We start from the raw sequence: 144,179 nt of genomic DNA, 5'->3' as shown, positions 1-144,179 counted from the left end.
CTTCATCACAGTTGTGACTGCGCACACAGACCAGATAGCAGGGTGGGATTTACACTAGAATATTAATAAAAAATATTCGTCATCATCACCTGCGTTTATATGCAATCAGAGGCGCCCTCCCATCGCACATAGAGGCATTGTGAAGAGTGTAAAGGTAAATCCCAGGCAGGAGGAGGAGAGCGCGAGCGACACCAGTTACCTAGTGAACGCTCCTTTGTATAGTGTTTATTGCTGTTTGTCCTGGGGTGGTAGGTTGGGGGTGATGGGTGTAAGTCTGGGGTATCAGTGGTGGGGGGTAGGTGGGAGTCAGACGTTGGGGGTAGGTGTCAGTGGTTGGGAGTATTTAGGTGTCAGACTGGGGTGTCTGTGGTTGGGTGTAGATGGGTTTCTGTCTGGGGTGTCAGTGGTTGGGGGTGATGGGTGTAAGTCTGGGGTATCAGTGGTTGGGGGTAGGTGTCAGTGGTTGGGGGTGATGGGTGTCAGTCTGGGGTATCAGTGGTTTGGGGTAGGTAGGTGTCAGTCTTGGGTATTAGTGGTTGGGGGTAGGTGTCAGTCTGGGGTATCAGTGGTTGGGGGTAGGTAGGTGTCAGTGGTCGGGTATGGGTGAGAGGCGATGGCTGGAAACAACACACAATACTGCCTCTTTTCTGACACATTGACACACAGATTATGTCACGTGAGAGAAAAAAAACCAGCCCTCTCTGCCCCTGGTTGCCCCAACTATCCTTCCTTCGTAATAGAGGGGTCTTATCTTCCTCCCCTTCATCACAGTTGTGACTGCGCACACAGACCAGATAGCAGGGTGGGATTTACACTAGAATATTAATAATAAAAAATATTCGTCATCATCACCTGCGTTTATATGCAATCAGAGGCGCCCTCCCATCGCACATAGAGGCATTGTGAAGAGTGTAAAGGTAAATCCCAGGCAAGAGGAGGAGAGCGCGAGCGACACCAGTTACCTAGTGAACGCTCCTTTGTATAGTGTTTATTGCTGTTTGTCCTGGGGTGGTAGGTTGGGGGTGATGGGTGTTAGTCTGGGGTATCAGTGGTGGGTGGTAGGTGGGAGTCAGACGTTGGGGGTAGGTGTCAGTGGTTGGGAGTATTTGGGTGTTAGGCTGGGGTTTCAGTGGTTTGGGGTAGGTGGGTGTCAGTTTGGAGTGTCAGTGGTTTGGGTGTAGATGGGTTTCAGTCTGGGGTGTCAGTGGTTGGGGGTAGGTGGGAGTCAGATGTTGGGGGTAGATGTCAGTGGTTGGGAGTATTTAGGTGTCAGACTGGGGTATCAGTGGTTGGGTGTAGATGGGTTTCTGTCTGGGGTGTCAGTGGTTGGGGGTGATGGGTGTCAGTCTGGGGTATCAGTGGTTGGGGGTAGGTAGGTGTCAGTGGTTGGGGGTGATGGGTGTCAGTCTGGGGTATCAGTGGTTGGGGGTAGGTAGGTGTCAGTCTGGGGTGTCAGTGGTTGGGGGTGATGGATGTCAGTCTGGGGTGTCAGTGGTTGGGGGTAGGTAGGTGTCAGTGGTCGGGTATGGGTGAGAGGCGATGGCTGGAAACAACACACAATACTGCCTCTTTTCTGACACATTGACACACAGATTATGTCACGTGAGAGAAAAAAAACCAGCCCTCTCTGCCCCTGGTTGCCCCAACTATCCTTCCTTCGTAATAGAGGGGTCTTATCTTCCTCCCCTTCATCACAGTTGTGACTGCGCACACAGACCAGATAGCAGGGTGGGATTTACACTAGAATATTAATAATAAAAAATATTCGTCATCATCACCTGCGTTTATATGCAATCAGAGGCGCCCTCCCATCGCACATAGAGGCATTGTGAAGAGTGTAAAGGTAAATCCCAGGCAGGAGGAGGAGAGCGCGAGCGACACCAGTTACCTAGTGAACGCTCCTTTGTATAGTGTTTATTGCTGTTTGTCCTGGGGTGGTAGGTTGGGGGTGATGGGTGTAAGTCTGGGGTATCAGTGGTGGGGGGTAGGTGGGAGTCAGACATTGGGGGTAGGTGTCAGTGGTTGGGAGTATTTAGGTGTCAGACTGGGGTGTCTGTGGTTGGGTGTAGATGGGTTTCTGTCTGGGGTGTCAGTGGTTGGGGGTGATGGGTGTCAGTCTGGGGTATCAGTGGTTGGGGGTAGGTAGGTGTCAGTGGTTGGGGGTGATGGGTGTCAGTCTGGGGTATCAGTGGTTGGGGGTAGGTAGGTGTCAGTATGGGGTGTCAGTGGTTGGGGGTGATGGGTGTCAGTCTGGGGTGTCAGTGGTTGGGGATAGGTAGGTGTCAGTGGTCGGGTATGGGTGAGAGGCGATGTCTGGAAACAACACACAATACTGCCTCTTTTCTGACACATTGACACACAGATTATGTCACGTGAGAGAAAAAAAACCAGCCCTCTCTGCCCCTGGTTGCCCCAACTATCCTTCCTTCGTAATAGAGGGGTCTTATCTTCCTCCCCTTCATCACAGTTGTGACTGCGCACACAGACCAGATAGCAGGGTAGGATTTACACTAGAATATTAATAAAATATATTCGTCATCATCACCTGCGTTTATATGCAATCAGAGGCGCCCTCCCATCGCACATAGAGGCATTGTGAAGAGTGTAAAGGTAAATCCCAGGCAGGAGGAGAGCGCGAGCGACACCAGTTACCTAGTGAACGCTCCTTTGTATAGTGTTTATTGCTCTTTGTCCTGGGGTGGTAGGTTGGGGGTGATGGGTGTTAGTCTGGGGTATCAGTGGTGGGTGGTAGGTGGGAGTCAGACGTTGGGGGTAGGTGTCAGTGGTTGGGAGTATTTGGGTGTTAGGCTGGGGTTTCAGTGGTTTGGGGTAGGTGGGTGTCAGTTTGGAGTGTCAGTGGTTTGGGTGTAGATGGGTTTCAGTCTGGGGTGTCAGTGGTTGGGGGTAGGTGGGAGTCAGATGTTGGGGGTAGATGTCAGTGGTTGGTAGTATTTAGGTGTCAGACTGGGGTGTCAGTGGTTGGGTGTAGATGGGTTTCTGTCTGGGGTGTCAGTGGTTGGGGGTGATGGGTGTCAGTCTGGGGTATCAGTGGTTGGGGGTAGGTAGGTGTCAGTGGTTGGGGGTGATGGGTGTCAGTCTGGGGTATCAGTGGTTGGGGGTAGGTAGGTGTCAGTCTGGGGTGTCAGTGGTTGGGGGTGATGGGTGTCAGTCTGGGGTGTCAGTGGTTGGGGGTAGGTAGGTGTCAGTGGTCGGGTATAGGTGAGAGGCGATGGCTGGAAACAACACACAATACTGCCTCTTTTCTGACACATTGACACACAGATTATGTCACGTGAGAGAAAAAAAACCAGCCCTCTCTGCCCCTGGTTGCCCCAACTATCCTTCCTTCGTAATAGAGGGGTCTTATCTTCCTCCCCTTCATCACAGTTGTGACTGCGCACACAGACCAGATAGCAGGGTGGGATTTACACTAGAATATTAATAAAAAATATTCGTCAACATCACCTGCGTTTATATGCAATCAGAGGCGCCCTCCCATCGCACATAGAGGCATTGTGAAGAGTGTAAAGGTAAATCCCAGGCAGGAGGAGGAGAGCGCGAGCGACACCCGTTACCTAGTGAACGCTCCTTTGTATAGTGTTTATTGCTCTTTGTCCTGGGGTGGTAGGTTGGGGGTGATGGGTGTTAGTCTGGGGTATCAGTGGTGGGTGGTAGGTGGGAGTCAGACGTTGGGGGTAGGTGTCAGTGGTTGGGAGTATTTGGGTGTTAGGCTGGGGTTTCAGTGGTTTGGGGTAGGTGGGTGTCAATTTGGAGTGTCAGTGGTTTGGGTGTAGATGGGTTTCAGTCTGGGGTGTCAGTGGTTTGGGGTAGGTGGGTGTCAGTTTGGAGTGTCAGTGGTTTGGGTGTGGATGGGTTTCAGTCTGGGGTGTCTGTGGTTGGGGGTAGGTGGGAGTCAAATGTTGGGGGTAGATGTCAGTGGTTGGGAGTATTTAGGTGTCAGACTGGGGTATCAGTGGTTGGATGTAGATGGGTTTCTGTCTGGGGTGTCAGTGGTTGGGGGTGATGGGTGTCAGTCTGGGGTATCAGTGGTTGGGGGTAGGTAGGTGTCAGTGGTTGGGGGTGATGGGTGTCAGTCTGGGGTATCAGTGGTTAGGGACAGGTAGGTGTCAGTCTGGGGTGTCAGTGGTTGGGGGTGATGGGTGTCAGTCTGGGGTGTCAGTGGTTGGGGATAGGTAGGTGTCAGTGGTCGGGTATGGGTGAGAGGCGATGTCTGGAAACAACACACAATACTGCCTCTTTTCTGACACATTGACACACAGATTATGTCACGTGAGAGAAAAAAAACCAGCCCTCTCTGCCCCTGGTTGCCCCAACTATCCTTCCTTCGTAATAGAGGGGTCTTATCTTCCTCCCCTTCATCACAGTTGTGACTGCGCACACAGACCAGATAGCAGGGTAGGATTTACACTAGAATATTAATAAAATATATTCGTCATCATCACCTGCGTTTATATGCAATCAGAGGCGCCCTCCCATCGCACATAGAGGCATTGTGAAGAGTGTAAAGGTAAATCCCAGGCAGGAGGAGGAGAGCGCGAGCGACACCAGTTACCTAGTGAACGCTCCTTTGTATAGTGTTTATTGCTCTTTGTCCTGGGGTGGTAGGTTGGGGGTGATGGGTGTTAGTCTGGGGTATCAGTGGTGGGTGGTAGGTGGGAGTCAGACGTTGGGGGTAGGTGTCAGTGGTTGGGAGTATTTGGGTGTTAGGCTGGGGTTTCAGTGGTTTGGGGTAGGTGGGTGTCAGTTTGGAGTGTCAGTGGTTTGGGTGTAGATGGGTTTCAGTCTGGGGTGTCAGTGGTTGGGGGTAGGTGGGAGTCAGATGTTGGGGGTAGATGTCAGTGGTTGGTAGTATTTAGGTGTCAGACTGGGGTGTCAGTGGTTGGGTGTAGATGGGTTTCTGTCTGGGGTGTCAGTGGTTGGGGGTGATGGGTGTCAGTCTGGGGTATCAGTGGTTGGGGGTAGGTAGGTGTCAGTGGTTGGGGGTGATGGGTGTCAGTCTGGGGTATCAGTGGTTGGGGGTAGGTAGGTGTCAGTCTGGGGTGTCAGTGGTTGGGGGTGATGGGTGTCAGTCTGGGGTGTCAGTGGTTGGGGGTAGGTAGGTGTCAGTGGTCGGGTATAGGTGAGAGGCGATGGCTGGAAACAACACACAATACTGCCTCTTTTCTGACACATTGACACACAGATTATGTCACGTGAGAGAAAAAAAACCAGCCCTCTCTGCCCCTGGTTGCCCCAACTATCCTTCCTTCGTAATAGAGGGGTCTTATCTTCCTCCCCTTCATCACAGTTGTGACTGCGCACACAGACCAGATAGCAGGGTGGGATTTACACTAGAATATTAATAATAAAAAATATTCGTCATCATCACCTGCGTTTATATGCAATCAGAGGCGCCCTCCCATCGCACATAGAGGCATTGTGAAGAGTGTAAAGGTAAATCCCAGGCAGGAGGAGGAGAGCGCGAGCGACACCAGTTACCTAGTGAACGCTCCTTTGTATAGTGTTTATTGCTCTTTGTCCTGGGGTGGTAGGTTGGGGGTGATGGGTGTTAGTCTGGGGTATCAGTGGTGGGTGGTAGGTGGGAGTCAGACGTTGGGGGTAGGTGTCAGTGGTTGGGAGTATTTGGGTGTTAGGCTGGGGTTTCAGTGGTTTGGGGTAGGTGGGTGTCAATTTGGAGTGTCAGTGGTTTGGGTGTAGATGGGTTTCAGTCTGGGGTGTCAGTGGTTGGGGGTAGGTGGGAGTCAAATGTTGGGGGTAGATGTCAGTGGTTGGGAGTATTTAGGTGTCAGACTGGGGTATCAGTGGTTGGATGTAGATGGGTTTCTGTCTGGGGTGTCAGTGGTTGGGGGTGATGGGTGTCAGTCTGGGGTATCAGTGGTTGGGGGTAGGTAGGTGTCAGTGGTTGGGGGTGATGGGTGTCAGTCTGGGGTATCAGTGGTTAGGGATAGGTAGGTGTCAGTCTGGGGTGTCAGTGGTTGGGGGTGATGGGTGTCAGTCTGGGGTGTCAGTGGTTGGGGATAGGTAGGTGTCAGTGGTCGGGTATGGGTGAGAGGCGATGTCTGGAAACAACACACAATACTGCCTCTTTTCTGACACATTGACACACAGATTATGTCACGTGAGAGAAAAAAAACCAGCCCTCTCTGCCCCTGGTTGCCCCAACTATCCTTCCTTCGTAATAGAGGGGTCTTATCTTCCTCCCCTTCATCACAGTTGTGACTGCGCACACAGACCAGATAGCAGGGTGGGATTTACACTAGAATATTAATAATAAAAAATATTCGTCATCATCACCTGCGTTTATATGCAATCAGAGGCGCCCTCCCATCGCACATAGAGGCATTGTGAAGAGTGTAAAGGTAAATCCCAGGCAGGAGGAGGAGAGCGCGAGCGACACCAGTTACCTAGTGAACGCTCCTTTGTATAGTGTTTATTGCTCTTTGTCCTGGGGTGGTAGGTTGGGGGTGATGGGTGTAAGTCTGGGGTATCAGTGGTGGGGGGTAGGTGGGAGTCAGACGTTGGGGGTAGGTGTCAGTGGTTGGGAGTATTTAGGTGTCAGACTGGGGTGTCAGTGGTTGGGTGTAGATGGGTTTCTGTCTGGGGTGTCAGTGGTTGGGGGTGATGGGTGTAAGTCTGGGGTATCAGTGGTTGGGGGTAGGTAGGTGTCAGTGGTTGGGGGTGATGGGTGTCAGTCTGGGGTATCAGTGGTTTGGGGTAGGTAGGTGTCAGTCTTGGGTATTAGTGGTTGGGGGTAGGTGTCAGTCTGGGGTGTCAATGGTTGGGGATAGGTAGGTGTCACAGGTCGGGTATGGGTGAGAGGCGATGTCTGGAAACAACACACAATACTGCCTCTTTTCTGACACATTGACACACAGATTATGTCACGTGAGAGAAAAAAAACCAGCCCTCTCTGCCCCTGGTTGCCCCAACTATCCTTCCTTCGTAATAGAGGGGTCTTATCTTCCTCCCCTTCATCACAGTTGTGACTGCGCACACAGACCAGATAGCAGGGTGGGATTTACACTAGAATATTAATAATAAAAAATATTCGTCATCATCACCTGCGTTTATATGCAATCAGAGGCGCCCTCCCATCGCACATAGAGGCATTGTGAAGAGTGTAAAGGTAAATCCCAGGCAGGAGGAGGAGAGCGCGAGCGACACCAGTTACCTAGTGAACGCTCCTTTGTATAGTGTTTATTGCTCTTTGTCCTGGGGTGGTAGGTTGGGGGTGATGGGTGTTAGTCTGGGGTATCAGTGGTGGGTGGTAGGTGGGAGTCAGACGTTGGGGGTAGGTGTCAGTGGTTGGGAGTATTTGGGTGTTAGGCTGGGGTTTCAGTGGTTTGGGGTAGGTGGGTGTCAATTTGGAGTGTCAGTGGTTTGGGTGTAGATGGGTTTCAGTCTGGGGTGTCAGTGGTTGGGGGTAGGTGGGAGTCAAATGTTGGGGGTAGATGTCAGTGGTTGGGAGTATTTAGGTGTCAGACTGGGGTATCAGTGGTTGGGTGTAGATGGGTTTCTGTCTGGGGTGTCAGTGGTTGGGGGTGATGGGTGTCAGTCTGGGGTATCAGTGGTTGGGTGTAGGTAGGTGTCAGTGGTTGGGGGTGATGGGTGTCAGTCTGGGGTATCAGTGGTTAGGGATAGGTAGGTGTCAGTCTGGGGTGTCAGTGGTTGGGGGTGATGGGTGTCAGTGGTTGGGGATAGGTAGGTGTCAGTGGTCGGGTATGGGTGAGAGGCGATGTCTGGAAACAACACACAATACTGCCTCTTTTCTGACACATTGACACACAGATTATGTCACGTGAGAGAAAAAAAACCAGCCCTCTCTGCCCCTGGTTGCCCCAACTAACCTTCCTTCGTAATAGAGGGGTCTTATCTTCCTCCCCTTCATCACAGTTGTGACTGCGCACACAGACCAGATAGCAGGGTGGGATTTACACTAGAATATTAATAATAAAAAATATTCGTCATCATCACCTGCGTTTATATGCAATCAGAGGCGCCCTCCCATCGCACATAGAGGCATTGTGAAGAGTGTAAAGGTAAATCCCAGGCAGGAGGAGGAGAGCGCGAGCGACACCAGTTACCTAGTGAACGCTCCTTTGTATAGTGTTTATTGCTCTTTGTCCTGGGGTGGTAGGTTGGGGGTGATGGGTGTAAGTCTGGGGTATCAGTGGTGGGGGGTAGGTGGGAGTCAGACGTTGGGGGTAGGTGTCAGTGGTTGGGAGTATTTAGGTGTCAGACTGGGGTGTCAGTGGTTGGGTGTAGATGGGTTTCTGTCTGGGGTGTCAGTGGTTGGGGGTGATGGGTGTCAGTCTGGGGTATCAGTGGTTGGGGGTAGGTAGGTGTCAGTGGTTGGGGGTGATGGGTGTCAGTCTGGGGTATCAGTGGTTGGGGGTAGGTAGGTGTCAGTCTGGGGTGTCAGTGGTTGGGGGTGATGGGTGTCAGTCTGGGGTGTCAGTGGTTGGGGGTAGGTAGGTGTCAGTGGTCGGGTATGGGTGAGAGGCGATGGCTGGAAACAACACACAATACTGCCTCTTTTCTGACACATTGACACACAGATTATGTCACGTGAGAGAAAAAAAACCAGCCCTCTCTGCCCCTGGTTGCCCCAACTATCCTTCCTTCGTAATAGAGGGGTCTTATCTTCCTCCCCTTCGTCACAGTTGTGACTGCGCACACAGACCAGATAGCAGGGTGGGATTTACACTAGAATATTAATAAAAAATATTCGTCATCATCACCTGCGTTTATATGCAATCAGAGGCGCCCTCCCATCGCACATAGAGGCATTGTGAAGAGTGTAAAGGTAAATCCCAGGCAGGAGGAGGAGAGCGCGAGCGACACCAGTTACCTAGTGAACGCTCCTTTGTATAGTGTTTATTGCTCTTTGTCCTGGGGTGGTAGGTTGGGGGTGATGGGTGTAAGTCTGGGGTATCAGTGGTGAAGGGTAGGTGGGAGTCAGACGTTGGGGGTAGGTGTCAGTGGTTGGGAGTATTTAGGTGTCAGACTGGGGTGTCTGTGGTTGGGTGTAGATGGGTTTCTGTCTGGGGTGTCAGTGGTTGGGGGTGATGGGTGTAAGTCTGGGGTATCAGTGGTTGGGGGTAGGTAGGTGTCAGTGGTTGGGGGTGATGGGTGTCAGTCTGGGGTATCAGTGGTTGGGGGTAGGTAGGTGTCAGTCTGGGGTGTCAGTGGTTGGGGGTGATGGGTGTCAGTCTGGGGTGTCAGTGGTTGGGGGTAGGTAGGTGTCAGTGGTCGGGTATGGGTGAGAGGCGATGGCTGGAAACAACACACAATACTGCCTCTTTTCTGACACATTGACACACAGATTATGTCACGTGAGAGAAAAAAAACCAGCCCTCTCTGCCCCTGGTTGCCCCAACTATCCTTCCTTCGTAATAGAGGGGTCTTATCTTCCTCCCCTTCATCACAGTTGTGACTGCGCACACAGACCAGATAGCAGGGTGGGATTTACACTAGAATATTAATAAAAAATATTCGTCATCATCACCTGCGTTTATATGCAATCAGAGGCGCCCTCCCATCGCACATAGAGGCATTGTGAAGAGTGTAAAGGTAAATCCCAGGCAGGAGGAGGAGAGCGCGAGCGACACCAGTTACCTAGTGAACGCTCCTTTGTATAGTGTTTATTGCTGTTTGTCCTGGGGTGGTAGGTTGGGGGTGATGGGTGTAAGTCTGGGGTATCAGTGGTGGGGGGTAGGTGGGAGTCAGACGTTGGGGGTAGGTGTCAGTGGTTGGGAGTATTTAGGTGTCAGACTGGGGTGTCAGTGGTTGGGTGTAGATGGGTTTCTGTCTGGGTTGATGGGTGTCAGTCTGGGGTATCAGTGGTTGGGGGTAGGTAGGTGTCAGTGGTTGGGGGTGATGGGTGTCAGTCTGGGGTATCAGTGGTTGGGGGTAGGTAGGTGTCAGTCTGGGGTATCAGTGGTTGGGGGTAGGTAGGTGTCAGTGGTTGGGGGTGATGGGTGTCAGTCTTGGGTGTCAGTTGTTTGGGGTAGGTAGGTGTCAGTCTGGGGTGTCAGTGGTTGGGGGTAGGTGTCAGTTTGGGGTGTCAGTGGTTGGGGATAGGTAGGTGTCAGTGGTCGGGTATGGGTGAGAGGCGATGTCTGGAAACAACACACAATACTGCCTCTTTTCTGACACATTGACACACAGATTATGTCACGTGAGAGAAAAAAAAACAGCCCTCTCTGCCCCTGGTTGCCCCAACTATCCTTCCTTCGTAATAGAGGGGTCTTATCTTCCTCCCCTTCATCACAGTTGTGACTGCGCACACAGACCAGATAGCAGGGTGGGATTTACACTAGAATATTAATAATAAAAAATATTCGTCATCATCACCTGCGTTTATATGCAATCAGAGGCGCCCTCCCATCGCACATAGAGGCATTGTGAAGAGTGTAAATCCCAGGCAGGAGGAGGAGAGCGCGAGCGACACCAGTTACTTAGTGAACGCTCCTTTGTATAGTGTTTATTGCTGTTTGTCCTGGGGTGGTAGGTTGGGGGTGATGGGTGTTAGTCTGGGGTATCAGTGGTGGGTGGTAGGTGGGAGTCAGACGTTGGGGGTAGGTGTCAGTGGTTGGGAGTATTTGGGTGTTAGGCTGGGGTTTCAGTGGTTTGGGGTAGGTGGGTGTCAGTTTGGAGTGTCAGTGGTTTGGGTGTAGATGGGTTTCAGTCTGGGGTGTCAGTGGTTGGGGGTAGGTGGGAGTCAGATGTTGGGGGTAGATGTCAGTGGTTGGGAGTATTTAGGTGTCAGACTGGGGTGTCAGTGGTTGGGTGTAGATGGGTTTCTGTCTGGGGTGTCAGTGGTTGGGGGTGATGGGTGTCAGTCTGGGGTATCAGTGGTTGGGGGTAGGTAGGTGTCAGTGGTTGGGGGTGATGGGTGTCAGTCTGGGGTATCAGTGGTTGGGGATAGGTAGGTGTCAGTCTGGGGTGTCAGTGGTTGGGGGTGATGGGTGTCAGTCTGGGGTGTCAGTGGTTGGGGGTAGGTAGGTGTCAGTGGTCGGGTATGGGTGAGAGGCGATGGCTGGAATCAACACACAATACTGCCTCTTTTCTGACACATTGACACACAGATTATGTCACGTGAGAGAAAAAAAACCAGCCCTCTCTGCCCCTGGTTGCCCCAACTATCCTTCCTTCGTAATAGAGGGGTCTTATCTTCCTCCCCTTCATCACAGTTGTGACTGCGCACACAGACCAGATAGCAGGGTGGGATTTACACTAGAATATTAATAAAAAATATTCGTCATCATCACCTGCGTTTATATGCAATCAGAGGCGCCCTCCCATCGCACATAGAGGCATTGTGAAGAGTGTAAATCCCAGGCAGGAGGAGGAGAGCGCGAGCGACACCAGTTACCTAGTGAACGCTCCTTTGTATAGTGTTTATTGCTCTTTGTCCTGCGGTGGTAGGTTGGGGGTGATGGGTGTTAGTCTGGGGTATCAGTGGTGGGTGGTAGGTGGGAGTCAGACGTTGGGGGTAGGTGTCAGTGGTTGGGAGTATTTGGGTGTTAGGCTGGGGTTTCAGTGGTTTGGGGTAGGTGGGTGTCAGTTTGGAGTGTCAGTGGTTTGGGTGTAGATGGGTTTCAGTCTGGGGTGTCAGTGGTTGGGGGTAGGTGGGAGTCAGATGTTGGGGGTAGATGTCAGTGGTTGGGAGTATTTAGGTGTCAGACTGGGGTGTCAGTGGTTGGGTGTAGATGGGTTTCTGTCTGGGGTGTCAGTGGTTGGGGGTGATGGGTGTCAGTCTGGGGTATCAGTGGTTGGGTGTAGGTAGGTGTCAGTGGTTGGGGGTGATGGGTGTCAGTCTGGGGTATCAGTGGTTGGGGGTAGGTAGGTGTCAGTCTGGGGTGTCAGTGGTTGGGGGTGATGGGTGTCAGTCTGGGGTGTCAATGGTTGGGGATAGGTAGGTGTCAGTGGTCGGGTATGGGTGAGAGGCGATGTCTGGAAACAACACACAATACTGCCTCTTTTCTGACACATTGACACACAGATTATGTCACGTGAGAGAAAAAAAACCAGCCCTCTCTGCCCCTGGTTGCCCCAACTATCCTTCCTTAGTAATAGAGGGGTCTTATCTTCCTCCCCTTCATCACAGTTGTGACTGCGCACACAGACCAGATAGCAGGGTGGGATTTACACTAGAATATTAATAATAAAAAATATTCGTCATCATCACCTGCGTTTATATGCAATCAGAGGCGCCCTCCCATCGCACATAGAGGCATTGTGAAGAGTGTAAATCCCAGGCAGGAGGAGCAGAGCGCGAGCGACACCAGTTACCTAGTGAACGCTCCTTTGTATAGTGTTTATTGCTCTTTGTCCTGGGGTGGTAGGTTGGGGGTGATGGGTGGTAGTCTGGGGTATCAGTGGTGGGTGGTAGGTGGGAGTCAGACGTTGGGGGTAGGTGTCAGTGGTTGGGAGTATTTGGGTGTTAGGCTGGGGTTTCAGTGGTTTGGGGTAGGTGGGTGTCAGTTTGGAAAGTCAGTGGTTTGGGTGTAGATGGGTTTCAGTCTGGGGTGTCAGTGGTTGTGGGTAGGTGGGAGTCAGATGTTGGGGGTAGATGTCAGTGGTTGGGAGCATTCAGGTGTCAGACTGGGGTGTCAGTGGTTGGGTGTAGATGGGTTTCTGTCTGGGGTGTCAGTGGTTGGGGGTGATGGGTGTCAGTCTGGGGTATCAGTGGTTGGGGGTAGGTAGGTGTCAGTGGTTGGGGGTGATGGGTGTCAGTCTGGGGTATCAGTGGTTGGGGGTAGGTAGGTGTCAGTCTGGGGTGTCAGTGGTTGGGGGTGATGGGTGTCAGTCTGGGGTATCAGTGGTTGGGGGTAGGTAGGTGTCAGTGGTCGGGTATGGGTGAGAGGCGATGTCTGGAAACAACACACAATACTGCCTCTTTTCTGACACATTGACACACAGATTATGTCACGTGAGAGAAAAAAAACCAGCCCTCTCTGCCCCTGGTTGCCCCAACTATCCTTCCTTCGTAATAGAGGGGTCTTATCTTCCTCCCCTTCATCACAGTTGTGACTGCGCACACAGACCAGATAGCAGGGTGGGATTTACACTAGAATATTAATAATAAAAAATATTCGTCATCATCACCTGCGTTTATATGCAATCAGAGGCGCCCTCCCATCGCACATAGAGGCATTGTGAAGAGTGTAAAGGTAAATCCCAGGCAGGAGGAGGAGAGCGCGAGCGACACCAGTTACCTAGTGAACGCTCCTTTGTATAGTGTTTATTGCTCTTTGTCCTGGGGTGGTAGGTTGGGGGTGATGGGTGTAAGTCTGGGGTATCAGTGGTGGGGGGTAGGTGGGAGTCAGATGTTGGGGGTAGGTGTCAGTGGTTGGGAGTATTTAGGTGTCAGACTGGGGTGTCAGTGGTTGGGTGTAGATGGGTTTCTGTCTGGGGTGTCAGTGGTTGGGGGTGATGGGTGTCAGTCTGGGGTATCAGTGGTTGGGGGTAGGTAGGTGTCAGTGGTTGGGGGTGATGGGTGTCAGTCTGGGGTATCAGTGGTTGGGGGTAGGTAGGTGTCAGTCTGGGGTGTCAGTGGTTGGGGGTGATGGGTGTCAGTCTGGGGTATCAGTGGTTGGGGGTAGGTAGGTGTCAGTGGTCGGGTATGGGTGAGAGGCGATGGCTGGAAACAACACACAATACTGCCTCTTTTCTGACACATTGACACACAGATTATGTCACGTGAGAGAAAAAAAACCAGCCCTCTCTGCCCCTGGTTGCCCCAACTATCCTTCCTTCGTAATAGAGGGGTCTTATCTTCCTCCCCTTCATCACAGTTGTGACTGCGCACACAGACCAGATAGCAGGGTGGGATTTACACTAGAATATTAATAATAAAAAATATTCGTCATCATCACCTGCGTTTATATGCAATCAGAGGCGCCCTCCCATCGCACATAGAGGCATTGTGAAGAGTGTAAAGGTAAATCCCAGGCAGGAGGAGGAGAGCGCGAGCGACACCAGTTACCTAGTGAACGCTCCTTTGTATAGTGTTTATTGCTGTTTGTCCTGGGGTGGTAGGTTGGGGGTGATGGGTGTAAGTCTGGGGTATCAGTGGTGGGGGGTAGGTGGGAGTCAGACGTTGGGGGTAGGTGTCAGTGGTTGGGAGTATTTAGGTGTCAGACTGGGGTGTCAGTGGTTGGGTGTAGATGGGTTTCTGTCTGGGGTGTCAGTGGTTGGGGGTGATGGGTGTCAGTCTGGGGTATCAGTGGTTGGGGGTAGGTAGGTGTCAGTGGTTGGGGGTGATGGGTGTCAGTCTGGGGTATCAGTGGTTGGGGGTAGGTAGGTGTCAGTGGTTGGGGGTGAAGGGTGTCAGTCTGGGGTGTCAGTGGTTGGAGATAGGTAGGTGTCAGTGGTCAGGTATGGGTGAGAGGCGATGGCTGGAAACAACACACAATACTGCCTCTTTTCTGACACATTGACACACAGATTATGTCACGTGAGAGAAAAAAAACCAGCCCTCTCTGCCCCTGGTTGCCCCAACTATCCTTCCTTCGTAATAGAGGGGTCTTATCTTCCTCCCCTTCATCACAGTTGTGACTGCGCACACAGACCAGATAGCAGGGTGGGATTTACACTAGAATATTAATAATAAAAAATATTCGTCATCATCACCTGCGTTTATATGCAATCAGAGGCGCCCTCCCATCGCACATAGAGGCATTGTGAAGAGTGTAAAGGTAAATCCCAGGCAGGAGGAGGAGAGCGCGAGCGACACCAGTTACCTAGTGAACGCTCCTTTGTATAGTGTTTATTGCTCTTTGTCCTGGGGTGGTAGGTTGGGGGTGATGGGTGTTAGTCTGGGGTATCAGTGGTGGGTGGTAGGTGGGAGTCAGACGTTGGGGGTAGGTGTCAGTGGTTGGGAGTATTTGGGTGTTAGGCTGGGGTTTCAGTGGTTTGGGGTAGGTGGGTGTCAGTTTGGAGTGTCAGTGGTTTGGGTGTAGATGGGTTTCAGTCTGGGGTGTCAGTGGTTGGGGGTAGGTAGGAGTCAGATGTTGGGGGTAGATGTCAGTGGTTGGGAGTATTTAGGTGTCAGACTGGGGTGTCAGTGGTTGGGTGTAGATGGGTTTCTGTCTGGGGTGTCAGTGGTTGGGGGTGATGGGTGTCAGTCTGGGGTATCAGTGGTTGGGTGTAGGTAGGTGTCAGTGGTTGGGGGTGATGGGTGTCAGTCTTGGGTATCAGTGGTTGGGGGTAGGTAGGTGTCAGTCTGGGGTGTCAGTGGTTGGGGGTGATGGGTGTCAGTCTGGGGTGTCAGTGGTTGGGGGTAGGTAGGTGTCAGTGGTCGGGTATGGGTGAGAGGCGATGGCTGGAAACAACACACAATACTGCCTCTTTTCTGACACATTGACACACAGATTATGTCACGTGAGAGAAAAAAAACCAGCCCTCTCTGCCCCTGGTTGCCCCAACTATCCTTCCTTCGTAATAGAGGGGTCTTATCTTCCTCCCCTTCATCACAGTTGTGACTGCGCACACAGACCAGATAGCAGGGTGGGATTTACACTAGAATATTAATAATAAAAAATATTCGTCATCATCACCTGCGTTTATATGCAATCAGAGGCGCCCTCCCATCGCACATAGAGGCATTGTGAAGAGTGTAAAGGTAAATCCCAGGCAGGAGGAGGAGAGCGCGAGCGACACCAGTTACCTAGTGAACGCTCCTTTGTATAGTGTTTATTGCTGTTTGTCCTGGGGTGGTAGGTTGGGGGTGATGGGTGTAAGTCTGGGGTATCAGTGGTGGGGGGTAGATGGGAGTCAGATGTTGGGGGTAGGTGTCAGTGGTTGGGAGTATTTAGGTGTCAGACTGGGGTGTCAGTGGTTGGGTGTAGATGGGTTTCTGTCTGGGGTGTCAGTGGTTGGGGGTGATGGGTTTCAGTCTGGGGTATCAGTGGTTGGGGGTAGGTAGGTGTCAGTGGTTGGGGGTGATGGGTGTCAGTCTGGGGTATCAGTGGTTGGGGGTAGGTAGGTGTTAGTCTGGGGTGTCAGTGGTTGGGGGTGATGGGTGTCAGTCTGGGGTGTCAGTGGTTGGGGGTAGGTAGGTGTCAGTGGTCGGGTATGGGTGAGAGGCGATGGCTGGAAACAACACACAATACTGCCTCTTTTCTGACACATTGACACACAGATTATGTCACGTGAGAGAAAAAAAACCAGCCCTCTCTGCCCCTGGTTGCCCCAACTATCCTTCCTTCGTAATAGAGGGGTCTTATCTTCCTCCCCTTCATCACAGTTGTGACTGCGCACACAGACCAGATAGCAGGGTGGGATTTACACTAGAATATTAATAATAAAAAATATTCGTCATCATCACCTGCGTTTATATGCAATCAGAGGCGCCCTCCCATCGCACATAGAGGCATTGTGAAGAGTGTAAATCCCAGGCAGGAGGAGGAGAGCGCGAGCGACACCAGTTACCTAGTGAACGCTCCTTTGTATAGTGTTTATTGCTCTTTGTCCTGGGGTGGTAGGTTGGGGGTGATGGGTGTTAGTCTGGGGTATCAGTGGTGGGTGGTAGGTGGGAGTCAGACGTTGGGGGTAGGTGTCAGTGGTTGGGAGTATTTGGGTGTTAGGCTGGGGTTTCAGTGGTTTGGGGTAGGTGGGTGTCAGTTTGGAGTGTCAGTGGTTGGGGTGTAGATGGGTTTCAGTCTGGGGTGTCAGTGGTTGGGGGTAGGTGGGAGTCAGATGTTGGGGGTAGATGTCAGTGGTTGGGAGTATTTAGGTGTCAGACTGGGGTGTCAGTGGTTGGGTGTAGATGGGTTTCTGTCTGGGGTGTCAGTGGTTGGGGGTGATGGGTGTCAGTCTGGGGTATCAGTGGTTGGGTGTAGGTAGGTGTCAGTGGTTGGGGGTGATGGGTGTAAGTCTGGGGTATCAGTGGTTAGGGATAGGTAGGTGTCAGTCTGGGGTGTCAGTGGTTGGGGGTGATGGGTGTCAGTCTGGGGTGTCAATGGTTGGGGGTAGGTAGGTGTCAGTGGTCGGGTATGGGTGAGAGGCGATGTCTGGAAACAACACACAATACTGCCTCTTTTCTGACACATTGACACACAGATTATGTCACGTGAGAGAAAAAAAACCAGCCCTCTCTGCCCCTGGTTGCCCCAACTATCCTTCCTTCGTAATAGAGGGGTCTTATCTTCCTCCCCTTCATCACAGTTGTGACTGAGCACACAGACCAGATAGTAGGGTGGGATTTACACTAGAATATTAATAATAAAAAATATTCGTCATCATCACCTGCGTTTATATGCAATCAGAGGCGCCCTCCCATCGCACATAGAGGCATTGTGAAGAGTGTAAATCCCAGGCAGGAGGAGGAGAGCGCGAGCGACACCAGTTACCTAGTGAACGCTCCTTTGTATAGTGTTTATTGCTGTTTGTCCTGGGGTGGTAGCTTGGGGGTGATGGGTGTAAGTCTGGGGTATCAGTGGTGGGGGGTAGGTGGGAGTCAGACGTTGGGGGTAGGTGTCAGTGGTTGGGAGTATTTAGGTGTCAGACTGGGGTGTCAGTGGTTGGGTGTAGATGGGTTTCTGTCTGGGGTGTCAGTGGTTGGGGGTGATGGGTGTCAGTCTGGGGTATCAGTGGTTGGGGGTAGGTAGGTGTCAGTGGTTGGGGGTGATGGGTGTCAGTCTGGGGTATCAGTGGTTGGGGGTAGGTAGGTGTCAGTCTGGGGTGTCAGTGGTTTGGGGTGATGGGTGTCAGTCTGGGGTGTCAGTGGTTGGGGATAGGTAGGTGTCAGTCTGGGGTGTCAGTGGTTGGGGGTGATGGGTGTCAGTCTGGGGTGTCAGTGGTTGGGGGTAGGTAGGTGTCAGTGGTCGGGTATGGGTGAGAGGCGATGTCTGGAAACAACACACAATACTGCCTCTTTTCTGACACATTGACACACAGATTATGTCACGTGAGAGAAAAAAAAAACAGCCCTCTCTGCCCCTGGTTGCCCCAACTATCCTTCCTTCGTAATAGAGGGGTCTTATCTTCCTCCCCTTCATCACAGTTGTGACTGCGCACACAGACCAGATAGCAGGGTGGGATTTACACTAGAATATTAATAAATAATATTCGTCATCATCACCTGCGTTTATATGCAATCAGAGGCGCCCTCCCATCACACATAGAGGCATTGTGAAGAGTGTAAAGGTAAATCCCAGGCAGGAGGAGGAGAGCGCGAGCGACACCAGTTACCTAGTGAACGCTCCTTTGTATAGTGTTTATTGCTCTTTGTCCTGGGGTGGTAGGTTGGGGGTGATGGGTGTTAGTCTGGGGTATCAGTGGTGGGTGGTAGGTGGGAGTCAGACGTTGGGGGTAGGTGTCAGTGGTTGGGAGTATTTAGGTGTCAGACTGGGGTGTCTGTGGTTGGGTGTAGATGGGTTTCTGTCTGGGGTGTCAGTGGTTGGGGGTGATGGGTGTAAGTCTGGGGTATCAGTGGTTGGGGGTAGGTAGGTGTCAGTGGTTGGGGGTGATGGGTGTCAGTCTGGGGTATCAGTGGTTTGGGGTAGGTAGGTGTCAGTCTTGGGTATTAGTGGTTGGGGGTAGGTGTCAGTCTGGGGTGTCAATGGTTGGGGATAGGTAGGTGTCACAGGTCGGGTATGGGTGAGAGGCGATGTCTGGAAACAACACACAATACTGCCTCTTTTCTGACACATTGACACACAGATTATGTCACGTGAGAGAAAAAAAACCAGCCCTCTCTGCCCCTGGTTGCCCCAACTATCCTTCCTTCGTAATAGAGGGGTCTTATCTTCCTCCCCTTCATCACAGTTGTGACTGCGCACACAGACCAGATAGCAGGGTGGGATTTACACTAGAATATTAATAATAAAAAATATTCGTCATCATCACCTGCGTTTATATGCAATCAGAGGCGCCCTCCCATCGCACATAGAGGCATTGTGAAGAGTGTAAAGGTAAATCCCAGGCAGGAGGAGGAGAGCGCGAGCGACACCAGTTACCTAGTGAACGCTCCTTTGTATAGTGTTTATTGCTGTTTGTCCTGGGGTGGTAGGTTGGGGGTGATGGGTGTTAGTCTGGGGTATCAGTGGTGGGTGGTAGGTGGGAGTCAGACGTTGGGGGTAGGTGTCAGTGGTTGGGAGTATTTGGGTGTTAGGCTGGGGTTTCAGTGGTTTGGGGTAGGTGGGTGTCAGTTTGGAGTGTCAGTGGTTTGGGTGTAGATGGGTTTCAGTCTGGGGTGTCAGTGGTTGGGGGTAGGTGGGAGTCAGATGTTGGGGGTAGATGTCAGTGGTTGGGAGTATTTAGGTGTCAGACTGGGGTGTCAGTGGTTGGGTGTAGATGGGTTTCTGTCTGGGGTGTCAGTGGTTGGGGGTGATGGGTGTCAGTCTGGGGTATCAGTGGTTGGGTGTAGGTAGGTGTCAGTGGTTGGGGGTGATGGGTGTCAGTCTGGGGTATCAGTGGTTAGGGATAGGTAGGTGTCAGTCTGGGGTGTCAGTGGTTGGGGGTGATGGGTGTCAGTCTGGGGTGTCAATGGTTGGGGATAGGTAGGTGTCAGTGGTCGGGTATGGGTGAGAGGCGATGTCTGGAAACAACACACAATACTGCCTCTTTTCTGACACATTGACACACAGATTATGTCACGTGAGAGAAAAAAATCCAGCCCTCTCTGCCCCTGGTTGCCCCAACTATCCTTCCTTCGTAATAGAGGGGTCTTATCTTCCTCCCCTTCATCACAGTTGTGACTGCGCACACAGACCAGATAGCAGGGTGGGATTTACACTAGAATATTAATAATAAAAAATATTCGTCATCATCACCTGCGTTTATATGCAATCAGAGGCGCCCTCCCATCGCACATAGAGGCATTGTGAAGAGTGTAAAGGTAAATCCCAGGCAGGAGGAGGAGAGCGCGAGCGACACCAGTTACCTAGTGAACGCTCCTTTGTATAGTGTTTATTGCTCTTTGTCCTGAGGAGGTAGGTTGGGGGTGATGGGTGTAAGTCTGGGGTATCAGTGGTGGGGGGTAGGTGGGAGTCAGACGTTGGGGGTAGGTGTCAGTGGTTGGGAGTATTTAGGTGTCAGACTGGGGTGTCTGTGGTTGGGTGTAGATGGGTTTCTGTCTGGGGTGTCAGTGGTTGGGGGTGATGGGTGTAAGTCTGGGGTATCAGTGGTTGGGGGTAGGTAGGTGTCAGTGGTTGGGGGTGATGGGTGTCAGTCTGGGGTATCAGTGGTTGGGGGTAGGTAGGTGTCAGTGGTTGGGGGTGATGGGTGTCAGTCTGGGGTATCAGTGGTTGGGGGTAGGTAGGTGTCAGTCTGGGGTGTCAGTGGTTGGGGGTGATGGGTGTCAGTCTGGGGTGTCAGTGGTTGGGGGTAGGTAGGTGTCAGTGGTCGGGTATGGGTGAGAGGCGATGGCTGGAAACAACACACAATACTGCCTCTTTTCTGACACATTGACACACAGATTATGTCACGTGAGAGAAAAAAAACCAGCCCTCTCTGCCCCTGGTTGCCCCAACTATCCTTCCTTCGTAATAGAGGGGTCTTATCTTCCTCCCCTTCATCACAGTTGTGACTGCGCACACAGACCAGATAGCAGGGTGGGATTTACACTAGAATATTAATAATAAAAAATATTCGTCATCATCACCTGCGTTTATATGCAATCAGAGGCGCCCTCCCATCGCACATAGAGGCATTGTGAAGAGTGTAAAGGTAAATCCCAGGCAGGAGGAGGAGAGCGCGAGCGACACCAGTTACCTAGTGAACGCTCCTTTGTATAGTGTTTATTGCTGTTTGTCCTGGGGTGGTAGGTTGGGGGTGATGGGTGTTAGTCTGGGGTATCAGTGGTGGGTGGTAGGTGGGAGTCAGACGTTGGGGGTAGGTGTCAGTGGTTGGGAGTATTTGGGTGTTAGGCTGGGGTTTCAGTGGTTTGGGGTAGGTGGGTGTCAGTTTGGAGTGTCAGTGGTTTGGGTGTAGATGGGTTTCAGTCTGGGGTGTCAGTGGTTGGGGGTAGGTGGGAGTCAGATGTTGGGGGTAGATGTCAGTGGTTGGGAGTATTTAGGTGTCAGACTGGGGTGTCAGTGGTTGGGTGTAGATGGGTTTCTGTCTGGGGTGTCAGTGGTTGGGGGTGATGGGTGTCAGTCTGGGGTATCAGTGGTTGGGTGTGGGTAGGTGTCAGTGGTTGGGGGTGATGGGTGTCAGTCTGGGGTATCAGTGGTTAGGGATAGGTAGGTGTCAGTCTGGGGTGTCAGTGGTTGGGGGTGATGGGTGTCAGTCTGGGGTGTCAATGGTTGGGGATAAGTAGGTGTCAGTGGTCGGGTATGGGTGAGAGGCGATGTCTGGAAACAACACACAATAATGCCTCTTTTCTGACACATTGACACACAGATTATGTCACGTGAGAGAAAAAAAACCAGCCCTCTCTGCCCCTGGTTGCCCCAACTATCCTTCCTTCGTAATAGAGGGGTCTTATCTTCCTCCCCTTCATCACAGTTGTGACTGCGCACACAGACCAGATAGCAGGGTGGGATTTACACTAGAATATTAATAATAAAAAATATTCGTCATCATCACCTGCGTTTATATGCAATCAGAGGCGCCCTCCCATCGCACATAGAGGCATTGTGAAGAGTGTAAAGGTAAATCCCAGGCAGGAGGAGGAGAGCGCGAGCGACACCAGTTACCTAGTGAACGCTCCTTTGTATAGTGTTTATTGCTCTTTGTCCTGGGGAGGTAGGTTGGGGGTGATGGGTGTAAGTCTGGGGTATCAGTGGTGGGGGGTAGGTGGGAGTCAGACGTTGGGGGTAGGTGTCAGTGGTTGGGAGTATTTAGGTGTCAGACTGGGGTGTCTGTGGTTGGGTGTAGATGGGTTTCTGTCTGGGGTGTCAGTGGTTGGGGGTGATGGGTGTAAGTCTGGGGTATCAGTGGTTGGGGGTAGGTAGGTGTCAGTGGTTGGGGGTGATGGGTGTCAGTCTGGGGTATCAGTGGTTGGGGGTAGGTAGGTGTCAGTGGTTGGGGGTGATGGGTGTCAGTCTGGGGTATCAGTGGTTGGGGGTAGGTAGGTGTCAGTCTGGGGTGTCAGTGGTTGGGGGTGATGGGTGTCAGTCTGGGGTGTCAGTGGTTGGGGGTAGGTAGGTGTCAGTGGTCGGGTATGGGTGAGAGGCGATGGCTGGAAACAACACACAATACTGCCTCTTTTCTGACACATTGACACACAGATTATGTCACGTGAGAGAAAAAAAACCAGCCCTCTCTGCCCCTGGTTGCCCCAACTATCCTTCCTTCGTAATAGAGGGGTCTTATCTTCCTCCCCTTCATCACAGTTGTGACTGCGCACACAGACCAGATAGCAGGGTGGGATTTACACTAGAATATTAATAAAAAATATTCGTCATCATCACCTGCGTTTATATGCAATCAGAGGCGCCCTCCCATCGCACATAGAGGCATTGTGAAGAGTGTAAAGGTAAATCCCAGGCAGGAGGAGGAGAGCGCGAGCGACACCAGTTACCTAGTGAACGCTCCTTTGTATAGTGTTTATTGCTGTTTGTCCTGGGGTGGTAGGTTGGGGGTGATGGGTGTTAGTCTGGGGTATCAGTGGTGGGTGGTAGGTGGGAGTCAGACGTTGGGGGTAGGTGTCAGTGGTTGGGAGTATTTGGGTGTTAGGCTGGGGTTTCAGTGGTTTGGGGTAGGTGGGTGTCAGTTTGGAGTGTCAGTGGTTTGGGTGTAGATGGGTTTCAGTCTGGGGTGTCAGTGGTTGGGGGTAGGTGGGAGTCAGATGTTGGGGGTAGATGTCAGTGGTTGGGAGTATTTAGGTGTCAGACTGGGGTGTCAGTGGTTGGGTGTAGATGGGTTTCTGTCTGGGGTGTCAGTGGTTGGGGGTGATGGGTGTCAGTCTGGGGTATCAGTGGTTGGGTGTAGGTAGGTGTCAGTGGTTGGGGGTGATGGGTGTCAGTCTGGGGTATCAGTGGTTAGGGATAGGTAGGTGTCAGTCTGGGGTGTCAGTGGTTGGGGGTGATGGGTGTCAGTCTGGGGTGTCAATGGTTGGGGATAGGTAGGTGTCATTGGTCGGGTATGGGTGAGAGGTGATGTCTGGAAACAACACACAATACTGCCTCTTTTCTGACACATTGACACACAGATTATGTCACGTGAGAGAAAAAAAACCAGCCCTCTCTGCCCCTGGTTGCCCCAACTATCCTTCCTTCGTAATAGAGGGGTCTTATCTTCCTCCCCTTCATCACAGTTGTGACTGCGCACACAGACCAGATAGCAGGGTGGGATTTACACTAGAATATTAATAAAAAATATTCGTCATCATCACCTGCGTTTATATGCAATCAGAGGCGCCCTCCCATCGCACATAGAGGCATTGTGAAGAGTGTAAAGGTAAATCCCAGGCAGGAGGAGGAGAGCGCGAGCGACACCAGTTACCTAGTGAACGCTCCTTTGTATAGTGTTTATTGCTCTTTGTCCTGCGGTGGTAGGTTGGGGGTGATGGGTGTTAGTCTGGGGTATCAGTGGTGGGTGGTAGGTGGGAGTCAGACGTTGGGGGTAGGTGTCAGTGGTTGGGAGTATTTGGGTGTTAGGCTGGGGTTTCAGTGGTTTGGGGTAGGTGGGTGTCAGTTTGGAGTGTCAGTGGTTTGGGTGTAGATGGGTTTCAGTCTGGGGTGTCAGTGGTTGGGGGTAGGTGGGAGTCAGATGTTGGGGGTAGATGTCAGTGGTTGGGAGTATTTAGGTGTCAGACTGGGGTGTCAGTGGTTGGGTGTAGATGGGTTTCTGTCTGGGGTGTCAGTGGTTGTGGGTGATGGGTGTCAGTCTGGGGTATCAGTGGTTGAGTGTAGGTAGGTGTCAGTGGTTGGGGGTGATGGGTGTCAGTCTGGGGTATCAGTGGTTGGGGGTAGGTAGGTGTCAGTCTGGGGTGTCAGTGGTTGGGGGTGATGGGTGTCAGTCTGGGGTGTCAGTGGTTGGGGGTAGGTAGGTGTCAGTGGTCGGGTATGGGTGAGAGGCGATGTCTGGAAACAACACACAATACTGCCTCTTTTCTGACACATTGACACACAGATTATGTCACGTGAGAGAAAAAAAACCAGCCCTCTCTGCCCCTGGTTACCCCAACTATCCTTCCTTCGTAATAGAGGGGTCTTATCTTCCTCCCCTTCATCACAGTTGTGACTGTGCACACAGACCAGATAGCAGGGTGGGATTTACACTAGAATATTAATAATAAAAAATATTCGTCATCATCACCTGCGTTTATATGCAATCAGAGGCGCCCTCCCATCGCACATAGAGGCATTGTGAAGAGTGTAAAGGTAAATCCCAGGCAGGAGGAGGAGAGCGCGAGCGACACCAGTTACCTAGTGAACGCTCCTTTGTATAGTGTTTATTGCTCTTTGTCCAGGGGTGGTAGGTTGGGGGTGATGGGTGTTAGTCTGGGGTATCAGTGGTGGGTGGTAGGTGGGAGTCAGACGTTGGGGGTAGGTGTCAGTGGTTGGGAGTATTTGGGTGTTAGGCTGGGGTTTCAGTGGTTTGGGGTAGGTGGGTGTCAGTTTGGAGTGTCAGTGGTTTGGGTGTAGATGGATTTCAGTCTGGGGTGTCAGTGGTTGGGGGTAGGTGGGAGTCAGATGTTGGGGGTAGATGTCAGTGGTTGGGAGTATTTAGGTGTCAGACTGGGGTGTCAGTGGTTGGGTGTAGATGGGTTTCTGTCTGGGGTGTCAGTGGTTGGGGGTGATGGGTGTCAGTCTGGGGTATCAGTGGTTGGGGGTAGGTAGGTGTCAGTGGTTGGGGGTGATGGGTGTCAGTCTGGGGTATCAGTGGTTGGGGGTAGGTAGGTGTCAGTCTGGGGTGTCAGTGGTTGGGGGTGATGGGTGTCAGTCTGGGGTGTCAATGGTTGGGGATAGGTAGGTGTCAGTGGTCGGGTATGGGTGAGAGGCGATGTCTGGAAACAACACACAATACTGCCTCTTTTCTGACACATTGACACACAGATTATGTCACGTGAGAGAAAAAAAACCAGCCCTCTCTGCCCCTGGTTGCCCCAACTATCCTTCCTTCGTAATAGAGGGGTCTTATCTTCCTCCCCTTCATCACAGTTGTGACTGCGCACACAGACCAGATAGCAGGGTGGGATTTACACTAGAATATTAATAATAAAAAATATTCGTCATCATCACCTGCGTTTATATGCAATCAGAGGCGCCCTCCCATCGCACATAGAGGCATTGTGAAGAGTGTAAAGGTAAATCCCAGGCAGGAGGAGGAGAGCGCGAGCGACACCAGTTACCTAGTGAACGCTCCTTTGTATAGTGTTTATTGCTCTTTGTCCTGGGGTGGTAGGTTGGGGGTGATGGGTGTAAGTCTGGGGTATCAGTGGTGGGGGGTAGGTGGGAGTCAGACGTTGGGGGTAGGTGTCAGTGGTTGGGAGTATTTAGGTGTCAGACTGGGGTGTCTGTGGTTGGGTGTAGATGGGTTTCTGTCTGGGGTGTCAGTGGTTGGGGGTGATGGGTGTAAGTCTGGGGTATCAGTGGTTGGGGGTAGGTAGGTGTCAGTGGTTGGGGGTGATGGGTGTCAGTCTGGGGTATCAGTGGTTTGGGGTAGGTAGGTGTCAGTCTTGGGTATTAGTGGATGGGGGTAGGTGTCAGTCTGGGGTGTCAATGGTTGGGGATAGGTAGGTGTCACAGGTCGGGTATGGGTGAGAGGCGATGTCTGGAAACAACACACAATACTGCCTCTTTTCTGACACATTGACACACAGATTATGTCACGTGAGAGAAAAAAAACCAGCCCTCTCTGCCCCTGGTTGCCCCAACTATCCTTCCTTCGTAATAGAGGGGTCTTATCTTCCTCCCCTTCATCACAGTTGTGACTGCGCACACAGACCAGATAGCAGGGTGGGATTTACACTAGAATATTAATAATAAAAAATATTCGTCATCATCACCTGCGTTTATATGCAATCAGAGGCGCCCTCCCATCGCACATAGAGGCATTGTGAAGAGTGTAAAGGTAAATCCCAGGCAGGAGGAGGAGAGCGCGAGCGACACCAGTTACCTAGTGAACGCTCCTTTGTATAGTGTTTATTGCTGTTTGTCCTGGGGTGGTAGGTTGGGGGTGATGGGTGTAAGTCTGGGGTATCAGTGGTGGGGGGTAGGTGGGAGTCAGACGTTGGGGGTAGGTGTCAGTGGTTGGGAGTATTTAGGTGTCAGACTGGGGTGTCAGTGGTTGGGTGTAGATGGGTTTCTGTCTGGGGTGTCAGTGGTTGGGGGTGATGGGTGTCAGTCTGGGGTATCAGTGGTTGGGGGTAGGTAGGTGTCAGTGGTTGGGGGTGATGGGTGTCAGTCTGGGGAATCAGTGGTTGGGGGTAGGTAGGTGTCAGTCTGGGGTGTCAGTGGTTGGGTGTGATGGGTGTCAGTCTGGGGTGTCAGTGGTTGGGGGTAGGTAGGTGTCAGTGGTCGGGTATGGGTGAGAGGCGATGTCTGGAAACAACACACAATACTGCCTCTTTTCTGACACATTGACACACAGATTATGTCACGTGAGAGAAAAAAAACCAGCCCTCTCTGCCCCTGGTTGCCCCAACTATCCTTCCTTCGTAATAGAGGGGTCTTATCTTCCTCCCCTTCATCACAGTTGTGACTGCGCACACAGACCAGATAGCAGGGTGGGATTTACACTAGAATATTAATAATAAAAAATATTCGTCATCATCACCTGCGTTTATATGCAATCAGAGGCGCCCTCCCATCGCACATAGAGGCATTGTGAAGAGTGTAAAGGTAAATCCCAGGCAGGAGGAGGAGAGCGCGAGCGACACCAGTTACCTAGTGAACGCTCCTTTGTATAGTGTTTATTGCTGTTTGTCCTGGGGTGGTAGGTTGGGGGTGATGGGTGTAAGTCTGGGGTATCAGTGGTGGGGGGTAGGTGGGAGTCAGACGTTGGGGGTAGGTGTCAGTGGTTGGGAGTATTTAGGTGTCAGACTGGGGTGTCAGTGGTTGGGTGTAGATGGGTTTCTGTCTGGGGTGTCAGTGGTTGGGGGTGATGGGTGTCAGTCTGGGGTATCAGTGGTTGGGGGTAGGTAGGTGTCAGTGGTTGGGGGTGATGGGTGTCAGTCTGGGGAATCAGTGGTTGGGGGTAGGTAGGTGTCAGTCTGGGGTGTCAGTGGTTGGGTGTGATGGGTGTCAGTCTGGGGTGTCAGTGGTTGGGGGTAGGTAGGTGTCAGTGGTCGGGTATGGGTGAGAGGCGATGTCTGGAAACAACACACAATACTGCCTCTTTTCTGACACATTGACACACAGATTATGTCACGTGAGAGAAAAAAAACCAGCCCTCTCTGCCCCTGGTTGCCCCAACTATCCTTCCTTCGTAATAGAGGGGTCTTATCTTCCTCCCCTTCATCACAGTTGTGACTGCGCACACAGACCAGATAGCAGGGTGGGATTTACACTAGAATATTAATAATAAAAAATATTCGTCATCATCACCTGCGTTTATATGCAATCAGAGGCGCCCTCCCATCGCACATAGAGGCATTGTGAAGAGTGTAAAGGTAAATCCCAGGCAGGAGGAGGAGAGCGCGAGCGACACCAGTTACCTAGTGAACGCTCCTTTGTATAGTGTTTATTGCTCTTTGTCCTGGGGTGGTAGGTTGGGGGTGATGGGTGTAAGTCTGGGGTATCAGTGGTGGGGGGTAGGTGGGAGTCAGACGTTGGGGGTAGGTGTCAGTGGTTGGGAGTATTTAGGTGTCAGACTGGGGTGTCAGTGGTTGGGTGTAGATGGGTTTCTGTCTGGGGTGTCAGTGGTTGGGGGTGATGGGTGTCAGTCTGGGGTATCAGTGGTTGGGGGTAGGTAGGTGTCAGTGGTTGGGAGTATTTGGGTGTTAGGCTGGGGTTTCAGTGGTTTGGGGTAGGTGGGTGTCAGTTTGGAGTGTCAGTGGTTTGGGTGTAGATGGATTTCAGTCCGGGGTGTCAGTGGTTGGGGGTAGGTGGGAGTCAGATGTTGGGGGTAGATGTCAGTGGTTGGGAGTATTTAGGTGTCAGACTGGGGTGTCAGTGGTTGGGTGTAGATGGGTTTCTGTCTGGGGTGTCAGTGGTTGGGGGTGATGGCTGTCAGTCTGGGGTATCAGTGGTTTGGGGTAGGTAGGTGTCAGTGGTTGGGGGTGATGGGTGTCAGTCTGGGGTATCAGTGGTTGGGGATAGGTAGGTGTCAGTCTGGGGTGTCAGTGGTTGGGGGTGATGGGTGTCAGTCTGGGGTGTCAATGGTTGGGGGTAGGTAGGTGTCAGTGGTCAGGTATGGGTGAGAGGCGATGTCTGGAAACAACACACAATACTGCCTCTTTTCTGACACATTGACACACAGATTATGTCACGTGAGAGAAAAAAAACCAGCCCTCTCTGCCCCTGGTTGCCCCAACTATCCTTCCTTCGTAATAGAGGGGTCTTATCTTCCTCCCCTTCATCACAGTTGTGACTGCGCACACAGACCAGATAGCAGGGTGGGATTTACACTAGAATATTAATAATAAAAAATATTCGTCATCATCACCTGCGTTTATATGCAATCAGAGGCGCCCTCCCATCGCACATAGAGGCATTGTGAAGAGTGTAAATCCCAGGCAGGAGGAGGAGAGCGCGAGCGACACCAGTTACCTAGTGAACGCTCCTTTGTAAAGTGTTTATTGCTCTTTGTCCTGGGGTGGTAGGTTGGTGTCAGTGGTTTGGGGTGATGGGTGTCAGTCTGGGGTATCAGTGGTGGGGGGTAGGTTGGAGTCAGACATTGGGGGTAGGTGTTTTTACTATTACTATATTTGAAAAATGTTTAATGATTTCTTTAATTGCGGTAGAAATGTGTTTCTCGTGTTCTATTTAGCCACCCTGATTGCTCCTTTGCATCTTTCATTGCATTCCTTGTAAATCTGGAATGCTGAGGGTGTCCCTCCTATTTTGTATTTTTATGGCCTTTTTTTATATATTTGTTTTCTTTTATACATTAGAATTTAGGGTCTCAGCTTATTGTACATAGTTTGCTGTTTTGAAATGTGGAGTTCTTGTCATACCAACATGCTTGTCTTTCCTGTAACGTATACCAAGTATGATTATACCATAATCGCTATTATCCAGGTTGCCTCTAAAGCTGGCCATACGTGAATCTTTTGTATTTCATATGTTTACTGTACTTACTGCAAAGTCAACTTCCATTCCAATATTGAAAATTAATGAATGAACATGTTTTAATTTTTTTTTGATTGAGTGATTTTAAAAAATGGGAGCGATATGCTCATGAGCAGTAGGGTAGCATTTTTAGTCAATTGGAAAAAATTATGTTTAATGTTGAAAACAATCAGTAAAATGTTGAAATTCACAGGAAAATATCTGATACGATGGCTGGGCCCACCGAATGTTAGATCAAAAGAACGTTTAAATTTTTGTATGAACTTTCGTTCTTTTTTTTTATCCATGTATGGCCAGCTTAATGTGCACATTTGTAATGAACTCCATGTTGTTTGAAATGAACAGATCCAGCAAAGCATCTTTCCTTGCTGGGGCTGTCACCATCTGTTCAATTAAATTGTCCTGCAATATGTTTAAGAAATGACATGCCTTTATTGACTGTACAGTTCCATTTGCCCTATCAATATCAGGATAGTTCAGATTATCCATAATGATAACATTGTATGGCTTCCCAGCCATTTCAACCTGTGAAAGGAGCTGAAACTCTTCTCCATCCTATGTAAGGGGGGCTATAACATACTTCCACAAGTAATTTAATATTTGTTGAACTCTTATGGATCTCCAGCCTTCATGATTCTGCACCATTGCAGTTCTTAGTGATATAATCTCTCAAACTCACTTTCAGATCACTCCTCATGTACATACATACCCTCCACCTCTTCTACCAGTTCTATTCCTCTGAAATAAAGTGTACCCCTCAATATCTGCAGCCCATTTGTGTGAGCATTCCAAAGTCAAATTGCTCCTCCAATAACAGAAGTGTTAGTTTATCCATTTTATTTGCCAGGCTTCTTGCATTTGTAAACATATCTTCTAATTTTGTATTAACGTTTAATACATTATTATTACTCATTTTTGAGTAATAATTTGATGCCACTACGAGGGGCGGACTGACAACTCATGGGGCCCCCGGGAAAAAGGGGATCATGGGGCCCCTGTGTCCTTGCCCAAACTCAAAAAAGGCTATGAAAAAGGTACCAGGGGCATCTCATGGTGCCCCCTACTGACCTCGGGCCCTCGGGAAGTGCCCGGGTTTCCAAATGGTCAGTTCGCCCCTGGCCACTACACTTTTTATATTGACTTAGGTGATTTTTCTCCCGTCTAGTTTGAGCCCAGCTCCCCCCACTATTCTACCTCTTCTATATCCTGTTCCCAATAAACCATTGCCTTCCATATGGAATATTCTTTTCTGATCTCTCCCGCCCAGATCCTTGGGGTTTGTTGCCATGCGCATTGTATTTACTTTTCCCTTCTATCTATTTCAAAAAATGTTGTCCAGCATAAAAGAGGAACTTCAAGCATATCATGGTACACATTTACACTTTCTTAATCCCAGGCTGGGACAAGCTTTCAGAAAGCTAACAACCTAACAAGAACACGTTTATTATAATAACCAGAGTGTATTTATTTTGGTTGTATTTTTACTTTTAATCATAACGCATTGTAATGACCCTAAGTGGCTCATTTTATATTTTCGTCTTGACATTTCAGATAGAAAGCATAACACCAAGCAGTTCATGAATATTTTGGCATTTATCCCAGTAAAAGGTTCATAATTGATTTATGTTGTAGAATCAGAATCACTTGACTGCTGACATCAATAGTTATACAAAAAGTGTCTCTGGCTATTTGTAGTGCTTTTGATGAAAATGAAAACATATATTGGAGAATTAACATAACAGAGCAATACAAAACCCACCAATATTCAAAATATAAATATACACTGAAAAATGTGTCATTTTCTGTAGCCAGTTCTGGGATCTATGGTCTCCTGCCAGTCAAAATAATAAGGTCTGAAAGTCCTACTACAGCCACAGCACTAAATAGGGTCTGAGCACACTCCCTGATTGCTGATTGGACAGTAATGGCAAAGCAGCACCATGACAAAGTCAGCCTTCTACTGCCTCTCCCATCAACATGGCTATCATTAGATCCTACTGCAGTTATTATGTTCATGATTCAAATAATATCATATAAAAATACAGTCTATATACATATACAGGTATGGGGGTCATAATTCCAATTAATACCATGTACCGTTTTTTCCGGCGTATAAAACGACTTTTCAACCCCTGAAAATCTTCTGAAAAGTCGGTTTATACGCCGGTGCGAGTGTCAGGGCGGCACTTTTTCGAGGGGCGGCGCGGCGCCGCCCCCCCTCCTCCTCCAGCAGACACTAAATACAGGGGTGGGCAGAGGGGTTGCTGTACCTTACCTGGCTCCGGTCCCACGACGCTCCGGTCCAAGAAGCGCGACTGCTCCTTCTTTCAGTTCGGCCGCTCTATGGTCACGCGCCCGCTCGGCTCCGCCTCCTCACCGGTGATTGGGCGCCAGCACACAGGCGACCAATCACCGGCGAGGAGGCGGAGCCGAGCGGCCCAGTGAAAATCGAGCGGCCGAACTGGAATAAGGAGCAGCCGCTCCTCTCCCCCACTGACACTAACGATGGGGCACTATTCCTCCTCCACTGACACCAACAATGAGGCACTGTTCCTCCCCCACTGACAACAACAATGAGGCACTGTTCCTTCCCCACTGACAACAACAATGAGGCACTGTTCCTCCCCCACTGACAACAACAATGAGGCACTGTTCCTCCCCCACTGACACCAACGACGAGGCACTGTTCTCCCCACTGATACCAATGATGGGGCACTAATCCTCCCCCACTGACACCAATGATGGGGCACTATTCCTCCCACTGACACCAATGATGGGGCACTACTTCTCCTCCCCACTGACACCAACGATGGGGCACTATTCCTCCTCCCCACTGACACCAATGATGGGGCATTATTCTCCCCACTGACACCAATGATGGGGCACTATTCTCCCCACTGATACCAATGATGGGGCGCAATTCCTCCCACTGACACCAACGATGGGGCACTATTCCTCCAACTGATACCAATGATGGGGCACTATTCCTCCCACTGACACCAATGATGGGGCACTATTCTCCCCACTGACACCAATGATGGGGCACTATTCTCCCCACTGATACCAATGATGGGGCGCAATTCCTCCCACTGACACCAACAATGGGGCACTATTCCTCCCACTGATACCAATGATGGGGCACTATTCCTCCCACTGACACCAATGATGGGGCACTATTCCTCCCACTGATACCAACGAGGGGGCACTATTCCTCCCACTGACACCAATGATGGGGCACTATTCCTCCCACTGACACCAATGATGGGGCACTACTTCTCCTCCCCACTGACACCAACGATGGGGCACTATTTCTCCTCCCCACTGACACCAATGATGGGGCATTATTCTCCCCACTGACACCAATGATGGGGCACTATTCTCCCCACTGATACCAATGATGGGGCGCAATTCCTCCCACTGACACCAACGATGGGGCACTATTCCTCCAACTGATACCAATGATGGGGCACTATTCCTCCCACTGACACCAATGATGGGGCACTATTCTCCCCACTGATACCAATGATGGGGCGCAATTCTTCCCACTGACACCAACGATGGGGCACTATTCCTCCCACTGATACCAATGATGGGGCACTATTCCTCCCACTGATACCAACGAGGGGGCACTATTCCTCCCACTGACACCAATGATGGGGCACTATTCCTCCCACTGATACCAACGATGGGGCACTATTCTCCCCACTGATACCAATGATGGGGCACTAGTCCTCCCACTGATACCAATGATGGGGCACTATTCCTCCCACTGACACCAATGATGGGGCACTATTCCTCCCACTGATACCAACGAGGGGGCACTATTCCTCCCACTGACACCAATGATGGGACACTATTCCTCCCACTGACACTAATGATGGGACACTATTCCTCCCACTGACACCAATGATGGGGCACGATTCTTCCCACTGACACCAATGATGGGGCACTATTCCTCCCACTGACTAATGATGGGGCACTATTCCTCCCACTGACTAATGATGGAGCACTATTCCTCCCACTGATACCAATGATGGGGCACTATTCCTCCCACTGACTAATGATGGGGCACTATTCCTCACACACTGACACTAATGATGGGGCACCATCATTGGTGTCAGTGGGAGGAATAGTGTCCCATCATTGGTATCTGTGTGAGGAATAGTGCCCCATCATTGGTATCTGTGTGAGGAATAGTGCCCCATCATTGGTGTCAGTGAGAGGAATAGTGTCCCATCATTGGTATCAGTGGGAGGAATAGTGCCCCATCATTGGTGTCAGTGGGAGGAATAGTGCCCCATCATTGGTGTCAGTGGGAGGAATAGTGCCCCATCATTGGTGTCAGTGGATGAAATAGTGCCCCATCATTGGTGTCAGTGGGAGGAATAGTGTCCCATCATTGGTATCAGTGGGAGGAATAGTGCCCCATCGTTGGTGTCAGTGGGAGGAATAGTGCCCCATCATTGGTGTCAGTGGATGAAATAGTGCCCCATCATTGGTGTCAGTGGGAGGAATAGTGTCCCATCATTGGTATCAGTGGGAGGAATAGTTCCCCATCGGTGTCAGTGGGAGGAATAGTGCCCCATCATTGGTGTCAGTGGATGAAATAGTGCCCCATCCTTGGTGTCAGTGGGAGGAGTAGTGCCTCATCATTGGTATCAGTGGGAGGAATAGTGCCCCATCGTTGGTGTCAGTGGGAGGAATAGTGCCCCATCATTTGTGTCAGTGGATGAAATAGTGCCCCATCATTGGTGTCAGTGGGAGGAGTAGTGCCTCATCATTGGTGTCAGTGGGAGGAATAGCACCCCATCATTGGAATACCATACTGAAATAGCATACCATATTGAAATCAAATCTGATGTTTTTTTATTTGGTGTGCGTTGGAAGAGGGGTAGTCTTATACGGCGAGTATAGCTCAAACCCTATATTTTAACAGGAAAAGTAGGGGGTCGTCTTATACGCCGGAAAATACGGTAAATGCAACTGTTGGGTCCCTGTGTACATCTTTCTGTTAGAGGGTAGTTTCAAAGCATATTCATATACAACCTTCCTCTTTAAGCTTTGTGCAAACTAGGAACTTTTAGAAAGGTTATACAAATGCCTGTCAGATCTCAAGTGACACTAGAAATTCTTTAGTTTCAGATGATGTCTATTTTCCTTGAGGGTCCATTTACACTTTTTATGTTGTGCCAATGTGTGAATCAATGTGTGTTGCCATAATGCATGGAAATGCAACTGCTGTATGTGCATTGTGGTGTAATTCACTCCAACTCACTACACACTGTACAGTAGAGTGCAATGCATGACACACTTCAACATGCCACAATGTACTTACTATGCGTTGTGGTGCACAGTGCTGCTTAAAAAAGAGTCATGTGTGTTTTTTATCTATTGTGGCGTGTTGGCAGCTCATTCATAATGAAAGGGGTGCCCTAATGCAGCACATGTTAACACGCATTAATGCACCACAAGGGATCACTTAAGTGTGATCGGGCCTTTAATCTTATTTTAGTTGGACAAGTAAGCCCAAACATGACTAGAAAAAAGAGTGGATAATGGAAAACAGTATATTATTATTATAATACAGGATTTATATAGCGCCAACAGTTTGCACAACACTTTACAATATGTTATATAAAACAAGAATTTTACTGCTAAGTATGAAAGCCTTTAAACTATTATTTAGTTGACCAGCAAATCACTTTCATGCTCATTATTTTTAATTTATATACCTATTATTATATTATATACATTATATATTATTATTATATTATAATGTTAAAATAAAATGAGGTCAGTTCTTAAGTTGGAAGGATTTAGGAGTTTGCCCAGAGAACCAATAAACAGCAAGGCACAGCAAAACTTTGGCCAGCCATATTTTTGGTTTGGCTGAAAATTCAAGAATAGGAAAAGTACATGTATAACCTGTGGTGTAGCTTTACCTTTTAATATATATTGCCATGTGTACAATTGCTTACTGTAGGTGTTTTACGGATTTTGAAAGAACAGCTTGACTATATTACAACTGAAATCCAGACAAATGCAAATATATATGAATTGTAAGGGGATCTACTTGCAATTCTTTCTCCATTTTTTCTTTTTTAATGTGACTTTAACATGACTATGTTGTACTGTTTCATAACAGCATGTGCATTTTGTAGCATCTCTTAAGCATGTTATTTATAGGATTTGTGTTATTTCAATTGTTTACCTTGAAGCCGCCTGAAAATGCCCTCTCCCTGATTTGTTAAATATTTGTTTGGCATGTAGATGTACATGAGCCCCTTGGCAGTACCTGGCTTATTATGCCCTAATAGTTTGCAATTGTCCTTGAAATTCAAAATTAAATAAAATTCACCTACTAGAGACCTCAATGAGGCTCCTGATAAGTTTGATGGACTGCAAACTTGACAAATTCAGGTCAGCAAACCTCAAAGTGCACTAAGCTTGGGTTTGCCAAGCTTAAATTTTGGGTTCAGGCAGATTATCCCAAATGGGGTTCATCCCCATTCCTTAGCAAGTAAGAATTGCAAGGAAACATAAAACGTAGGAACACTTATAGCGACATAAAATAAAACAAGCTTTTAAATAAATTTTACAATAGTTTGCAATTGTCCTTGAAATTCAAAATGAAATAAACTTAACCTATTATAGACCACAATGAGGCCCCTAATAAGTTTTATGAACTGTAAACTTGAAAAATTCAGGTCAGAAAACCTCAAAGTGCACTAAGCTTGGGTTTGCCGAGCTTAAATTTGGGGTTTCGAGCAGATTACCTTAAATGTGGTTAGCAAGTAAGAATGGCAAGGAAAGATAAAACGTAGTAACACCTATAGCAACATAAAATAAAACAAGCTTTTAAATAAATTTGAGTTTACAGTTAGACATAAAAAGCAAAAAAAAAACAAAAAACAAATCTAACTGGCTCTTGATGCTGACCAGGCACGTTTTTTTCCACATATATATATCATGAGAAATTTCAATATCCATAGAAGACTCTGGACTAACACAGAAACTGTTATGCACCACTCACATTGAAGAAAAGGGATGGGGAGGTTGCTGCTTCAGTTTCAAATTACCTCTAACATGGTAGTGTGTTTATGAAAATAATACTTAATGCCATTTGCACCCTCAAGTTGTCCACTTTATGGAAATAGATCTTGCAGAGGATAACAAGGTGGCTTCCTCCAGGAACCAGAAGCAATGCCAAATCCTAAATAGACAGCTGATCTGTGAAGATAGCTTCTACACTGTGCTAACAGGCTTTGCAGAGTACATGCCATGACGTCAACACACTAAGAGGTTATCCAATCTAAAAGGGACCATAAGTATAAATTATAAAAATAGAAATGCAATTACAAAACAGTACATATAATCTACAGTATGTATATACACTATATTGCCAAAAGTATTGGGACGCCTGCTTTTACACACACATGAACTTTAATGGCATCCCACTCTTATTCCATAGGGTTCAATATTGAGTTGGCCCATCCTTTGCAGCTATAACAGCTTCAAATCTTCTGGGAAGGCTGTCCACAAGAGTGTGTCTATGGGAATGTTTGACCATTCTGCCAGAAGCGCATTTGTGAGGTCAGGCACTGATGTCGGACTAGATTCTCCTCTCTAGTACATCTCAAAGGCATTCTACTGGGTTGAAGTCAGAACTCTGTGCAGGCCAGCCAAGTTCTTCCCCCCCAAACTTGCTCATCCATGTCTTTATGGACCTTGCTTTGTGCACTGGTGTGCAGTCATGTTGGAACAGGAAGGGGCCATCCCCAAACTCTTTCCACAAAGTTGGGAGCATGAAATTGTCCAAAATGTCTTAGTATGTTGACGCTTTAGAGTTCCCTTCATTGGAACTAAAGGGCCAAGCCTGACCCTAAAAAACAACCCCACACCATAATCCCCTCTCCACCAAACTTTACACTTGGAACAATGCTGTCAGGCAAGTACCATTCTCCTGGCAACTGCAAAACCCAGACACGTCCATTGGATTGCCAAACAGAAAAGTGTGATTGCTCACTCCAGAGAACACATCTCCACTGCTCTAGAGTCCAGTGACGGTGTGCTTTACACCACTGCATCCGAAGCTTTGCATTGCACTTGGTGATGACAAGGCTTGGATGCAGTTGCTCGGCCATGGAAACCCATTCAATGAAGCTCTCTATGCACTGATGTTGTGCTAATCTGAAGGCCACATGAAGTTTGGAGGTCTTTAGCTATTGACTCTGCAGACAGTTGGCTACCTCTGCGCACTGTGCGTTTCAGCATGTGCTGACCCAGATCTGTCATTTTACGTGGCCTACCACTTGGTGGCTGAGTTGCTGTTGTTCCCAGTTGCTTCCACTTTCCTATAATACCACTAACAGTTGACCATGGAATATTTAGTAGCAAGGAAATGTCACGGATGGACTTCTGCACAGGTGGCAACCTATCACAGTACCACGCTTGAATTCACTGAGCTCCTGAGAGCATCCCATTCTTTCACAAATGTTTGTAGAAGCAGTCTGCATGCCTAGGTGCTTGATTTTATACACCTGTGCCCATTGAGGTGATGGTAACACCAGAATTCAATGATTTGGAGGGGCATACCAATACTTTTGACAATATAGTGTATGTAGAGAGAGAGGGAACAAGAGAACTTTACCAACAAGCCCTCTTCAAATTCTTCACATAGAACTCTTCTTCACATACAACCATGTGGCAAAGGATGTATGAATGATGCCATGAGCCTGGGAAACCTTAATGCAGGCATTACATACTAATTGAGGGTGTGGCATTCTTGCAGTTTCTGAAGTGGACTTTCCTCTGCCTGGTGCCTGGAAAAGTATATGTGTGCAGCTGATGACAATTTGACCATGTTGACATCCATCTGCTCATGATCTGTCAGTGGAATATGGATGTACCCCTGATACTGTTGGTTGACTTAGTCCACATACTATTCTAGAGGTAGTTTGAGTGGATCTGAGTCTCAAACTATAAAGGGTCACTGGCAACATCATCATCCAAGGAACTGCCTGGCTGCATGCAGTGATTGGGCTGAAATGTCCTCTATGAGGCTGTACAGTAGGATCTCTGTGCAGCCGGTATCTGTGCCAGAAACGGATATCCCGCATGGTATCCAAATATGTACATGAGGCAAAAACACAACCATAGCAGCACCAGCTGCTGCTAAACCTACTACTAGAACATTTACCAAAATTTCTTCAGCCATTGTGAGCCACACGAGTGTTCCTTACAGCACCTCTCCACCCAGCTGGTGCAAAATGTTCTAATACATGCATTCCATCTTCAAAAGAAAAATTGCTTTTCAATCATAACAAATAATAAAATTACATCTACTTAATTTGTCCAAACATTGTTTTCACCCGTTCAGTTGCATAATGCTACATCATTTTTTTAAATGAATATTTAGTAATTGTTTAATTTTTCCACAAGCCTAGCTACGTTACTTGTTTTCTTCTCAAGTGATTAAACACAGACAATTAACACACAAAGGAAATTCCCTAATTAAAGCTGATGTTTACCATATTTTTTAGATATAGCACCGTATACATTAGTTAAGTGTAATGGTGTGTATCCTATTACCTGAAGGTGGCTGCTTCTGGTAAAAAAATCTTGCAGTGCCTCCTTCAGGGCTGCAAGATACCATCCTGAGCCCAGAGACTGTAAAGCAAGGTGAATATTCACCTAAATCCCTGCAGTGAGTAGGAACAGATAGTGTTTCCAATTAATTTGCCTGAAACAGTCTCTGGGGTGGATTATTGAAACAATATGGATGACCGAGTAAGTAACAAGGACAGAAAAACTTTTGTCTGTTTGATTGTTTTCTGTTCTCTCACTTGTCATGATTTAATTGAATCGTATTTATTTTTTCAGAAACTATATGGGCAGACAGTACAATTACAATATAATTTATTACAGGAGAAATCAGAGGACCCTGCTCGTTGGAGCTTACAACCTAAGAGGGAGGATCAAGAGATACAAAAAGGTAATAACTGTGGGGGATGAGCAGATAAAGTGGAAATACAGTTGTTAGGTGGGAGCAGTTTTATTTGTTTCCAGTCTTTTCTACACCATGTTCCAAATTATTATGCAAATGATATTTTTCTAATTTACCTAAATAATTGATGTAAATAACAGTCAGCATAATTCTCATGTTATCAACTATTAAGAGTACAATTCAAATGTTATTGAACAAACCTCCTAATGATAACAGGATTTTTTTAAAACATAAAAAACTTACAATGCACTGTTCCAAATTATTACTCACAGTAAGTTTTAAAACACTTTATAGGTTGTAAAGAACTGAAAATTGTCATTTGTTGTGTTTGCAGCATATTTACTGAAATCAAAAGCTATTTCAATCAAACTTTTAACAACATTTTAACTTTTTAAATATTTTAACAGGTCACGTTACATTTTAACATAGGGACCCTTATTTGATAGCAGCTTCACAAGTCTTGCATCTATTGAACTTGTGAGTTTTTGGACAGTTTCTGCTTGAATTTGTTTGCAAGATGTCAGAATAGCCTCCCAGAGCTGCTGTTTGGATGTAAACTGCCTCCCACCCTCATAGATCTTTTGCTTGAGGATGCTCCAAAGGTTCTCAATAGGATTGAGGTCAGGGGAGGATGGAGGCCACACCATGACTTTCTCTCCTTTTATCCCCATAACAGCCATTGATGCAGAGGTATTCTTTGCAGCATGAGATGGTGCATTGTCATGCATGAAGATGATTTTATTATGGAAAGCATAGTTCTTCCTTCTGTACCAGGGAAGAAAGTGGTCAGTCATAAACTTCACATACTTTGCAGAGGTCATCTTTACACCTTTGGGGGCTCTAAAGGGGCTGACCCGCTCTGTTCTCATGATTCCGGCCCAAAACATGACTCCACCACTGCCTTGCTGACGTCGCAGCCTTGTTGGAACAGGGTGGCCGTCCACCAACCATCCACTACTCTATCCATCTGGACTATCCAGAGTTGCACGGCACTCATCAGTGAATAGCACCGTTTGAAAATTAGTCTTCATGTATTTTTCTGCCCAATGCAGCCATTTCTGCTTGTGAGCATTGGTTAGTGGTGGCCGAATAGAAGGTTTATGCACAGTTGCAGGACTCTGGAGGACTCTACACCTTGATGTCCGTGGGATTCCAGAGGCACCAGCAGCTTCAAATATCTGTTTGCTGCTATGTAATGGTATTTTAGCAGCTGCTCTCTTGATCCGATGCATGGATCTGGCAGAAATCTTCCTCAATGTGCCTTTATCTGCACCAACCCGTCTGTGCTCTGAATCAGCCACAAATCTCTTAATAGTGCGAAGATCATGCTTAAGTTTTCGTGAAATATCTAATGTTTTCATACCTCGTCCAAGGCATTGAACTATTTCACTCTTTTTGGCAGCAGAGAGATCCTTTTTCTTCCCCATATTGCTTGAAAATGGTGCTCTGCTTAATAATGTGGAACGCCCTCCTTTAGTAGTTTTTCCTTAAATTGGGCTCACCGGCCAATCTAATTATCACAGGTGTCCGAGATTGTTTTCAGTGATAAAAAGAGCCCTGACACACAATGCCATCCATGAGTTAAACTGAAAAACAAAATATTTCATCTTTGTGACACTTAAATAGAATTTGCATAATAATTTGGAACGAGGTGTAAGTTGTCCCGGTCTCCTGGTGGCATCCAGGCAAAAGAGCACCTTTCTGTGTACATAGTTCCAATGCATGCTTATGAGGACACTGGTTTTGCCCTTCTGGTACAGGCATAATTCTCTTATTTCACTTTTTTGTTACTCAAGTTTATATTTCTGCACAATAGATCTCATATTTCTGCATAATAGATCTTTAGAATGACATTTGCATGATTCATATATATAGCAGCCATACAATTTTGACTTCACTTTTCTACTTGGTTTTGCTCAGTGCTCACCCTTATATATTACTTGGAGAGCACAGACATTCCAAATTTTACTGATGTGTTGTTATGTAAGCCCCCCTCCCATCCTCCAAAAAATGTTAAAAAGAAAATTATGTTCTTGGGTGCTGGCATTCTCCTGGATGGGAAACTCATGAAGTCAGAGAGGGCCCCTGAGGGACTCATTCAATGTAGGGCTGGTTCACAGTGATGTCATCACTTTTGGACGTGTTTGAGCTTTGGGAGTGTCTGGTTAGTGGTGCTGGAGTGTGAGCCCATAGCTTTCTGTGAAATTTATGACACACTGACACTATTTCTGCCTATATGAGTGCACCTTTTAATTTTTAATAAAATGTTCATAAGCGATACTTGATAGCCTCTTGTTCCATGCATGTGGGGTTTCCATTTTGATGAATCCACCTGTGATCTGGATTCATTAATAAGGGCAAAAGTCTGGCCTGAATTATAACAAAGCATTTCAGACCTTCCGGTAATATTGGGGGTTGATTTTAACAGTGAGCTGCTCTCCTGTGGGAAGGAAGATCTTCATTTTTATCTTGTGTTTAATCGTGGATTTATAGATTTATATACTATATTTATGATGGATGTTTTGTATATTTTCTGGTATGATATTCACATGTTTATATGTGCATGGGTTTAAGTAGGCTCTCCTTTGCTACTGCTTTCACCTTTTGAGGTACAGAGCAACTTCTATAGCTTCTAGACTGCGTTAGCTCAGATCTAGCTGTTCCCAAGCTGTGTGGGGACCTACAGTATGGCTGGGCTGCCAGAATGAACAGCTCTTAGTCTCATAAAATGCTCTGAAAATTGTGGGCCTAACCACTTTATTACATGTCACATTCTTCACCAGGTAGGATACCCAGGGTGCTAATGGCAGCCTTAAGGTAGACCTCCACAAGATTGAACCTTGTGAGCCCACTGCTTATAAATTGACGGCATACCATGTATCTGGCAAAGTCTGCCATGTCAGATTTGGGTGATGTAGTGTAATATAGAGTAGCAATGATGGTTGTAGCACTACCCCCTTAGGAGTTGCTGAGTTTTTGGGTCCCCCCTACAGTCCTTCACAGCTAGGCAATACGTATTTTCCATTCAGACTTGTACCAGGAGACAGAAACCAGTCCTTGAGCTTTGTTTTTGAAGTTTTATTAGGGGATAGGCTAATTGGTGTATGGGATACCCAAGGGAATGGCACCTAAGAACAAACTTCCTGAACTATATTACAAGCCTTTACACAGAAATCCTCTCCTGGAGAGCTAGCCAGCATCTCCCAATGTACCTCTCCAATCCCAGATGCTCCTCAGTCCGGCTGTATGGAGGAATCCCTGGACAGAGGATACAGTAGTAACTACCAGAAGGGCAATGGTCTCAGCTTTAGAGCGAGTTAGGTTTCCCACCCAAGTGCTCTCTCCTCTCTCTGGCCCAGGGGGTGTAGGTGTACTCACTGAGTCCTTCTCTTGTGCTGCTGTTGGGTTGGTGGCCTTTTGGCTGGTCAGCTCCTTCCCTGCCGCCAGGTGGTCCTCTCTCAGGGGGCCAGTGAAGTCCAAAGCTTTCCTCCTCTCCAGCATCACTTCTAGAGGGGAGCCCCTTTCTGCCTAGGATCCTTCCCAGGCTCCTGCACCCCAGCCTCACTCTTCCTCCTCCTCCCACTCCTGCCACTGAGCATGCTCTCTTACTTTTAAGGGTTGTCCTTGCCCCTTTCAAGCCTCCTGTTGGGGAGTGGCCAGGTTCCCTCAAAGGTACAAGCCAGCCACTCCTCGGATCCACCCACTGCCTCTACACCTTCCTCCAAAGCTCTATAGCAGGGGGAAATTCCAGAGGGGCTGGCCTGCAGAGCCTCTTAGCCCTGACCAAAATTTGACCCCACTTGGGCTATTACACCTAGGCTGCTGCTGCTCAGCCCCATCTATCCATTGGAGTCTAGCTCCCCCTACCCACCTATGAGGGTGCTACATGGTTAAACCAGGAAAAGGTATACAACCAATGCTATGACAGAATGAGACTCTGTTGCTGTCAGGAAGGAGATCACTAACCTGATGAGGTGGTTTGGCTTGACTCACGACACCCAAGTTTATTCTCTCTGTAACCTGTGGCTCTGCTTAATAGGTAGAAGAATAACAGGTTTGTCACATTCATAAGGAGTCACATTAGTACCAAGCAGCTGATGCTGTAAAGGAATGCCATTGTTGCCAGAAGTATCAGAGGTAACTGAGGATTAGAAATTCTGGTTTAAGCCCTGCTTCACGCTGCGTGGACTGGTTGTGGGAGTGGGAATTGCATCTGTTCCTGCACCTGCAACCACCCACTGTCAAATCATGCTGCGTTTACGGGAAGAGTGGTTCTGCCACTCTGAATGGCACTCCCATGTATCTCAGCCTGCAGCATGTTTGCGGGTGTGGGAACTGCAGGCAGGGCAGCCCATTCAGATGAATGGGCTACCGTGCCCGCGCAGATGTGGCCCACATGGCCCGCAAAAGTATGAACCAGGCCTAAAGGACTCACCTTTTGTAAAATTTTTTTTTTTTTTACTCTGCAGCCTGTAAAGCACTGCACTTGCAATCAGCAAAGAAGGTTTTCATAATGTTTTTTGTATCTATACACAAATGTTTTGCCTTTCAATTCAATCTTCAACTGAATGGGTTGTTTTACAAGGTGAAGGTTCATATATACCTTAATTTCTGGGAGCAAAGGACACCATATTTTCTATACTCTACCAGCAGCAGACATTTATGATACAACCCTCACTGAATTAACAAACCTCTGTTTGTTTAAAGTGTATGTTACCCCAACATTTCATATTCCTGGTAGGTGCCTGCTGTACCATGTGCTTGTATGAACAAGTATCCTTTTCTATTTGCATTGTTTACTTTGTGTGAAATACTGTGTATTCTGCCAGTCCCCTTGCTTTCTATTTCAAACTGACCATGCTAGGCATGGAAGCACAGCCATTCCAGTGTGGTCAGTTTTCTTCTTTGCATTCTACTTACAGTAGGAGCATAGCCTGCCTGTATTCCTGTGGTCAGACTTGTGTGTATTTCTATTTTAAAATGAATAAAACTGTTACCAAAGAATAGTCTATGCAGATAAGGAGCATCTGTAGGTAAAAACAAACTATACAACTTTGACAACAGTTGAATAATGCCCCTGCTATAGGTGTAGCCCATTTACATCCCTCATGAAGCCTGACTGGAAAACCTCTGGGATGATTCTAAGAGACACCTAGCTGTTACTATTCACCTTTGTCGTTACAGGCGTGACCCCTTAAATGCTGAGCTCAGAGCTGCTGCATCAGGGGAGAGAAAGCATATACGAAGAGGTTTAAAGCAGAAAAAGAGTTCACTCCCATGATGGTGAAGGTGAACAGTAACAGCTGGGCATCTCTTAGCAATGTCCTAGAAGTTCTCCAGTCAGGCTTCATGTGGTACATAAATTGCCTACATCTATAGCAAGGGCATTATTCAACTTTGGTCAACCTACAGTTTGTTTTATTCTCCAGACGCTCCTCATCTGTATAGACTATTGTTTGGTAACAGTTTTATTCATTTTAAATTAAAAATGCAAGGCAAAATGTTTGTGTGTGTGTATATATATATATATATTGTGGCAGTGCGGTATCCTGCCACATTGGAAATCACAGTGGTGACCCAGGATTCTCAACTATACAGGTTGAGGGGCTCCAGGCAGTTCTCGTAATGCAGAGGAAACTGGTTTATCGGTTTCCTCTTTGGTTTGTAAAGCCTGTTATGGAACCTGCGGCCTGGAGATTTCTAAGAGATTTGGGAGGGATGAAATCTCCAAATCCTGGGTCCAATTTTTGAGAGCAGCCAGCACACTGATTGCGCAGGTGTGTGCAGGCCTTTTTGTAGGGGCCCAAACCATGATTCTGGGTTGCACCCCGGCAGACAGGAGTCAGGAGGGTTCCACCCTGGCAAACAGGAGGTCACTCCCTTGGAGTCAGGTGGGCTTCACCAAAGAGAGGTGGAAGTCAGAGTAGCTATGAGCTAGTGGTTAGCTGTGTGCAAAAAAAAGCCATATTTTGGAAAGAGTCTGCAGGGGACAGATGTAAATCTGTGTACAAGCCAGGAGGCTGAATATTCATTGCATTTGTTTGATGGTGGATACCCCTGCGTGTGAAGCATGTTATTGAACTTTCTTTTTTGAATAAAATTGGGCTAAAAGGCCTTTAAATAAGAAGAAGCGAGTTGCTGTGTGCTTTAAAAAGCTCTACCATTTTGATGCGAGCTCCCACAATATATATATATTTATATATATATATATATATATATATATATATATATATACACACACACACACAGTATATAGGCAGCTTTCTGGTAAAGGTGAACTACATGTAGCACCCTCCCAGTGTAGGATGCTAAGCAAATTAAGTTTTTGCCTACTTCTTTAGTCAAGGGAGCAGTTATTGTTTGCTCTGGTCTGTTCAGGGTTTCACAAGCTGAGAGTTTGACTGTTTCCCCCTGCTTCTGGAAGAAGTTTCCAGAATATGGGGCTGGGAGAGGCTAATGACCAACCTGAATATTTATCATGCCCTAGCCAATCTCTGGAGAGGAGTGTCCAGATGTCTGGGAAGGTGATAACTAGTCTGGAGCCCTGGAGAGAATGTTCTTTCCTCATCAGTGAGGGTTCTGAAGCTTATGGAGCTGCTGCCCCCTGAGGTACAAACAAACGGGAACTGCCCCAATCTACAGAATAACTCGCCTTTGCAGAATGAGTACATGGAAGGGCGATGCATGTCAAACAACAACAAACTAAAATTCCCAGGTTAACTTACCAACCAGCCTGCAACCAGCCAAATTGTCCTGTTTATCAGTTCACATAAAAAACAGGGGTTTTGTTTGCACACATTTGCAAATACATGTGTAAGCTACAGAGCCACTTCACAGCAACCAAGTATTTTCTGTAGTCCTAACTAGAAGTCCTAGAAGCAATGTAAGGGGGGGTTCAAACTGATGACCAATGTAAAGGGGAGTTTGCACTGACCACTACTGTAATGAAGACGTTACACTGACATCCAATGTCATAGAGGATTTTACATCAACGACCAGTACATTTCTACACTGGCCAGCAATGTAATGGGGAATTTGCACTGACCACCAATGTAATGGGGAATTTGCACTGACCACCAATGTAATGGGGAATTTGCACTGATCACCAATGTAATGGGGAATTTTCACTGATCACCAATGTAATGGGGAATTTGCACTGACCACCAATGTAATGGGGAATTTGCACTGACCACCAATGTAATGGGGAATTTGCACTGATCACCAATGTAATGGGGAATTTGCACTGATCACCAATGTAATGGGGAATTTGCACTGACCACCAATGTAATGGGGAATTTGCACTGACATCCAATGTAATAGAGGATTTTAATTTAACGACCAGTACATTTGTACACTGGCCACCAATGTAAGGGGGAATTTACACTGACCACCAGCAGAGTTGTTGGTGGCTGGAACCTCCTGAGGCATAGTATAACTATAAATGCCACTGCTATTTACATTGACATTGAATGCCACATTGCTGTCGCTATTTACATATGAATGCTGCCGTTATTTACATGTGAATAGTAACATGGTTGGCACATGTGAGTCACCTGTAAGTGGCAATAGGACAGAGCTGGGCAGCATAAGTGACAGCACTTCACAGTGACATATCGGACACAGCCTGGACAAAGACTTCCAGGGACAAGGGAGTGTAAAATAGTACTGTTGGCATGTATGGGGCAGCTGCTTTTGGCTCCACAACAATAACTGGAAATCGCAACCGTACTTGGAACTTCGGTTCCCATGCAGGCTGTGTTTTAAAAATAGTGCAGGAACTTCTTTCCAGCATGTCAAATGAATGGGCTCTCGTGCCTGCGCAAATCGCGGCCTGCATGACTGCACAAGTGTGAACCTAGCCTAAAGAAGCCCTTCAGACTTAAAATCCTAAAGGGAAATCTTGACAAGGTTTTACTTCAGAGTTCTTACATGTCTACAGAGTTTTCATGTTATTTCTATTTTCCTTCAGGTATTCTGGTATAATCTCCCAATCCCAAAATATTATTGTAGAAGAATCAGTTTGTATTTATCTTAATGTATGGTTGTGCTAGAAGTAATAGATTGCAAAGTGGAATCAGGGCTGATGAGAAAGTCTTTGTTCTGAGAAATATGTTGTTTAATGAAGTCAAATATAAACTAATGAGTTAAACACCATTTTTGAATTCATGATGAAAGTAATGACATGTAAGTATTTTCTGTTTTTCTGTTTCTGTTTAGTATTTCCTGTTTTTAGAAGACAGTACTATGTGTAGCTCTGGATGGAAGCCCCATTCGAGTAGTGCCCCATTACATTCCCTTGGCCATTAACTGACCAGCTCCCAGATCTGTGGCTTCAGACTTTGGCCCAACCCACCACACCCACAGGAAGTGGAGAGTCAATGTGATGGTGGCAGGGAATCTCAGAATAGAAAAGCCAAGAAGAAGGTGCAGTCTGGCACTGAGAGGATAACAGTGACCAGGGACTGAAAGCTGGGGATAGTTGTGCAGCAAATAGAGACCCACTAGGCACCAGGGAGATCCACAGGAAAAAGAGAGAGAGCAAAATGGGAGAGCTAGCAGGGGGACAGTATGTTCAACCCCCAGGGCTGGAAAAGCATGCTTGATGCTAAATTATGAGTTATTGACTGCACTGGTGACCAATGAGCTCCATTACTGCAATACAAAATTCTAGCCTTTGACACAGCAGGCTGACCTGGTGTAAAGCTGGACACTAACCATCAATTGTGCCACAGTGACAGTGTGGTCTGCCTTTCATTTGCCTACATCTAGGCAGGAACAGTGTGGCCCACATTGCATCTGCTACATGCAGCCTTCAGGGAACTGAATGCATCCAGCCCAGTGGTGTATATTCCATGTGTGCAGAGTGTGCAATGCACATGGGCCCACAAGGGCAGGGGGCCCACTGTGCCCTGTCACACTCTACCCACATAGAGCAAGGAAACATGCCAAATGTAATGTGCATTTTTGGGTCCCAGAAGCAGTGGGATATTTATTAGCAGGCTGCCTTTTTTTCATTTTTTTTTCATTTTGACACACAGGGGCGGTGGTGGCCGCCTATTTGCCAATTCTTAGCCTAAAGATCTGGAAGTGCCTGGAGGAGTGATATGCCTTCTCAGCTTGCTGTGCCTTGGTCTCTTCTGGATAAATCATAAGGGTGGAGGGCGAAGCTGCGAAGAGCGGCCAGGCTGCTGAGGACTGGAACCTCCTGGAGTCTGTCTGGTTGTGTCAGGTGCCTGGAATGGTGGGACTCAAGCCGACATGGTGTGACATACAGACGCCTGGATTCAGCAAGAGAAGAGACTGTCACTGTGCCCTTTGCTAAGCAAACTAGTAGTAGCAGCACTGTGGTCTTCTGCCCTGTCTTAAACAAGATAGTAGACTACTAGCTTGCTTAATCTAGGACAGCAGACCACAGTCTCTTCTTATCAAACAGTGCTTATTCTGCTAGCTTGCTTAACTACTTCCAATCAGTGCCACCTATCAGTGCAGCCTCATCAGAGCCCAACAGTGCAGCCCCATCAATACCCAGTAGTGCAGCCTCACAAATGCCCAGCAGTGCAGCCTCATCAGTGCCGTCTATCAGTACCCATCAGTGCCCCCTCATCAGTGCCGTCCCACCGGTGCCCATCAGTGCAGCCTCACTAGTGCCCATCAGTGTAGCTTCATCAGTGCCCATCAAACTTGCTGGTTATCGGCATTCCTTTACTCAGAGTGAAGAAAGGAGAGCCGGAAACCGGCAAGTCTGATAAGACACATTTACACTGATAATCAGAGCACTGATCATCAGTGCCCTGATGATCACTGCAGTACCATCAGTTCCAATCAGTGATACCTATCAGTGCCCATCAGTACAGCCTCACCAGTACCCATCTTTGCAGCCTATCAGTGCAAATCAGTGAACAAGAAAAATTACTTATTTGCAAAATGTTATAACAGAAACAAAGAAAAAACATTTTTTTCCCTAAATTTTCAGTTTTTTTTCATTTGTTTAGCAAAAAATAAAAAACCCAGTGGGGATTAAATACCACCAAAAGAAAGCTTTATTTGCGGGAAAAAAATGATACAAATCTAATTTGGGTACAGTTTTGCATGACCGAGCAATTGTCATTCACAATGCGACAGCGCTGAAAGCTGAAAATTGGATTGCGCAGAAAGGGGGTGAAAGTGCCCGATATTGAAGTGCATAATTCAGAGCAGCAGGCCACAGTATTTTACCAAACAAGTTCTGCTACTACTAGCCTGCTGCCCTGGATGGGTTAAGCAAGCTAGTAGCTCTTGTTTGCTAAGAGACTGTGACAAGTTATGTGATTTGGTCTTGGTGGGACACAGGCTGTGCTGCAGGCTGTATACTGACCTGACAACTTGTGAATCACTGTTGGACATGGTTTCACAGGTCACCACTGAACATCAGGTGGCAGGAACAGAGGAATACCTGAGGCTTGTGGCACACACATAAACACATATAAGTATGCTCTTTGCCAACAAGACTTACAGTGCCTTGAAAAGTATTCATACCCTCTGAAATTTTCCACAGTTTGTCTTCTTACAACCAAAAACGTAAATATATTTTATTGGGATTTTATGTGATAGACTAACACAAAGTAGCACATAAATGTGAAGTGGAAGGAAAATGATAAATGGTTTTCAATATTTTTTACAAATAAATGTGAAAAGTGTGACGTGCATTTGTATTTAGTCCCCCTGAGTCAATAGTTTGTAGAACCACCTTTCACTACAATTACAGCTCCAAGTCTTTTTGGGTCTCTACCAGCTTTGCACATCTAGAGAGGGACATTTTTGCCCAATCTTCTTTGCAAAATAGTTCAAGCTCTATCAGATTAGATGAAAGCATCTGTGAACAGCAATTTTCAAGTCCTGCCACAGATTCTCAATTGGATTTAGGTCTGGACTTTGAGTGGACCATTCTAACACATGAATATGCTTTAATCTAAACCATTCCATTGTAGCTCTGGCTGTATGTTTAGGCTTGTTGACCTGCTGGAAGGCGAACCTCCACCCCGGTATCCGCCCTGTATTTGGCTCCATCCACCTTCCCATCAATTCTAACCAGCTTCCCTGTTCCCGCTGAAGAAAAGCATCCCCACAACATGATGCTGCAACCACTATGTTTCACGGTAGGAATGGTGTGTTCAGCGTAATGTGCAGTGTTAGTTTTTTGCCACACAGAGCGTTTTGATTTTAGGCCAGAAAGTTAAATTTTGGTCTCATCTGACCAGAGCACCTTCTTCCATGTGTTTGCTGTGTCCCCCACATGGCTTCTCGCAAACTGCAAACAGGACTTCTTATGGCTTTCTTTCATCCCTGACTTGTCTGGTGTGTTCCTTGGTCTTCATGATACTGTTTGTTCACTAATGTACTCTAACAAACCTCTGAGGGCTTCACAGAACAGCTATATTTATACTGAGATTAAATTGCACACAGGAGGGCTCTATTTACTAATTACATGACTTCTAAAGGCAATTGGTTCCATTATATTTTAGTTAGGGGCATCAGAGCAAAGGGGGCTGAATAGAAATGTACGCTGCACTTTTCAGATATTTGTAAAAAAATGTTGAAAACCATTTATCATTTTCCTTCCACTTCACAATTATGTGCCACTTTGTGTTGGTCTATCACATAAAATCCCAATAAAATACAGTTGCGTTTTTGGTTGTAACATGACAAAATGTGGAAAATTTCAAGGGGTATGAATACTTTTTCAAGGCACTGTATCAAGCATATTGGTTGAACAGATTATTTTATTGATGTTCACAGTGTTGTTCTCTATCCACCAAGTGCATTTAGGTCAAGACCATTCACTAATGGTAAATAGAATGAACCACAGTCCTACTAATCTCATTGTATTGTTGAACAATTCTGCTGTGAGTAAATTGTTACCTTTATTGTTGACAATCCACTTAACAATTACTTTCTGAAGGTTTAATGTCTATAATATGCTTGAGGTGATTGTAGCCGTATTAGTGCATTTGCGACAGGAACAATTGAGTACTGTCCGTGATACTTTTTTTACTTGCACTAAAATACAATATTGAGGACAAGCTTTTGGGGAATGTCCCGTTCTTCAGGTCTAAGCAGTACTGAAACAAAGATTTAGCAGAATGTTAGAAGAGATGGTAAAAAACAAAAAAACAAAAAACAGAGATAAGACACAGCAAAAGCAAAGTCTGGAAGGGGGGGGGGACAACACTAACAGAGGCAGTCATGCTTGAGCTGATAGTCATAAAACTGTTGGATAATGATTGAGGAATCCCATGTCCAAATTCAGGCCGTTATCTCTTGTGTCAAATAGAATTATCAATCTTAGTTCAAAAGTTTTTCTTTCCTGAATGGATTTGAAATTTCCTTTAAAGAATGACAGAGGGGGTGGCAGAAGAGGAGCGGTTGGTAAGGTGGATGAGTCTGGCCGCTGAGTTCAGGATAGACTGAAGTGGGGATAGTCTGTGATGAGGTAGGCCGGTGAGAAGGGAGTTGCAGTAGTCCAAATGTGAAATAATGAGGCAGTGAACGAGTAGTTTAGTAGTGTCTGGGGTTAGGAACGTACATATTCTGAAGATGTTGAGGAGGTGGAGTCTGCATGAGTTTGCTAACGAATGGACATGGGGTTGGAAGGACAGGTTTGAGTCTAGAGTGACACCTAGGATTTTGGCTTGCGGGGTGGGACTGATGGTGGCGTTGTTGGTCATGATGGAAAGAGGGGGGGGCGTGGACTGGGGGGAAGATTAGGAGCTCGGTTTTGGAAAGGTTCAGTTTGAGGAAATGGAGTGACATCCAGTCTAATATGTCGTTCAGCAGGTGGGTGATACGGGCGGAGACTGAAGGGGTGAGGTGAGGGGTGGAGAGGTAAATTTACGCGTCATCAGCGTAGAGGTGATAGTTTCCATTCAGACTTGTACCAGGAGACAGAAACCAGTCCTTGAGCTTTGTTTTTGAAGTTTTATTAGGGGATAGGCTAATTGGTGTATGGGATACCCAAGGGAATGGCACCTAAGAACAAACTTCCTGAACTATATTACAAGCCTTTACACAGAAATCCTCTCCTGGAGAGCTAGCCAGCATCTCCCAATGTACCTCTCCAATCCCAGATGCTCCTCAGTCCGGCTGTATGGAGGAATCCCTGGACAGAGGATACAGTAGTAACTACCAGAAGGGCAATGGTCTCAGCTTTAGAGCGAGTTAGGTTTCCCACCCAAGTGCTCTCTCCTCTCTCTGGCCCAGGGGGTGTAGGTGTACTCACTGAGTCCTTCTCTTGTGCTGCTGTTGGGTTGGTGGCCTTTTGGCTGGTCAGCTCCTTCCCTGCCGCCAGGTGGTCCTCTCTCAGGGGGCCAGTGAAGTCCAAAGCTTTCCTCCTCTCCAGCATCACTTCTAGAGGGGAGCCCCTTTCTGCCTAGGATCCTTCCCAGGCTCCTGCACCCCAGCCTCACTCTTCCTCCTCCTCCTGACCATCAGATGAATGGGCTACCGTGCCCGCGCAGATGTGGCCCACATGGCCCGCAAAAGTATGAACCAGGCCTAAAGGACTCACCTTTTGTAAAATTTTTTTTTTTTTTACTCTGCAGCCTGTAAAGCACTGCACTTGCAATCAGCAAAGAAGGTTTTCATAATGTTTTTTGTATCTATACACAAATGTTTTGCCTTTCAATTCAATCTTCAACTGAATGGGTTGTTTTACAAGGTGAAGGTTCATATATACCTTAATTTCTGGGAGCAAAGGACACCATATTTTCTATACTCTACCAGCAGCAGACATTTATGATACAACCCTCACTGAATTAACAAACCTCTGTTTGTTTAAAGTGTATGTTACCCCAACATTTCATATTCCTGGTAGGTGCCTGCTGTACCATGTGCTTGTATGAACAAGTATCCTTTTCTATTTGCATTGTTTACTTTGTGTGAAATACTGTGTATTCTGCCAGTCCCCTTGCTTTCTATTTCAAACTGACCATGCTAGGCATGGAAGCACAGCCATTCCAGTGTGGTCAGTTTTCTTCTTTGCATTCTACTTACAGTAGGAGCATAGCCTGCCTGTATTCCTGTGGTCAGACTTGTGTGTATTTCTATTTTAAAATGAATAAAACTGTTACCAAAGAATAGTCTATGCAGATAAGGAGCATCTGTAGGTAAAAACAAACTATACAACTTTGACAACAGTTGAATAATGCCCCTGCTATAGGTGTAGCCCATTTACATCCCTCATGAAGCCTGACTGGAAAACCTCTGGGATGATTCTAAGAGACACCTAGCTGTTACTATTCACCTTTGTCGTTACAGGCGTGACCCCTTAAATGCTGAGCTCAGAGCTGCTGCATCAGGGGAGAGAAAGCATATACGAAGAGGTTTAAAGCAGAAAAAGAGTTCACTCCCATGATGGTGAAGGTGAACAGTAACAGCTGGGCATCTCTTAGCAATGTCCTAGAAGTTCTCCAGTCAGGCTTCATGTGGTACATAAATTGCCTACATCTATAGCAAGGGCATTATTCAACTTTGGTCAACCTACAGTTTGTTTTATTCTCCAGACGCTCCTCATCTGTATAGACTATTGTTTGGTAACAGTTTTATTCATTTTAAATTAAAAATGCAAGGCAAAATGTTTGTGTGTGTGTATATATATATATATATTGTGGCAGTGCGGTATCCTGCCACATTGGAAATCACAGTGGTGACCCAGGATTCTCAACTATACAGGTTGAGGGGCTCCAGGCAGTTCTCGTAATGCAGAGGAAACTGGTTTATCGGTTTCCTCTTTGGTTTGTAAAGCCTGTTATGGAACCTGCGGCCTGGAGATTTCTAAGAGATTTGGGAGGGATGAAATCTCCAAATCCTGGGTCCAATTTTTGAGAGCAGCCAGCACACTGATTGCGCAGGTGTGTGCAGGCCTTTTTGTAGGGGCCCAAACCATGATTCTGGGTTGCACCCCGGCAGACAGGAGTCAGGAGGGTTCCACCCTGGCAAACAGGAGGTCACTCCCTTGGAGTCAGGTGGGCTTCACCAAAGAGAGGTGGAAGTCAGAGTAGCTATGAGCTAGTGGTTAGCTGTGTGCAAAAAAAAGCCATATTTTGGAAAGAGTCTGCAGGGGACAGATGTAAATCTGTGTACAAGCCAGGAGGCTGAATATTCATTGCATTTGTTTGATGGTGGATACCCCTGCGTGTGAAGCATGTTATTGAACTTTCTTTTTTGAATAAAATTGGGCTAAAAGGCCTTTAAATAAGAAGAAGCGAGTTGCTGTGTGCTTTAAAAAGCTCTACCATTTTGATGCGAGCTCCCACAATATATATATATTTATATATATATATATATATATATATATATATATATATACACACACACACACAGTATATAGGCAGCTTTCTGGTAAAGGTGAACTACATGTAGCACCCTCCCAGTGTAGGATGCTAAGCAAATTAAGTTTTTGCCTACTTCTTTAGTCAAGGGAGCAGTTATTGTTTGCTCTGGTCTGTTCAGGGTTTCACAAGCTGAGAGTTTGACTGTTTCCCCCTGCTTCTGGAAGAAGTTTCCAGAATATGGGGCTGGGAGAGGCTAATGACCAACCTGAATATTTATCATGCCCTAGCCAATCTCTGGAGAGGAGTGTCCAGATGTCTGGGAAGGTGATAACTAGTCTGGAGCCCTGGAGAGAATGTTCTTTCCTCATCAGTGAGGGTTCTGAAGCTTATGGAGCTGCTGCCCCCTGAGGTACAAACAAACGGGAACTGCCCCAATCTACAGAATAACTCGCCTTTGCAGAATGAGTACATGGAAGGGCGATGCATGTCAAACAACAACAAACTAAAATTCCCAGGTTAACTTACCAACCAGCCTGCAACCAGCCAAATTGTCCTGTTTATCAGTTCACATAAAAAACAGGGGTTTTGTTTGCACACATTTGCAAATACATGTGTAAGCTACAGAGCCACTTCACAGCAACCAAGTATTTTCTGTAGTCCTAACTAGAAGTCCTAGAAGCAATGTAAGGGGGGGTTCAAACTGATGACCAATGTAAAGGGGAGTTTGCACTGACCACTACTGTAATGAAGACGTTACACTGACATCCAATGTCATAGAGGATTTTACATCAACGACCAGTACATTTCTACACTGGCCAGCAATGTAATGGGGAATTTGCACTGACCACCAATGTAATGGGGAATTTGCACTGACCACCAATGTAATGGGGAATTTGCACTGATCACCAATGTAATGGGGAATTTTCACTGATCACCAATGTAATGGGGAATTTGCACTGACCACCAATGTAATGGGGAATTTGCACTGACCACCAATGTAATGGGGAATTTGCACTGATCACCAATGTAATGGGGAATTTGCACTGATCACCAATGTAATGGGGAATTTGCACTGACCACCAATGTAATGGGGAATTTGCACTGACATCCAATGTAATAGAGGATTTTAATTTAACGACCAGTACATTTGTACACTGGCCACCAATGTAAGGGGGAATTTACACTGACCACCAGCAGAGTTGTTGGTGGCTGGAACCTCCTGAGGCATAGTATAACTATAAATGCCACTGCTATTTACATTGACATTGAATGCCACATTGCTGTCGCTATTTACATATGAATGCTGCCGTTATTTACATGTGAATAGTAACATGGTTGGCACATGTGAGTCACCTGTAAGTGGCAATAGGACAGAGCTGGGCAGCATAAGTGACAGCACTTCACAGTGACATATCGGACACAGCCTGGACAAAGACTTCCAGGGACAAGGGAGTGTAAAATAGTACTGTTGGCATGTATGGGGCAGCTGCTTTTGGCTCCACAACAATAACTGGAAATCGCAACCGTACTTGGAACTTCGGTTCCCATGCAGGCTGTGTTTTAAAAATAGTGCAGGAACTTCTTTCCAGCATGTCAAATGAATGGGCTCTCGTGCCTGCGCAAATCGCGGCCTGCATGACTGCACAAGTGTGAACCTAGCCTAAAGAAGCCCTTCAGACTTAAAATCCTAAAGGGAAATCTTGACAAGGTTTTACTTCAGAGTTCTTACATGTCTACAGAGTTTTCATGTTATTTCTATTTTCCTTCAGGTATTCTGGTATAATCTCCCAATCCCAAAATATTATTGTAGAAGAATCAGTTTGTATTTATCTTAATGTATGGTTGTGCTAGAAGTAATAGATTGCAAAGTGGAATCAGGGCTGATGAGAAAGTCTTTGTTCTGAGAAATATGTTGTTTAATGAAGTCAAATATAAACTAATGAGTTAAACACCATTTTTGAATTCATGATGAAAGTAATGACATGTAAGTATTTTCTGTTTTTCTGTTTCTGTTTAGTATTTCCTGTTTTTAGAAGACAGTACTATGTGTAGCTCTGGATGGAAGCCCCATTCGAGTAGTGCCCCATTACATTCCCTTGGCCATTAACTGACCAGCTCCCAGATCTGTGGCTTCAGACTTTGGCCCAACCCACCACACCCACAGGAAGTGGAGAGTCAATGTGATGGTGGCAGGGAATCTCAGAATAGAAAAGCCAAGAAGAAGGTGCAGTCTGGCACTGAGAGGATAACAGTGACCAGGGACTGAAAGCTGGGGATAGTTGTGCAGCAAATAGAGACCCACTAGGCACCAGGGAGATCCACAGGAAAAAGAGAGAGAGCAAAATGGGAGAGCTAGCAGGGGGACAGTATGTTCAACCCCCAGGGCTGGAAAAGCATGCTTGATGCTAAATTATGAGTTATTGACTGCACTGGTGACCAATGAGCTCCATTACTGCAATACAAAATTCTAGCCTTTGACACAGCAGGCTGACCTGGTGTAAAGCTGGACACTAACCATCAATTGTGCCACAGTGACAGTGTGGTCTGCCTTTCATTTGCCTACATCTAGGCAGGAACAGTGTGGCCCACATTGCATCTGCTACATGCAGCCTTCAGGGAACTGAATGCATCCAGCCCAGTGGTGTATATTCCATGTGTGCAGAGTGTGCAATGCACATGGGCCCACAAGGGCAGGGGGCCCACTGTGCCCTGTCACACTCTACCCACATAGAGCAAGGAAACATGCCAAATGTAATGTGCATTTTTGGGTCCCAGAAGCAGTGGGATATTTATTAGCAGGCTGCCTTTTTTTCATTTTTTTTTCATTTTGACACACAGGGGCGGTGGTGGCCGCCTATTTGCCAATTCTTAGCCTAAAGATCTGGAAGTGCCTGGAGGAGTGATATGCCTTCTCAGCTTGCTGTGCCTTGGTCTCTTCTGGATAAATCATAAGGGTGGAGGGCGAAGCTGCGAAGAGCGGCCAGGCTGCTGAGGACTGGAACCTCCTGGAGTCTGTCTGGTTGTGTCAGGTGCCTGGAATGGTGGGACTCAAGCCGACATGGTGTGACATACAGACGCCTGGATTCAGCAAGAGAAGAGACTGTCACTGTGCCCTTTGCTAAGCAAACTAGTAGTAGCAGCACTGTGGTCTTCTGCCCTGTCTTAAACAAGATAGTAGACTACTAGCTTGCTTAATCTAGGACAGCAGACCACAGTCTCTTCTTATCAAACAGTGCTTATTCTGCTAGCTTGCTTAACTACTTCCAATCAGTGCCACCTATCAGTGCAGCCTCATCAGAGCCCAACAGTGCAGCCCCATCAATACCCAGTAGTGCAGCCTCACAAATGCCCAGCAGTGCAGCCTCATCAGTGCCGTCTATCAGTACCCATCAGTGCCCCCTCATCAGTGCCGTCCCACCGGTGCCCATCAGTGCAGCCTCACTAGTGCCCATCAGTGTAGCTTCATCAGTGCCCATCAAACTTGCTGGTTATCGGCATTCCTTTACTCAGAGTGAAGAAAGGAGAGCCGGAAACCGGCAAGTCTGATAAGACACATTTACACTGATAATCAGAGCACTGATCATCAGTGCCCTGATGATCACTGCAGTACCATCAGTTCCAATCAGTGATACCTATCAGTGCCCATCAGTACAGCCTCACCAGTACCCATCTTTGCAGCCTATCAGTGCAAATCAGTGAACAAGAAAAATTACTTATTTGCAAAATGTTATAACAGAAACAAAGAAAAAACATTTTTTTCCCTAAATTTTCAGTTTTTTTTCATTTGTTTAGCAAAAAATAAAAAACCCAGTGGGGATTAAATACCACCAAAAGAAAGCTTTATTTGCGGGAAAAAAATGATACAAATCTAATTTGGGTACAGTTTTGCATGACCGAGCAATTGTCATTCACAATGCGACAGCGCTGAAAGCTGAAAATTGGATTGCGCAGAAAGGGGGTGAAAGTGCCCGATATTGAAGTGCATAATTCAGAGCAGCAGGCCACAGTATTTTACCAAACAAGTTCTGCTACTACTAGCCTGCTGCCCTGGATGGGTTAAGCAAGCTAGTAGCTCTTGTTTGCTAAGAGACTGTGACAAGTTATGTGATTTGGTCTTGGTGGGACACAGGCTGTGCTGCAGGCTGTATACTGACCTGACAACTTGTGAATCACTGTTGGACATGGTTTCACAGGTCACCACTGAACATCAGGTGGCAGGAACAGAGGAATACCTGAGGCTTGTGGCACACACATAAACACATATAAGTATGCTCTTTGCCAACAAGACTTACAGTGCCTTGAAAAGTATTCATACCCTCTGAAATTTTCCACAGTTTGTCTTCTTACAACCAAAAACGTAAATATATTTTATTGGGATTTTATGTGATAGACTAACACAAAGTAGCACATAAATGTGAAGTGGAAGGAAAATGATAAATGGTTTTCAATATTTTTTACAAATAAATGTGAAAAGTGTGACGTGCATTTGTATTTAGTCCCCCTGAGTCAATAGTTTGTAGAACCACCTTTCACTACAATTACAGCTCCAAGTCTTTTTGGGTCTCTACCAGCTTTGCACATCTAGAGAGGGACATTTTTGCCCAATCTTCTTTGCAAAATAGTTCAAGCTCTATCAGATTAGATGAAAGCATCTGTGAACAGCAATTTTCAAGTCCTGCCACAGATTCTCAATTGGATTTAGGTCTGGACTTTGAGTGGACCATTCTAACACATGAATATGCTTTAATCTAAACCATTCCATTGTAGCTCTGGCTGTATGTTTAGGCTTGTTGACCTGCTGGAAGGCGAACCTCCACCCCGGTATCCGCCCTGTATTTGGCTCCATCCACCTTCCCATCAATTCTAACCAGCTTCCCTGTTCCCGCTGAAGAAAAGCATCCCCACAACATGATGCTGCAACCACTATGTTTCACGGTAGGAATGGTGTGTTCAGCGTAATGTGCAGTGTTAGTTTTTTGCCACACAGAGCGTTTTGATTTTAGGCCAGAAAGTTAAATTTTGGTCTCATCTGACCAGAGCACCTTCTTCCATGTGTTTGCTGTGTCCCCCACATGGCTTCTCGCAAACTGCAAACAGGACTTCTTATGGCTTTCTTTCATCCCTGACTTGTCTGGTGTGTTCCTTGGTCTTCATGATACTGTTTGTTCACTAATGTACTCTAACAAACCTCTGAGGGCTTCACAGAACAGCTATATTTATACTGAGATTAAATTGCACACAGGAGGGCTCTATTTACTAATTACATGACTTCTAAAGGCAATTGGTTCCATTATATTTTAGTTAGGGGCATCAGAGCAAAGGGGGCTGAATAGAAATGTACGCTGCACTTTTCAGATATTTGTAAAAAAATGTTGAAAACCATTTATCATTTTCCTTCCACTTCACAATTATGTGCCACTTTGTGTTGGTCTATCACATAAAATCCCAATAAAATACAGTTGCGTTTTTGGTTGTAACATGACAAAATGTGGAAAATTTCAAGGGGTATGAATACTTTTTCAAGGCACTGTATCAAGCATATTGGTTGAACAGATTATTTTATTGATGTTCACAGTGTTGTTCTCTATCCACCAAGTGCATTTAGGTCAAGACCATTCACTAATGGTAAATAGAATGAACCACAGTCCTACTAATCTCATTGTATTGTTGAACAATTCTGCTGTGAGTAAATTGTTACCTTTATTGTTGACAATCCACTTAACAATTACTTTCTGAAGGTTTAATGTCTATAATATGCTTGAGGTGATTGTAGCCGTATTAGTGCATTTGCGACAGGAACAATTGAGTACTGTCCGTGATACTTTTTTTACTTGCACTAAAATACAATATTGAGGACAAGCTTTTGGGGAATGTCCCGTTCTTCAGGTCTAAGCAGTACTGAAACAAAGATTTAGCAGAATGTTAGAAGAGATGGTAAAAAACAAAAAAACAAAAAACAGAGATAAGACACAGCAAAAGCAAAGTCTGGAAGGGGGGGGGGACAACACTAACAGAGGCAGTCATGCTTGAGCTGATAGTCATAAAACTGTTGGATAATGATTGAGGAATCCCATGTCCAAATTCAGGCCGTTATCTCTTGTGTCAAATAGAATTATCAATCTTAGTTCAAAAGTTTTTCTTTCCTGAATGGATTTGAAATTTCCTTTAAAGAATGACAGAGGGGGTGGCAGAAGAGGAGCGGTTGGTAAGGTGGATGAGTCTGGCCGCTGAGTTCAGGATAGACTGAAGTGGGGATAGTCTGTGATGAGGTAGGCCGGTGAGAAGGGAGTTGCAGTAGTCCAAATGTGAAATAATGAGGCAGTGAACGAGTAGTTTAGTAGTGTCTGGGGTTAGGAACGTACATATTCTGAAGATGTTGAGGAGGTGGAGTCTGCATGAGTTTGCTAACGAATGGACATGGGGTTGGAAGGACAGGTTTGAGTCTAGAGTGACACCTAGGATTTTGGCTTGCGGGGTGGGACTGATGGTGGCGTTGTTGGTCATGATGGAAAGAGGGGGGGGCGTGGACTGGGGGGAAGATTAGGAGCTCGGTTTTGGAAAGGTTCAGTTTGAGGAAATGGAGTGACATCCAGTCTAATATGTCGTTCAGCAGGTGGGTGATACGGGCGGAGACTGAAGGGGTGAGGTGAGGGGTGGAGAGGTAAATTTACGCGTCATCAGCGTAGAGGTGATAGTTGAAGCCGTGGGAGTGTATCAGTTTGCCGAGGGAGGAGGTGTAGATGGAGAAGAAAAGGGGCCTGAAGACAGAGCCTTGGGGGACCCCAACAGAGAGGGGAAGAGAGGGGGAGGTGGTAGCATTATAGGTAACGCTGAAGGAGCGTTGGGATAGGTAGGAGGAGAGCCAGGAGAGTGCGGAGTCTCTGATGCCGATGGAGTGTAGTTTATTAAGGAGGAGGGGGTGGTCAACTGTGTCAAAGGCCGCGGAGAGGTCAAGTAGTAAAAGGACTGAGTAGTGGCCATTAGCTTTGGCGGTTAGCAGGTCATTAGTGATTTTGAGTACGGCGGTTTCGGTGGAGTGTAGGTGACGGAAGCCAGACTGTAGTGGATCGAGGAGGTTGTAGTCAGTGAGGTGGGCGCAGAGGTGATTGTAGACATGTCGGCACATGAATGGCATGGACCTGCACATTGGCGCACGTCCACGTACTTTCAGTTCCCAGAATGGCACCAAGCTACCTATTTAAAGGAAGTCCTAACGTGCTGATTGCTGAATATTCTTAGCTCTCTGTGATCCTTGTTCCTGTGCTTCCTGGTTACCCTGCTGCCTGATTTCCTATTACCGACTCGATCTGTTATTGGATTTCCCTTACTCTCTAATGATCGTGAGCCTGGCTTTCTGCTTGACCTTGCTCCTGCTTGATCTCCTATGCTTGATCCAGCTTGTCTCCAGACACTGTTCTTTCTACCTCTGCTCATCTGTGTATGACCCTGGTCTGACTGTTGAATACATCCTCTTCTCCAGACGTCTGAACTTGTATGACCGTGGTTCCAGCTGCCTGCTCCTTCAGAGCCTGGTTACCAGATCTGCCTTCCAGGCCCTGTCTGGCATTCCACACAATCAGTACATGGACTGTGTACCACTGCTGATTGTGAAGCGGACCCTTATCTGCATCAACCACCATCCCTACAGACCATCTCTACTGATCACCACCTGCTGTCCAGGTCCCAGCACCAGTACTAACCTGAGCCTCACACGTCTAGTCCCACATTTAGGTGTGTTTGGACTAAAGTCGCATGGGAAGCCCTGTCACCACTTTGGCCTCCACCAAGGTACGTGACAACATGGTTTTATGGGACCTTTACAGTATCATCAAAGAAGCAAATATGACACAGATAGACAATATGATTTAGGAGGGGAGTTTCACAGCTCCATGAAAACTGTGCTGTCAATCACTGTGATGCAGGGAAAGGAAAGGGTGGACACAGACAAAATATTTGATAACTGACAAGTTCTGGTATGCAAATTAGCTGATCTTCCATTGAAGGGAAATACTTCAAATATTGTTTTGCTTTTATTAGTTTAATCATTTTAATCAATCATCTTTTAAAACAATTGTATTAGTTGAGCATTTTACATCGATCAGTTTACAATACAAGCTTTAAATGCTTAGCTATTCAGCCAATAATGAGAAGTCAGTTCATACAATCAAGTTAACATTGAATTAAATGCTTTACAAGAGAGACCACAAATATCTCCTGAGTCTTCTAAGGCACTCTAGCTGATATTGCCATAGCCTGCTTATTTATTTGTTGATTTAATTCCTATCCTTTGGGCACACATGGCACAGCAAAGCAGAAAAACAGAATAAGGTAAAGAGCTGAGTGTGAAGCCTCCTGAGCCTGTGGGTACATGACGCAGATGGTTGTGTATGTGAGTGTATGTGTGCATAGAGAAAGGTAAGACTAGCACAGAGGACAGAAGGGAGCTTTGTGTGCTTTCTCATATCCAGCTCCGCTTACTTTCTATCTCTCAGTTAGATTTCAGGCATCATAAACATGCAGTGGCTCTTTTTGACTCTCTTCACTACTTACTATCATCAGGTAAGTTGTGCTGCATTCATATATTTTTCTTTAGCTATGTGTTTAACTTTACAGAGTTTATGCTGCCGAAAAAAAAAAAATGGAGAGGCCTATGGTAGGAGCAAACATAAGCTGCTGCTCTGAAGCTATGATGTTAAAGCTGCATTTCAGGCTTGCAGACTTGCCCAGATCACATAGTTCGAGGTGGGAGCTCGCTCTCAAGAATCTAACAGCAGTTTCTGAACCAATCTAACTAATTCACAAAACATTGTCACTACTTAACCATCAAATACAACCAAACTGAGCTTCATTCTCTAAATTAGTTATGGTGTTAGGGAAACCCATTTTAAACTAGACTTTATTTGCAAGTCTCTATACATTAAAATTATTATTTTTCATGTGACCCAGCATGAAGACATGGCAAACAGTGACACGACATCAGTTTACTGCATAGACTTCTCAAGCCTGTATGCTAAGAGTCATCCCATGTGTTGGACTTTGTTTTAGGTGGGGGTGAGGGAAGTCATTGGAGTGTCAGTTAGGCAAGTTAAACCCTCAGGTTCCAACACTATTTAATAGTTTATAACTTCAAATTTTTATCCCATTTGGCATGCACTGCAAATGTCAGAAGACACTCAATTATTGTTAGTGCTCAAGTCAAAGGGTGTTGTCATGTGGTATTTTCTATTCCCCTGCAGCTGCATCCCAATCCAATTTAAAATGCAGCGTTTGGCAAGTAAAGGCTGCCTATGACCTACTTTGCCTACAGTGCAGACACACTTCATTAGGACATACTGCATCCAACTGCAAGGAACACTGTGCAACGCACAGCAGGTCAAACCCAGCCTCTGCACTGTCATGAGTAGTGCTCCCTTAAAATCAATGGAATTTTGATGACCTGTGTTTGACGTGTTCCAAATGCATGTCAAGCACAGAAAAACAACACCTACTGACATGAGCCCTTATTTCCTTTAAAATGATATTTTAATACATGTGTATAAATTATAATATTGTATTTTATTGTGTTCTTGATATTGTTTGACACCTTTTAACAATATGGAATCATTTAGACTGTAAACTCTCACAAACAGGGCCCTCCTAACCTTCTTTTATGGATTTGTATTTAATGCCTAGTACCAGGGGGGGACTGACCATTTGGAAACTCAGGCACTGCCCGAGGGCCCGGGGTCAGTAGGGGGCCCCATGAGATGCCCCTGGTACCTTTTCCATAGGCTTTTTTGAGTTTGGGCAAGGACACAGGGGCCCCATGATCCCCTACTGCCCGGGGGCCCCATTAGTTGTCAGTCCGCCCCTGCCTAGTACACACTATGAGAAAATTGGATGAACGATCATCCAATTTTCCACAAAGGTGTGTATCGTGATGTACTGACAATGGTGTTTACCTTAGGTTCACACCTAAGCGTTTTCAGTTTTGCAGAAATGCACTACAGTCCATTTAACATGATTTCCTATGGGACAGGTTCACATCTCCACATTTTCACCAGGTGCGTGTTTTGGAAAAGGTCAGGGCATTTTTTTTGTTCTATAGACTTCAATGGAAATGCTGCAGAAAAGCATGTAGTGTGTTTTTGTTGTGGTTTTTCCACGTTTTTGATGCGTTGCAACAAGAATAAAAAAATGCATCAAAAACGCATGTACAAAAATGCAAAATGCACCACAAACCTCAATGCAGAAATGGATAGGTGTGAACCTAGGGTCAAGGATAAGTTCGCCTTTCGACCAAAAATAATAAATGCACATTTTCTGCAAGTAATCTTTCTGTAAGTAAATGCACATTTATCATTCTTGGTTGCAGGATCCTGGAAAGCATCACACCAGTGATCATTGCTAGTGCCATACTGGTCTCCTGCAGACCTGTCAGTATACAGTATCTACTTGCCTGTACGGGATGTACGGGCAAATAGATATACTGACAGGAAGAATCAATGCATGTGGAGTGCCGTGGTAGTTCATTGAGTGCTACAAGCTGACAGCCGCTAAGGCTGTTGGGACTTGTAGTTCATTCATTCACAGAAAACAGTGAACGAATGATGTGGCCGTGTGGACAGAGCCCTGCATGGCCATGCTGTTTTTAAACAGTGACAACTAGTACGGGGAACTTCTCTTCGTACTTCTGTCATAGGGAGGGGGAAGCAGCAGGCCGGAGCTGCAGCATTAGGAGCATGTCACATGGTCCACCCTAAAAACGGGTGGAACATGTAACATGTTCCCCAAGGTGAACTTATCCTTCAACTTGTACAAACATTCTTGACTGACAAAGGCAAATGTAGGCAAACATAACTGCTTACCAGCGTAGAAGAGTTGTTACCTGCTCCTGACCACATGTGCATTTTTTTTTCTCCATTCAGTTACTTCCATACGATTACTGTACACATTGGATAAAAATCGAACGTTGTATTCACTTACGCTAAAAATTTTCGAGCTTGCACCTTTGTTGTTTTTCACCTGAATAGTTAGAATTGGCTGTCGAAAGCACTACACTAAAGGACAGTTAACTGACTGATCGTTCCTTGCACTGAAATTTTCGTAAATGTTCTTATCGTGTATATGGGCCTTTACTATTCTGTCTCCCTTTATTTTGAGAAGAGCTGTGCAAACTGTTGGTGCTCTATAAATCATGTATAATAACCATTATTAAAATAATTTGTAAGTATAATGTAGAAATACTAGCTTATTTTTGGATTTGCCATAAATGTTCATGGGGAAAATAGAAAAGAAAATCTGGAGGATTTAATTTAGAATCAAACTGAGTAGCATGATAACGGGCACACACATTTACAGTCATTAATGGACCACCATGGCAAAAAACTATTATATTCTGTATATGAGTAATACTCATTTTACTCATCTAATTTTATTATGGTTTTATATAAATTCCATTTTTTTTTATTTTGCATGCAGTTTTGTTTTTATTTTCTCCATATCTACATGAAGATCTGGCTATTTATAAATAGAAAATTTCAACTTTTAGGATAAAAAGTGACTGTTGTAGGCACCGCTGGCAGTGTATTGCTTGTCCCAACCTCTTTCATATCATTGTATTGAACACCTTAGCATGTAGACATTGAGACAAATATAAATAAAGGTGTGCAAAATAAAAATTCATATACTCAATGCTTTTACCTTTATGAATTGCATAGAATTATCACGCTACAGTGTCTTTTAGGATAATGATCCCATTTATATCCACAAACGTAAGGCCCCATTCACACTTGAGAGTTTTGTAGCTCGAAACTTAAAGCTCCAGGACTCTTAACAACCACAAATCCATTAATTTCAATGGCCTCTGTTCACAGCTGATCATTTTGTTACCTCAAGAAAGTACATGAGATTCTTTTAGGCAGATTGGAGTGTTTTTGGCCCCACTGGCTTTAAAGGAAACACCTTACAACAAAGGAAAAACATACAACATGGGCGTTTTATGAGCATTTTGTCACTCCCTTTCAGGCCAAACAGCAACTCGCCACCTGAAAAACGAGTAACGTGTTTTTTTCTAGTGTTTTTTCGCTCATTTACCAGCCAAACAGCAGCTATCCACTCCTTATTTCCTCCCCCTAGTACTTTCCATTGGCTAAAATAAAAATACCTGAAACTTGAACACACATGTACAACGCTTGTATACACTTGTAAAACTCTCATATAAAGACTTCTGAAAATTACTCTGCTCAGGTCTGAATGCAGCCTTAGGCCAACCATATATGGATCAAATCTCAGCTGGTTCAGCCAAGATTTGATCCATCTATGGGCAGGCTGGTTGTACTGAGGTTAATCCATCAATTGATTTCCGTATAACCAGCCTGTCATATTTTTTGCATGAGATCATTGCTAGCTGCTATAGCTGCCAGCAGTGATCATTGTGTTCTGAAGGCTCCCCGACGACGGACCATAATAGCACTGTGGGAGGGATTCCCCGATCAACACTGGCTGCGTTGATGGGGGAACCAAGCAATTTTCTTTCCTTCAACCCTTGGTGGAAGGAAGGAAAATTGAATAATCTATGGCTTGGCTTAGCGTCACTTTCAGGATAAAAACTGTTGAGAGTGCAGAGTTTGCTGTTCATGGAACGGATTATCCACTTTGTACATAATTACATGTCCCCCTCTGTTTGCTTACATGTGTTCTATATTAGAAGTATTAGATCATCTTGAGAAACTACAGTAATAGCAGTATCACTGCATGGGCTGGGGAAGATAAATCTTTACTGTCTAGTTTAATACATTTTTCTTAGATTCTTGGTGGAAACAATGATACTAAAAGGTTACAGATCTTAAGGCACCTCATCCAAAAAATGTTAGTAAATGTCTCAAAGCAATACAAAATAATATAATTAATTAAAAAAATTAGGGCTAAAGCCTAAACTGGATTACTTATGATCTGCATTGACACAATTGCCCCAAACTAATGGAACCAGCAATATAATCAGTCCAAATATTGAAATCCTGATATCAGAAAAGGTTGTGTGTCATACATCCCTGGAACTTGGAGCCTGTTACTGAAAAGCTGTTTTGAGCCCAAGCAGATTAGGACCTGCCAGTGTTTGCTCTTCTATTGGTGTTATGAGCAGCTTACTGTCAGACACGCTGATGCTACATGTGGTCATGAAGTGGTTAAGCTTGTGCTTGCCTGCCGCAGTCCTCTCCTTTGCTCTTGTGAGCATTCCAGCTCCCTGCTTTACTTTCTAAATAAAAGGATCACTTTAACTCTGGCACTCAAATCTGTACATGCTTTTGATAGTAAAGTATTTCCTGTTGAGCTAATCCCTTAAATCTTTGGTTGTGTATAAAATTGAAAATGTGCTGTCATATGGGTAATGGTGAAAGATTTGGCATTGGCCTGTTTGTAAAGGTTACAGTGTGTAGAATAATTTCTTAAAAGTAGCGCAGCGCTTAACCTAAATAAACCTCAAAATCAAAAAATGACAAACATACTGAATAAACAAATATATATATAAAAGTGCATCAAGTGCCCAAACAAAAGTGACTAATGGTCACCCTCGTGGTCTATTAACAGTGAGCTATAATAATGAAATATATAAGTGAAATGTATTAACGAAATATGTGAAATCACTCATATAAATAAACAACCTATAATATATCAAAATGACCCCTATATACAGGGGATATAAAGAATGTGACAGATGTGACCACACAACAAATCACTTAAAAAACTCAAAACAAATATAAAATTGTCCATAAATAAGTGCTTCAAACAACACAAAAATCATGCAGCGTGAAGATAGTGATGGTATCGGTGAAAGTGTCAGCACACTTTTATCCTCAGTGGCTAGATTGCCTCCTCACCTCCTTTAGGCGACTCAATGGGCCATTTCACTTTCAGGATCACACCTGGATCCTACTCCAATCCTGGCAGGTAATTATTTGACCTGTAGTTCCTCTCCCAAGTATTCAGTCAGATACTCCAGGCCTCTCAGGAAGGGATGTGTCTGTCAAAAACGTTTCTCACCAATACAGCATGGAGAATTCCTATTCCATTTAGCATTTTCAAGGGTATAGGTAGTGAAAGACTTCAGAAAGGACACTGAAATACTTCTTGCTGCAGTCCTGTTCCTGATCTCTAATCAGGGGCGGACTGACAACTCATGGGGCCCCCGGCAATAGGGGATCATGGGGCCCCTGTGTCCTTGCCCAAACTCAATAAAGTCTATGAAAAAAGTACCACTGGCATCTCATGGGGCCCCCTACTGACCCCGGGCAGTGCCCGAGTTTCTAAATGGTCAGTCCACCCCTGTCCCTAGTCATGTGTTTGTCTGTGCTCATCAGACAAACACATGATTAGGGATCAGGAACAGGACTGCAGCAAGACGTATTTCATGCTAAATGGAATCGGAATTCTCCATGCTGTATTGGTGAGAAACGTTTTTGACAGACACATCCCTTCCTGAGAGGCCTGGAGTATCTGAATACTTGGGAGAGGAACTACAGGTCAAATAATTACCTGCCAGGATTGGAATAGGATCCAGGTGTGATCCTGAAAGTGAAATGGCCCATCGGGTCGCCTAAAGGAGGTGAGGAGGCAATCTAGCCACTGAGGATAAAAGTTTGCTGACACTTTCACCGATACCATCACTATCTTCACGCTGCATGTTTTTTGTGTTGTTTGAAGCACTTATTTATGGACAATTATTGTGATTTGTTGTGTGGTCACATCTGTCACATTCTTTATATCCCCTGTATATAGGGGTCATTTGATATATTATAGGCTGTTTATTTATATGAGTGATTTCACATATTTTGTTAATACATTTCACTTATATATTTCATTATTATAGCTCACTGTTAAAAGGGCATGAGGGTGGCCATTGGTCACTTTTGTTTGGGCACTTGATGCACTTTTATATATATATTTATGTTTATTCAGTGTGTTTGTCATTTTTTGATTTTGAGGTTTATTTAGGTTAAGCGCTGCGCTACTTTTAAGAAATTTATTTTACACTGTCGAGGTATCAGTTTAAAGTGTTGGCTGCTATTGTTTAGGCCACTTCCTTAAGCGCAGGAGGATTTTGTGTATATTTTTGACTTACACTGTGTAGAACTATCCAAGATTTACTTACGATTCATCATATATTCACGGTTTCTATTCAGCTGATTTTTAGGCAATTAGCACCAATTTATTGTCATTATTTTATCGGCATAGATTTTAAAATGATCATTTCTCTGCCATAGACAGTAGTGTCTCTAAACATTAAATCACATGACACATATTTTATTTCTTCCTAGGTTAAAGATGATTATAGCCATATTAGTGCACTTGCAACAGAAACAATTAAGTATTGTCTGTGAATTTTTTTATTTGCCCTAACATCTCTTTCAGGGTTTACCCCTTTCTTCAAGGTCCAAGCAGTGTTCAAGTTTGAACCTGGGTTCACACTGATGCGGTGAGGAATTTCAGCGTTTTCTGTGCAAATTATGCACCGAATTGGACCCTGTTCATGCGAACCGATGCGGATGTATATGCAAAATGTGGTGTGATGTGCAGAATCGAATTGCATAGGTGTGACTACCCATGCGACCAGGGGCGGACTGACAACTCATGGGGCCCCCGGGCAATAGGGGATCATGGGGCCCCTGTGTCCTTGCCCAAACTCAAAAAAGCCTATGAAAAAGGTACCAGGGGCATCTCATGGGGCCCCCTACTGACCCTGGGCCCTCGGGCAGTGCCCGAGTTTCCAAATGGTCAGTCCGCCCCTGCATGGGTCCTGCACCTTTCTGGTGCGGTGCGATTTGAGCCATACAAAATGTACACAAATCGCATGTGATTTGCAGAGGAATGTGGTGCAGTTCCTGTGTGAATCACATGCGATGTACCACACCACATTAGTGTGTACCTAGCCTGTTAACCCTTTGAGGATCGTAAGATTTTGGAACGCCAAAAGAATCAATTGTTTTGTTTTTAAAGTTCGTACACTTCAGTTGCTGTAACTAAGCCATTTCATGAAATAATTGGCAAAAAGCTAGATCCATTTGTTGTTGATAAGAACTAATATTTTGACTCAAACCAAAAAAAAAAAGAAGAGTTTTAAGTTCTTAATCAGATGATACACGCAATTAAAAACATGGGACAAATACGTCCCTTGGTGCTCAAAGGGTTAATGCAAATTAAAGATGTATCATTAACATTACTCAATTGTTTTTGTCCTAAATTAAAGCAAATCTGAAGTGGCAAAGTACAAGAGTCTAGCTCTGCTTCCTCAGTGGTATCAACAGTGGTTCAGACAAGTTACTGTCACATCTGGTATGCGTTATTATATACTGCAGATTTGTTACACAATGACTTGACATTTTAATTTACACGTACCAGCCATCTGCAACCACTGCAACAATAAGAATTTATTTTGTTTAATTTATATTTGCCTAGTAATACATTTATTTTCTTGGATACATTTCCTACAACAATACCACTCTGTATTTCTTTGATTTACATTGAAAAATACATATATATATATATATATATATATATATATATATACTTTTTGTATCCATTTGACCATCATTAGCTTCAGTATCTCGTATAATGTAACCATAAGCACTGCATGGCAGTGGCAGAGAGACAAAGATTCCGAAATAGATGTTGAAATTGTGTCCAGTTGTGTTCACAAAATATTATTGCAAATGCACCTGGACATAGCTTTGACATTTATCTCAGAATGAATATTTCTTTTTTTAACAGTTGGTTTATTGAAATTGCACAAAAGTATAACAAAGCAAGGTATATAAGAACAGGCAAACTTATGGCAAGCAGTAGAAATACAACACACATGGCATTCCAATGCTAAGGATCATACTGAGTCAACTGGTCATCCGGAGGAGGGAAACCCCTGGGGGGGGGGGGGGGGGGAGGAGAAGAAGAGGGACAAAGAAGAAAAACAAATCATAAACATAAACAATGCAAGCAAATAATCAGTATAAACTGGACATGCCTGTACAAAGTTGGACAATTATGGCAGAATGAATATTTCTATCTTGTTGTACCAATGGAAATATTATCATGATGTGCTTATTAACTAGAAAACAGTTTGTGATTGTGTGCTTATGTCTATGGTAGTTGATATTAACCCCTTCCTGACAAGGCCATATTTTGCCATACGGCGCTGTGTTACTTTAACTGACTATTGCGTGGTCATGCAACACTGCACCCAAATTAAATTTACGTTCTTTTTTCCTCACAAATAGAGCTTTCTTTTGGTGGTAGTTGATTGCCTACGCGGTTTTTATTTTCAGCACTATAAACAAAAAAAATGAACATTTTGAGAAAAAAACTATATCTTTTTGCTATTAAACATGTTCAGTAAAAAAATGTAAAAAATCTAATTTCATCATAAATTTAGGCCAAAATGTATTCTGTGACATGTCTTTGCTGAAAAAAAATTCCAATACGTGTAAATTAATTAGTTTACTTGAAAGTTACAGCGTTTACAAATGGCGGTATAGATACTGGAATTTTTTTTTTTACTAGTAATGGCGGCAATCAGCGACTTATAGCGGGGTTGCGGTGGACATTCTGACACTGGGGGAAACTGACTTGGTGTCACTGACATCCCCAGTGACACCAATACAGTAATCCGTACAAATAAAAAGCACTGACACTGTACTAATGGCGCTGGGGAGGAAGGGGTTAATAGTAAAGACATGTTGGGTGCTCAGAGGAATTTAACTATACTCCCCCTATAAAAGACACAGTACACCTTATGACTGGTACACACGGGCCAAAGATCGGCCGGTTCAACAGAAACCGGCTGACATTCAGCCATTGTGTACAACAGCCTGTCCAACAGAAGCCAGTCTAACCATCGGCTTTTATCAAACAGGATGCTGGTTTTCCAGCATATCTATCAGTGCTTGCAAAAAAAAAGGCTGTGAGCGCCGATCAGTGTGTTCTGGTGGGGGGGGGGGGGATTTTGCCACACTAATATCGCTTAGATAGTACAACGGGTGAGCCCATTGGGTTAAGATAAAAAAACTATCATGTGTACCCCATGTTAGTCTAAAAAGGGCGGGTTGTGCTTCACTATCATTTAACTTTACTCAGGATCTTGACCCAATTATATTAGGATTAACCCCCCAATTCTCATCTCTGCGGCTGTGCTTGCCACGTTTTGCATGGGCACGAGAGCCCATTCTTTTGAATGGACTCCCATGCCCGTGACACACAGGGAAGAAGTCCCTGCACTTCTTTAGAAAATGCAGCCCGCACGGGAACTTTGGTTCCCAGTACAGTTGTGTTTTCTAGTGCGGGCGGCGTGCCATTAGTACTAATGGCACCCGCCTGCGGGTCCGCAATTCTCTGTGCGGGTGGTGCGGCTGCATGGATTCTTGTTCGGATCTGCAGCGGCACCACCCACACATATGTGAACCTAGGGTAAGAGTGGACCTTGATCAAGCTGATTAGTGGATACTTGTAAATATCAGTCGATCCATCTGTTTGGTTTTCTTTAAGACGGTACTCCAAGAGGATATAAGAGACACCATTAATACATAATTAACCACTTGCCCTCCTGAGGATTTACCCCCCTTAATGACCAGGCCTCTTTTTGCAACTCGGCGCTGCAGTAATTCAACTGATAATTACGTGGTCATGCAATGCTGCACCCAAACGAAATTTACGTCCTTTTTTCACAGAAATAGAGCTTTCTTTCAGTGGTATTTGATCACCTGTGCGCTTTTTATTTTTCACGCTATAAACAAAATAAGGCCCAAAATTTTGCAGAAAAACAATATTTTTTACTTTCAGCTATAAAAAATATATAGTAAACTCAAAGTTGGTTATAAATTTAGGCCAAAATGTATTCTGCTACATGTTTTTGGTAAAAAAATCCCAATAAGTGTATATTGATTGCTTTGTGTGAAAGTTATAGCGTCTACAAACTATGGTATAGATAATGGAATTTACGCCATTTTTTTGCTATACAGCGCTGAGCTAGTTTAACGGACAATTGTGCGGTCATGCAATACGGTACATAAATGAAATTTATCATCCTTTTTTTTCCCCCACAAATTGAGCTTTCTTTCGGTGGTATTTGATCACCTGTGCGGTTTTTATTTTTTGCGCTATAAAAAAAAGGCTGACAATTTTGAGGAAAAAAACAATATTTTGGACTTTTTGCTATAAAACATGTCCAGTAAAAAAAAATTTAAAAATCAAATTTAGTCATAAATTTCTGCCAAAATGCATTCTGCGACATGTCTTTGCTAAAAAAAAAAACCCAATACGTGTAAATTAATTGGTTTACATGAAAGTTATAGCGTTTACAAATGGCGGGAAAGATACTAGGATGTTTAGTTTTTTTTTTTATACTAATAATGGCGGCAATCAGCGACTTATGGCGGGACTGCGCGGACATTCTGACATTGGGGGGTACTGACTTGGGGTCACTGACATCCACAGTGACACCAATACAGTGATCAGTGCAAAAAAAAAAAACACTGACACTGTACTAATGGCACTGGGGAGGAAGGGGTTAAGTTTATTTTTCAGGCAAAGGGTTAACTGTGTGAGGGGAGTGTTTTACTAGGGGGTGGGGATGTGTACTGCACGGGACACCGCTGATCGGGAGAGAGAAACTCTTCTGTCCCGATCAGCTTGTCCTGGAGCTGTCAGGGAACTGACATAAAGCACAGCTACTGCAGCTGTGCTCTCTGTCAGCGATGATCGCGGGACATAGCTGGTAACGACCGGCTGTGACCCGGCGACTGACATCTGCGGCTGTGATCGGCGGGACAGTTAGGGTAGCGGCGTGCCTCGCGCGCGCCCCTTACCTGTTTACAAAACACACGTTTTAAAACGTGGTTTTGCCCAGCCGTGCTGCCCTGCCACCGTATTTATACAGTGGCTGGGCGGCATGTGGTTAAATGCATATTTTATATGGAAGTACGTGATTTTGACCTAGTTTCAGCCATACAATAGAGGTGAAGTGTGGAAGGAAGAAGCATGTGAAGCCAATCAGTTCATATGCTGACGAGTAGCGGGTCCAGGATGACCTGGGCTCAGATGAGGTGGGTTGAATTATGTTTAGTCATAAGGGATCTAGTGGCAAAAAAAATACTGTGGGGAAAGCATTGGATCAAAGCTAAACATTGCAACTGTAGATACCCTGCCCTAGGTAGTAGTTCCATAGACTAAATATAGTGCTGCTAGGCCATAGCCAGCCTGAGCACGGATTGACAGTTTTGATTTTCTCAGGTTTTCACTAAGCTCAGTGTTATGGTTTGCTTCTGCTTGCTGTTGGGGAGTGTCCCTGGCAAAATGTTGATACAATACAACAATTTGAGTGATGAATATATACACTGCTCAAAAAAATTAAAGGAATACTTTGAAAACACATCAGATCTCAATGGGGAAAAATATCATGCTGGATATCTATACTCATATGGACTGAGTAATGTGTTGGGAATGTAAGGATGCCCCATCGTTTGATGGAAATTAACATTATCAACCTACAGAGGACTGAATTCAAAGACACCCCGAAAATCAAAGTGAAAAAATGATGCAGCAGGCTAGTCCATCTTGCTGAAATTTCATTGCAGCAATTCAAAAAGGTACTCAGTAGTTTGTATGACCCCCACATGCTTGTATGCATGCCTGACAACATTGGGGCATGCTCCTAATGAGACAACGATATTTCCTCCCAGATCTGGACCAGAGCATCACTGAGCTCCTGGAAAGTCTGAGGTGCAACCTGGTGGTGGACCGAAACATGATATCCCTAAGGTGTTCTATTGGATTTAGGTCAGGCGAGCGTGGGGGCCATTCAATGGTATCAATTCCTTCATCCTCCAGGAACTGCCTGCATACTCTTACCACATCAGGCCGGGCAATGTCATGCACCAGGAGGAAACCAAGACCCACTGCATTGGCATAGGGTCTGACAGTGGGTCCAAGGATTTCATCCAGATACCTTATGGCAGTCAGGGTGCCATTGTCTAGCCTGTAGAGGTCTTTGAGTCCCTCAATGGACCCTTTCACGTCTGTCACATGTGCTCAGGGTGAACCTGCTCTCATCTGTGAAAAGCACAGGATGCCAGTGGCAGACCTGTCAATTCTGGTGTTCATTGGCAAATGCTCTATGATGCCGGGCAATGGGCACAGGGCCCACTAGAGGATATCGGGCCCTCAGGCCACCCTTGTGAAGTCTGTTTCTGATTGTTTGGTCAGAGACATTCACACCAGTGGCCTGCTGGAGGTCATTTTGTAGGGCTCTGGCAGTGCTCATCCTGTTCCTCCTTGCACAAAAGGAGCAGATACCAGTCCTGCTGATGGGTTAAGGACCTTCTATGACCCTGTCCAGCTCTCTTAGAATAACTGCCTGTCTCCTGGAATCTCCTCCATTCTCTTGAGACTGTGCTGGGAGAGACAGCAAACTTTCTGACAATGGCACGTATTGATTTGCCATCCTGGAGGAGTTGAACTGTCTGTGCAACCTCTGTAGGGTCCAGGTATCTCCTCATGCTACCAGTAGTGACACTGACCCCAGCCAAATGCAAACCTAGTGAAAAACAGTCAGAAAAGATGACTAGGGAAAAAATTGTCAGTGGCCTCCAACTGTAAAACCATTCCAGTTTTTTTTTGGGATCTTCTCATTGTTGTCCCTCTAGTACACCTGTTGTTAATTTCATTAACACCAAAAGCAGCTGAAACTGATTAACAACCCCCTCTGCTACTTAACTGACCAGATCAATATCCTAGGAGTTTAAATGACGTAATGCTATGATTAAAAAGGGTTCCTTTCATTTTTTTGAGTAGTGTATGTCCCAACAGCCAGCCACTAGGAGGCTTATTGCCAGTGCTGGATAAGAATATACAAAGCATGTGTGTGAGCTTTTCTCTTCCAGGCCTGCAAGGTGTGTTTTTGTTGCTCTCTTTCCTTTCCTTCCCAGGCCTGCTGCCTGGTGAGGGTGTGCAGTGCAAGATAGTCTCCCAGGCCTGGAGCCTCAAGCTTCCTGGTGTCCTGCTGCAAGGTATATCCGGGGGAGGAAGCGTAGGAATGTGTAAGCCTGGAACAGGGTGCCAGGGTAAAACTTAGTCAGTTGAACGATGCCTGGGTGTGCTGGCTAGAAGCTGTAGACATTGCAGAAAGTTCTGGGGGCCCATTCTAGGGATATGGGTGCTCCATTACAGCTGCTTTACAGTCGGAGAATACAGAGTGACAGTCCGGCTTAAAGGGCCTTCTTTTGTTTGGACTGTGGATGGAGATCCAGAGTCTTTATCTTTGTTCTTTTTGGGCGTCCTGTCCCGAAACCCCTCTCTCCCTTAATTTACTGGGTATTTAATAAACTCTGTAAACTTTCTTCAAGTTACTCACACCCAATTTCTTCCACCCCATGAAGAGTCGAGAAGTGAGGTGAAATGCTAGTGCACTGAGCTACCTCCATTACTACCTAGGGGTAAGGGGTGCTACACAACAATAGGTGGTTTTGTTGTTTTATCATCATTTAATGGGCTTCATTTTTTCTTCATATTTGTAGTTGGAGTCATGTGTCATTTTTCTTACAGTGTATGCACAGTCAAACTTTTTTTTTTTAGTTTTGGATTGAGCAGAGAATGGTTAGAATTATCCAGGTCTCCATTAGAAAGATTTACCTTCACTTCTTTTTCCTGCTGATAATGTTTGACTAGACAGGAAATGAGGGTTACTCCACACAGCAACACAGACAGAAATACCAACATTTTCTTTAGTAGAATAGAAGAGGGCTAGAACCTCTGTCAGATTTTTATTGTTGTTTGTCTCCCTGTGCAGATTTTTCCTCACTTCTTGTCTGGTAAAACTATTTTCAGACACACTGGACTTAGGAGTAAAAAAAACCCAAAACAAACAAGTTCTAATACTTCCTAGCACATAAAATTAAAAAGTAAGGCTCCGGCAGTGAAAGGGGGTTCATTTTCATGTTTTAATGTTACATTATTAGCATCAGTGAAAAGGGTCACGTGGCTTGCAACCTAAGAAAATATTCTGCTAAAGTGATGGCATACTTATAAAGTGCATATTGCTATAGTTTCTTTGCAGGGCAGAAGAGCAAGTAAACTCTTTGATGGCGAAGGACAAAGCAACAGACTCAGAGAACATCCAACGAAAGGAGTTTTGTCACTGGCCATGCAAATGCTCCAATAAACGTTCATGCCCCATGGGAACAAGCCTGGTGAGGGATGGTTGTGGATGCTGTAGGATCTGTGCTAAACAACTGGGGGAAAGTTGCAATGAAGCAGAGGTGTGCGATCACCACAGAGGTCTGTACTGTGACTACTCAGCTGATGCCCCAAAGTTTGAAGTCGGGATTTGTAAATGTAAGTTTGCTTTCTTATTGTTGGCTGTATTGGGGGTTTGATAACTGTTCTTTCATCATTTGGTGATTTGTAAATGTAAGTTTGCTTTCTTATTGTTGGCTGTATTGGGGGTTTGATAACTGTTCTTTCATCATTTGGTGATTTGTAAAGGTGAACTTAATATTATTGTTCAGTGACTACCATGCTATGAATTTTACTTATGCATTTGATTTACTGCTTTATGTTTGTCAAGAAAGTTAAAAAAACACAATGAAATATACATTTTAGAGCATCTTCAAATATTATCCACACCGATTTGCAAGTGCTGCTGTATTACAGATAGTCCTTTGTGTTTTCCTGAGAAGCAGTGCAATTCTAAGCACTCATATTTGTGGGGCCTGAGTCTGCATACAGATGAGGTTCTAAAGTCTTGCCAGAATTCAGACAACCAAGATCATGTGGCTTGGAAGCAAGGAGATTGTGATCATCACATGCATCACTTACGCATCTAAAGCTCTGGGCTTTCAAACAGAATGATACAGAGACAGCTGTATTTTGCAATATGATGCTGTGAACAGTGGAATGATCTTATCTTTATAATCATAATGCAGGCATTCATTTTGTGTGTGTGTGTGTATATACAGTTGCAAGAAAAAGTATGTGAACCCCTTGGGATTACGTGGAGTTTTGCATGAATTGGGCATAAAATGTGCTCTGAACGTCATCTAAGTCACAACAATAGAAGAACACAGTCTGCTGAACATAATACTACACAAACATTAGATGTTGCCATGGTTTAATTGCACATAACATGTAAACATTCACAGTGCAGGGAGGAAAAAGTATGTGAGGTCCTAGCTTAATGACTTCTCCCAGAGCTAATTGGAGCCAGGAGTGAGCCAACCTTGACTCCAATCAGTGTGATGATATTGGATGTGTTGCTGACAGCTGTCCTGCCCTTAAAAAGCACACACCTGTTTTGGGTTTACTGGTTTCAAGAAGCACTGTCTGATGTGAACCATGCCTCGCAGAAAAGAGCTCTCAGAAGACCAACGATCAAGAATTGTTGACTTGCATGAAGCTGGAAAGGGTTACAAAAGTATCTCCAAAACCCTTGATGTTCATGTGTCCACGGTAAGACAGACTGTCTACAAATGGAGAAAGTTTAGCACTGTTGCTACTCTCCCTAGGCGTGGTCGTCCTGTAAAAATGACTGCAAAAGCACAGCGCACAATGCTGCATGAGGTAAGGAAGAATCCCCGAGTGTCAGCTAAAGACCTACAGAAATCTCTGGCACATGCTAACATTTTTCTTGACACATCTACAAAAAGGAAAACATTAAACAAGAATGGAGTACATGGGAGGACACCACGGAGGAAGCCATTGCTGTCCATAAAGAATATTGCAGCACGTTTGAAGTTTGCAAAAGAGCACCTGGATGTTCCACAGCACTACTGGCAAAATATACTGTGGACAGATGAAACCAAGATTGAGTTGTTTGGGAAGAACACACAACACTATGTGTGGAGAAAAAAAGGCACAGCACACCAACATCAAAACCTCATCCCCGCTGTAAAACATGGCGGAGGGAGCATCATAGTTTGGGGCTGCTTTGCTGCCTCAGGGCCTGGACGGATTGTTGTCAGTGATGGGAAAATGAATTCCAGAGTTTATCAAGACATTTTGCAGGAAAACGTACAACCATCTGTCCGCCAACTGAAGCTCCGCAGAGGATGGGTGATGCAACAGGACAATGAACCAAAGCATACAAGTAATTCAACAAAACAATGGCTGCAACAGCACAGAATACGCCTTCTGGAGTGGCCCAGTCAGAGTCCTGACCTCAACCTGATTGAAATGCTGTGGCATGACCTTAAGAGAGCGATTCACACCAGACATCCCAAGAATATTGCTACACTGAAACAATTTTGTGAAGAGGAGTGCTCCAAAATTACTCCAGATCGTTGTGCAGGTCTGATCTGCAACTACAGGAATTGTTTGGTTGAGGTTATTGCTGCCAGAGGAGGGTCAACCAGTTATTAAGTCCAAAGGTTCACATACTTTTTCCTCCCTGCACTGTGAATGTTTACATGTTATGTGCAAGTAAACCATGGCAACATCCAATGATTGTGTAGTATTATGTTCAGCAGACTGTGTTCTTCTATTGTTGTGACTTGGATGACGTTCAGAGCACATTTTATGCCCAATTCATGCAAAACTCCACGTAATCCCAAGGGGTTCACATACTTTTTCTTGCAACTGTATGTGTGTATATATGTATATGTGTGTGTGTGTATGTATGTATATATATATATGTATGTATATGTGTATATATATATATATATATATATATATATATATATATATATATATATACACACACACTATATTGACAGAAGTATTTGGACGCCTGCTCATACATGCTCATGAACTTTAATGGCATCTCAGTATTAGTCCGTAGGGTTCAATACTGAGTTTGCACACCCTTTGCAGCTATAACAGCTTCAAACCCCCCCCCCCCAATTTTGATCATCCATGTCTTTATAGACCTTGCTTTGTGCACTAGTGAGCAGTCATGTTGGAACAGGAAAGGACCATCCCCAAACTGTTCCCACAAAGATGGGAGTATGAAATTGTCCAAAATTTCTTGGTATGCTGATGCCTTCATTGGAACTAAGGGGCCAAGCCCAAGCCCTGAAAAACAATCCCACACCATAATTCCCCCCCCCCCCCTTTCACCAAACTTTACACTTGGCACAATGCAGTCAGGCAAGTACCGTTCTCCTTGTAACCACCAAACTCAGACACTTCTATCGGATTGCCAGACAGAAAGGCATGATTCTTCACTCCAGAGAACACATCTCCACTGCTCTAGAGTCCAGTGGTGGCGTGCTTTACACCACTGCATCCGACGCTTTGCATTGCACTTGGTGATGGCTTGGATGCAGCTGCTCGGCCATGGAAGCCCATTCCATGAAGCTCTCTATGCACTGTTGTGCTAATCTGAAGGCCAAATTAAGTTTGGAGCTATTGACTCTGCAGACAGTTGGCGACTTCTGTGCGCTGTTCCCACTCTGTCATGTCACGTTGCCCACCACGACATGGCTGAGTTGCTGCTGTTCCCAGTTGCTTCCACTTTGTTATAATACCAAACAGTTGACCGTGAAATATTTAGTAGCAAGGAAATTTCACGGATGGACTTTTTCCACAGGTGGCAGTGCCACGCTTGAATTCACTGAGCTTGTGAGAGCAACCTATTCTTTCACAAATGTTTGTAGAAGCAGTCTGTATACCTAGATGCTTGATTTTATACACCTGTGCCCATGGAGGTGATTGGAACATCTGAATCCAATACTTTGGGCAATATAGTGTGTATATATGCTGTGTATATACAGTTGTGTTCAAAATAATAGCGGTCAGACATCACTAACCTGATCAATCACTGTTTTTGGTAGAAATGATATTTTTACATGGCAAGTAATTTACTAGCAAATGTAATAGAGTAATAGAAATCCAACAGACCCAACAGTCATGACATGCATGCTCCTGATTCTGTGTAATTGAATCACTAATTGAAAGGGGCATGTTCAAAATAATAGCAGTGTGGAGTTCTATTAGTGAGGTCATTCATTCTTTGAAAAACAGGTGGCAATTATTGCCCTTATTGAAGGAAGGAAGGCAGCAAATGTTGTACATGCTGGTTACAGTGCATTTCTCTCTGAAATTCTGAGGAAAATGGGTTGTTCCAGACATTGTTCAGAAGAACAGCGTACCTTGATTAAAAAGTTGATTGGAGAGGGGAAAACATATAAAGAAGTGCATAAAATGATAGGCTGCTCAGCTAAAGTGATCGCAAATGCTTTAAAATGGCAACCAAAACCTGAAAGACGTGGAAGAAAGGGAAAAACTACCATTCGAATGGATAGAAGAATAGCCAAAACGGCAAGGACTCAGCCAAAAATCAGCTCCAGGAAGATCAAAGAAGGTTTAAAGTTACCTGTGAGTACTGTTACAATTAGAAGACGCCTATGTGAAGCCAAGCTATCTGCAAGAAGCCCCCGCAAAGTACCACTGTTGAAAATAAGACATGTACTGAAGAGGTTATTATTTGCCAAAGAGCACATTGACTGGCCTAAAGAGAAATGGCGCAACATTTTGTGGACTGATGAAAGTAAGATTGTTCTTTTTGGGTCTAGTGGTCGGAGACAGTTTGTCAGACGACCCCCAAACACTGAATTCAAGCCACAGTACACTGTGAAGACAGTGAAGCATGGTTGCGCAAGCATCATGATATGGGGATGTTTCTCATACTACGGTGTTGGGCCTATTTATCGCATACCAGGGATCATGGATCAGTTTGAATACATCAGAATACTTGAAGAGGTCATGCTGCCTTATGCTGAAGAGGAAATGCCCTTGAAATGGGTGTTCCAACAAGACAATGACCCCAAACACACCAGTAAACGTGCAACATCTTGGTTCCAGACCAACAAGATTGACGTTATGGAGTGGCCAACCCAATCCTCGGATCTTAATCCAATAGAAAACTTGTAGGGTGACATCAAAAATGCAGTTTCTGAGGCAAAACCAAGAAATAGAGAAGAACTGTGGAATGTAGTCCAATCGTCCTGGGCTGGAATACCTGTTCACAGGTACCAGAAGTTGGTTGACTCCATGCAACACAGATGTACAGCAGTTCTCAGAAACAGTGCTTATACAACTAAATATTCATTAAGTGATTCAAAGGAAAGCAAAATCTTCAAACATTTTTCAGTTTATATAGTGAATGTTTGAGTTTGTAAAGAAGAATACAAACACTGCTATTTTTTTGAACAGTCTAATATTCACTTTTCTTCAATTTTTTTTAGAGGAACAACACAAATTTGATATATTTTTCTTCTTGTTTTGATTTGGAATAGAATGTGTAGTGTTCCCAATGCATTTGTGTGTATGGAAATAAATGCTATTAGGATTTTGAGCTTTATTCACTTTTTTCAACACACTGTTATTATTTTGAACACAACTGTATATATCTCACACTTTACACAGCAATTTTTGTCAATAACATTTCTTCAGCATTTTACTTTTTCATAAACTATTCCATGTGACCATTTCTCAAAAACTCTCATGCTAAATGACTAATCATGCTAAATTACTGAGTCTAGAATGACTAGGCCTGCCACAGTGCTAACATTCTATTGGCCCAGCTTCTTCATCCTGATGTCCACATATGAGCAACTGAACCCCATAGACTTGTATGGAACCAAGATATAGACCAAAGCCTGTTTGTCTCCCAGCCCATAGAAGTTTATGGACCTCTACTGTACATGTGCAGACATCAGAATGAAGAAGCCACCAGAAAAGATGTAAACATTGTGGTGGACTTCCACAGTCAAAATTCAATGGGATGGGGGCAAAAAGCTAACAACTGTTACTGAACGTTTACTTACCCTTTTAAGCTCCTGAGCACACCGAGACCTGAATTTTTTTTTGTTGTTAAAATATTTTCAGCATGCCATAATTAAGAGGGGAATTGGTCATATACGGCATGTGCATGTATAAGGCATGGGGACGCCTTATCACTTTTTTTTTATAAATGTATGTTTATCGATCATAATAAGTACTTGGGACAGTAACAAAATGCATCATATCCATGAGGTACAAGGTAGAAGGATTGTAAGTGAACGTTTGCTAAACATAGTATGTTGATGGCCAGTAATACAACAGTAGGTGAATTTATGGCTTAGTATGGTGTCCTTTTTTGGAAAAATATGATCTATGGAACATTCAAACTTATAACAAAGACGTGTATTGATTAGCACATAGTATAAATATACCTGATATCTTCTATCCTTGAACTTACAGATATATATGCTGTTGGATGTGAACTCAACGGTGTGCTTTATCAGAATGGACAGTCTTTTCAGCCAAGTCCCTTTTACACCTGTCTTTGTATAAGTGACACAATTGGATGCTCTCCACTGCTTCATTCCAAACAAGATGGAAGCCAATGCACAGAGTCTACAGATGTCACTAAAAAAAAAGGCTGATTTATCAAACTGTGCTTTAGAGAAGAATGCAGCTATGACAGAAAACAAACTTATACCAGGTATACAGCATTATCTATCAAGTTTCTTTAGTTCACTGTAAGGCCTCCTATACAAGTGTGCCAACCTGTTGACTTAAAGTGGTTGTAAACCCTATCATACACCCAGTGCAGTGTAAAACAAGGTAGAGAGGGTGCACTAGCCTTCTGCATTAACTCTTCTTCAGAGTGGTGGATTGCCCCCTTGAAATGCGTCCCTTATTTGGAGGGTCCTCTTGCGTTTGGGACTGGTCTTGGTGACTAGGTTGCTTTGGACCCTGATATGCTTTTGCCATTGAAGTTGTTTGTGAGTATACATCTATTTTATTAAATCAATAAAACTACCACTCAGGTAATGCACAAGGCTGATGTGCCCTCTCTTCCTTGTTTTACAGTGCATCTTCTGAGTTCTCCCCCAACCCTTAGGGGGCAGCAAAGCCTGTTTCAGTATTGGAATTGCTAAGGACCTGTGATCCATCTATTGCCAGTGCACCACTCTTGAGCGCAGGGGATTTTTGTCCCCCGAGTCAGAAAAACTTGTCAGAAGTGATAGAGGAACAAAGCAGCAGACAGGAACGACACTGGTTTGGATTGAGAAAAGTACACACTATAGAGGGATATGCTTTGTTCATATTTCACGTCTGAGGTTTGCAACAGCTTTAAAATAAATTCTGTTTCAGTCCACAATATTATTTTATTATAGTTTGTAGCACTGACTATGTAAGTTTGTTGAGTGATATTGAGCCAGACATTCGCAGTATGTAAGAAACATACATAGAGGTCTTTTTTTATTTATCTAGTGATTAATGGTTTGTTGGGTTTTTGTGGGTTGGACATTTTTTGGTCTTTGTGTGTAGGAGTTGCAGATACAGTAACAAATTTGACAGCATGTTAAGTATTTACAAAGCATCTGGGATTAATGGAGGAAATATCAGCTTTGAGTTGTTCAAAGGAAACAAACACTGAAAGATATTTGTAGGCTGATCTTATGAAAATTCTAGTTGCTTAACTGTCTGTGGCTTCCAATATACAAAACAAGCATTCAACAAGTGAAGACCTTATTTTCATATATATTTCATATAGACCGCGCTTAAGGTCATACAATCAACTAAGTAACCATATATACAAATTATAGTGATAACAATGGACAAAAACATATAAAATATTGGTATTCAGTCCCAACATGTGAATTTAAGTGCAGTAGTGCTGTATCCTTAACGGTGAACCTCCGTACTGAGGTAACAAGTGCTTCACTGTGCTCACACTGATGCCCCACATGGATGTAAATTCACCATCATCCCATGACCATCTATCTCTAGGTTAGTCAAATGCGCTTTTGGGACTATCCCAGTATGCAATATGATATCGTTGGCCGGTATTCCTTCACACTCTTAACCGTGGTAACCGGTGACCCTCCACTAGGGCTGCATCAATAATAGAAGCTCCTCTCCTCCACAGGCAGTAATTCATATTATGAGCATAAAATAAAACAAAATCAGACAACCCATAGTGTAAAACCGTAAGAGCTTTAATAATGGGGTCAAACAATAAAAATGCCACTCACAAAAAAAGTACTTTCCTGGCACTAGGTGTATTCAGCCTTGTTGTATATGAATGTAAGTTAAAATGGTCGCCGCGTTCTAGTGTGCGTTCCAAATGGCGGAAGTGATGTCGGCGGAAGTTGCGTCATCAAACCTTGATGCGTTTCGGCCAATAGATCGTCTTTAGGAAGTGCAAAATCCACCATTTTGAAGATGGTATTAATACCCTTCAGTCACAAATCAATTGCTCAATCATACTGCAGGGATAATTTTTTTTCATTTATCCACTGATTCTGCCGTTTTATAAATGCGTTGACCCTATTTCTGTGTATAGACATGCATTAGGGAACCTTCCCCCTTAAGAACACCACTATGTGCCAACTTTTCAAATAGATTTTGAATATGTGTAATTAGCATCAATATAATGGCTTAACCATATTCCATTGGGCGCTGACTTTATTCAGCAATGTTGCAGTTATTGTTAAAACTATGAGTGCCACAGCTGTACTATGATTGAGCAAATGATTGGTAACTGAAGGGTATAATTACCATCTTCAAAATGGCGGATTTTGCACTTCCTGAAGACAATCTATTGGTCGAAACGCATTGAGGTTTTATGACGCAACTTCTGGCGATGTCACTTCTGTCGTTTGGAACGCACGTTGGAAATTATTGGAGCTTTAAGCTGGCCCTAGATGGCCAGTAGCCAGAGCCATTGATCTACAAAAGTTTTCCAACATTCCCGTTAGACAGAAGTTGATCTAACAATCAATTTCTGTTAAATAGGGATGACTGCAGATGGAACGACATTTGGCTGGTCCCTGATGAACCGGTTGAATTTCAGCTCATCTATGCCAGCATTAGCATGACATTCAGGTAACTAGTATTTTTAGAGAACATGAGGTCAGTAGTGGCAACCTATATACTTTCTTCCATACAGGTTTCCTTTAAAGCCTTGTAATTGTATTAGATGTTCCAATAAAGGTAGGAATCATTGTTTTCTTTAAAGCATTATTTGGCAGCACTTTTCCTTATCAGGATTCATAGTCTATTCTGTGTATGAGAAGCAAAAAATTATTTTTGAATGAATAAACTGCTGAAGGTTGACTAAATCTGCTTTTAGCATTTGTGATCCAAATATATGAGATAAATCTTGTGTATAATATCTAGATCATTGACCTTAATCAGTAGCTGTCACTGTGTAATGTAAGTGTTAATAATAGTAAAAGCAGGGTATAGTGCTAAAAAACAAATAACGGGGAGCTATGGAGTTGTGACGTCACGCCGCGGCGCCAAGAGAGCCCCGGCGGCCATCTTCAGATGGTCAGTGTTTTTTGTTTGCCTATACTCATTGTTTGTACTTCACTTGAATAAACATCGTCTGTTTAGAAGATATCACACTACCTCCTCTTTTGGAGCTCCTTGTGAGCTACTAATACCCACAGAGCGGCTGCATCACATATGGCAGTGGATACCAGGCAGTGTGGGGCACCTGACCAAGACCAGACCATTGAGGGATCCCCAGTATTCTGGAATTGATATTTCTTAATGCGCATTTGGATTGCGTATCTGGTGAGTGCACAATCTCATCATTCTTATCACCATAGCACCAGACTAGACCACTGGACTTTGAAGATCATCTGGATCTCCTGTGCACTTTTCATTGTGGACTATTGTTTGATTTCCTAGTCCTGCACTTTGCACTTGATTGGTCACTAAACAGTGACAAGATTATCACTTTATGCTGCACTTTATTTCAATTTATATGAGCTGGTTTCATGTGTTTTTATGATGTATGCATGCATTTACCATTGACACGGTTTTTGCACCATTCAGTCACTTGATTCTATTATTTAAGTATCGTTATTTATTGTTTTATAGCACTGCACCCTGCTTTTACTATTTATTTGGAGGTTTTATATGGTACCTTTTGGTGTTTAGCAGCTTTATTTCTGTATAAGCGCTCGCTTGTTTTTACAGATTATTCTTAAGTGTTAATAATAGTTTTCATGTATACTATGCTTGTTATATTTGAAGATGACTCACAAGCTATTCCGAATCTGTTTTGTCGGATCACTTGCATTAAAAGTAGAAATTGCACTGTAGGCTTTTTTAAAACCAATAATTTAGCACATTGTGTGTCAATGACAGATTACTGTCATTCATATAATAAAGGCATGGCTTTGTTTAGGCACATTTTCAGCAAAACAATATGTGCACTAGTATTGGTGGAATTTTTGTTGTAATTATCATCAGTGAAACAATAACTGATCACTAAGGAGATTCATCTATAAACAGTGAGCTAACAAAACATTTCTTGATGCCCATAGTAATTAAACAGCTTGCAATCGCACTGCAGTACAAAACTGAAAGGACTCATTTTAACTTGCTTTGGACTCAGAAATGCGATTAGGGAGCAGTGCAGGAGCTGCTGCCAGGCATTTAGAAGGCGATACTGCCACCTCCTACATGTTGTTTTTTTTTTGACACTTGAACAAGGTTTTGGGAATTCTGTACTGCAACCACAAGACTAGTATTTGGCTTGTGGTTGCGGCTCCGCTACATTCATTTGAATGGGTTGCATTTGGCGGTACTACTGCTAGCATAGACCTATAATTTTTGCTGTAGTTATGAAGCATCGTACAAGTTCATCGGGCCGTGGGTTATTTTACGGCAGGTGGCAGGATCACAGTAAAACTATGTCTCAACCTCTTATTTTTACCGCCCCTGACTGCAAGTGTACACCAGCCCAAAATGAAGTATTCTCATTGGTTTTTAGAACGGCCTGTGGGCCGAGAGTTATTAATTCTGTTTAGCCACGTTTGCATACGTATTTGCGTTTAGAAGCGTTTTTTTAAGATAACCTCAGGAGACCTTCCAAAATTCCCAGAATGCACTGAAAAACAGTAAAACATTAACTATTTCAGACATTTTGAGAGAAATAGAGAGAGCAGGAGCAGAGAGAGCAGTATGTGTTGAGATGACCTGTCTTTTCTGGTTGTATTCACTATGGATCCCATCATGAGTATAATGCAGCACGTTCTACCATTTTTTCCTTCACACAAAACCTGGAACTGACTGCGCTGGTGTGCTAGGTCCATTTGAATACATGGAAAACGCTTTGCATGCATTTCTGATTATGAAAAAAGGTTTTGGACAGCATTTGGATATGGAACAGTTAAAAAACGCTGCTAAACTCAATTGCTTATAAATGTGCTTAGCCGCGTTTACAAGCGTTTGGCGTTTGAAACGCTTATAAAATCTACTCCTGAACGTTTGGTGTGTTAAAAAAAATGACTGTAAACTCAACTGACTGTAAACGACTGTAAACGACTATGTGTACATGGACACATAGGAAAACATTAGGGAGAGTTCAGGGCTGCTGAAAAAAACGCAGAAAAGCTCCTGAATGTGAGTTTATCAGCTGCAGTGTACATGGAGCCTTATAGCTTATTAGCAGTAGTTCTTTTGTTCTAATAGGGAAAAAAACAGTGAGCGCTAGTCCTGAAAGCGGCTAAGCACTCTAAGCAACCGATATATACTTAAAATAGAATAACATAAAAATAGTGCAGCGCTATGAGTAGTGATAGTAAAACAGATATGAGTCCACTTAAAGTCTTAGTCAATAGAACGTGTCCAGTGACAAGTGAGGATTCAAAGTTGGTGATCCGTGTGGAAACGGCTGAAAAACGCACTCACCAGAACAAAGACACATAAACGCAGTGTGCATCTAGAGCTCATGGATCCTCAATCCAGAAGAGAATAAAGCTGGTCCGGTTACAGGAAAAATGGATCCCTCCTCTTTGGATGCAGCAACAGATCCTCCTCTTCCCAGTTAGGTGTAGGATTCCAAGATCAGGGTTCTGCAAGCAAAAAGCTCCTCAAGGGAGTTTAGGGAAGGACACCCATAGTGTAGTAGATTATAAAAAGCAGCTTTATTAAAGTAAAAGTAGCATCCAATTCAAAGTAGGCAGGTATCATCAAGATGTGTCAGCAAGACAAACTAACCCTGACACTCTGAATGATGGCCGCCGGGACTCCACGTGGCTCCGGCGTCGTAGCGTCTCGACGTCCAGGCTCCTCCTTACGCGTTACGTGTGCACGCACATCTTCAGAGGTATGGAACCACCATTGGTGTCAGCGGGAGTAATAGTGTCCCATCATTGGTGTCAGAGGGAGGAATAATGCCCCATCGTTGGTGTCAGTGTTTGTGGAAGAACAGTGTCCCACCCTTGGTGTCAGTGGGAGGAATAATGCCCCATCGTTGGTGTCAGTGGGAGGAATAATGCGTTATCAGTGTTTGTGGAAGAACAGTGTCCCACCATTGGTGTCAGTGGGAATAATAGTAGAAATTCTGAAGGACCCTCTGCACACTGGTATATACCCTTTCAAGCAGACTATGCAATAAATAAGTGTTGGGATTTGAGCACAGGGATCTCGTTTGTTGTATTGTTGGGTCAGTAGCCAGACCTGAACCTTGTAGCTCTCCCCATTGTGTCTTTTCCCCTATGCTAGCATTGTGTCCACAGTAGCATTTGCGTAGGCAGGGCAGAGTAGGACTGGCCATAGAGGGATTACTTTGATGCAGTTGGCCAGCTTAAGCATGTATTGCAATATGTGTGAACTAAATATCCCCATTTATTGCATAGTCTGCTTGGAAGGGTATATACCAGTGTGCAGAGGGTCCTCAGAATTTCTAGTGTTAATATGTGGTTACACCCCTTTAGCACCTGATGGATAAATGCATGCACTAGCTGTTGGGATTTGAGCACAGGGATCTCTTGTTTGTTAGTGGGAGTAATAGTGTCCCATCGTTGGTGTCAGTGGGAGGAAAAATGCCCCATCGTTGGTGTCAATGGGAGGAATAGTGTTCCATCATTGGTGTCAGTTGGAGGAATAACGGCCCATCGTTGGTGTCAGTGGGAGGAATAGTGCCCCATCATTGGTGCCAGTGTTTGTGGAAGAACAGTGTCCCATCATTGGTGTCAGTGGGAGGAATAGTGCCCCATCGTTGGTGTCAGTGGGAGAAATAGTGTCCCATCATTGGTGTCAGTGGCAGAATAGTGCCCCATAGTTGGTGCCAGTGTTTGTGAAAGAACAGTGTCCCATCATTGGTGTCAGTGGGAGGAATAGTGCCCCATCGTTGGTGTCATTGGGAGAAATAGTGTCCCATCATTGGTGTCAGTGGCAGAATAGTGCCCCATCGTTGGTGCCAGTGTTTGTGAAAGAACAGTGTCCCATCATTGGTGTCAGTGGGAGGAATAATGCCCCATCATTGGTGTCAGTGGGAGGAATAATGCCCCATCGTTGGTGTCAGTGGGAGGAATAGTGTTCCATCATTGGTGTCAGTGGGAGGAATAATGCCCCATCGTTGGTGTCAGTGGCAGAATAGTGCCCCATTGTTGGTGCCAGTGTTTGTGAAAGAACAGTGTCCCATCATTGGTGTCAGTGGGAGAAATAATGCCCCATCGTTGGTGTCAGTGGGAGGTGTAGTGCCCCATTGGTGTCAGAAACAGGAGTTGTGCCCCATTCATGGTGTCATTGAGAGGCATAGGACTCCAAGGGCTAGATAAAGGCAAGCAAAGGGCCATATCTGGCCCCTGGGCCACAGTTTGGAGACCACTGAGCTAGAGCAAAGAATACTGGAGCTAAAGAGGGGCAGTCAGTGAGATCCCCAAACTATCTAATCAAACCTCCTCCAAAAAATAAATCCTATTGAGGAAACTGCTGTGCTCTAGTTCTTGTGGGATCATCTATCTAATTAAATGGTAAACTTCCCGGCAAAAGATGAGATAGTGAAGCCCCTCCCCGTCTCCGCCTCCTTCCTGCCATTTGTAGTAAGAAGAGCCTGTAGCGTTTTGCCAGGACTCCACTAAAATGGCGTCTCCGTGGAACAGAGCGATCTTCCAGCGTTGACATCGTTGCTATGCCGCCAGGGAGCGCCAAGCATAACAACTCACGCTGGAGACCGGTGCTGATGTGAAATGCTCCCGCCGTGTACAAGAACAGAAAGAAAAGTTCCTCTTGCAGGCAGGTATTGTGAGCGGTAAGCGGTGCTGTCAGTGCGGGAGAGATGACACAGTCTATAGTTGTACAAGGTGAGGAATAATGGAGATACTGGAGGTGATGAATGGCTGCTTTACTTTTTCTTTTCTGCTGGTGCCATTCTAAAAGTTTGCTCCCTCTTCTAACTTGATAAGTGGCACGTCCGTGCTATGGAGGAGTTCTGTAAGTGGGGATGGACCTGATATTTGCTGCAACCTTTCTCAGGCTTTTTTCTACATTGAGGAGCCATTAAAAAACCCTTCATGTGTCAGGGACACGAGTGAGAGGGTCAGGGGAAGAATGTTCCTCATATTTGTAGTCATTGGGAAGAATCCCGCCATTGCAGCTAAAGAGAACATAGTTGTTGTCAGAGGTAACTTATCTGAGAGGCACACATCAATCATTGCTTAACCACCTGCCTACCGGGCACTTATACCCCCTTCTTTACCAGGCCAAATTTCAGCTTTCAGCGCTGTTGCACTTTGACAATTGCGCGGTCATGCAACATTGTACCCATATGAAAATGTTATCATTTTTTTTCTCACAAATAGAGCTTTCTTTAGGTGGTATTTAATCGCTGCTGGGCACTTTACTTTTTGTGCTATAAACAAAAAAAGTGCAAAAAATTTGAAAAAAAAAAGTTTCTTTGTTTCTATTATAAAATTTTTCAGACAGGTAATTTTTCTCCTTCACTGATGTGCGTTGATGAGGCAGCACTGATGGGCACTAATAGGTGGCACTGATAGGTAGCACTAATGAGGTGGCACTGATAGGTGGCACTGACTGGAATCAATGCTGGGCACTGACTGGCGCAACTGCTAGGCATTGACTGGTGCAATTGCTGGGCACTGACTGGCACAACTGCTGGGCACTGACTGGTGGCACTGACTGGCAGCACTGCTGGGCTGCACTGTTGGGCACAGGTAGGTGGGCACAGGTGGGTGGCACTGCTGGGCACAGGTAGGTGGCATTTCTGGGTACAGGTGTGTGGCACTGCTGGGTGGCACAGGTGGGTGCATTGCTATCAACAGGTGGGTGCACTGCTGGGCACAGATGGCGGAACTGGTGGGTGGCACTGCTGGGCACCGATTATCAGGGCACTGATCATCAGTGCCAATCCCTGCTCTGACAACTGCCGGTTCTCGGCAAGTACTTTCCTCACGCTCTGTGTCATTGGACACGGCTGACCACGTGGTAAAAGGCCGCTGTGATTGGCCTTTTACCACATCACGTGATCAGTTGTGATCAGTTGATCAGTGTGTCCGTAGGACAGAGCGATCACGGAGATCACCAGGTGCCCACCCCCGGGGGCGCGCAGGAGAGCGCGTTCTGGGAGGACGTCATATGACACCCTCCCAGAACTTGCCGGCCGCAGTGTAGCCAACATTCGGGTATCTGCAGTTGGCAAGTAGTTAACCACTTGTCCTTCCTGACCAGGCCATATTTTGCGTTACGGCGCTGCGTTACTTTGACAGTTGCACGGTCATGCAACGATGCACCCAAATGAAATTTATGTCCTTTTTTCCCCACAAATAGAGCTTTCTTTCGGTGGTATTTGATCGCCTGTCTGTTTTTTCTTTTTTGCACTATAAATAAAAAAAGACTGACAGTTTTGAGAAAAACAATATTTTTGACTTTTTGCTATTAAACATGTCCAGTAAAAAAAGTATAAAAATAAAATTTCGTTATAAATTTAGGCCAAAATGTATTGTGTTGTCTTTGCTAAAAAAAATCCTAATAGGTGTAAATTAATTGGTTTATGTGAAAGTTGTAGCTTTGTTTTCTTTCTTCATTTTCCAAAAATTTGTTGCAACAAACAAGATCTGTAAAATGCTTTTCATACATCTTATCAAGTTCCTTGGGGTGTCTACTTTCCAAAAAGGGGTCATTTGGGGGGTGTTTGTACTATCCTGGTATTTGGGGGGCCTCCGAAACTGTGATAGGTAGTCAGGAAGTGTAATGAGGAAATAAAGCCCTTTAACCGCTAGCCTACAGGGCACTTAAACCCCCTTCCTGCCCAAGCCAATTTTCAGCGCTGTCAAACTTTGAATGACAATTGCGCGGTCATGCAACAGTGTACCCATATGAAATTTTTATAATTTTTTTGAGACAGAGCTTTCTTTCGGTGGTATTTAATCACCTCTGGGTTTTTTATTTTTTGCTAAACAAACCAAAAACAACAAAATTTAGAAAAAAAAGTTTTTTCTTTGTTTTTGTTATATAAAATTTTGTAAATAAGAGGTTTCTCTCCTTCACTGATGTGCGCTAATGAGGCTGCAGTGATGGACACTGATAGGCTGCAGTGATTAGGAGGCATTGGTAGGTGGCACTGATGGGCATTGACAGGCATCCCTGGGCACTGAAAGGCAACGCTCATATATGACACTGGCGGCACTGACGGGCACTGATATGTGGCTTTGATGTGCACTGGTAGGCACTGATATGTGGCATTGATGAGGCACTCATGGGCACTGGCAGGTGGTATTGATGAGCACTGACAGCTGGCATTGATGGACACTGATAGGTGGCACTGCTGGGGCTACACTGATCATCAGGGCACACTGATCATTCGTGCTCTGATGATCAGTGTACATGTCCCCTCTGAGGGATGCTGATTACCAGCTGTCCTCTCCTCTCAAGCTGTCAGCGTGACAGCTCGTGAGGCGAGAAATACCAATAACCGGCGTTTCCCAATTTACATGCGATCAGCTGTGATTGGACACAGCTGTTCACATAACCGAGCCGACATCTTCGGTTCTTTCCGTTGATCAGTAATCCGCTGTGTCCTAGGGACACAGCGCGCCACCGATCGCCGCACTGCGTGACCCTTGATCCGCGCATGCGCGGTTAGAGTGGGAGGACATCATATGACGTCCTCCCAGAACGAGAGAACCGCCTTGCGCCTGTCTTTACTTTATATGGCAGGCGGGAGGCGGTTAAAAACCTGAAGGTGCTTATTGGAGTTTGGGGTCCTGTATGCGTCTAGACTGCCAAATAGTATCTCACATGTGGTACCCCTATACTCGGGAGAAGTAGCAGAATGTATTTTGGGGAGTAATTCCACATATACCCATGGCATGTGTGGGCAATATATCATCTAAGTGACAACTTTGTGTAAAAAATAAATAAATACATTTTTTGCCATTTTCCAAAAACTAAATAAATAAAAAAAAAAATAAATTCTTCTTCTATTGACTCAACATGCCCAGCATTAGAAGCTTATGCCACACATCACTCACTCTTCTAACCACTTGAAGGCCAAGCCTTTTCTGACACTTTTTGTTCACATTAAAATATCTGTATTTTTTGCTAGAAACGAACTTCGAACCCCTAAACATTATGTTTTTTTACAACAGATGCCATAGAGAATAACATGGTGAGTGTTGCAATTTTTTATGTCACATAGTACTTTTGCGGCGATTTTTCAAAAGCCATTTTTTTAAAAAAAATGCACTTTTTTTTTATTTTAAGGTACAAAAACATAATATATTGGCCAATTGTTTGTTAAAATATAAAAGATGATGGTATGCTGAGTAAATAGATACCAAACCTGACATGCTTTAAAACTGCACACGCCCCGTGCAACGGCGAAAAACTGCAAACATTTTTAATATCCATAGGCGACGCTTTACAGGAGGTCTAGTGCTAGAATTGCTGCCCTTGATCTGATATTTGCGGCGATAACTCACATGCCACAGCATCTTCTGGATACAAAAGGGCCATGATGATCGCTTCCTGGAATTTTTGGAAGGATCCACTACATCCAGTTGCTTTGTTAATCACAAAACAGGTTTATAGAGCGAATTGAAATAAATAAACACACTTTTTTTACCAGCATCTGGCTTTTTGGGAAACTAAGTATGGCTTCATCATCTGGTCATTAAAGTCCACCTCTCCCATGTTAAGTTTATAGTTGTGGACACAGAGGGGCTTCTCAACAACACCAGCTGCCATGGAAATTTGGATGGTCCTGTCTACGTGAATTAAAGACTGCACAAAAACATCCTCTTTGTCCTTTTACTTCATTGCAAGCAATTCATTGTTTTTCAAGCAGGCTTTTTCCCCCTTTCTAAGACAGGCATTTACAAGCTGTTGGGGGAAGCCCCGGCGATTAGGTCACACGGTGCCACATCTACCAATTCCAAGATTTGTACAAATGTCTAAATAGTGGCATGTAAAAAAAGTTGTCCACGTATAAGTGGTACCCCATATGGAAAAAGAGTGACACCAAGTCCTAAAATATCTTGTCACTGCTCCCCATATACACTGGGCATCCAGGGGGCTCCATGTGACTATCTTTTCCCTCTTAAATCTGAAAATTTCATATATAGTCTGTTGCCCTCTCACAGATCTTATACATTTTGACCGCATATCTGGCACGCTTGCTGGGGAGAAAGTGTTTGAATGCAAGGCGGCCAGAAAAATTAATGAGGGACTCCTCAACGCAGATGTTTTGCTGGGGAGTATACATATCTGCAAATTTCTGGTTAAGGTGATTTACTAGGAGCTGAATTTTGTGGAGCCGGTCCTTTTCAGGGTCACCCCAAGAACGACAGTGTAATGTCATTGAAATGCATAAATTGCATTATATTCTCATATCTATGCCTGGCCATGGCAGCAGAGAACATGGGCATATGATGAATCAGGTTTGTGGACCTATACAATCACAATTAATTTGTTTTAGTAATGCCCATGTTGAGAGTTGGGACCAAAAAACTTTAAATTCGAAAGCCGTAATAGGTTTTCATGCAACTGGTCTGGCAAGCTTTGAATTTGGGTTGGCGGTGATAAATTGTTGTGTGTGTGTGTGTGTATAAATTTCTTTGATACACAATGAATCCATAAAGATCTTCCGTGAAAAACAGCTCCAAAAAATCAAGGGGAATATTTAAATTTGCTGTTTCCACCTGAATTCCAGGTTGGGCAGTGAATGGGGGAAGTGCGGGTGCTGCAGAATTTGTGGGCTGCCAATCAGGATTTGCAAGCACATCCGGAAGGACTCTATGGGCCTGTATTCAAATTCTTGGTAGTTGCGGGACACTACTTGTGCTAGCCACTGCACCAGCTTGTACTTCACTTATGGGACTCACCACATCATCAAATGATACTGCAGTGCTGGTATGTATAAGACCAGGATGTACTAGACCGCTGGTGCTCGCCTTTTTTTACCAAAAGATAGAGTAGCACTAGTAGTGGCGCTCTGAGAATCATCATGCAATTGTAACACCTCATCAGCCTAGGAACAGGGTTGGGTACGCCTGACCTTAGCAAGGAACTCTACTCCACCGTCTGAGCTATCTGTCAGGGTGCCACTGCTCTCTACAGGTTCATATTCTGAGCCTGATTCTGTTTAGTGAGGTTTCCCCTTCACTTTCCTCTGACATGCTCAGAATCTTGTAGGCCTCTTCACTAGTGTACCTTTCATTGGACATTTTGGCCACTAAATGTATAGATACCTAGTGCGACTCATGGGGAAAAAAGAGCATCTGGCTTTCAGGGACTGCTTGAATCGCTACAAAAAATATTTACCGGTTAGTGCTAGCAGAAATAAGGCCTGATCTTGCTAACCCTGCAGTTTTGTGTGCAATGTATCAAGAGACAGTAAAACTGCTATAGGGCGGAGTTTAACTGGTTAAAGGATAAGTTTTGATAAACATATAATAAATGTACGTTGTTTTCCAGGTAAAAAATGTGCATTTATTATTTTTTGTTTGCAGGAGTCTGGAAAGCATTGCACAAGCAATCAGCAGATCTCAGGTGCCATGCAGGTCTCCTGCAGATCTGTCAGTATATCTGCTTGCTCGTACAAGATACACAGAATATAACTGGATACTAACATTTTATAGGTAAAGTTAATCCAGAGAATATCCAAATGCCTCTCGGGGGATCAAGAAGGAATTTTGTGCCCTGCAGGAGCAAATTGGATCATGCTTTTCTGGATTTTTTTTCTGCCTTTCTCATGCAGTTCAGTGTGGAGCGATTTGAGTTCATTCATTTTAGCTGAAATCACACTTTACCACACCAAATTCATGCACTACTTTCGCAAACTTGCTGCAACGCGATCCGGTACAGGCAACGCACTATGTTTGGGGTGTAATTAACTTGACGCCCGCTGCTGATCGCAACTGCAATGAGTTTTGAACTCAAGCCTGAAAATATGCATGAAACACGGCTTTCCCGCACCACGAGCCAGCCCTTAGTAAGGTAAATATATTTTGGTAAACTAGTATGCTATTGTCTGTAAAGGCTTAGTATTGTGAAGTGTTCTTGCATGGCAAGACCACTTACTGTTATCTCACATATATATTCTTATTATTATAGCCAAATTTACCACCCTAACTCCTCCCACAGTTTTTACACTACATAGACAGTAATATACAGAAACGTGCGGATTGTTCCCGATTGGTGTGCTATTACTTTGTGGAACGTTTCACTGCATGGTTCACGAAATATCGGCGTTTTTGTGGTGAAATTGGTCCCATAGGAACGAATGGCAGAATGTTCAAAACTAGAGTGAGAGCTGACAAAAGCTAGAGTGTGAGCCGAAAAATCAGGACATGATTTCTAAACTGCCATCACTCCCTCATTTTCAAGCTCACCTACACAAATCTTATATCAAAACGTTCAGCTATCCCTGCTGCCACTAAAAATGTCCAGGGCTAAGCCATAGCCCTGATAGTTTTCACAATATGACCATTTGTTTGCAACTCACGCCGCCCATTGACATTCATTGAAACTCCACTCTAGCCACCTCAAATTTGAAGGGCAATATCTAAAATGTGACTGTGCCTTTTATTTTTAACATTTCAGAGACATACTATGCAAAATGTAGGTCTGGGTCTTGTGATTCTCACAATATAAAGCTCTTCGCTGTAGAATTTATAGTTTTTAAACTACAACCATTTGAAGATGGCAACCACCAGTGAAGTGAGCAAGTTGGAGCAGTTTGTTTTTAACCGCTCTTCTCTGCCCTTGCTGTAGAGTGAGTTGCCATACGCCAGGTGTGTGAGCAGGCAGCAGAGTGACAAAAGCTAGAGTGTGAGTTGTAGACTACTGGTGGAGGCAAGAACACTTCACACAATTTCCCCAGAAATTGTAGCTTTTCTAGTTTATTATGTACTCTTGAAAGATCAGCTTCTCAGTTTCTCAACTCTCTGTTGTTGTAGAGTCTTTTAGGGGCTATGCTATTCAGCCACATGTTACCCTGAGTCACAGAGAGATTGCTGTAAAGACTCCATGTTTGTGCCACTTTCATAATCAGACCATGCATTGAATGAACATGCTGAACTTACAGACATACTTTTAGTTATCGTCATTAGTAAATGGTAAGAAGAGTGCAGTTGCTAAAAGATCTTTGAGTTCCAATTCTGTGGGGGAGATTTGCGAAGGCCTGGTTCACACTAGTGCGGACCGTGCTGTCTGTATTTGCTTGGGCACGGTAGCCCATTCATTTCAATGGGCTGCTGTGCTTGCATCTCCTGCATTAAAAAGATGCATGTACCTTTTTAAAAAACATTCTGCGGTCTGAGCAGCACGATTCCATTGCAGGTGCGGGAACACGTACAATTCCTACACCCGCAACCAGCCCACAGCCTGCAGGCTAGTTTGTAAACCCAGAGATAAACTGGTGCAGCTGTGCATAATCAATCAACTTTTTTAACTTCAGCTTGTTCAATTAAGCTTTGACAATAAAACCTGGAAGCTGATTGGATACTATGTACAGTTGCACCAGTTTTAGCAAATCTCCCCATCTGTGTGGATTTTAGATATTCCCTAAGTGGGTATCTTCCTATAATCCAAAATAATACTTGTAAAAATGTAGCTTCTTCTCAGACTGAAATATGAAGACAATAAATTGGAAACTGCTTTGAACATGGGAACATTCTGTCTTACAAAATTATAGCCTAAGCAACAGATCAATTCTGACAATGTTTTAAGATTTGTATTGCTCTTATTTTCTCGTGTAGTTGGGCAGTGTGGAAATCAGATTGGGTGCAGGTTCTGGGACCTTGCATTGAGAGAACATGCTTCCGTCAACAAGGTAAAACAACTTCCTTTTCAGATTTTTTTTTTTTTTTGTTAAATCCAAGGTGGCACGTACTTTATGTTTAAAGCTCCTTTGGTGACTTGCACTTCAAAATAGTCCTGAGTGGTACCAAATCAGAGAAGGCGTTCTGGAGAAGCAGGTCTGCAGGGACAACATTAATGACAGCTCATCTTCAACTTAGTCCAAAGCAAAGTAAATACTTCAAGTGTTCATGTGGCTGCTTATGCTGAGCTGTTTGGCTTAAATGCTGTTTACCTTTTGAAAAAAAAAAAAAAAAAAAAATAATAATAAATACACATCTTTTTGCAGGTAAAAAAAATGTGCATATATTATTTTTGTATACTCTGCAGCCTATAAATCATTGCACCCACAATCAGCAGAGCACAGGTGCAATGTCAGGATCCTGCAGACTCTGTCAACTGTCTGCTGTACCTCCTATACAGGCAATCAGTCCAGAAGGAATCAATGAGCTACAAGAGAGCTCGCCAGCACCCTTGTAGTTCATTAATTCACAGGAAACTGAATGAATGATGCTGCCGTGTGGGTGCAGCCATGCATTACTGTGCTGTCTTGAATTGTAACAGCGGGTGCGGGGAGAAGGTCCCCTGCCCACTGTCACAATGGGGTATCAGGGCAGGTGCAGGCAGGTAATCTTGGTAACATGGTACACCCTAAATACGGGTGTAACATGTTACCAAAGATGAACTTATCCTTTAAAGTATGTTTCTGCTCATGGTCAATGCTGTGAATACATACTGAGGTTAAGACGTTAAAGTGAGCCTGTGATAGCTTAAAAATGTAAAAGTGTCACAAGGGTAACTCTCATGCCAGTATTTACTCCAGGGATGTTGGCCTCAACAGCCCAGGCTCCTGCACACCTCCAAAGCATACAATTTGATGAGCTGGAGTCCGACTATGATCCATCACAATGCTTTAGTCAATAAAAGACGAGGAAGCTGGTGCATTCTATCAAACTCAGCAAAGTGCTATTGCATTTTAACCGAAGCCTTAATTATAGTGGAACTAACCTTAGCATTTAAAAAATCGGGAGGAGGCAGCTCTTTATTGCAGAAGACACGTGGTATGTCTCTTGCAATAAGACACTTGCCTGCTTGCTCACAGCCTCCTGTGCTGTTGCACATGATTGACTGACTTCTGTGTACATGTGTAGGATCACGTCACTCCTTGTGGGCAATCAAGAGGCTGAAAACCTGGTTTACCTCCTGTCATTTATCTTTCAAATGCCAAGTCAAGAATCTGTGGACAACCTAGGTCTAGTCTTTAAAGCTTGCACCATACATTACAATTTGATTGTACAATCTCCTTCCCAGCAACCACAGCCACCCTGACTGGATACAAAATAAATGAATTGTTTAGGCAGGCACTTGCGTTATACAGTTGTTGGTGGATCTAAAGGAGGATGTACAGACATTGTTCAATCACATTGTAACATGTGAATCCAGGTTTCAAATCCAGTTGCTATGTGATGCAAGAGTCTTAAAAAGTTTAAAAAGCAAACCGTTCATATCTCTCCCTTGAGTGAGCCAAATCCTCCTTCATTTGTGCCTTACACACTCTCTTCCCAGACATGGCATCTTACATTGTGGTGGAGGTACAGCAGCACAGTGGCTTCTATCAATCCAGAAAGCACTGGTCAGGACTAGTTAATAGCTGCGCCCCCTCAACATCTTCTGATCCTACTGTAGTACAAGCAGACACAGCTTGCATGAGTGACAATGCTGCTTTGAATTTGGTAGCAGTGCAGCAGTGTTGTCCCCCCATCACAGGAAGCTGCATTAGATGGACTACACTGGTAGGGTCAGCCAGTATTGTGAGACTATGTAGGGGAGATAAGGTAAATTGGTAACCACAGATGCAGCATAATATATATGGGAAGCCATAGTTCTAATTTAAAGAGCTCCAGAGGAATCATTTGAAGCCTAGACCGTTACATTTGTGGTTAGGTTCACGCCATAGGCAAATGAATACTGTAGAGCTGTTCTTACATCTTTTTAGTGTTTTAAAAATATATAACCAGATGCAAACCATTTCTTTTTCCAGAAAGGAATTTACGATGAAGCTCTGTGCAGCTTTTCTAGAAATGTTGATACAAGGTAAGGGTTATTGTTCATGCAGAAAAATAAGAAACTTTAAATCTGCTGCTTGCACAGCCCTGAAAAACTATTGTGCATAATCTGAAGAACTGGATGCCAGTGCTATGGATCCCTTGACTTAAATTAATCTCAGAAAGCTTTGTATCGGTCAGGACAGTCTGTCATGTTGGTAAATTAATTTAGAGGATGATTGTAGTGGTTCCAGGTGTTCATTGGCCCGCTAACATCATGCTTGGGTGGTTTATACAGTTTGATTTGTTGCATGTGGCCAGTATCAGTGCCTATTCAAACCTGACCATTTTCATGCAGTAAAACACATGAATAAAAATGCATTTGAAATAGAATTCCATTCTCTCCTATGTGGCTGGTTTACATGAATGCAATACGGTTTAGTATATGTTTAAGGGGAACTATATAGGGCCATTCACATCTTTGTGTGTGGGTTACCTCATGTGTTGCAATTCACGCGCGTGAATAGGCTTTTAGTAGTCCTATAGCTTGCACCAGGTTGTAGGACTGTTCTTACCAAGACCTCTTTACTGATATCTCCCTGGCCATTAAATATGTCATGAAAGAAACACAATGACTGCCATTTTGACCTCTCTTTCTGACAATGTTAGCTGGTCATACTGCCTTTCTGGCGTCAATGAAACCTAGATACATGGGACAAATTTAGTGGTATCAGTATGCAGTGGTAACTTGGCAATAACTTTGTGGGGCATAATTTTAAAGCCGTAAATGTGATATTCACTGCAGGTAAATCAATTACTGTAATATAAAACACAAACATCAGGAAGATTCATCTGCAGTGCATTATTGGTGAATGTCATATTTACTGCCTTATAAATATACCTCAATGATTAATTTGAATACCTAAAAATGTTTACAGTGTTGTGGAAGGACATAGTGTAGCACACTTTTATGAACTAAATACCCCGCTGAGATTTTTATTTGTATTTTATAATCTGATACATGTGGAAAAATGCAATTTACATTTGAAATATATATATATATATATATACCGTATTTTTCGCTCCATAAGACGCACTTTTTTCCCCAAAAAATATGGGGGAAAATGTCTCTGCGTCTTATGGAGCGAATACTGACCAGTCCTCCACCTGTCACCGCCGCCGTGTTAGTGCCAGCGGCTGTCCCATCCCAGTGCAGCCTGTCCCCTCCCACTGCAGGCTGTCACCAAAGTTCACCTTGCCCTCTCTCAGCGGGCTGACCCCGCAGCTCTTCATAGCAGGCAGTCCCCTCGCCGAACCCAGCCAGCTTGCTCTGCAGTCCGGTCCGCCCTGCAGGCGTGGCCTGTCCTCGGAGCTCGTCCCCGCTCCTGGCATGTCTATGTACTGAGCTCCCAGCTCTGCAGTCCGGTCTGCGGGTGTGGCCTGTCCTTACAGCGCCTCCCCTTTCCTGGCATGTGTCCATAATGTGCTCCCTGCTCTACAGTCCGGTCCTATCTGCTGGTGTGGCCTGTCCTCGGAGCTCAGTGCGCCCCCTGCCTTCTGTAAGTTAAAATGACAGATGCTGGGAGTTGTAGTCCTTTTCCTTGGTGTATTGTGTCAGATCATTTGATATTCTGGGTGGAGGGGCCCTGTTGGGACTTTATATGATGTAGTATGTCCGCAGTCTCTGGTCATCCCCTGTACTGTGTCCGCAGTCTCTGGTCATCCCCTGTACTGTGTCCGCAGTCTCTGGTCATCCCCTGTACTGTGTCCGCAGTCTCTGGTCATCCCCTGTACTTTGTCCGCAGTCTCTGGTCATCCCCTGTACTGTGTCCGCAGTCTCTGGTCATCCCCTGTACTGTGTCTGCAGTCTCTGGTCATCCCCTGTACTGTGTCCGCAGTCTCTGGTCATCCCCTGTACTGTGTCCGCAGTCTCTGGTCATCCCCTGTACTGTGTCCGCAGTCTCTGGTCATCCCCTGTACTGTGTCCGCAGTCTCTGGTCATCCCCTGTACTGTGTCCGCAGTCTCTGGTCATCCCCTGTACTGTGTCCGCAGTCTCTGGTCATCCCCTGTACTGTGTCCGCAGTCTCTGGTCATCCCCTGTACTGTGTCCGCAGTCTCTGGTCATCCCCTGTACTGTGTCCGCAGTCTCTGGTCATCCCCTGTACTGTGTCCGCAGTCTCTGGTCATCCCCTGTACTGTGTCCGCAGTCTCTGGTCATCCCCTGTACTGTGTCCGCAGTCTCTGGTCATCCCCTGTACTGTGTCCGCAGTCTCTGGTCATCCCCTGTACTGTGTCCGCAGTCTCTGGTCATCCCCTGTACTGTGTCCGCAGTCTCTGGTCATCCCCTGTACTGTGTCCGCAGTCTCTGGTCATCCCCTGTACTGTGTCCGCAGTCTCTGGTCATCCCCTGTACTGTGTCCGCAGTCTCTGGTCATCCCCTGTACTGTGTCCCCAGTCTCTGGTCATCCCCTGTACTGTGTCCGCAGTCTCTGGTCATCTCCTGTACTGTCCGCAGTCTCTGGTCATCTCCTGTACTGTGTCCGCAGTCTCTGGTCATTTCCTGTACAGTGTCCGCAGTCTCTGGTCATCTCCTGTACTGTGTCCGCAGTCTCTGGTCATCCCCTGTACTGTGTCCGCAGTCTCTGGTCATTTCCTGTACTGTGTTCGCAGTCTCTGGTCATCCCCTGTACTGTGTCCGCAGTCTCTGGTCATCTCCTGTACTGTGTCCGCAGTCTCTGGTCATCCCCTGTACTGTGTCCGCAGTCTCTGGTCATCCCCTGTACTGTGTCCGCAGTCTCTGGTCATCCCCTGTACTGTGTCCGCAGTCTCTGGTCATCCCCTGTACTGTGTCCGCAGTCTCTGGTCATCCCCTGTACTGTGTCCGCAGTCTCTGGTCATCCCCTGTACTGTGTCCGCAGTCTCTGGTCATCCCCTGTACTGTGTCCGCAGTCTCTGGTCATCCCCTGTACTGTGTCCGCAGTCTCTGGTCATCCCCTGTACTGTGTCCGCAGTCTCTGGTCATCCCCTGTACTGTGTCCGCAGTCTCTGGTCATCCCCTGTACTGTGTCCGCAGTCTCTGGTCATCCCCTGTACTGTGTCCGCAGTCTCTGGTCATCCCCTGTACTGTGTCCGCAGTCTCTGGTCATCCCCTGTACTGTGTCCGCAGTCTCTGGTCATCCCCTGTACTATGTCTGCAGTCCATTGGTTCAGAATATTTTTTTCCCCAGTTTTCTGCCTCTAAAACCTAGGTGCGTCTTATGGAGCGAAAAATACGGTATATATAATGCAACTGCTGGCCTGCCAAGCTTGCTTGCAAGCAATGCCATGTGATCGCTGTGATTGTCTAGCATACTAATCAGTAACCATGCTGATTGGTCTTCATTCTGACAGGACCGTTGTCATCTATACTACTGCCACAGCACTAATGGCTAGCATCAGAAGTGGCTACTAGTTCAGTCACTGTATCCTGATCTTTTTTTTTTTCCTTGTGTACATTAAATCACTGACTGGGAACAAGCATGCAGATATAGACTTCTGACTTTTCCTCAGCTTTGTGGATCTGCATAATTTTTCCAGGTCAGTGACTCAAATTATTGCAGCCAGAGAATCTATATAGCAGCCAGGGAAATAGAATTTTCAGAAGGAGGTCAGCAGTGGCAGCTTCCATAGCTTTCTCATGTCTCTAACATGTAAAAAGGTTATTTACATTGTTAAAAGACTCTTAATATTTGTAGCAGTGTGTGTAAAATAAATGCACATTTATTGGCAGATAAAAACGTGCATTTCCTGTTGTGTTTTTTTTTTTTGTTTTATTTCTGAAGAGTCTGTAAAGCATTGCAACCGCATCTGCAGCAGCACTGGTCTTTCTCCCTGTTCTCAGTGGACAGACTGATAGCAGTGGGAGCCATTGGCTCCTGCTGCTGTCAGTCAAATCCAGTAAGGAGGGAGGTGAGGCTGGGCCAAGCTGTGCTTTGTGTGTCTGTTGATGCACACAGCCCAGCCTGGGAAATGTACCCGCATATGAGCCCCCATAGGATACGGCTTGCTATGGGGGCACACTCAGGAGAGGAGTGGACAGCACCAGTGGGAGACCTCAAAATATAAGGTAAAGGGTCCCTCTGTGCAATATCTTTGCACAAAGCAGGTAAGCATAAACCTCTTTTTTTTTATTTTAGGTAGAAAAACAAATACAAGGTTTTAGTATCACTTTAAGCTGGAATCCCGATTCTACAGTTGATTACTCTAAAAAGGTGTACTTCCCTACTATAAAATAATGACTTGGTGGTGTAAACCTCCCTAACCCTAGGTTGGTTTGTAATTTTGCTATTGCTATATTTTTGTGGGTTTGTTTACCTTTTATGTCAGATTGGTTAATGGAATTGACTAATACTTGGAAGTTCTTGCTGCATAGTGACCTGTTTTTATATTGCACTTGTCTTATATTGTTACTTTTGTGCCTAACTTTTTTACTTAACCCCTTCACGCTGAAGGTTAAAACAAATCTTTATGCCTAAGCACAATTTTTTTACTTTGACATGTGTTAGTAAAACTGTACATATCCTCACAACTACTTTGTTCATCCAGGAGAATTTTACCTTGTTTTTTTGTTTTGTTTTTTTTTCAGAGCAAACTGAGCTTTTATTTGGTGGTAAATGGTTATGGATATCGCCTGATTTTTTTTTTTTTTTTTATTATCAAAGGAAACCTGGCCCAAAATAGTAAAAACATATATATTTTATTTAATTTAGCAATATGTTTCTTGTTAATACCAGCACCTACCACCAAAAAACAACCCAAAATTAATTCTCCTGCTTATGACGATCGCAGCGATACCACATGTGTTTTGTTAATTGTTGTTTGTACCCATAGTACAGCCCAAAAACATAAGTGAGCATTTTTCTTTTTTTTGTCCTACCTAAAACACACTGGCACTTTAAAAAAAAAAAATCCTACCCAAGGTATACTGAACTTGACTTTTGACTCTTACCTGACTCAGACACTGACCTAAATTAAACCTTGATCTAGGTTTTTTTTTTTCTCTCTCTCTCTGCAAGAAGAGAGAAAGATACAATGTATCTCTCTCCTCCATTCAGAGCAAGAAAACACGGAGGCAGGCTTCACAGTGACTGATCTCTCTTATAGCCAATCAGAGGCTATCGCAGTGATCAGGTGACCCTGAATTGGGAGTTCTGGGTCCCGATCGTTAGCTCTCGGTAAGACCCTGGTGTCCATACTGGGAGCGCGTTGTGGGGCGAGCTCCCAGGAAAAGGGAGATATGGAAATATGTGGCCCCATGGCAAAAAGCCCAGTGTAGTGGTGCCGCATATTTATGTTATGTTGGCATATAGGGGTTAAATTCAGATGCATACTTTTGTACATTTGGGGGAAAAAAATATATATTTATGATTTTTATTTTCTTGTGTTTACTTATTAAAATATTATTGAAACTGAGAAGCCAACAAAAATTAGGTACATTGTAGCTTACTTCACTTTTCAGGCTAAGAACATTTTTATCAATTACAGAAAATATTTGAAATGCAGTGTCCTTGTCACTTTCTGTAAGTTTAACAGAAAGTTAAGAATCGTATTTCTATTGTGTAAACTATTAATCCCATTGATCCACTATGTAATGGATATGAAGGGCAGAAATCTACCCCATATTGCAACCTAGATACTTCTTGACCTTTCATGTATACACTCATTTCTTCACTGTATGTTCACAGAATTACCAGGTTAAAAAAGCCAGCAAAGAAAGAAAACAGCTACTACATCTAAGAGCTGGCAATGTCTTACATTTTTTGGGGTGTTCAGTATGCTTTAAAAAGTTTGTGATGAGAGGATGCAAGCCTGTTGTCTTGAAGGACTTTTACAGTTTGAGGAAAAGTCATGTGTGAAAATACTCTTTAGTCATAAGTGCATTGTAAAACAATGATTTAGTATTTAGACATGGTAAAATGCTTACCAGTGTCCCAGTCATTTTGTGGTGAATAGGAGAGCTGTTTAAATATTGTTTAAAAAGAAAATTGTCTTTGTTTTCAAGAGCTGAAGCTGTCAAACCAGATGTTCAGAGAGGGAAGATTTGCTCACTTAAAGCACGGGTAAGAAAAATGATACTGATTGCATCTTGAATGAACATCTCTAAAAGTACCGGTGCTGTTATGACTGCACAGTAATGTAGCTTCTGTCCTGCTGATCACACAAAGTATGACTATGGTTATCAAAGAATGTAATGGAGACTTTTATTATAAATATTTCTAAGTCATGTACAACCCAATTATGCTATGAATTAATTTAGCACTTTACTCATACTCTTATTCATTGCCTGGTGGGGATATACCTTGTTAAATATGTTGCATGTTTTAAACTACTGTAATTAAACTACTTTCTGAAATCTCAGATGCACTTCAGCTCTAGCTATATAATTTTAAAAAGTCATAAGCACCTGTTGTCACGATCACGGCATCAGACCCCAGACCTTCTCACCAAACTCGTGACCGAAGGACTAGCCGATCTAAAACCACGATGTCACGTGGGTAACAATGTCACACCCAGCTGCACCCTGCAGAAGGATTTTCCAGCTAATTGGACCACAATCAATGTACCGGCAGCCTGAGCGATTGTTACTCGGTCAGGTTAATTACGCAATTAACCCTTCACACTGCCACCACCTCCTTTTTGTACAGAGAGGAAAATCGGCAATCTCAGCAATAACACTATAATGGTTGAGGTAATCGTCTGCATAACATGGTTATACAGAGGGTTAAACGACCACAGTAGCATTCTCTTTAGAGGCAGGAATTCGTAAATTGCAATAAAACGCTATAGAAACAGTTCAAGACTTTCAGAAGGAAAGATTTATTACTAAAAGGTCAAACGGGTGCAATAAAAATATTTACAGAAAAGAGGTAACTAAGATAGGTATATATATAATATGCAGAGACTAACAGCAAAGAGATATCAGAGAGAGGTGAAAGGGTTAAGGTATTTGCCAAAGTCCTGGGTTAGCAGATCCAAGTTTCAGAGCGAAAGGGCACGGGTCTCCCCAGGTGGTACTGATGTTAAAATGGGAGACGTCTTCAACATCTTCTTTTCTTAGGCCTGACATCATAATTTGTAGTTCCCCAGCAGGGGGTGTCTTTGAAGTCAAGGACCAATACCCCGTTTAGGGCGTGTAGGTGTGGGCGGTGTGACAGTGTGCCGATCTGTCACCCAGGATTCTCAACAAGGCAGGTTGAGGGGCTCCGGGGTAAGTGTTTGATACAGAGGAAAGTGGCTTTTCACTTTCCTCATTTGTTTGTAAGGTCCATTTTGGGACCTGGAGCCTGGAGATTTCAAAGCTATTTGGGAGGGATGAAATCTCCAATCATGGGACCAGGTTTTGGGAATAGCCAGGAGACTGATTGCACAGGTGTGTGCAGGCCTTTTCATAGAGTCAGGACCAGGGTTCTGGGCTCCACCTTGGCAGATGGAGTCAGGAGGGCTCCACCTGGAAGACAGGAGTCAGGAGGGCTCCACCAAGGAGACTAGCTGTGTGCTAGTGGCCAGCTGTGTGCGAGAGCCATAATTTGGGAACAGTCTGCAGGAGACATCAAACTGCGTACAAGCCAGGAGGCTGAATTTTTGTTGTTTTTGCTTGACGGTGGATACCCCTGCGTGGGAAGCATGTTATGGAACTTTATTTTTAAATAAAATTGGGCAAAAAGGCCCTTAAAGAAGTGAGTTGCTGTGTGCTTTTGAAAGGAAAAGCTCTACTACTGGAAGCGAGTTCCCACAGCGGATACCTCAACTAGAGCCAAAATCTCCCTTAACTCATATTTTGGCCCATAACTTTCCATCTGCACAAGTGACATTCCACCCGCGGGTAGATTATTATGCAGACACGTCTGAGGATTGATTAGAGATGAAATATGTAATTCTATACTGAACAGTTTACGAGATCTATTTTTCTGCTTTCCTGTGTATTTGAGACAAGGCAAGTGACCTACCAAACTGTTCGCCTTCTCGTGGCCAATCTGACGATATGTCTGGTTTTTATGCAAGTCTCTCATATTCCAAGATATGAGACATATGGGAAAAATGGATTTTAACAAAGGTTATCTGATTCTGTCACATACGCTGAATTAGGTTTATTAGGTTGGAATCTTTCAACTCCTGGGAAAGCTTGCCTTATCTCTTACGAGGTGTTACAATTTGCAGGTTCTTTGGACAGGGAAGCCCTGGCTCCCTTGGAGGGCTTTATAGCTCCTATGACCCCTCTGTGACACACATACACACTGGCCAAATGTCACTGGGACTCTCAGAAAGGGAGGGGGGAAAATATGTTTGTCAGGATGGTTAACCCCTTTGCCAAGATGGAGGTTCTTAACAAAATGGAGGACTGCGTCAGTCTCTGGGTCTACGCCGTTACACTTGTGTTTTTGAAATGGCATCTACAAAAAAAAAAATCCCTTGTGAAGGGGACCAGCAAGATAGCCCTTCAGGTAAGGTAACTGTCAATTGCTGCAAGGATCCTCCAAGGTTTCTGAATATCCAAACCACCACAGGTAGGAGAGAAATCCAGCTAGAAGAGAGGAATAGAAAGCACCTCTGATAATATCCTCCAGTATCAGATGAAATAAAGGTAAAAAGCGGGAAGCTTGTCTCTTTTAATGGCCTAAATAATACACAGAGTGTATCTTGGCTACATACGAATTGTCTCCTAGAGCAGTGGTTCTCAACCTTCCTAATGCCGTGACCCTTTATTACAGTTCCTCATGTTGTGGTGACCCCCAACCATAAAATTATTTACCCAGTAATTATAATTCATGAGTGTCGTTTTATTTCCAATACTGCTGCTTTCAACACAGCAGCTGCTTTCTACACAGTAGCTGCTCTTTACACATCGGAAATATGTGTTTTCTGATGGTCTTAGGGGACCCCTGTGAAAGGGTCGTTCGACCCCCAAAGGGGTCGCGACCCCCAGGTTGAGAACCACTGTCCTAGAGGAAGGAAGCTTTCTCAAACTATTTCCACTCGTGATACTGATCTGAAGAAAAAAAAAAGTTACACTCCTTGTGTTATCTTTGCTACTGAAAGAGGTGAGCTTCCAGTGTTTTAACTCCTATTCCAATTTAGTCTGGAATATGCTCTTAGATGCACTTTCTGCTTCTCTGTACGTTTTGAAATGGGGCAAATTTGTCTTGGAGTTGAGCTGTCCGCTCCTTCTTGTAGTGTGAATGGATACGTTCAGGAACCCATTCCTGGATAGTAAGAGGGTTGTTAGTTCTCCAGTGTCTGGGTATTACCATTCTAGCTGCTATAAGAAAAATGCAAAGGAGACCCTTGATGGCATTTGAAATTAATCCTGGGAGCATGGGATGGAGGACAATATCTGGTGTCCCCAAGATGGAAAGGCTGCTCACTTGCTCATATATTGTGAAGATCTTTGTCCAGAGGGGCATGACCAAGGGCTAGGACCGCCAGATACGTAGTCTAGTACCTTCCTCTGTCATGCAACATCAGAAAAAGTCCAACAGTGAGCTAAATATTTTTTATGCTACTTTCCAGTGTAAATTTGTACTTTTTAACTGATTAATCTGCTAATAACTTTGCTGTTCACACTACTGATGAGTAACAAAATATGCATAATAGGCTACACAGATGTAGGCTTATTTATTGAGGCAGGCAGGTTAAAGAAGCAACATGGTGCTGCTCTCTGCAGCTTTCTCCTGTGCACCTAGTGTTGTTGGATGACATGCCCCCAGGCGGTGAGTCCTTGACACCCTTGGCTCTCAGGAAGTAAAATGAATGATGATGGGCATCATTCAACACATAAGAACACCGGATCACAGAGCAGTGGATCTGTTGGTGACAGCGATGGAGTATTACAGCGAACGTTTTTTGGGTTTTTTTTTTTATTAATTTTTTAACAGGTTGTGGGATATTTTATTGTTTTAATTTTGTGCTTGAGATAGAATCAAGTTTGAAAACAGACCTGTGGTGTGGTGAAAGGGAGTGAACTGACTGCTGATTAAAACTGCAGTCATCACAGGATCTCTTAAATTCTGGGTGGCACTCTTATGTTAAAAGCAACAATGACATGGTTTTGTAGTAACCAGTCCCTGCCCACTTCCCATGTTCTCTTATTGGCTGCAAATTGTGGAATGGAAAGTGGAAGGAGCAAGCTACCATTAGAGCTTGTGGGAAAATTAGTTTAGTATGCATTCACACAGATGTGGGATCCTGTAGTTCTTTGCAATTGGGCATCAAAACAGAGTACTTGGTAAATATTTGGCTTTATGTTGGAAGCAGAAAGAACCTTAGCTAAATGATTCTTAGCACCCCCACCACATTCACACTTTGGAGAACAGTAATAGCAGGACCGGTACCAGAAGTGTGCAGATCCACCTATGATTGGTGGAATATTACTAATGTGGGTTACGGCACTTTCATTGCTTTTTACAAAGCCTTAGTATTAGGCTTATTATTGCATAGGGAATACTTTAATGTTTAGATTTTTTTTTTCCCCACATTCCTGGAATCAAGTACATAATGAAAACATCACAACATTAAAAGTCCCTCACAAACACTCATGAGAAAGACCAATATATTTATTTGCCTAGTGCCTGTAAGTACAGTGATCAAAATCATGCTAAATGTGTTTTTGTTTTTCATTAGGCTGTCTTGATAGATATGGAAGAAGGTGTTGTAAACGAGATATTACAAGGGCCTCTTTGAGACCTTTTTGATAGCAAGCAGCTCATTACTGATGTGTCAGGATCAGGAAATAATTGGTAAGACCCTAATACTACATATCTGTAGAGTATTGGTACATAAACCGAGGTCTGGGAGCCACAGCTGGCTGTCATTTTTAATTGAGCATTGTTTACGGTAACTTTTTCAGCAGAGCTTTAGTATTTGACTATCTTCAGAGCCAACTGTCACAGGTGCATGTGCTACATATATATCTCATATAACCTTTAACACATCAAAGTAATTTCAAGAAGTAATATTTTATGTCTTTTAAATCTAGTTATTACAATAATACCTTTTTTTTAATTTAAAATAAATCTATTTTACCGTAATGCACAAAGTGGTCTTTTACGTCTTCTTGGCATGCCTCTGTTCCTTCTGTCCGCGGGTGCCAGCATAGCAAGCTGTGGGCGTACTCTGAAGTTGGACTTTGTGCGTTCATAGACACACAGCGCCAATAAGCCACACTCCCTGCCCTCTCTGCACAGGATTTTTTTTTTTTTTATTGAACAACTTTTTCTATAATAACGAAAAAAAAAATAGAGTAACAATAAAAACAAAAGAGACAGATACCTCAGTATCGGAGAGTAGTAGTAAAAAGAAAAACAATAGAAAGAGAGTAAACAAGTGGCTTCCATTTTCACAACACAAATACCATCTTGTAGGAGTAACACAATTTCGGTCTGCAATTTCCATTGGAAACACAGCTTGTGTGAGCAGGTATGTTAACATTAGACACCGAAATGACACATAAAGAGCATAAATCACAAATGTTATATAGTACATTCTAATAAGTTCTCTGGAGTCAGTGGAGGAAAGGGAGGGGTCGTTAGAGGATAGCCAGCGGTCCCGGATTTTATGGAATTTTTAGGGCAGCCTCTATGCTTGTATGTAAATTCTTCCCTTTTTTTATTGTGGAACTCACTGCTTCTTTCCATTGTGTTTGTGCTGGAGGATTAGGCGGTAACCACTTTTGCAAAATAAGTTGGCGAGCAAGGTACAGGGTTCTGATACATAACATATTATAATCCGAGGGTAACACCTCCTCCTGGATAATACCCAATATAGTACTCTTAGGGTCTATAGGGACCTGTGTAGAACATATGCTGGTTAGTATACTGAAAATTATGGTCCAATAACGATGTACTTTAGGACATCGCCACAACATATGGATCAGTGACCTATTATGTACCATACAACGCGTGTACCATGTGTGCAAGCACTATGGGGTATAATGAACCCTGTGTAAAATAAATAGTTGTGTCAACTGTTGAGAGGGATATCATGATACCCTAGGAGTAAGTTCAAGTGCTTGGTGCCATTGTTCTTCTTCAAAGGGACCCACATCCTCCTCCCACCTATCTCCACATTTCAGCTGTGGCATGTAGAGTATAAATTCCCTATCAATCCCCTCTCTACACAGGAGTTTGATAGGACATTTTGGCTTGCTGGACTGGTGACAGGAATCAAGAATGTATTCACGGATGAGGGTGGGGGGAACAGTTAGCAGGGCACTTAAAAAAATTAAAAAACAAATTGAAACTGCCATGCAGATTTCACTTGCAGAGACATCAGTTTACGTCAGTTTTCATGTGCGCTTCAATGAGTTTTATACATGTTGCTGATTCCTGCGCAGAAAAAAATGATACTAGTGTTGAGGTGTGAACAGGACACATAGAGAACAATTGATTTCATTGTGCCCTTGCAGAACACATGCAGAAAAACTGGCATCTCTGTACTTTGGTGTGAACGAGCACTAGGGTAAAGAAAAACCTGTTAGACCTTAGAACCACTTAAAGATAATGTGTGGTGTGAACTATGCAGCAGGGTTTAAAAAATATTTAGTTACAGCAAATTTTGTTGAAAACAGTCATTACCATTTCTGAATTAAAATGTTTATAATGATTACAATGATTCCTGAAGATATGTACCTATTCATTTGTATGTGTAGGGCAGTTGGTCACAAGCTGTATGGCTCTCAGTACCGGGAGCAGATCGTAGAGAATTTGAGGAGGACAGCAGAGCAGTGTGATTGTCTGCAGTGTTTCTTTGTGATTCATTCAATGGGAGGAGGTAAGATGAACATTAATAGTGGACATGAAACCTGATCATGCACCAGCAGGCTTGAAAAGCATATTCATTATTCAGTATGTGCCAAGCTAGCTCATAGGCATAAAAAGGATTAACTTGGTCATTTTTACATAAATAGAAGTTTGAATTAAAAATTCCAACGTGCCCATTGCTGTTCAAATGCCATATCTGTTTGTGGATGTCTGCTTTAGGACCCTTTTACATGGGGTGGATTCTGCTCTGATCAGCAAGGGATCCACTCACATACAGTGGGGCAAAAAAGTAATTAGACAGCCACCAATTGTGCAAGTTCTCCCACTTAAAAAGATGAGAGAGGCCTGTAATTGGCATCATAGGTAGACCTCAACTATGAGAGACAAAATGAGAAAAAAAATCCAGACAATCACATTGGCTGATTTGGAAAGAATTTATTTGCAAATTATGGTGGAAAATAAGTATTTGGTCAATATGAAAAGTTCATCTCAATACTTTGTTATATATCCTTTGTTGGCAATGACAGAGGTCAAACGTTTCCTGTAAGTCTTCACAAGGTTGGCACACACTGTTGCTGGTATGTTGGCCCATTCCTCCATGCAGATCTCCTCTAGAGCAGTGATGTTTTGGGGCTATCGCTGGGCAACACGGACTTTCAACTCCCTCCAAAGGTTTTCTATGGGGTTGAGATCTGGAGACTGGCTAGGCCACTCCAGGACCTTGAAATGCTTCTTACGAAGCCACTCCTTTGTTGCCCGGGCGGTATGTTTGGGATCATTGTCATGTTGGAAGACCCAGCCACGTTTCATCTTCAATGCCCTTGCTGATGGAAGGAGGTTTGCACTCAAAATCTCACGATACATGGCCGCATTCATTCTCTCCTGTACATGGATCAGTCGTCCTGGTCCCTTTGCGGAGAAACAGCCCCAAAGCATGATGTTGCCACCCCCATGCTTCACAGTAGGTATGGTGTTCTTTGGATGCAACTCAGCATTCTCTCTCCTCCAAACACGACGAGTTGTGTTTCTACCAAACAGTTCTATTTTGGTTTCATCTGACCATATGACATTCTCCCAATCCTCTTCTGGATCATCCAAATGCTCTCTAGCAAACTTCAGACGGACCCGGACATGTACTGGCTTAAGCAGGGGGACACGTCTGGCACTGCAGGATCTGAGTCCCTGGCGACGTAGTGTGTTACTGATGGTAGTCTTTGTTACGTTGGTCCCAGCTCTCTGCAGGTCATTCACTAGGTCCCCCCCATGTGGTCCTGGGATTTTTGACCCCACGGGGTGAGATCTTGCGTGGAGCCCCAGATCGAGGGAGATTATCAGTGGTCTTGTATGTCTTCCATTTTCTAATTATTGCTACCACAGTTGATTTGTTCACACCAAGCTGCTTGCCTATTGCAGATTCAGTCTTCCCAGCCTGGTGCAGGTCTACAATTTTGTTTCTGGTGTCCTTCGACAGCTCTTTGGTCTTCACCATAGTGGAGTTTGGAGTGTGACTGTTTGAGGTTGTGGACAGGTGTCTTTTATACTGATAACAAGTTCAAACAGGTGCCATTGATACAGGTAATGAGTGCAGGACAGAGGAGCCTCTTAAAGAAGAAGGTACAGGTCTGTGAGAGCCAGAAATCTTGCTTGTTTGTAGGTGACCAAATACTTATTTTCCACCATAATTTGCAAATAAATTCTTTCCAAATCAGCCAATGTGATTGTCTGGATTTTTTTTCTCATTTTGTCTCTCATAGTTGAGGTCTACCTATGATGCCAATTACAGGCCTTTCTCACCTTTTTAAGTGGGAGAACTTGCACAATTGGTGGCTGACTAAATACTTTTTTGCTCCACTGTATCTCCTTCTGATCGGAGCAGAGCAGGCAGATGACACATCCATGTCCACTCAGTTTATGCAGAGCGGACATGGACAGATTTTTTTTGTGTGGGCTGCATCGGTCCAGAGGTAGGAGGATGTAAACTAACACAAGTCTGTTTACTCCTGGCTGTCCATAGGAATATGTAGACCTACCCATCAGGTCCACCTGAAAAATTGACAGGCAGACCTAATCAGATCGCCCGCGTGAAATGGGCTTTAAAGTAGCAGCAATTTAAGAAAGAGAAAATATATATATGGTATTATAAGAGTGTTACTCTTTTAAAGCTATAACAGTAGACTACCAAAGAATGCGCATATTGCTAATTCAGTTCTTTTGTCACCCTCAGGTACAGGATCTGGTTTAGGTACATATGTATTGAATGTGCTTGAGGATGAATTCCCTGAAGTGTACAGGTTTGTCACCTCTGTCTACCCATCAGCTGAAGATGATGTAATCACATCACCCTACAACAGTGTTTTAGCCATGAAGGAGCTTACTGAACATGCAGACTGTGTGCTTCCCATTGAAAACCAAGTAAGAACCTTTACATTACAGTCATGTTTCTTTCAGCCGTCACAGCATTGTGTGTGTTTTAAATAAACATATACTGTGTGTATATATAGTGAAACACTGGCCAGTTGTATCTGTAAGACTACAAATCTATCTACTCTTTATCATATTAAAGCGGAACTAAACCCTCCTATAGTTTGCAGCTAAGGAAGCTGCCATCTAATCCTCTGTTTGGTCTTCAACTGCCATCATGCTGCATATATGATCAGTTATGACACCAGCCATTTGATGGTTTGACAGTTTGGTCAAGCAAATGTAATACGTCTATAGTAGATGATGTAAGTCTGAAAAGGAGGGTCACACATCGCTGGTATCCACAAGAAACTTTATTGGAGATTGCTCAGACAGAACTTGGTTCTGCCATGGTATTCTGTCTGAGCAGTCTCCAGTAAAGTTTCATGTGGATAGAATTGTATTATTCTCATTAATTATAGGCAGATGTCCAAAGTACCCCCCTCCTTACATCAGATGTCAAGAGCCTTCCCATTATCAGAAGTCGGAGTCACCCACTCTCCCTCACATTGCAGTTCACCTCCCTTACCTTGTGCTGCTGCTGTGAAGAAGCTGGGGGCAGAGCTGGGAAGCAGAATGTGCAAGGTTTGGAAGAGGACCAGAAGAGGGCTGCCAGAGTCTGCTGTATGCTGAAACCAAGGTAGGCAGAGACAAAAGGGTGCTGCAGCTGCACAGAGAGGCACAGGATCTGTAGGAGGAGTTCTGTCTTCCTCTCTGCTGCTGACTGCTTACACAAGGTGGGGGGGCAGAGACAGGCCTCTCCGCATCTGCATGGAGGAGTGCAGGATCTGGCAGAGGAGTTCTGTCCTCTCTGCTGCCGATTACTGAGATAAGGTGGTGGTGGAGACAAGTGGGGTGCCTCGGCTGCTGCCAGACTCATCCACCTTGCCAACCACTCAGTGTCTGCCAACCCCCTCTGCCAATCCCTCCACTGGCTTCCACTCACCCAACAAATAAAATTCAACAGCCTACAAAACCACCCACAACTTGGCCCCCAGCTACATCACTGACCTGGTCTCAAAGTACCAATTAAACCGCTCTCTTCGGTCCTCCCAAGACCTCCTGCTCCTGACTTCTCCCAAGCTTCTCACATCCTTTGGAACTCCCTACCCCAATCTGTCTATCTCCTAATCTATCTACCTTTAGACGATTCCTGGAAACCCTTCTCTTTAAAGAAGCCTATCCTACATCTAATGCATTGTGTTTTTACTTTCTCCACTCCTTTCCCACAGCTATTACCTTTTTGTGTCACTTGAACCATCTTCTTAGATTGTAAGCTCTGACGAGCAGGTCCCTCTTATTCCTTTTGTACCAAATTGTATTGTAACTGTAATGTCTGCCTTCATTTTGTAAAGTGCTGCGCAAACTGTTGCCGCTATATACATCCTGTATAATAATAATATATACAATACTGTGCAAAAGTTATAGGCAGGTGTACAAAAGTGCTGTAAAATAAGAATGCTTTAAAAAAAAAAATATATATATATTTTATTCTACTTATTTTTTGTAACTCCAATTGAAAAACCAGCATCCATTCAACTCAAAAAGCTGTTTGAAGGAGTACAAAGAAACAGGCAACACTGAGGATTGTAGACGCAGTGGTCGGCCCAGGAAACATCATGCTTACTTCCCTTCAACATTCCCTTAACATTGGAATATGTCCAACAGTGCCATCAGCACAGAACTGGGTGAAACTAGTGGGACCCAGGTGAACTTGTCTACTGTCTGTGGAAGTTTGGCCATCAGTGTCAGTTGCACCCAAAAAGCCTTACCTCTGATGTAGAAACAAGGCTATGTGACTCAACTATGCACCAGAACGTAGGATGAGTGCAAACATATGGCAGCAGGTGCTCTCCCCTGATGGGTCATACTATTTAACTGTAGCAGAAGGCAGTTTGTTCATTGGAGAGTGGTACAATAATGAGTGTCAGCAGGCAACAGTGAAGCATGTTGGAGGTTCCTTGCAAGTGTGGGGCTTTTGGTCAGGATCAATGGTGTCCTCAGTTCTGACTGGCAGATACTTTTCCATCATGCAATACCATCAGGGAGGTGTGTGATTGGCCCCAGTTTTATTCTGCATCAGGACAATGACCCCAAACATACAGCCAATGTAATTAAGAGCTATCTTCAGTGTAAAGAAGAACAAAGAGCAAAGGGTGGTCACGCCAAATATTGATTTGGATTCCTCTTCTGTGCATTTACTTTTCCATTTTGTTAATTGATAAAAATAAACCATTAACACATCTATTTCTGAAAGCATTCTTAATTTACAGTATTTTTTCAAAACTGTCTAAAACTTTAGCACAGTACTGCATAAGCAGTGCATCTCTTCAATCCTTGCACATTTTCCATGTTTTTTGTTTCTTTAACAGTTCAAGAAAAGTACCTATTAATCTGCCATAAATCTAGTGAGGTACTAGCTTTCTGAGGCACGCTGAAATTCCAATCAAGTGTTATCAGCCCTGCCAGATCTTTTTTTGTGGATTACAGGACTCCTCTGTCATATGTTATGGAAATGAGAAGGGTGGTTTTGTAGTCCAGCAGGGGAGAACTGAGCAGGGCTGCCAACACTTTGTGGGATTTTATTGCAGAAAAGGCACTATGTTGTCAGCCAAACAGGTTAGGAGCACATTTCCTCTCATTAACAGAATGTTATGCAGACCAACAAAGCATGGAGTATACTATATACTATTGTCTCTGTTCCTTTAGTTTGTATTATGTCTTTGTATTAATATGTTATTTGTTTCTGTTAAGTCATTAGCTGACATTGTGAACAAAATTGTCCAAATGACAAACTCTGGAAAACTTGGAAGTGTAAAGCAAAATAGTCTTCTAATTTCCAATAAAGGTGGTGTAAAAGAAAGTGAGAAACCATTTGATGCCATGAACAACATTGTAGCAAACCTGCTTTTAAATCTCACAAGGTAAGCACCTTAATTTTGATTTAAATGGTTTTCTGTTACTGGGTGTAAGCAAAGATCCAAGTACTTCTCGTGTGTTGTATGCAGTATTTAACAAAAAACTTCTCTATTCCCTTTGGTCTTTTATACACTGCTCAAAAAAAATTGAAGGAATATTTTTTAGTGTCAAGTGTCATTACTGGTAGCACGAGGCGATACCTGGATCCTACAGAGGTTGCACAGGCAGTCCAACTCCTCCAGGATGGCACATCAATATGTGCCATTGCCAGAAGGTTTGCTGTGTCTCCCAGCACAGTCTCAAGAGCATGGAGAAGATTCCAGGAGACAGGCAATTACTCTGAGAGCTGGATAGGGTCATGAGGGTGGCCTAAGGGACCAACGTTCTCTAGTGGGCCCTGTGCTCACTGCCTGGCACCATAAAGCTCGAATGGCATTTGCCATTGAACACCAGAATTGGCAGATCTGCCACTGGCGCCCTGTGCTTTTCACAGTTGAAAGCAGGTTCACCCTGAGCACATGTGACAGACATGAAAAGGTGTGGAGAAGCTGTGGAGGCCTGGTCTGGGGAGGCATATCCATGGAGGAACGCACAGACCTCTACAGGCTAGACAATGGCACCCTGACTGCCATTAGGTATCAGGATGAAATCCTTGGACCCATTGCCAGACCCTACACTGGTGAATTGGGTCCTGGGCTCCTCCTGGTGCACAAAAATGCTCGGCCTCATGTGGCGAGAGTAAGTAGGCAGTTCCTGGAGGATTATGAAATTGATACCACTGAATGGCCCCCACGCTCGCCTGACCTTCATTCAATAGAACACCTTTGGGATATCATGTTTCGGTCCATCCATCCCCGCCAGGTTGCACCTCAGACTGTTCAGGAGCTCATGAAGACACAGCTGATTGACACAGCAGATCACAATGTAAATACAGTTGCCGGTTATCAGCTGCACTTTCCTCACGCTGTCACAAGGAAAGTACTGCCGATAACTGGCAACTGTCACAGAGCAGATCAGCACTGATCATCAGTGCTGAGCAGTTGCACCCAGCAGTGCCTATCAGTGCCCATCATTGCTGCATATCGGTGCAGCATCCTCCGTGCCTCCTCACCAATGCCCATCAGTACAGCCCATCAGTGCTGTTTATCTGTGCCACCTCATCAGTGCTGCGTATCAGTTCAGTCTCATCAACGCACATCAATGAAGGAGAAAAATTACCTGTTTGCTAAATTTTATAATAGAAACAAAAAAATAATTTTTTTTTTCAATTTTTTTTTTGCTCTTTTTTTTGTTTATAGTGCAAAAAATAAAACACACAGTGGCAATTAAATACCACCAAAAGAAAGCTCTATTTTTGTGTGAAAAAAATTATAAAATTTTCATATGGGTACAGTGTTGCATGACCGCGCAATTGCCCTTCAAAGTGCGACAGCACTAAAAGCTGAAAATTGGCCTGGGCATGAAGGGGGTAAAAGTGCCCGGTAGGTAAGTGGTTAAATCATGTTATCATCCCTGTCCAATTCAGCTCTGCGGACTACTGAATGCCACCCCCCCTCAGCTAGGAAGATGAGGAGAGGGAAAGGTGTTCTGTAGTTTTATTCTAGGGTGACAGTGCTATCTCTCCATTGGCACAATACATAAGTGAAAATACAGGAGTAAAATCCTAAAAAAAAACCAAAAAAACAAAACAAATGAAGCCACCACATCTAAGCACTGTAAACTGCAATCTTTAAATGACGACTGAAAATCATCCACACGGTTTATTTTCAATACTCTGGATCCCCTTCTCCATTTAAAATTATCTATACAACATACACATAAGAAAAATCAGGATAGGAAGAAAAATATTTATGCAAAATTCCTAATTAATTTGTCCACATTGAGTATGAAATATTTGTAATTAATTTTTTACTTTGAACTGTGAACAGCTAATAGATTGCATAAAGTGAGCCTTTGCCTGTGTTTTAACAGTTTGCCAAGTCACTGACCCAGATTAAGTATGCAGATCAAGCAACTCAGGAGTCCTTACCTGTGCCGCTGTTCAGGGTCAGTGATTCAAAGTATTGACGCAAGAGTCAACATGAATGACAAGCAACATGCATTTCTGAAGGGCTTAGCAATGGCAGTCCCCATGTTTCTCTCTTCAAATATCTTTCTTTTAAAGATTGTGATTTTGTGAGCTTATAAATTGTATAGATGGTTTCATGAAAGGCCATATCTTTGAGGCAACTCAAGGTCATGATAAACTTTGGAATGTCAAAAATAAGTTACACCATGGAGACAATTAGTTGTTTTTTTTCCTTTTAATTAGGAGAATATTACTATTCACTAGACATACTCCAATAGGAAAGATATTTAAACACCTTTTGCATAGTAACTAATGTAGTTTTAGAAATGCGTATAATTGGTAGTATCTTGCTTTTGGACACCTCACCTGTTTGTTAATCTGTATGCTATGAATACCCTCTCTGCTGTATTGTCTCCTGATTTAAGCTACGAGCCATAAGTGGTCATGATTTGTAAACTCCAACAATGCATTTGCTAATGTATTTCTGATTCCAGTTCCATAGCTCAAATGCTGACCCTTTTTCTCCAGTACTTTCTAAGAGCCAGTTTACACTACATGCGTTTTCAGTGTGCTTTTTTTCCCTGCATCCAAAATGCACAGAAAGTAGGTTATATGGTTGTCAGTGTTATAGTTCACATAAGTACTTCCTGCACTTCAGCATTTTTCCTGCACAAAACTGTACTGGAACATGGTAAAATGCACTGGAACACACATGTCGCTATTTAAATTGAGAAGGGAAAAAGATTAACCGAAACACATCAAAATGCATCTGGACTGCGTTTCTATAGTGTGGACCGGCCTTAAGTGACTGAGGCTGGCTATACATGGTTGAATAAAAGAAAATTGATTTGATTTTCCCCATCCACTTAATCAAGGTGAATAGGGGAATCCCTCCTGCTGCGCTAATGTATTCTGACAATGGGGAGACTTTCTCACCAGTCAGAATATATTGATCAGCACTGGTGGAGTTGGTCATTAGAAATTTTTCAAACGGGCTAGTTGTCCACAAGTCAATCCAACCTGACCCTACTGTACATGGATCAAAATTCAAGCGGTCTCTGCTGAACCAGACAAAATCTGCATGGCCAGTTTAACTCAGATAAAATATGCAAATTAGATGTTCTGACCTCACTCTGTCTTTACTTGCTGCATGCTTGCGCTCGGTCAATGACTTAAAGTATTGTAGCCACAAGTGACTAACAAAGGTCTACTTTTAGCATGAAGTTAGTAATGGCAACCCCAGTATTTTTCATGTAACACATTTTTCTTTTAAGAAAAACACTTCTACACACTGTTTACTAGCTGTGGCTTTTGAAACCCAATATGCGTTCCTAACAAACAAGTCTCTGCGCACATAGGACAGTTACAATGAGATTATCCCAATGACGGGTAGGATTTCCTCTTACTTTGGACTGATTCAACTGAAGAAGAAAAAACGAGGTTTCTGCTATTAGCACCAAACAGATGTTTACATAAAGGTAAAATTAAAAAAACCTAACTGGTCACTATGGGGAAAAAATATAAACGGAATGGTTTATTCTGGTCACTATGGGGAAACAATAAATACAATTTCTTTTTGTTTTAGTAAATCTTCTTCTGTCATCTCTGGAGCAGAAAATGAGTAAATTTCCCCAGAGGGTAGATAGATACCACAATGAAAAGCTGCAGGAGAGCCTAGCCATTCCCAATTCTATTCAAACAAAAATGTTTTAGTTGAGTTGTACTTTAGCACTGTTATCCTGCCAGATGAAGGAGCCATAAGCTCTTGAAAGTTTGCCATTTGTTCTTTTGTTACTGAAACACATTTATATTTGCTTTTATATTTGCATGACAAATTCTAAAAAGTAGCTGAATAAGAAGCTGTGCAGGAGACGGAAGATTACATTTAATGTGTTTGTTTTCCTCCCAGCTCTGCAAGATTTGAAGGGCAGCTTAATATGGATTTGAATGAGATCACCATGAACTTGGTCCCATTCCCTCATTTGCATTATTTGACCTCCAGCGTAACTCCTCTTTATACACTTGCTGATGTGAATATACCTACACGAAGGTGAGGACTCTGAGGCTAAGGCTGTACATTGACCTGTGCCATTCCTCTTGTTGTGCTGTATAACCGTGTATAGCAGTTGTTCTAAGATCTTTATATAGTGCATCCAGAAAGTATTCACAGCGCTTAACTTTTGCCAATTTTATGTTACAGCCTTATTCCAAAATTGATTAAATTAATTTTTTTCCTCAACATTCTACAAACAATACCCCATAATGACAACGTGAAAGAAGTTAATTTTGAAATCTTTGAAATTTATTAAAAATAAAAAAAAACATGTACATAAGTGTTCACAGCCTTTGCCATGACACTCAAAATTGAGCTCTGGTGCATCCTGTTCCCACTGATCATCCTTGAGCTGTTTCCACAAGTTGCTTGGAGTCCACTTGTGGAAAATTCAGTTGATTGGGCATGATTAGGAAAGGCATAAACCTGTCTATATAAGGTCCCACAGTTAACAGTGCATGTCAGAGCACAAACCAAGCTATGCAGTCCAAGGAATTGTCTGTCTGTAGAACTCCGAGACAGGATTGTAGCAAGGCACAGATCTGGGGAAGGGTACAGAAAAATGTCTGCAGCATTGAAGGTCCCAAGGAGCACAGTTGCCTCCATCATCCATAAATGGAAGAAGTTTGGAACCACCAGGAATCTTCCTAGAGCGGGCCATCCGGCCAAAATGAGCGATCGAAGGAGAAGGGCCTTAGCCAAGGAAGTAACTAAGCCCAATGGTCACTTTGAAAGAGCGCCAGCATTTCTCTGTGGAGAGAGAACCTTCCAGAAGAACAACCATCTCTGCAGCACTCCACCAATCAGGCCTGTATGGTAGAGTGGCCAGACGGAAGCCACTCCTCAGTAAAAGGCAAATGGCAGCCCGTCTGGAATTTGCCAAAAGGCACCTGAGGGACTCTCAGACCATGAGAAACAAAACGCTCTGGTCTGATGAAACAAAGATTGAACTCTTTGGCCTGAATTCCAAGTGTCATGTCTAGAGGAAACCAGGCACCGCTCACCACCTGGCCAATACCATCCCTACAGTGAAGCATGGTGGTGGCAGCATCATGCTATGGGGATGTTTTTCAGCAGCAGGAACTGGGAGACTAGTCAGGATTGAAGGAAAGATGAATGCAGCAATATACAGAGACATCCTTGATGAAAACCTGTTCCAGAGCGCTCTGGACCTTAGATGGGGGCGACGATTCATCTTTCACCAGGACAATGACCCCAAACACACAGCCCAACTCTATGAATGTCCTGGAGTGGTCCATCTAGAGCCCAGACTTCAACCCGATTGAACATCTCTGGAGAAATCTGAAACCGGCTGTGCACCCGATGCTCCCCATCCAACCTGATGGAACTTGAGAGGTACTGAAAAGAAGAATGGGAGAAATTGTCCAAAAATAGGTGTGCCAAGCTTGTAGCATCATACTCAAAATGGCTTGAGGCTGTAATTGGTGCAAAGGTGATTCAACAAAGTATTGAGCAAAGACTGCAACTACTTATGTATTTTTATTTTTAATAAATTGCAAAGATTTCAAAATGAACTTCTTTCACGCTATCATGGGGTATTGTTTGTAGTTTGTAATTTACGTTAATCCATTTTGAATAAGGCTGAAACAAAATGTGGCAAAAGTTAAGCGCTGTCAATACTTTCTGGATGCAGTGTAGCTCCCTCTGTCATGTCACAGCTCTCTTGCAATCCCTAGATGGCAGCTGTGACAGCTCGATCTGGAAATTAGACTTTTAAAGGTAAAATAAAACGTTGCAAAGTTTTTTCCTGTTGCATTTATCAGTGTGTGTGTGTGTTTCTTTTACTTTAAATGGTCCTCTGTTTAACCCTTATTAACCCTTAATATACTCTAATCAGCCATAATTAACTCCTTATTCTCCTTCTCCATTTAACTATTTTCCTTCTGATTTTTTTTTTTTTTGTTCATTTCCATTTTATAAACTTTTAGTAATTAAAACTTTTTTTGTTTGCTTTGTTCGTTAATATTTTTACACCTTTTAACATATATATTTACATGTTTCACTTTAGAAATTAAATACATTTATTTAAAATTTTGCGCTTTTTTTTTTAAAAATAACTTTTCAATGCTTTGTACCGGAATCATAATTTTAGTGTCCTTTTAAACAGGACAATTTACAGAATACAATGTGCACTTATAATACAAAATACATTCACACTGAGCTGAGCTTTTTTCAGGCATTTTCTTCAAGTGTTATTTTACAGCGTTTTTGAGCGTTTTTTTTTTTTTTAGCAGATATGCAAATATTATAGGTGTTTTTGCTGTGGCTAATAGAAATAGTTGCTGTTTGAGCTGAAACCGCCTGAAGAAATGCTTGAAAAAACACTTATTTCTACTGTTCAGGTGTTTTCTATTTAAGACTATGGGGGAAAAAAACGCTAAGATTTGCCTGAAAATTTTTCATGAAAAGAAAGTTTTGTTTTTTATAGAACAGGTTTACATAGTAGGGAGTCTGAATTTATTGAGTTTACTGTATGTGTCTTTTTTGGGCTTTTCATATTTTGGTCACTTTGGTGTTTATTGAGTTTCCTTTAGGAGTCTGGCCTGTTTGTCACACACAATCAAAATTATATGAGTGTGATATTTTGTTTAGTGTGCTTCCTTTCCAAGCATTGTTACGAAGGTAAATTGAAAATTAGGTACTACCCTTCTTACTGAACAGTATATGCTTCAGCTGGCCATAGATGGATTGAAATTCATCCATTTCAGCAGGGACTGTCCAAATTTTAATCCATGTGCAAGCTGTTTGTACAGAAGTCGATCTCTCGACTAACTTCTGTACAACCAGCCTATTGGAAAATGTTTGCTTGATCAGTGCCGGCTGCTTCAGCAGGTGGTGCTGATGAGTATATTCTGGCAGCCTGGAAGCCTCCCGGCTGTAAGAATGCAATTTCAAGTGTATGGATGGAAGAATTGATTCATTTTCTTTTGTTAAACCGTCTGGTTGAATGAAAGAAAGTGGATCATGTTTGGCCAGCTTACGATCTTCCTTAGTGAGATTTAAGCTTTTTAAAGTGACCCTGTCATTACAGGCCTATAGTGGTTGCTGTTGTAAAAACATTACAGACAATTGAATGACTGTCTGGCATCAAAAATTTGAGTCACTGACCAGGAACAAACTTACTAAAAAGGAATTTAGGAAAAATGCCAGAATTTCTTATCTCTATATGTTTCATCAGCACAACAACTGGGCAACTTGTTTTTTCAAAAAGAAAGTGGTCAGCAACAACAGCCTCTGTGATTTTCTCATGACAAGTTTCTTTTAACCAGGCCCCCTACTGGCAAATTGATATGCCATAAGAGTCCTTCTGCATAAAACAGGAAAAGACTGCACTGAACAATTGCTCTAAACATTGGGAACATTTCCAGAGGGCACATATAACAGAACAAGTTAAATGAATGTTTATACATTACAGTATTTTGCTGCCATTTTGAGAATATAGCAAAACACTGCATTTACTGTTATTACATGTTTTTGCACAGGTTGGACCAAATGTTCTCTGATGCCTTTAACAAAGATCATCAGTTAATTCGAGCTGACCCGAAGCATAATCTTTACCTTGCCTGTGCTTTGATGGTGAGAGGAAACGTTCATATTTCTGATGTTCGCAGGAATATTGAAAGGTTGGTGTAAACTAACACCTCCGAAAATAAAAAGTTCTCTGGTGTAAACCCCACAAGGACCCTAATCACATAGACATTTTGTGCTAGAATTTGCATTGTGTTGTGCGTCAGACTTATGTAGGAGTCAACAAGCATTTTGGAGAATCCAAGCAACATATACATCCAGCTTTCACAATTTTTAAAGCTAAAAAAAAGCTGACAGCTGTAGAGTTTTTTTCATTCGTTCAGCCCTGACTTGTTTTTGCATTCTAAAGGGGCAGACGAAATTTTAGGAGTAAAGTTGAAGCCACATATACAAATAAGACGGCTACATCAAACCAAAAGGCCACAGAGGTATGAATATGAAATCAATCCGAGGAGTGAAGTTCCGATTTAAAGGCTACATTCACCCTCTACTATAAAATAATAAATGCACACTTTTTGCATGTTTAAAAATGTGCATTTTTTTTTTTTTTTTGTAACAGGAGCCTGCAAAGTATTACACCCATGATCAGCACGTTTCATTACAGCAAAAAGACATTCTTGCCTTCTTTTCACTACCCAACCATCCCGTTTAGTCACTGGGAGTGAAAGTACAATCCTGTGTGAGCTACATGGCACTGGAGTTGTACTTTACACAGGTTATGGACTGGAAGGCTGGCAGCGGCACATGGGTGAAAAAAATGCACATGTATGCTGGATGAGGATTACATCAAACCCGTTAGTTTGCACTAAGTGAACAAAGCACAAGTATTTTTCTAAGGGCCGTGTAAAAATGCAGTATGACTACTCTGAGAAATCACTCCCGGATCTTAAGTTTGATCTGTTTGCTGTTTGACTGATGCCAGTATTGTTCTTATAACCAAAGCACACCCTGGCTCAGCTGTCACATTCCTCAAAATACTATTGCAAAGAGTGGTATGAACTGTAAATTGAAACAAACTATGAGTGTAGACGTCATAAACAATGCATCACACAGGATGGTTATCATGAAGTCCTGTGCAACTTTCAATGCCAGAAATCACTGCTTATCTCATTATCTTAAGTCCCTGTTACACATATTTATTAAGAATAAAATGGGGATTACTTGCATTGCCAGAGTCCATGACAAAGAACACACAATATAGAATGTAGCACAACATACTTGCACAATTTTGCAAAGCACAAGGGACACATACATGCTTGCTAGAATTTACTGCCTGCAAATGTTTTTCCTGGGCAGAGAAATGGGCTGAGAATGGATATAAGAAGCCTCCTAAAATCCTTTTAGCGGTGCTGGCAGAGCAAGCAGTTTGGTTGGAGGGGTAGAGACAAAGATCTATGAGATTGAGCCTCCTGACATTATTTCAGCTGTGCAGGCTCCTTTCTTGACCAGGTGAAAAGGACATAATTGGATGGCAGCAAATGGGTTTTTTTTTTTTGTTTTTGTTTTCTAACAAACCCTCTCCTCTGTGAAAATGAGTGGTTGGCAACCCAAACCCAAATATCTGGAATAAGTCTGTGGGAATAGTTACCAAGAGCTTCAGCTTGTAAGTAACAGCATAAGCTGACCGCTTGCACCTTTTTTACAACTGTTGGCAGTTCCAGTGACTCCACCGCCACCATGAAGTGGCTATGCAAATAGCAATGTTTTTAGAGCTATTGTGTACACCTAGTATACCCAAGCAGCAATGTCCAGGCCTGCTGATAGATCATTTGACCCCTGCTGGCTCATAGTCAGAAGGATGTAGTAGATATCCAGAAAGCAGAGATCACTAAGAGGGGCTCTGGATTTTGTAGGATCTGCATGTGACTGGAAAAGCTGCAAAAGGACTGCTTGTTGGCCCATTTGTATGTCCAGTAAGGAGCAAGGTCAACTTATACTGGAAGAGTAGAGATTTACATATAAACACAACTCCCCATATCTGTGGATCCATTCATTGTTGCAGGTTTTCCTGAAGGTAGACTCTACTTATCATTTTTTTCATTATATGCTCAGTTCGAATTGCCAATGCAATGGATTCAGATGCCCTGTTTTGTGTTCCCTTTTAAATTAACATTACCTTAGAGTTCAGTTATTTGTATAAAGCCCAAACATGTTGAATTCCTTCACATTTAACACATTTTTTTCATTTTCTCTAGGCCCCATTCACATGTCTCTGCTCCTACTGTCATGTATTTTTCTTTTAGTGCATTTTGCATGTATTTTTTCATGCATTTTTATGAGTTTTCATGCACTTCCATAGACTCTCAACAGGATAGAAACTGCAGGTAAATGCATATCATATCAGACATGCTTCATTTGTTACAACAGAGCATGCAGATGTGAATAGCCTCATTGGAATCAATGTATTTTCATGACACATTCATTTTTTTGTGCTGCAAAATGCACATGAAAGCACACAGGTGTCTACTACGCTTTAAAATAGTTGTTTAAACCTAGTATAACATTTTTGGCAGTCTTTTAGTAGATTTCAATGATTTTTGGTCCAGATGGAAAAGTCTGTTGTGATTGACGACTTTAGATGCCATCTATTAAAAAAACAAAAAATGCATGAAAGTTGTGTGTGTGTTTATGTATGTATGTATATAGATCTATAGATATAATTTTTTTTTTTTTTTTTAATTCAGGCTGAAACCCTCACTACAGTTCGTCTCTTGGAACCAAGAAGGGTGGAAAACTGGGATGTGTTCTGTCCCACCAGTTGGCCATTCCCATTCATTGTTGGCACTAGCCAATAACACATGTGTGAAACCAGCATTTATAGACCTCAGAGAGAGGTTTATTAGGCTGTACAGAAAGAAGGTACATTTAACAATCCATATAGTGTGTGTTTTTTAAAGTTTTTTTTTTTTCTGCAGTGTATGCTAGGCGTATATAAACACGTTTTTTACAGGGTTAATTTCTGATAAACTTTTCATTTTTGCAGGCTCATCTTCACCATTACCTACAAGTTGACGGCATGGAGCAGAGCTGTTTTTCAGAGGCTCTAACATCATTATCCTCATTAATAGAAGAGTACAACCAACTGGATGCCACCAAAGGGTTATATATGCCAAACCCTCCTCGACTTAACATAGCCGTTTGACATTTATTTTCTATCCTTACGTTTTGCAATTTCTTTTTTTTTTAATTCTGCAATTGAAAGTCTTATACATATGTACCAGAGTAATCTGATACAGATGCATTAACATGCATGCTCTGTAAAAGTTGAGGGATGTAAATGAGGAGATTGCCTTTATTAACTTGACAAATTCCAGTAAGGAAGATTGGAACATGCATGACTCCTCCTCTTTTAAAAAGAGGAGAGCCTCCAGTAACGGAAGCTGAGAGGTACATAAATCTCAGCAATATAGTTTTAAGGAGATTCAGCCTATTGGACTTCATCTACAATGAGAGATTATTTTTGCACTTCGGTGAACTGTCTATAACTTTTTTTTGTTTGTTTTTTCTATTCTTTGAATGTGCCTATACCCTTTACATGTGTTTATGTAAGTACTGGCGCATACCTGAGTATAGGGGAGCACAGCTATTCATGTCTATAGGCAGCTATACACGGCACCTGAGCTTCCTGGGAGAAATACACCAGAATTTGTTTCAACTGCTCATGTGTCGGAGCCCTAATTCTTTAAAGGCTTTGTGTTGGACACATGCATTTTTCCATAGGATTCAGCCATACCGGCAGGTACGAACTGTGGGGGAGAATTACTAGGGCTCCATGCGTACTAGCGGTTTTTGTAAGCTCAAAAAACGCTGGAAAAAATGCTGCATAAACACCGCTGATAATAGCGGTTCTTAGTAGCGTTTCAGAGTGTTAGCGTTTTATTAGTGTTCTTACAGTACGTGGTGAAGGGAGAAAAAAAGCTGTGTTTTAGTAGCATTTAGCAGCGTTTATGAGCATTTAGCATTTTTTTCTGCTGGAAAAACGCTACACAAGCAATTTTGTTTCTGCTTCTAGATCCTGAAGCTCAAAAAATGCTCATAGCCTAAAGTAGTGTGCATGGACACATAGAATAACACTATTTAGCTTCTAGGAGCAGAAAGAAAAATGCAAATAACAGCTTCTAGGAGCTTAAAAAAAATGCTAGTATGCATAGGGCCTAAAACTGATGCACTCCGGAATCTGGTGCAGCTGTGCATGATAGCCAATCAGCTTTTAACTTCAGCTTGTAAAATTAAGCTTTGGCATTAAAATCTGCAAGCCGATTGGTTTCTATAGAGAGCTGCACCAGATATTGCACTCTGCAGTTTTGGTAAATAACCCCCCACTGTGTCTCCGTTCTTTAATCTTGGTTTAGATATGTTGGGTTTCAGATAGTTGCTTGTTTTATTTTATTTTTTCAGGAAGATAAGTACCGGTAGGGTATTCACAGTTACCCATGCAAGGAAGCGGTGTTCAGAATGTTTCAGGTGGTGCTTCTATAAAATACTGGACTTTCAGTGTAGAATGTTACTGAACACTTGTATGTACACGGATGTCAGATGCAGGGCCAAGCAACGCTTAAAGTAGAACAATTATTGTAATGGTTTACCACTCCAGGAATGCTGCATACAGGGTTTGGAGTCAACAGAAAGCATCACAAAGCTTGAAAAATACAGAGGTATATCGATATCTGGCTTGCTGCCCACAGTCAGACCCATCAGTTAAGGAGAGCTGGGTGGTTCAGTTTACAATACATCATGTCTTAATATTGCAACTGAGTTAAATTACAATTATTTTTTAACACACTATTGTGAAAGGTACTGATCATTTTGAATAGTTTCACATGTACAAACTGGATTCTCTTTGTGAGATTTAATGACAAACAAAAGTACATTTTCTGTATGCAATTTGTATATATATATTTTTGAAACCTGTTTTAAAAAAAAAATACTATATTTAAATTTTGTCAAATAAGATTGTAGTTATAAACAATATGTAATAGCTTTATTTTTATTGATAAATTCACATAATTGAATATACTGATTTTTAAGGAGTCTTCTCTTTTGTATATTCTTATTAATGCAATTAGACCTGTTAAAGGGGTATTTTGAGGTCATAAAGAGAGTTATTTGCTGTTTAATATAAATTTTATATACGTGGATATTGTTTGTTTATTACAATTGATTATTTCTTAAAAATCCATGGTAACCTTTAGGAACATAAGTAACAAATTCACAAATTATATACTAACACAATAAATATGTTTAATCAATTTGTATTTTAAGAAGAACTACCAGAACAAATATGGGAGCTGACATCTCCTGGGAATACTAGGCCTGGGTGTCATGGTGATGTTTTTGCTCTCATTCTTTTGATTTACTGTCCTGTATCAGGTAAAAAATAATGAATTCTGACTGTTCTTCTTTATTTGCAACATGCTTGCCCTTGGTCCATGACTTTAAAACCAGTCAGAACTAAATAGCTAGCCTTTTCAGAAGCAGGCCAACATTGGTAGCTCCCATATTTCATTAGGTGTTTTCTATCTAAGCTATAGCCTTTGAAGTAGAATTCTGGTCACACCCTAACTACTCTTAAAAGTAAAGTGAATGTATCCCACGCCTCTAACAATTTATAAAATATATATTGTGCACCATGTAAAATATGCTAAAAGGTATTGGCTGCTAGCAATGTAATTATGTTCCCACAACCAACACAACTATAAAAAAGAAAAAAATATAATGCTGCACCTCCCACTCAAAGATTATTATTATACATTATATAGCGCCAAAAGGTTTGCTCAGCGCTGTACATTATAGTGGGGGACAGTACATGAGACAATACAGTAACAAGACAAAACATGATGGGTTCGAGGGACTTACTCTTTCGAGCTTACAATCTAGGAGGGAGGGGATAGTGGTACAGGAGGAAGTGGCTGTGGGGGATGGAGTAGTAAGAGGAGTGTAGAGTGTAGATCAGCAATTAGGTGAGGGTGGGGTAGGCTTCCCTGAAGAGGTGGGTTTTCAGGGTGCGCCTGAAGGTGAGGAGGGAAGGTGACAGTCTGATGGATTGGGGTAGAGAGTTCCAGAGGATGGGGGAAGTCCTGCAGTTGGGCGTGGGAGGTGGAGACCAGGGAGCTAGAAAGTAGGAGGTCTTGTGAGGAGCGAAGATTACGGGTAGGGTGGTATTTGGGTATCGGGTCGGTGAGGTAGTTTGGGGCAGCGTTATGAATGGCTTTGTATGTCAGTGTTAGTAGTTTGAATTTAATGCGTTGGGCAATCGGAAGGCAGTGGAGGGAATTACAGAGGGGGGTGGCAGAAGAGGAACGGTTGGTAAGGTGGATGAGTCTGGCCGCTGAGTTCAGGATAGACTGAAGCCGGGATAGTCTGTGATGAGGAGGGAGTTGCAGTAGTCGAGTCGTGAGATAATAAGGGAGTGAACGAGCTGTTTAGTAGTGTCTGGGGTTAGGTACGAACGTATTTTGGAGATGTTGCGGAGGTGGAGTCTGCATGAGTTTGCCAACGATTGGACATGGGGTTGGAAGGACAGGTTTGAGTCAAGAGTGGCACCTAGGACTTTGGCTTGCGGGGTGGGAGTGATGGTGGCATTGTTGGTCGTGATGGAGAGGGTGGGGTGGGGGGCACAGGCTGGGGGGAAAATTAGGAGCTCAGTTTTGGAAAGGTTCAATTTGAGGAAATGGAGCGACATCCAAGATAACAATGCAATATGTGAATCTATAAGACTAATTAAACATGGACATTCTGACTAACCTGTGTAAAAAAGATCTGTTTAATTACCTATTTTCAGGCCGCTCCAGTGATGTGATCTACTCTTCTTTGTCAGGTTGTGCCAGTGGCAGGGGAGGGAGCGCCGACAATGGATGAGCCAATGGGATGTCGCTGCTCAGGCAATACTAACCATTGTCGAGCGTTTTCTCCATCCCCATTCTGCTGCTGGTCGACACAGAATATAATTTGACCTGATGGAAGTGGCCTGAAAATAGGTAAGTATGCAGATCTCTTCTTATACAGGGTAGTCAGAATAGGTGTTGGGAGGGGAGAGGAAGCATTTTTAAAAGTAGTTAGAGTTTAATTGGAATTCTGCTTTAACTTCAACTATAAACCTATTTAATAATTGAAGAAGACTATTTGTCATATCATATTAAATATATATGATTTATATATTGCACACACAATGCATGTCAGACATGAGGAAAGTCAAAACTTGGCCATTAAAAGCATTTTACTCCTACTGAGTTAATCAAGCAAACTGCCAGAAGCTGCCGGGAAACTGCAGAGAAGCTCTGCTTGCTTCCCAGTGGATCATTCATTTCTACATGTATTGACTCTACCAGCTGTCACATGAATATGACACGATGCTGTACTCCAGCATGCTCTTGAACTTAGTAGTGTATTCATATCTGAATGGTGACCGTATTAAACTAGTATTTATCAACAGTGGGTGCCATATGTGAATCCAAATTGACATTGTTGATATTTTTTAAAAATAACTAAAAAGCAGCATGAGAACATAAATAGATAACTAAATAGCAGTTTCAACTACTTTCCTTTCCATGAAAGAGGAGGGTAATTCCAGTAGAGTACTTTTAAAATCTTGTGTCTGCACCCACTGCTCTCAACTACATTTCAAATTAACTGTACAGCCTAAAAGTATCCAATGCACAGGATTAACATTGTACTACAGTTAAGCTGTGTACACACTATAAGAAAATCGTGTCAACGATTCACAGCAAGTCGAACCCGAGGATGGTACTAATTGTATGAAAATTCTCAAACGACAAAGGCTTTTTCATTGTTTTGACGTAGAAATGTAGCGTAGATTAATGTTGTCTATTGTTTCTGATCATACGCAGTCATTCGTATCCTATTTTTCTTGTACGAACACAGTACACATTAAATGAAAATCACTAGTTTGTCCCTTCAGAAATTTCCGTTTGGAAAGTCTGAATTGGACGTCGAAAGTTGTATACACACTATATGAAAATCGAACGATCGTTCGTCGTACTGAATTTTTCCTTCTATATTGTTATAGTGTCTACCCAGCTTAAGAAAAATATTAATTTCCCCAGGTTTTCAGCAGTTAGGAGGATACGTTTTTCAGAAAGTGTAAGATGCTTATAATGTTTTCATTTTTATACATATAATTATAATCAAAACTTGTTATAAATTTAAATACAAATAGTGTTAGACAGTCCTTTTTAAACATGCAGCCTGGCCTCACAAACCTTTTGTTTTTTAAAATGATTGCCAAGGACTGATTGCAGTAACTTTGACTTCAAAGCAATACACATGTGGCTGGGACTTCATTGCAAACTTAGATAAATACAGAAACGTGCATACAAAATCTTAAAATCAGAAGAATCTATAGTGTATGTATGTGTATATATATTCACACACACTATATGGCCAAAAGTATTGGGACACCCTTCTAAATCATGGGTTTGGGTGTTCCAATCACCTCCATAGGCACAGGTGTATAAAATCAAGCACCTAGGCATGCAGACTGCTTCTACAAACATTTGTGAATGAATGGGTCACTCTCAAGAGCTCAGTGAATTCAACCATGGTACCATGATAGGTTGCCACCTGTGCAATAAGTCCATCCATGAAATTTCCTTGCTACTAGATATTCCACAGTCAACTGTTAGTGGTATTACAACAAAGTGGAAGCAACTGGGAACAACAGTAATGCAGCCACCAAGTGGTAGGCCACGTGAAATGACAAAGCAGGGTCTGTGCATGCTGAAGAGCACAGTGTGCAGAAGTTGCCAACTGTTTGCACAGTCAATAGCTAAAAACCTCCAAACTTTGTGTGACCTTCAAATTAGCACAACAACAGTGCGTAGAGAGCTTCATAGAATGGGTGTCCATGGCTGAGCAGCTGCATCCAAGCCTTACATCACCAAGTGCAATGCAAAGCATCGGATGCAGTGGTGTAAAGCACACCGCCACTGGACTCTAGAGCAGTGGAGATGTGGTCTCTGGAGTGATGAATCCCGCTTCTCTGTCTGGCAATCTTATGGACATGTTTGGGTTGCCAGTGGAACGGTACTTGCATGACGGCATTGTACCAAATGTAAAGTTTGGTGAAGGAGGGATTATGGTGTGGGGTTGTTTTAAAGAGGTTGGGCTTGGCCCCTTAGTTCCAGTAAAGGGAACTCTTAAGGTGTCAGCATACCAAGACATTCTGGACAATTTCATGCTCCCAACTTTGTGGGAACAGTTTGGGGATGGCCCCTTCCTGTTCCAACATGACTGCACCAGTGCACAAAGCAAGGTTCACAAAGACATGGATGAGTGAGTTTGGGGTAGAAGAACTTGACTGGCCTGCACAGAGTCCTTATCTCAACCCGATAGAACACCTTTCGGATGAATTAGAGTGGAGACTGCAAGCCAAGCCTTCTCGTCCGACATCAGTGCCTGACCTCACAAATGCGATTCTGGAAGAATGGTCAAACATTCCCATAGACATGCTTCTAAACCTTGTGGACAGCCTTCCCAGAAGAGTTGAAGCTGTTATAGCTGCAAAGGGTGGTACAACTCAATATTGAACCCTACGGACTAAGACTGGGATGCCATTAAAGTGCATGTGCGTGTAAAGGCAGGCGTCCCAATAGTTTTGGCAATATAGTGTATCATGGCTAATCAAGCAAAGATTTTATAATCCTTGTAAAAATAGCTTGGGAAAGAATATATCACTATTTTTTCCACATGTCTCATTAAATCTCAATATAGGTTGCTTTACAAATACATTACTCAGGGATAATTGCCACATTTCAAACAGTTGTCTTCCTTAGCGGTGCATATGGTATATTATATGATACAAAGACCAAGGGGAACATGAGCCATGAGTGTTAAAATTTATAGAGCGATGCCTTCACCTAACCCCCACAGAAGCCTACCTAACACCACTACTGCTGTCACAAGGTTCTGCAACAATTGGATTCTATGGGGTTGATTTTCTAAAACTGGAGAGTGGTACAGCTGTGCATGGTAGCCAATCAACGTCTAACTTCAGCTTGTTCAATTTAAGGCCTGGAAGCTGTTTGGTTTCTATGCAGGGCTGCACCAGATTTTGCACCATGTAGTTTTAGTAAATCAACCCTTATGTAGTTTTTCCCAAAATTTTCATTCAGTCTGTCAGCGCCTCTAGAGGCATCAAGGATCATGGTATATTCTTTCACAAGCTATATTTACAAGGGCTATAAAAACCTTGCTTGATTAGCTGTGATATATTTGCTGTATATTTTAAATCTTATGATTTTAGGATTTTGTATGCAGGTTGCTTGTACGCAGGTGCGTATAAAGTCGCAGCCACATGTGTATGATTTGAAGTTTATTTTAGGACTGTGTTAAGTCTTTGTGCATACCCCACATTCGGTCCTTGGCAATTGTTTTAAAAATAGGGTTGAGAGGCCAGGCTGCAGTTTTAAAGATCTGTCATGCATGATTTGTATTTACGATTTGTATTTACATACATATACATTTTTATTTAATAAAGAATTCTTTTGATTTTAAGATCTGGTATATACATTACTGTATTTATCTAACGTGCTTATAAAGTCCCAGCCACATGCGTATGTTTCATAGTCACACTTTTAAAATGAGGATTATCTATTATCTAGGATAGTAGTGGGTTGAGATATGTACTATGCATATACAGGTCCCATGCATAGCAGGTTTCTGGGCAATTCTAAATAAAGCTAAACACAAATTCCATAGAAAATTAATTTTGTAATTTTTTTATCAAAATAATTTTGAGTGAATAAAACCTTGTATTATTCAAATTGGGTTTGTTGAGGCAAGAAAGAGTGTAAATACTATGAATAGTATATTCTTATGGGAATTAAAACTTTGTTTTAAATGTAAACTTTCCCTAGAATTATTGTCACTAATGCCCCTATTTTCTATATAAATTATTGTACCTTCTAATAAGAATCTTGCAGGTGATTTCCTACTATAATATCTTGTGTGTTTTAGCATTTGTTTCTGAAAGTGATTTGGGTGCATAGTTTATTATATATTTCCTGATCATTTCTAGATTATGGCTTCAGTGTAAAGTGTGACCATTTTGTAACCAAACCGCTAAACTACTACTCACAAAATTTTAAGATGAGCAAATATGTCTCCTGGGTTAATACAGGTCTTCTGACAAACACAAGATGTGATCCACATCATTTTCCAACTGAAGGAGCCTTCATTTTGACAGTGGAATTGGACTGTTATCATTTTAGACTTGTTGGGGATGCAGCATCTCCGATCTGTGCACACACCACAATAAGTGGGTCTATAACTCCTTCCTGTTGAACACTCCGATAACGTCAATTTCACTGGTTGAGGTTCTTGAAATGTAGGCTGACATGTTTTTCCTTTTGGAATCTAAAAAATAATACAACACACAAAGCATACCCATTATTTATATTTATACCTGCTTCTAAAAGTGATTCTTAAGGCAGATGTTTTTTATTGTTTACCTTAATTCTGTGCATTAAAGTAAAAAACCCTCTGCATGCAGCTACTCCCCAGCCCCCTTTATGCTTACCTGAGCCCAATCTCTTTCTCAGCTTTTTCCTTCCTCGTTGACTCCCACTGCTGTCAGTCACAGCCAGCGAGGAGGTGGGGGGGGGGGGGCACCGCCGAGCCACACTGTCAGGGCACACATAGAGTCTGCTTGAGATCAAGCCCACATGAGTGCCCCCATGGAAATCGGCTTGCTATGGGGGCACTGGGTGAGGGGCAATTCCCAGGAGCACTAATGGGGGACCTGGGAAGAGAAGGATCAGGGCTGCATTGTGCAAAACCATTGCAGAGAGCAGGGAAGTGTGACATGTATTTATTTATTTATTTTTTTTAATCGAGCCTTTACAATCACTTTAAACTTTCCTCTGTATTTTACAGTTTTGATTACTTGCCATTTAAGACACTTTTGTTGTCTTCTTATTTGCTGTACCATTCTTTCAAGGTCTTCTTCATTGCTGTCTTGGTGTTGCCCTTGGTTCATATTTCACTATCACTTCTGTAACATCTGCAGCATGGCTGCACCTTCCTCAAGAGACCAACAAAGTTCTTGTCCACACTCTCATAACCTCTTGCCTTGACAACTGCAATGTCCTCCTCCTAGTCCACTAACAATACCCTAAACTCTATTATCAATCATTAGGTCTGCATAAGACTTTTCTATTCCTCCCAGGAATATAATTTACTATCCTTTGCCTTCTACACTTCACAACGCCTCCCCGGCCCATATTTCTGATCTTCACATATGCTTCCTAAAGCACACTTTCTCTGCTCCTCCATTGTACTACTCATGTCCTCTTCACGCATAACATTCCATGCATAGCAACAAGATTTTTTTTTTTTTAAACCCACATCTTGAAAACTGAAATTTTCTCTCTACTTTATTAATTACTATGTAACCAATTGTCTCCCCTATTGTGTTTTGCATACATATAATTGTTGGGTCTATTTCTCCTCCTTATGTATATGCTTGTTTCTGTGTAGAGTTATTTTTCATTGTATAGCACTGTGTAAGGCCTCTTCTGCGTGTTGGTTTTTTTTTTTTAACGGATGTGGATATAGATGCATTGTTATATAATGCTCAACAAAAATTAAAGGAATACTTTGAAAACACATCAGATCTCAATGGGGAAAAATATCATGCTGGATATCTATACTGATATGGACTGGGTAATGTTAGAAACAAAAGGATGCCCCATCGTTTGATGAAAATAATCAACCTACTGCGGACTGAATTCAAAGACTCCCCGAAATGCAAAGTGAAAAAATGATGTAGCAGGCTAGTCCATTTTGTTGAAATTTTAGCAACTTCAGATGGTACTCAGTAGTTTATGTGCTTGTATGCATGCCTGACAATGTTGCAGCATGCTCCTAATGAGATGACAGATGGTGTCCTGGGGCATTTCCTCCCAGATCTGGACCAGGGCATCACTGAGCTCCTGGACAGTCTGAGGTGCAACCTGGTGGTGGACCGAAACATGATATCCAAGAGGTTTTCTATTGGATTTAGGTCACGCAAATGTGGGGGCCATTCAATGGTATCAATTCCTTCATCCTCCTGGAACTGCCTGCATACTCTTACCACATGAGGCCGGGCACTGTCGTACACCAGGAGGAACCCAGGACCCACTGCATCAGCGTAGGGTCTGATAGTGGGTCCAAGGATTTCATCCTGATACCTAATGGCAGTCAGAATGCTATTGTCTAGCCTGTAGAGGTCTGTGCGTGCCTGCATGGATGTGCCTCCCCAGACCATCGCTGACCCACCACCACCAAAACAGCACTTCCGCCTGCTGGTACTGGGGTTGTTGGTTCCAATCCCAACCAAGGTACCACCTGCCTGGAGTTTGCATGTTCCAGGCAGCATAACGTTCTCCTCGGCTTCTCCAGTCTCTTTCCCGTCTGTCATGTGCTCAGGGTGAACTTGCTCTCATCTGTGAAAAAGCACAGGTCGCCAGTGGTGGACCTGCCAATTCTGGTGTTCAATGGCAAATGCCAATCGAGCTCTATGGTGACAGGCAGTGAGCACAGGGCCCACTAGAGGACGTCGGGCCCTGAGGCACCCTAATAAAGTCTGTTCCTGATTGTTTGGTCAAAGACATTCACACAAGTGGCCTGCTGGAGATCGTTTTTAGGGCTCTGGCAGTGCTCATCCTGTTCCTCCTTGCACAACGGAGCAGATACCAGTCCTGCCGATGGGTTAAGGACCTTCTATGACCCTGTCCAGCTCTCCTAGAGTAACTCCCTGTCTCCTGGAATCTCCTCCATGCTCTTGAGAATGTACTGGGGGACACATTGATGTGCCATCCTGGAGGAGTTGGACTGCCTGTGTAACTGCTGTAGGGTCCAGGTATTGCCTCATGCTACCAGTAGTGACACTGACCCTAGCCAAATGCTAGCCTAGTGAAACACAGTCAAAAAAGATGAGTAGGGAAAAACATTTAAGTGCTTCCACCTGTAAAACCATTCCTGTTTTGGGGGTCGTGTCATTGTTGCCCATCTAGTACACCTGTTGTTAATTTCATTACCACTAAAGCAGCTGAAACTGATTAACAACCCCCTCTGCTACTTGACTGACCAGATCAATAGCCCAGGAATTTAATTGACTTGATGCTATACTCTGATTAAAAAGTGTTCCTTTAATTTTTTGGAGCAGTGTGTGTGTGTATGTATATCTATATATTGTATCTATAGAACCATACACACAGCTGCAGACAGATCAGGAATAGAGTGATGAATATGGAGTCGTAAAGCAAAAATAGAAAATTTTATGTTTGCAATACTGGAAATAAAGAAAACTTTACGCTTATATACATTTACACGAGGTCTTTATGGAACATTTTACTCAGGATCTTTTTAACAAGATCCTGAGTATACTGTACACATCAGTAAATTCTTACGTCTATGTAAAACTTATTCAAGAACTGGAATCTCTTATGTTTTCAGTAAGATAAACAACTAGGTACTTTCCTAATAGACATACTGTAACATAGTTGATTTACTAAAGGCAGATACACTGTACACTTTCCAAGTGTAGTTGCACTCTTCAAGGGGAAGCTGTTTGCTTCCATCATCCAATCATATGCAAATAAAAATGCTGTTTTTTTTTTTGTTTTTTTTTATTTGCATGTGATTAGGTATTCTTTGTAAAGTGAAGCTTTACTTCAACTAACCTATGGAGCAACTACACTTGCAAAGTGCACAGTATTTTTGCCTTTACTAAATAAACCCTAACATGTCTGTTTTGATATACAATTGTCAGCCACAGATGCATTTGTGCAAATCGACCAGACTGTCCTTTAACACCTCTGTGAATATATTAAAGCAGACTTTTCAACAAGAAAAAAACCATTATGGAGTAGAAAGCTGATGTCGATCAGCAGATGTTTTTCTGGCATGCCCATTCTACAGCAGCTGGACAGGCTCCTGTACACATGGGCCAAATGTCGGCCGGTTTCTGTTGAACCAGCCAATAGTGGCTGATATTTGGACCATGGGTACCAAGCATTAGGCTTGTCTTAAATCCTGAATTATAAGCTCTAACGAGTACGACCCTCTGATTCCTCCTGTATTGAATTGTGACTGTACTGTCTGCCCTCATGTTGTAAAGCACTGCGCAAAGTGTTGGCGCTCTATAAATCCTGTATAATAATATGTAAACCCTAACAATAACTTCTGTAATTTGCTCCTTTTTTGGTCTGTTAAATATACCATTGAAAACTATTTGTTAGATCTGTTTGATACCTGTTGATCCTGTGAGAAATCCAGTGAGCAGATTACTTCCTGATTTCAGTTTTCGCTCTCTGTGGACTATAGAACAACCCCCTATATTATGGAGATATAATTGTCCTGTAGTTCCAAGACAAATCTTGTCACAGGGTGACAATGCTGCTCTTACATAGTTACAATACAGTGAGTTTTCACCTTTGTACAGAAAGTGTATTACTCTCAGGATCACCAGGTGAAATTAAATGGAAAATAACTAGAAAGAAAACAAATACATATAAGGAATGTAAAACTGCAATGTATTAGATTTTTGTTCTATTTAGGACTATACATGCTTTAATACTCCTTTCCAGTGCCAGTGTTCTTGTGTTCTATGGGGCTGCATAGCATATACAGTTGTGTTCAAAATAATAGCAGTCAGACATCACTAACCTGATCAATCACTGTTTTTGGTAGAAATGATATTTCTACATGGCAAATAATTTACTAGCAGGTGTAGTAGAGTAATAGAAATCCAACAGACCCAACAGTCATGACATGCATGCTGCTGATTCTGTGTAATTGAATCACTAATTGAAAGGGGCATGTTCAAAATAATAGCAGTGTGGAGTTCTACTAGTGAGGTCATTCATTTTTTGAAAAACAGGTGGCAATTATTGCCCTTATTTAAGGAAGGAAGGCAGCAAATGTAGTACATGCTGGTTACAGTGCATTTCTCTCTGAAATTCTGAGGAAAATGGGTCGTTCCAGACATTGTTCAGAAGAACAGCGCACCTTGATTAAAAAGTTGATTGGAGAGGGGAAAACATAAAGAAGTGCAGAAAATGATAGGCTGCTCAGATAAAATGATCGCAAATGCTTTAAAATGGCAACCAGTACCTGAAAGACGTGGAAGAAAGGGAAAAACTACCATTCGAATGGATAGAAGAATAGCCAAAATGGCAAGGACTCCGCCAACAATCAGCTCCAGGAAGATCAAAGAAGGTGTAAAGTTACCTGTGAGTACTGTTACAATTAGAAGACGCCTATGTGAAGCCAAGCTATCTGCAAGAAGCCCCCGCAAAGTCCCACTGTTGAAGAAAAGACATGTGCTGAAGAGGTTACAATTTGCCAAAGAGCACATTGACTGGCCTATAGAGAAATGGCGCAACATTTTGTGGACTGATGAAAGTAAGATTGTTCTTTTTGGGTCTAGTGGCCGGAGACAGTTTGTCAGACGACCCCCAAACACTGAATTCAAGCCACAGTACACTGTGAAGACAGTGAAGCATGGTTGCACAAGCATCATGATATGGGGATGTTTCTCCTACTATGGTGTTGGGCCTATTTATCGCATACCAGGGATCATGGATCAGTTTGAATACATCAGAATACTTGAAGAGGTCATGCTGCCTTATGCTGAAGAGGAAATGCCCTTGAAATGGGTGTTCCAACAAGACAACGACCCCAAACACACCAGTAAACGTGCAACATCTTGGTTCCAGACCAACAAGATTGACGTTATGGAGTGG

The 144,179-nt window shown here is 43.8% G+C and overlaps 1 protein-coding gene and 1 long non-coding RNA gene across 7 annotated transcripts; both read left to right on the top strand.

Annotated features, from left to right (window-relative positions):
* The first annotated feature begins 62,876 nt into the window (after positions 1-62,876).
* Positions 62,877-87,641, top strand: LOC149457563 (uncharacterized). Its single transcript, XR_016313608.1, has 3 exons — positions 62,877-63,029; positions 77,537-77,825; positions 83,670-87,641. It is a non-coding gene; the product is annotated as an uncharacterized LOC149457563 (long non-coding RNA).
* Positions 87,642-91,302: 3,661 nt separating this feature from the next.
* On the top strand, positions 91,303-132,569 carry LOC149457562 (tubulin epsilon chain-like). Of its 6 annotated transcripts, XM_089683549.1 has the most exons (11): positions 91,303-91,528; positions 99,443-99,516; positions 101,584-101,636; positions 107,629-107,686; positions 114,271-114,392; positions 116,607-116,794; positions 119,597-119,766; positions 123,739-123,879; positions 127,386-127,526; positions 130,116-130,290; positions 130,415-132,569. In XM_089683549.1, exons 2-11 carry the CDS (start codon positions 99,500-99,502, stop codon positions 130,571-130,573), a joined length of 1,224 nt encoding a protein of 407 aa, XP_089539675.1. In that variant the 5' UTR covers positions 91,303-91,528; positions 99,443-99,499; the 3' UTR covers positions 130,574-132,569. The 6 variants fall into 6 exon arrangements, 5 of the variants coding, with proteins under 5 accessions (XP_089539675.1, XP_089539677.1, XP_089539676.1 ...); XM_089683550.1 differs by lacking the exon at positions 91,303-91,528 and having other exon boundaries at positions 99,340-99,516; XM_089683552.1 differs by lacking the exons at positions 91,303-91,528; positions 99,443-99,516 and adding an exon at positions 112,245-112,360 and having other exon boundaries at positions 100,567-101,636.
* Positions 132,570-144,179: the final 11,610 nt, after the last annotated feature.

This window comes from Staurois parvus, unplaced genomic scaffold, assembly GCF_062004578.1.
Source record: "Staurois parvus isolate SC_StPar_1 unplaced genomic scaffold, SC_StPar_1.0 ptg000314l, whole genome shotgun sequence".
NCBI lineage: Eukaryota > Metazoa > Chordata > Amphibia > Anura > Ranidae > Staurois > Staurois parvus.
This window is presented reverse-complemented; position numbering and strand designations above follow the sequence as displayed.

What these genes read in the sequence shown, in the direction of transcription:
- LOC149457562 (XM_089683548.1), top strand. Translation starts at nt 101,504, where the DNA reads ATGAATACTGTAGAGCTGTTCTTACATCTTTTTAGTGTTTTAAAAATA. An exon ending in GATTCATTCAATGGGAGGAG is followed by an intron (nt 114,393 to 116,606) that starts GTAAGATGAACA and finishes TGTCACCCTCAG; the next exon opens with GTACAGGATCTGGTTTAGGT. An exon ending in GTGAATATACCTACACGAAG is followed by an intron (nt 123,880 to 127,385) that starts GTGAGGACTCTG and finishes GTTTTTGCACAG; the next exon opens with GTTGGACCAAATGTTCTCTG.